Below are 144,179 nucleotides of genomic sequence, written 5' to 3'. Positions count from 1 at the left end.
GAGGGAGTTAAAAGGATTTCTGAAAGGTTTATTTTGGGGTGGGTTTGAAAGCTCCCCTCTCTTGCTCTGTTTTTCTTTTTAGACAGCTTTGCACAAGGGGCAAGTCTCCTGCCAAAAGGCCTCGTAATGCCCCTCTTTGGGGACTGAATTTATCCGCTCAGCTGTCCCTTGTAAATTTATTCCTGTGTGAGATTTTTCCCAAACCATTCATTCCTCCGCTTAGCTCAGGCAGCTGGAATGCAGGAAAAAAAAATACATTTTTTTCTTTTTCTTTTCTTTCTTCCTTTTTTTTTCTTTCTTCCCCCCTCCCCCCAAGAATGTGCCTTTTGTGTGCCGAGAGGGTCTGGGCTGAAAAGAAAACATGTGAGCCCATGCACCTACACATGCAGGGCTACCAAAGCACCATGGATGTCCGGTAGTTGCCCTGGGTTGGGGGGTGGCATAGGGCTCCTGCAATGCCAGCCGATGAGGGTGTCTGTAATGTGGGCCTCGGGTCCGCAGCCTGGGTCACAGCCAGAGAAACACCTCACTGGTTGTTTCCATGGCAACATCACAGTTTCACTGGAATGGAAAGCCTCAATGGTTTAGAGCCAGGAGCTGCTTTCCAGCTGCACGTGTGCACAAAGCTGGTCCGTGGGGAGGAGGAGGAGGGTGTTGGGAAATTTTACTTTATTTTTCCTTGAGTGATTATGGTCTCTGAGGCAGGTGAGGGCTGTAGGAGGAGTTGGGGTGACATACGTGTTTAAAGAATTTGGGTTGCCTTAGGGACAGTTAGAATTTTCCTGCAAGGCACGATCACTGGGGAGGCCTTATATTTTGGGAAAGCAGGAAAGGGTATGTTGGTATAAGCAGGTATGTGAGCCGCCTGGCCTGTCTGTCCTCTGCACTCCCATGCTGTTTCTCTCTGAGGCTAACCAGCATATAGGGACAGTTGAAAATTTAGCAGCAATGGCAGAAGTTAGAACAGGAGTTGGCCCCATTTTCTGGAAAGGACTCATGTGCCATGGAGCAAAGAGTGAGCTCTAAGTATAAGAGATTAGAGGTCCAGGCATCCTGCTGTGTGACATTCCAGCGAAGGTAAGAGCAAGCAGCCGAGTTCCGGGTTCACATCTACGCCCACAGCATTTTGTGAGGGTTTCTGCCAGCAATGGCTGTACGAGAGCACAAAGACTGCTACCCAAAAGGGAATCTTGGTTTTCCTTCGTGGAAGATAATGTTGAGAATCAATGAGCCTGCGACCATCTCTTTTTGCCAATAGGATATATTCACTCTTTATGGTCCCAGTACCACTTATATCCCTAAGGCACCAGGATAATATCTGGGGAATTTGAAGTGTGATACTTATTATTCTCACATTCTCGATGGCCTGCCACCGGTCTGATAGCTTGAGCTAATGTGCATGTTTGTGGTTTTAGGGAAGGATTTCTTCTGCTCTGTGCTTTATGAACCACCCCACCTTCCTTACCTGCAGCTGGGTTGATGGGCCTCAACTGACTGCATACCACGCCCAGGAAGAGGCAAAAGAAGAAATGGAAGATGGAGCCTCTATCTTTAGGGAGTTTGCCATCTGATGTAGAGTATGGTTAGGAACTATGGGAGGCCCAAGTGAACTGGAGAACAACTCCGAGAGGGGCCAGTGGGGCCCATTAAAGGCTTCTCAAGCCTCCGCCTGCATAAAAATCAGCTGATTATGTTGTGAAGTGGTCCATTCAATAAATGCTGCTCTGGGTGGGGCTGAGGTTGACCTTTCTGACAAGCTTCTAGGGAATGCCAAAGCTGCTGATCCACTGATTACCCTTTGAGTAGCAAGGGGCTAGAACACTCATCCCGTGGGGCCTGGAAGGGATTCTTGCACTATGGAGAATGAAAGTATAACTTTCATTCAGTATAACTTTCCTGCCATTGTGTGCTGGCAGGGGTTATGGCTTCTCTTCTGTAAGCCTGTCTTTCCTGTTCTTATCCTCCCACAAACACTAAGTGATTCAAATACCAGTTGTCAATTTCAGAATGCCATGCCTTGGGATGAGTGAGTTTAGGGGCAGCTATAGTTTGCTTCTGGAATTGCAATATTGCTTCATGGCTGAGAGTTTAGCACTTGATGTCAGACAGTCCTGGATTTGAATCCTGGCTCTCTAGTGCATGTAGCTATGCAACCGTGGAGAAGTTATTGTTCTCTATAAACTTAACTTTCTCAACTGTGAAGACTAAATGTAATCATGTGTGTGAAGCACCCAATTTTTATTAGCTATTACCATTATTGGCTATGAAATAAATGATACCTAGCAGAAGTTATTAGCTGGAGGCCCACAGCCTGAACCTGTCCTTCCCATAGATCCAGATGGGTTTTGTTTGGCCCATGCAGTATTTTAAATAACATTGACTTAGTTGCCAACATCTTAAAATTGGGAAATTTCACATAAAAATCGGAATTTAGGGCTTATGTTGAAAAACCATTAGCTCTGACAAACCTGGCACCAGTTTTTTGCATGGTAACAGGCAGCTAGCTAGCTGCAACGCTGAGTAGAAGCTCGTGACTTTCCAGGGGGTCTACACCTCCAGTGCACCATCAGCCCCAGGTCTCTCCTTTGTGTTCTCTCTTCCCAGTGAGCATAGGCCTTTGGGTCCTCACACCTGTTGGGTCCTTTCTGACTTTAGAATTCTAGAGATTTTGGCCCACTGATGGATAGTAAAGGCTTCTGGAACTCAGCAAGTAAAGGACGGCCTTGCCAATGAGGAATGCTTCTCCTGCTTACATGAGAGACGTCTGCTAGCCTCTTCTTTGTGATCCAATAGAGCAGTTGCCTTTATTGCTCTCAGCAATACGTCTGGGGGCCAGAACCTTCTGGCTTTGGTGTCTCCCTTGCCTGCCACTGACCACTGGTCATCTCAGTATCATGTCTTCCTTGCTCTCTCTTCAAAGCCTAAAATGCTCATGACCTTGTGCTTACAGTCTGGGCATAAGGGTAATGGGCATCAGTACTTTTCAGTTGGACCCGCCCCCCCCTTTTTTTGAGTCTCCAGACCTACCTGGATCTAGCACCAAAGAACGTTACTTCTTGAGTCAATTCAATACCCAATACTAGACTATGCTGCTGGCTGCTATCCAGAAGTACCTTGGTGCTTATGTGGGAAGGGCCATGATGGGAAGGAGTCTTCTTGCTCTCTCTCTCATTTTCCAGCTTTTTATTTTTTGTGGGATGGAGGTGGAACCACAATGGGAGAGAGCAAATGCAGGCACAGAATGAAGACAAAAGCCCTGAGTCTTTGATTCTTTTCTTCACAGGATCTTCACAGGCTTTCTTCAAAGGCACAGAAGTTCTGTGAAAGCTGCCTTCTCCTATCTGCTTCAGACAGATCCCTTAGGGTAGGGTGTTGTGTATGGGTATGGGGAGAGTTCTGGGAGGGATATGGGTTTAGGTCTGAGAGGGACCCCTTGGTTGTTGTTTTTGGGTGGGTGAATCCATTTCTTTGACCCCTAGTGAATAATCCTGTGTGAATCCTGGCCACATCCCCTCTCCCCAGGCCCCTACCTCCGGGTAGGGGTTTCAATATTTCTGTTGGTTGTTGGTTATCTGCATGGTAAGAAAGAGTAGGATGGCTGCCATTGGAAAATGTGACTCCAATGACTCTCTGTATTTGTCAGATTCTCCAACTCTGGGGACAAATGCTCCATGAATTTTAGTTTTATAGGTTTATATGTGATGGTAGATGAGAGACTTTGTAAAAGAGCTTGATGTTCCCTGCCATCACATCTAGAAAGCAGGAGTAGAGCAACAAGAGTATTTTCAGAAGATCCGAAGAAAATATCATCCATGCAGAATCAAGCTTGCTATTCAAGTTCCTTCAATCAGCTTAACAGGGGAGCAAGAGATGACTGATAAATTAAATAAATAAATAAATAAATAACACACGTTTTTTCCTAGAATTTCGATAGCCTTAAGATAATGCACTTGTATTCACTGATCTACAAAGAACTTGCTCCCATCAGAGTTGGGGTTTACTTACTCTATATGTCTGGACATGAGTGGCCTTGTTCTCTTGATGTGTCCAACTGTTTGGCCTTGTGCATATAGGACTTTCTGATGACTGAAGGGATTGTTGAGCCTGCTGGCCTGGAGCTGACCTGTGAAGAGGCTGCTGGGACCCTCTGCATCTCACACAACCACAGGAAGCTAGAAAGGGGAGGGCCCCGAACCTGTCTCTGGCCTTGTCCCTGCAGAGCGCACGTTTCTTCACACCAGGTTGTGGGTAGTTTTCCACCACAAATGTTTACCAGAATCAACTGGAATCTCTGAAAGTGCAGATCCACTGAGTCAGAGTGCTGGAAGTCAGCCGAAGACTACACTTTTAACAAGCACCCCCAGGTGACTCTGAGCTTAAGAACACCAGTCTCACATGTGGACTTTAAAAACTCATGTGGAGAATGTTTCTCATTCCTCAATTTAAAACATTCTTCAATAGTATCTCTGCTTAGAGTGGAGAAGTTCCAGGAACCAAAATGCCAAGCCCTGGAGGGGACAGGATATGGGCTTCATAATTGTCTCATGCTGTTTCGTACTACATTGGGGTCAGGTGAGTGAGGGCCTCATTACCTGGGACACCTGCTGTGAAGGAGCTTCTATAACCAACTCTGGATGTCCTTCTAGTTAAGTCTGAATTGTTTTCTTTAAAGACTTGACCCGAACACCCCTTGGTTCCAGGTGGAACACATTTTCACTTAAACCCATCAAATGTTGGCTCTGAAGGGAATTTAAAGATCTATTCCAGAGCCCCCATTTTTATAAATGAGGAATTATGGTTAGAAACAGACCAAAAAAATATGCTTGGATGATAAACTCCCGAATATACACTTAAGGAGCTTCATGGTGAGAGGCACTTAGGAAGAGAGCAATGAGTTTGGAAGAAAATCATTCTCAAATTCAGTCATAACTGAGCAGAGATGACCTCCAGTTTCCCAAGAATCCTTTCTAGAAGGCATACATGCCAGGCAAGGACTGTAAAGTTCCTGTCCAACCAAGCCTTCCCTGTCAGCTCAGAGAGAACAGCTTGCCTGGCTCCACCCTGCTTGAGCTGGTCCTTTCACCCAGAAAGGCACCAACCTCTGTAAATACCGAGTACCAGTTATGTGCCAAGCTCTACTCTAAGCCCTGGTATATATGGTTAGCAGGAGCAATGGGAGCTCCTTTCACAGAGCTTATTATCTAATTCTAAACTTATTAAATTCTGTTTCCATGTTTTTAACTGTCCAGTGTTGACTTGAGTAAAAATTTTGATGTTTAGATTTTTGATTAAAAAAGTCATCTTCATTTTCTCATTCCACAAACATTCATAGGAAACCGCATGATGTCAGGCATTCCCATACCCCAAGGGCCAAGAGTTAGGTGCTGGGTATTCAACAATAAACAACACAGACACAGCCCCTTTTCCATGGATCTTGCAACTGAAGATAGAGTGACAGTAAATTGATAAATAAAGAACAGAGAAATTACTATGATGAGTACTTGGGAGATATGATAGAGAGACCTGGGGTGGGTAACTTACCAAGACTGGGGATAAAGAAAGCTTACTCTAAGGGTTATATTTGAACCAAGGTTTGAATGATAAAAGGAGCCTGTCAGAGAAGAACTGGGGTAGTGCAAAGGCCCTGAGGCAAAAGCGAATTTGGTGTTATTCCAGGAAGAGAGAGGTGAACATGAGGCAGCAGTAGGTAAGCACCAAACCGTCAGGGCCTTGCAAATGATAGACAGGGTTTTAAGCTATGGAGAGACTTGGTAAAACTCAACGTTTTTAAAAGATGTTCTGCCTGTGTTGAGAAGAACAGACGTGGTGAGATGAGAAGGAGAGTAGGGACACAATTGAGGAGAAGGCTTGGGCCCCAGGTAGGGGTGCAGATGGTCTTGGTTATAGTCAGGATGTATTCCAGAGGAACAGCTGAAAGGATCTGAGGTTTGAGGGCTTTTTACATGAAAACCTTTTGAGAAGGTATGAAATACGTAAGGGAAGACTATTATTTTCTGGAGTAACTTCACCCTATGCTTCAGAAAGGCAGGTATGGTGTCTATTGTATGCACCACTGTGTACAGTACAGGCTTACAGAGAGTTGCATCGTAAACAGTTGCTGAATGTAATGGCCACAGTCACCAAACTGTGGAAAGAACCAAGATGTTCTTCAATGGATGAATGGATAAGGAGGATGTGATCCATATAATGGAGTATTATGCCTCCATCAGAAAGGATGAATACTCAACTTTTGTATCAACATGGACAGGACTGGAAGAGATTATGCTAAGTGTAATAAGTCAACCAGAGAGAGTCAATTATCATATGGTTTCGCTTACTTGTGGAGCATAAGGAATAACATGGAGGACATGGAGAGATGGAGAGAAGTGAGTTGGGGGAAATTGGAGTGGGAGATGAACCATGACAGACTGTGGACTCTGAAAACAAACTGAGGGTTTTGGACAGGAGAGGGGTGGGGGTTGGGTGAGCCTGGTGGTGGGTATTATGGAGGGCACATATTGCATGGAGCACTGGGTGTAGTGCATAAACAATGAATTGTGGAACACCGAAAAGAAATTAAAAAAATAAAAAATATGTATTTTTATAAAAAAGCAGTTGCTGAATGTAAAAATGAAAGGAGTGATGATGTTCAATGTGGTTTCCCTTTTTAAGTTTAATTTTTTAAAAAATGAGATTAAATTAACACAATAATTAGCATGAAATGAAGTACATAATTTATATATCCTGTTGAATGAATTTCTCTTGGTTTTCTATGGCCATTTTTCCTAATTCTGCCTTTATGTTTCAAGCTGTTTCTCCTTTATGCCCTTGACTTCAACTAAAACATGGCCTCTCAAGTCTTGGCAGATGGCAATCCCAGTAAGTGGATGAACTTGGCCTGGAGCCATTGGAGCTCCTCTGCCACTTATTGTTAAGAGAGCATCACGGATCGATAGCCGATGTTGCAGTATCTCCCAGTTCCTGCTGTGCATGTCTCCCATGAGTGAAGAGATGAAGTCCTAGGGAGCTGCTGAATTAGCTGCTAATGCAGCTTGGACTGAAGACAAGGAGGAGGAGGAGGAGGAAAGGGTTAAATTGGTCTCAACCTGTCTGGATAGAGCAGAGATGTGGGCCAAGTGAAGGGACAAGAGAGGGTAGGTTGAAGGGTAGGTTGGAGCACACTGGAGAAAAATCACTCAAAATCTGGTGATGGGCAAAAAATATCTGTCCTGGGGAAGGAGGAGAAGGACCATAAAGGTTATGATTATGAGACATAACCGGTTTAGATTTTAACATAGTGATCATAGGCTAACTTCTCTATCTTAAATTGTCTATAAAATTTAAAAATTTCATTTGTAGCAGTTCTAATGTCTGTTTTCATCATTAATTAATGCAGTAGATAAACTCTATGATATGTATTTTTTCTTTTTTTAAAAAAAATTTTATTTATTTTTAATTTTTTTATGATATATATTCATTTTTTTTTCAGTATTTAAATTTATTTATTTTTTCAGCGTAACAGTATTCATTGTTTTTGCACAACACCCAGTGCTCCATGCAATATGTGCCCTCCCTATTACCCACCACCTGTTCCCCCAACCTCCCACACCCGACCCTTCAAAACCCTCAGGTTGTTTTTCAGAGTCCATAGTCTCTTATGGTTTAACTCCCCTTCCAATTTTTTTTTTTATTAACATATAATGTATTTTTATCCCCAGCGGTACAGGTCTGTGAATCGCCAGGTTTACACACTTCACAGCACTCACCATAGCACATAACCTCCCCAATGTCCATAACCCCCTCCCACTCTCCCAACCCCACCTCCCCCAGCAACCCCCAGTTTGTTTTGTGAGATTAAGAGTCATTTATGGTTTGTCTCCCTCCCAATCCCATCTTGTTTCATTCATTTCATTCTTCTCCTATCCCCCTAACCCCCCATGTTGCATCTCCACGTCCTCATATGAGGGAGATCATATGATAGTTGTCTTTCTCCGATTGACTTATTTCACTAAGCATGATACCCTCTAGTTCCATCCACGTCGTCGCAAATGGCAAGATTTCATTTCTTTTGATGGCTGCATAGTATTCCATTGTGTATATATACCACTTCTTCTTTATCCATTCATCTGTTGATGGACATCTAGGTTCTTTCCATAGTTTGACTATTGTGGATATTGCTGCTATAAACATTCGGGTACACGTGCCCCTTCGGATCACTGCATTTGTATCCTTAGGGTAAATACCCAGTAGTGCGATTGCTGGGTCATAGGGTAGTTCTATTTTCAACATTTTGAGGAACCTCCATGCTGTTTTCCAGAGTGGTTGCACCAGCTTGCATTCCTACCAACAGTGTAGGAGGGTTCCCCTTTCTCCGCATCCTCGCCAGTATCTGTCATTTCCTGACTTGTTCATTTTAGCCATTCTGACTGGTGTGAGGTGATATCTCATTGTGGTTTTGATTTGTATTTCCCTGATGCCGAGTGACGTGGAGCACTTTTCATGTGTCTGTTGGCCATCTGGATGTCTTCTTTGCAGAAATGTCTGTTCATGTCCTCTGCCCATTTCTTGATTGGATTGTTTGTTCTTTGGGTGTTGAGTTTGCTAAGTTCCTTATAGATTTTGGATACTAGCCCTTTGTCTGATATGTCGTTTGCAAATATCTTCTCCCATTCTGTCAGTTGTCTTTTGGTTTTGTTAACTGTTTCCTTTGCTGTGCAAAAGCTTTTGATCTTGATGAAATCCCAATAGTTCATTTTTGCCCTTGCTTCCCTTGCCTTTGCCGTTGTTCCTAGGAAGATGTTGCTACGGCTGACGTCGAAGAGGTTGCTGCCTGCGTTCTCCTCAAGGATTTTGATGGATTCCTTTCTCCCATTGAGGTCCTTCATCCATTTTGAGTCTATTTTCATGTGTGGTGTAAGGAAGTGGTCCAATTTCATTTTTCTGCATGTGGCTGTCCAATTTTCCCAGCACCATTTATTGAAGAGGCTGTCTTTTTTCCATTGGACATTCTTTCCTGCTTTGTCGAAGATTAGTTCACCATAGAGTTGAGGGTCGATTTCTGGGCTCTCTATTCTATTCCACTGATCTATGTGTCTGTTTTTGTGCCAGTACCATGCTGTCTTGATGATGACAGCTTTGTCATAGAGCTTGAAGTCCGGAATTGTGATGCCACCAACTTTGGCTTTCTTTTTCAATATTCCTTTGGCTATTCGAGGTCTTTTCTGGTTCCATATAAATTTGAGGATTATTTGTTCCATTTCTTTGAAAAAAAAATGGATGGTATTTTGCTGGGATTGCATTAAATGTGTAGATTCCTTTAGGTAGCATAGACATTTTCACAATATTTATTCTTCCAATCCAGGAGCATGGAACATTTTTCCATTTCTTTGTGTCTTCCTCAATTTCTTTCATGAGTACTTTATAGTTTTCTGCGTATAGATTCTTAGCCTCTTTGGTTAAGTTTATTCCTAGGTATCTTATAGTTTTGGGTGCAATTGTAAACGGGATTGACTCTGTAATTTATCTTTCTTCCATCTTGTTGTTGGTGTACAGCAATGTAACTGATTTTTGTGCATTGATTTTATATCCTGACACTTTACTGAATTCCTGGACAAGTTCTAGCAGTTTTGGAGTGGAGTCTTTTGGGTTTTCCACATATAGTATTATATCATCTGTGAAGAGTGATAGTTTGACTTCTTCTTTGCTGATTTGGATGCCTTTAATTTCTTTTTGTTGTCTGATTGCTGAGGCTAGGACTTCTAGTACTATGTTGAATAGCAGTGGTGATAATGGACATCCCTGCCGTGTTCCTGACCTTAACGGAAAAGCTTTCAGTTTTTCTCCATTGAGAATGATATTCTCTGTGGGTTTTTCATAGATGGCTTTGATAATATTGAGGTATGTGCCGTCTATCCCTACACTTTGAAGAGTTTTGATCAGGAAGGGATGCTGTACTTTGTCAAATGCTTTTTCAGCATCTACGGAGAGTATCATATGGTTCTTGTTCTTTCTTTTATTAATGTGTTGTATCACATTGATTGATTTGCGGATGTTGAACCAACCCTGCAGCCCTGGAATAAATCCCAATTGATCGTGGTGAATAATCCTTTTAATGTACTGTTGAATCCTATTGGCCAGTATTTTGGCGAGAATTTTTGCGTCTGTGTTCATCAAGGATATTGGTCTGTAGTTCTCTTTTTTGGTAGGATCCTTGTCTGGTTTTGGGATCAAGGTGATGCTGGCCTCATAAAATGAGTTTGGAAGTTTTCCTTCCATTTCTATTTTTTGGAATAGTTTCAGGAGAATAGGAATTAGTTCTTCTTTAAATGTTTGGCAGAATTCCCCTGGGAAGCCGACTGGCCCTGGGCTTTTGTTTGTTTGGAGATTTTTGATGACTGTTTCAATCTCCTTACTGGTTATGGGCCTGTTCATGTTTTCTATTTCTTCCGGGTTCAGTTGTGGTAGTTTATATGTCTCTAGGAATGCATCCATTTCTTCCAGATTATCAAATTTGTTGGCGTAGAGTTGCTCATAGTATGTTCTTATAATTGTCTGTATTTCTTTGGTGTTCGTTGTGATCGCTCCTCTTTCATTCATGATTTTATTGATTTGGGTCCTTTCTCTTTTCTTTTTGATGAGTCTGGCCAGGGGTTTATCAATCTTGTTGATTCTTTCAAAGAACCAGCTCCTAGTTTCATTGATTTTTTCTATTGTTATTTTGGTTTCTATTTCATTGATTTCTGCTCTGACCTTTATGATTTCTCTTCTCCTGCTGGGTTTAGGGTTTCTTTCTTGTTCTTTCTCCAGCTCCTTTACGTGTAGGGTTAGGTTGTGTACTTGAGACCTTTCTTGTTTCTTGAGAAAGGCTTGTACCGCTATATATTTTCCTCTCAGGACTGCCTTTGCTGTGTCCCACAGATTTTGAACTGTTGTGTTTTCATTATCATTTGTTTCCATGAATTTTTTCAATTCTTCTTTAATTTCCTGGTTGACCCATTCATTCTTTAGAAGGATGCTGTTTAGTCTCCATGTATTTGGGTTCTTTCCAGCTTTCCTCTTGTGATTGAGTTCTAGCTTCAGAGCATTGTGGTCTGAAAATATGCAGGGAATGATCCTAATCTTTTGATACCAGTTGAGACCTGATTTGTGACCCAGGATGTGATCTATTCTGGAGAAGGTTCCATGTGCACTAGAGAAGAATGTGTATTCTGTTGCTTTGGGATGAAATGTTCTGAATACATCTGTGATGTCCATCTGGTCCAGTGTGTCATTTAAGGCCTTGATTTCCTTGTTGATCTTTTGCTTGGATGATCTGTCCATTTCAGTGAGGGGAGTGTTAAAGTCCCCTACTATTATTGTATTATTATTGATGTGTTTCTTTGAGTTTGTTATTAATTGGTTGATATAGTTGGCTGCTCCCACGTTAGGGGCATAGATATTTAAAATTGTTAGATCTGCTTGTTGGACAGACCCTTTGAGTAGGATATAGTGTCCTTCCTCATCTCTTATGATAGTCTTTGGCTTGAAATCTAATTGATCTGATATAAGGATTGCCACCCCAACTTTCTTCTGATGCCCATTAGCATGGTAAATCGTTTTCCACCCCCTCACTTTAAATCTGGAGGTGTCTTCGCGTCTAAGATGAGTTTCTTGTAGGCAACATATAGATGGGTTTTGTGTTTTTTTATCCATTCTGATACCCTGTGTCTTTTGATTGGGGCATTTAGCCCATTAACATTCAGGGTAACTATTGAGAGATTTGAATTTAGTGCCATTATTAGCCTGTAAGGTGACTGTTACTGTATATTGTCTCTGTACCTTTCTGATCTACTACTTTTAGGCTCTCTCTTTGCTTAGAGGACCCTTTCAATATTTCCTGTAGAGCTCGTTTGGTGTTTGCAAATTGTTTCAGTTTTTGTTTGTCCTGGAAGTTTTTTTTATCTCTCCTTCTATTTTCCATGATAGCCTAGCTGGATAGAGTATTCTTGGCTGCATGTTTTTCTCATTTAGTGCTCTGAATATATCATGCCAGCTCTTTCTGGCCTGCCAGGTCTCTGTGGATAAGTCTGCTGCCAATCTAATATTTTTACCATTGTATGTTATAGACTTCTTTTCCCGGGCTTCTTTCAGGATTTTCTCTTTGTCACTAAGACTTGTAAATTTTACTATTAGGTGATGGGGTGTGGACCTATTCTTGTTGACTTTGAGGGGGGTTCTTTGCATCTCCTGGATTTTGATGCTTGTTCCCTTTGCCATATTAGGGAAATTCTCTCCAATAGACCTTCTGCTCCCCTCTCTCTTTCTTCTTCTGGAATCCCAATTATTCTAATGTTGTTTCGTCTTATGGTGTCACTTATCTCTCTAATTCTCCCCTTGTGATCTAGTAGCTGTTTGTCCCTCTTTTCCTCAGCTTCTTTATTCTCTGTCATTTGGTCTTCTATATCACTAATTCTTTCTTCTGCCTCATTGATCCTAGCAGTGAGAGCCTCCACTTTGATTGCACCTCATTAATAGCTTTTTTGATTTCTACTTGGTTAGATTTTAGTTCTTTCATTTCTCCAGAAAGGGCTCTTATATCTCCAGAGAGGGTTTCTCTATTATCTTCCATGCCTTTTTTGAGCCTGGCTAGAATGTTCAGAATCGTCATTCTGAACTCTTGATCTGACATATTACTAATGTCTGTGTTGATTAGGTCCCTAGCCTTTGGTACTGCCTCTTGTTCTTTTGTTTGTGGTGATTTTTTCCGCCTTGTCATTTTGTCCAGATAAGAGGATATGAAGGATCAAATAAAATACTAAAAGGGTTGCAAAGACCCCAGAATAATGCACTGTAACCAAATCAGAAGAGACCCCCAATTGTGTGGGGGACAAAGGGGATAAAAAGAGGTTCACAAAAAAAAAAAGAAAAAAATTAAAAAAATAAAACAAATAGAAAAAATATAAAAAAGAAAGAAGAAAATATATATATTTAGATAAACTAGTCAAGAAACGTTAAAAAAGAAAAGGGTTAAAGTTTTAAAAAATTTAGCAGAAGAAGAAAAAAGAAAGAAAAAAAATTGAAAAAAGAAAAAAAATTGAAAAAAGATGAAAAATTGAATTAACCGCAAGACTAAAGAATCATGGGGAGAAATCCAGGAGTTCCGTGCTTTGCTTTCTCCTCCTCTGGAATTCCGCTCTGTCTTAGGAATTGAACCTGCTTTACTTCATAGATGAACTTCGTCCTGGCTGGATATTTTGTTGATCTTCTGGGGGAGGGGCCTGTTGTAGTGACTCTCAAGTGTCTTTGCCCTAGGCGGGATTGCACTGCCCTTACCGGGGCCAGACTAAGTAATCTGCTCGGGCTCGCTTTTGGGAGCTTCTGTTCCCTGAACGCTTTCTGTAGAGTTCCAGAGGACGGGAATGAAAATGGCGGCCTCCTAGTCTCTGGCCCGGAGGAGCTGAGAGCCCGGGGGCCCCACTCCTCAGAGCGCCCCCAGAGGACAGCACCCAATCACTCCTGTATCCCCAGCCTCCATCCACGCTCCGACCTCACCCAGCCCGCGACCAGTTCAAGGTAACCGCGAGCTGAGAGTTCAGTCCTCGGCTCTGTCTCTGCAGCCGGCTTCTCTGTTCTAATACCTGCGAGCTCTGCGACACTCTGACACCCCCGATCCTTCTGTGACCCTGCGGGACCTGGGGCCATGCTGACCCCGCGTGGGCTTCACCCCGGTTAAGCCTCTGGAGCAATGTCCCTCAGTGGAACAGACTTTTAAAAGTCCTGTTTTTGTGCTCCGTTGCTCCGCCGCTTGCCAGGAGCCGGCCCCTTCCCCCGCGGTCTCTGTTCCCGTCGTTTTAGATTCACTTCTCCGCCAGTCCTACCTTTCAGAAAGTGGTTGATTTTCTGTTTCTAGAATTGCTGTTCTTCTTCTCTTCAATCTCCCATTGGATTTGTAGGTGTTTGTAATGTTTAGATAAGCTATCGAGCTGATCTCCTGCTGCCTGATGTAGTCTCAGCCTGCTACTTCTCCGCCATCTTGCTCTTAGCCTCCGATATGTATTCATTTTTATATTTTCATGGCAGTCAGGGAGTTATGTCTTTGAAAATGGCCTCTGTGTCATCTTTTCTTCTGAGACGTTTCATTTCTTACCCTCACCCAGGTCCCCTTTCCCCAAGGGCCTAGAGTAACTCATGGGGCTGGTGTCCCTAGGGGTCTTATCCTGCCTCATGGTCAGAGTCCTGGGCAGGCAGGGGGTTTGGGACATATGTGTATCTGTCCACTGTACGTAATGAAGGTGTGTGGAGGGAGGTGGTATTTAAATCATGGTGTTGGGGATACAAACATCCATCATGAACAGTCCCCTTAGTTTTCCATTTGCCAAGTTGTTCCAGGGCCCACAGTTGCCAGCTTCGGAGCAGGTGACTCATTCTGAATGGTAACACATGTATAGAAACTCGTAGTTCCTCTCCACCCCTGATGGGGCTGCAGGGACCCACCAACTTGACACTTTCTTTTGCCCCTTTTTGATGTATCAATGGGACCCTGGAGTTTACCTCCCTAAGGGTTTCCTGAAACATTACCCATTTAGAACTTGCCAAGTTGCCAGGAGGGATAGAAGGGAAACAAAAGTGGCTCTTGAAGACCCTGGAGCTGGCCTTAAATCCTGACACTCTGGAGTGTGAAAAGGTCTGAGGGGACAGCCAGGTTGAGGTGAAGCATTAGTCTGTGGTTTGTCAGGAAAGGAGCATGAATATAATTCCATGTTAACAGTTGACTCACCTTGGGCTGCCGGTGAATGAATAACTGCCTTATAAAATGATATTGAAATGCATGTCTATGAATGTGAAAGATGGCTGGGTGACAAGAGTCATCCCACATCTGGCAGAGCCATGGGCAGAGAGGAGGCAGGAGGTGGTTATGGAAGGTGCAGGAGCCTTATTCTTCTTCTGGTTGAGAGCAGAGAGCAGGCTGGGCCTAAGCCCATCACCAGTGTTTGTGTCCCATCTGGCACATTTTTCCTTTGCCTCAATTTACTCTGTCAGGATAGCTCAACTTTGGTTCCAGATAAAATATCAAGTGCTTTATATATGTAGCTTACTTAGTCTTCAGAACTACCTTATGCAGTAGGTATTATTATCATCACAGAAAAGAGCAGAGAGGTAAAGCAATTTGCCCAAGGTCACACAGCTGGCCAGTGGGCAGAGATGAGACTCAAACCCTGGTCTCTTTGGCTCCCAAGCACCTCAGTACTATGATACACTTGCCCCTCCAGGTAAGACTGTGAATCCTGTTGTAGAAAAATGTTAATAATAGGATTGAGGAACTTCCAAGCTCTTCCCTCTGACAAGATTGATTTTTTCAGTGAGACCGTGAGCTTAATGAGAGCAAAAGCTAGGCCTTACACTGCTTTATGTGCCCTCAGACCCCAGAAGTGCTAGGCATGCAGGGAGAGGAAAAAAAGCAATATTATTGCTGTGAACTTCCATTAGGATGTATAGAGTTCTGTTATGTGTTTGGAAAGAATCCCTCATCTCAAGAGGCTATATAATGCTCAAAACAGCTTTAGAAATTCTCTTTGGAAATTGCTTTCTGAGCCTCATGCACATAAATATATTTTTATATAGATCTTCAATCATGGCAAGCCTTAGAACTGTGAGGCTAGCTTTGAATGCTGGAGAAATCCAAAGGCAATTCAGAGCCAAATTTTGTGAAAGAGGTGACTTACCAATTTCGAATTTTCAGTTTTGTTTAAAAACAAGCTGGCGTTAACGTAAAGCAACAAGGCAGATGTTGAAGAGCTTGCAAACCCACGCTGAAGACATCCCTGCAGTAGGGGAATTTTAACAACATTTTGAGAAAAACCCTGCATTTCTGGGTCCCTGCTTACTCTCACTCACTCTCTATGTCCCTGTCACCTGGCTTCCTTTCAGTTTCTTGTGACAGCATATATTACCTGTCTCAGGCCTTCATACACATTATTTTTTTGCCTCTTTTGGCTCAGCTCATATGTCTAGCCTAAGCTTATGTGCCTTTTCCACAGCACGACCCTCTTATCCACGATTCCTCCTGATCTTTTTGTTTGAAATTGTAATGATAGATTCCAGGACGCTTCCACTTGTAAAAGACCTTGGCTCCAACCCCATCCCACAAGCTTCCTGGCGGCAGACTGTTGTTCTGCTTGCCACTGTGCCCCCAACCCTCAGAACAATGTATGGTATGGTTTGGCACTCAAAAAATATTTTCAAAAGAATAAATAAATAGGAGTTTCCAGGACACCAGCTACCCACGTGTTTCTCTACCTCTCTGTACCTCGCTCTGCCACCTCATCTGCTGACCTGCTTTCTCTTCTGTCTCTTCTGGGCTTCTCAGAAGCTTTCGCCCTTGGCTCCCCCTCAGTCCACTTCATTGGTTCTGCCTCCTCTTCTGGCCTTTTAGCATGTATTCCTCACGTTCTGCTTTTAGCATATTTTCTTCTCATACTAAATTTTATCTTCAGCCCTGCCTCTCTGTAGAGCTCCAGTCTTTTTCCAACTCCCCAACTTTGGGCACCCAAAACCCATCTCAAGGACCAGAATCATTTCTTTCCCCTCTTACTCCTCTTCCTGTGCTTTTTCTAGGGAATGTTTTAAAATCTGTCCAGTCTCCTAAAAAGAAACTGTAACATGATCTTCACCTTCTCTTCTCCTTCCATGTTCAATTCTGCTTCAGAATGTCATTTGCATCTTTAATTTCCTATCCATTCTGGTGAGAAAATTCCAAGGTAGGTCCTCATTATTTATCATTTCTCAGCTGGACAATTAAAATGGCTTTAGGGGTGCCTGGGTAGCTCAGTCAGTTGGGCGTCCAGCTCTTGCTTTCAGCTCAGGTCATGATCTCTGGGTTGTAAGATTGAGCCTTGCATTGGACTCCATGCTCAGTGTGGAGTCTGCTTGAGATTCTCTCTCTCCCTCTCCCTCTGCCCCCATCCCCCACATGCTCTCTCTCTTAGATAAATAAATCTTAAAATAACAATAATAATAATAAATAAAACAGCTTTAGAACTTGCCTCCATCCCTAGACAGCTCTCAAGCTTCACCAGGCTTACAATTCACCCTTCAAACAGTTGTCTGAGTGACATCATTACCTTCCATTGTCTAAAGAATAAAGCCCACAGTCTAGTGTTATCTATACCGCTACCTCCTTCATTATTCTTGGTCTAGTTTTTCTCAAGGCACAGCCACTAGATCAACTGTATGTCATCATCACTGGGAAGCATGTTAGAAACACAAATTCTTGGGCTCCGCCCCAGACCTACTGAGTCAGAAACTCCTAATGGAGGGGCAGCAGTCCATGTTTTAACCAGCCCTCTGCATGATCAGATGCACTCTGAGAGTAAGAACCACCACTCCAGTGGTATCAGATTAGCATTTATCTCTGAAGATTACAGTTATATTTGTGGCCATATGACTTTGCTCATGCTCTTTCATCTGAGTAGAATGACTTGCCTTCTTCATGCCCCATCCCTCCATCCCACGCTCCATGATTTTTCCACCTGCCAAATTCTTGTTCATTATTCCAGGTCCTGCCCAAACCTTACTTCTCCATGAAATATTCCCTGATTCTCCCAATCAGAATAAATCTCTCTCACCTGTGGGTTTTCACTGGTGCTGCTCCTTGACTATTGAAATGTATTTGATTTTACCTCATTAATTTTTTGTCTTCCCCACTTGACTGTGAGCACCCTGAGTACAGTGTCTGACATGTTTTTCATCCCAGTAGCCACAGCCTCCCATATAATAAGCATTTTCTGAATTGACTTGGATCGATGTACCATTTCATATACATTGGCAGGAAAGGGTGAGGTTTATTTTGGATAAAGAATCAGGCCGGAGGCATATAGCATCCCAATCCTTTACGAACTCAATGTGCCGAGGTAGGTATTCTGTTGGCCCCTCTCCAGCAATTTGGGTTACTCAAAGTTGGCTTAATCTTGGAGACACACCTTGAGTAACAAGAAGCCTTAATTTATCAAAAGATAGAATATTTGTCATCATCAAGACAGCATGGTACTGGCACAAAAACAGACACATAGATCAGTGGAACAGAATAGAGAGCCCAGAAATCGACCCTCAACTCTATGGTGAACTAATCTTTGACAAAGCAGGAAAGAATGTCCAATGGAAAAAAGACAGCCTCTTCAATAAATGGTGCTGGGAAAATTGGACAGCTACATGCAGAAAAATGAAATTGGACCACTTTCTTACACCACACACGAAAATAGACTCCAAATGGATGAAGGACCTCCATGTGAGAAAGGAATCCATCAAAATCCTTGAGGAGAACGCAGGCAGCAACCTCTTCAACCTCAGCCGTAGCAACATCTTCCTAGGAACAACGGCAAAGGCAAGGGAAGCAAGGGCAAAAATGAACTATTGGGATTTCATCAAGATCAAAAGCTTTTGCACAGCAAAGGAAACAGTTAACAAAACCAAAAGACAACTGACAGAATGGGAGAAGATATTTGCAAACGACATATCAGACAAAGGGCTAGTATCCAAAATCTATAAGGAACTTAGCAAACTCAACACCCAAAGAACAAACAATCCAATCAAGAAATGGGCAGAGGACATGAACAGACATTTCTGCAAAGAAGACATCCAGATGGCCAACAGACACATGAAAAACTGCTCCACGTCACTCGGCATCAGGGAAATACAAATCAAAACCACAATGAGATATCACCTCACACCAGTCAGAATGGCTAAAATTAACAAGTCAGGAAATGACAGATGCTGGCGAGGATGCGGAGAAAGGGGAACCCTCCTACACTGTTGGTAGGAATGCAAGCTGGTGCAACCACTCTGGAAAACAGCATGGAGGTTCCTCAAAATGTTGAAAATAGAACTACCCTATGACCCAGCAATTGCACTACTGGGTATTTACCCTAAAGATACAAACATAGTGATCCGAAGGGGCACGTGTACCCAAATGTTTATAGCAGCAATGTCCACAATAGCCAAACTATGGAAAGAACCTAGATGTCCATCAACAGATGAATGGATAAAGAAGAGGTGGTATATATACACAATGGAATACTATGCAGCCATCAAAAGAAATGAAATCTTGCCATTTGCGACGACGTGGATGGAACTAGAGCGTATCATGCTTAGTGAAATAAGTCAATCAGAGAAAGACAATTATCATGTGATCTCCCTGATATGAGGACATGGAGAAGCAACATGGGGGGTTAGGGGGATAGGAGAAAAATAAATGAAACAAGATGGGATTGGGAGGGAGACAAACCATAAATGACTCTCAATCTCACAAAACAAACCGGGGGTTGCTGGGGAGAGGTGGGATTGGGAGAGGGGGAGGGGGTTATGGACATTGGGGAGGGTATGTGCTATGGTGAGTGCTGTGAAGTGTGTAAACCTGGCGATTCACAGACCTGTACCCCTGGGGATAAAAATACATTATATGTTTATTAAAAAAAAAAATTTGGAAGGGGAGGCGAACCATAAGAGACTATGGACTCTGAAAAACAACCTGAGGGTTTTGAAGAGTCAGGGGTGGGAGGTTGGGGGAACAGGTGGTGGGTAATAGGGAGGGCACGTTTTGCATGGAGCACTTTGTGTTGTGCAAAAACAATGAATACTGTTAGGCTGAAAAAATAAAATGGGGGAAAAAAAGATAGAATATTTGAAAAGAACAGAACGGAGAGCAGATAATCAGAAAGGTGATGATAGGAAAGACTCAGGACTCCAAACCTACACATCTAAGCTAACAAAGGAAGCAGACTCTCACCTTGCCCCCAAACCTCAAAAAGAAAAGAAACAAAGGTCTGTAGCTTTCTGATCTGCTGGTACTGGTGAGGACATGGCAAAGCATTTTTTAGTTATGAAGCCATTAGTTAACACTGATCCATTTTTTCCCTCTGCTTGTTATGAACTGAGTTGTGTCCCCTAAAGCCCCATATTTGAAGCCCTAACACTAACTATGACTATATTTGGGGCCCCAATTCAATAGAACTGGTATGCTTTTTAGAAAAGAAAGAGACATCAGGGATGTAGGTGCACAGAGAGAAGCCATGGGAAGACACAAGAAGACAGCCACCTATAAGCCCAGGAAAGAGATATCAGAAGAAACTAACCCTGCTGGAACCTTGATCTTGGACTTCAAACTGCCAGAACTGTGGGAGAATACATTTCTGTTGTTTTAGCCACCAGTCTGTGGTATTTTGTTATGACAAACTGAGCTAATACCCTGCTGCTTTCATTTTCTTCTCCACCCTTTTCTTTTCCCTGTTCTTATATTCCTACCTGCTCGATTTCCAGCTTCCATTCTTTTCTTTTCATTATTTCTTTGTAAAAACAGAAACAAAAATGACCAAAGAACAAACTAATTTGGAGACTGTGGTTTAGAAATCTACTGGATAGCTCAGAATCAGAACACTGGAAGTTTGGGTTTCCATGGTAGCAAATCTTCCAACTGAAGTCATGTTTCCCAAGCTTGTGTTCCATTAGAGCTTTTAAAAAATATATATGAATATATATATATATATATATATATATATATATATACTCACAATTACATGTTATTTTGGTGAGTCTTATGAGTCCACCCTTCCTGATATGATTCTGTCTTTCACTCAGTTCTAATGTGACTAGGGACTAAATGACTAAAGAATTTCAATGAATTCAACCTTCCCTAACTCAAATTAGGGGCGTATTTCCCATTCTGTATCTCATGTTCACCCTCCACCCAAGAACTTCAGTCCCAGGAAATAATCTCAGAAGGGAAATCCTATTTCAGTGATCTCTGAAATAGATACTGCTTGTTACATAAGTTGGAAAAATATGAGGATGTATGCAATAAAAGTAGAAATACCCTAGAATGAAGAGAGATGCAACCTAAGTGAAATCCAATTTCATTTTAGCCAATTGCCAGTTTTAGTCTGGTGTGTGCTAGGGCTAGAAATTACACACTGGCCCACTAGAATAGCTGAGTGAGGAAACAGTGATAAAGACAATGACAATAATTAAAAATTTTTTCACATTACCATATACAGTTTTATGATTGATAGGTAAAACTATGAATTAATAATATTGTAATGATGTTGATTCAGTTTTATTGATGAGGGAAAGGAAGATTAGAGAAGAAATGGTATTCACTCAGTGTCACATATCATCAGTAAATGTAATGCCCAGGATATGAACATTTGAGTGTAATACATCTTCCATTGGTATCTGTAAGGACTTTGACTTTAAATATTTCTTCCTAATTCTTCACTTGTCTTCTAAGATACCAATTGCATATATGTTAGACTCTTTGTATTCTGCATGTCTCTGATACTCTTGTTTACCCTTTCTTCCATCTACCCTTCAGTATTTTTTTTTCTATTCACATGTTTTCAACTTCACTAGCTTGACTTCTTCTATGTCCTATTTGCTGTTAAGTACATCTAATGGGTTCTTACTTTCAGGTATTGCAGTTCTAGAATGTCCACTTGTATTTTTAAATAGATGCCTGTTCTGTGTGGAATTTCTCCATCTTTCATTCATCTTTTTGTCTATGATTTTCTCTATTAAAATATATACATATTATGAAATACATATTAATTATTTAATATTATTAAATATGTTGTTATAACATATAAGTTATAAGTTAAAATATATTATATATTTAATAATATAATTCTATATTTTATTATGTGTTATAATATATTATGTAATAATATAATTATATATTTAAATATTTTATATATAATGATTTATATATAATTTTATACATAAATTTTTTAATTTTACACACACACACACATATATATATATATTTTTTTAAATTTTTTATTTATTTATTTTTTAACTTTCATGGTCCTTGTCTGCTAGCTCTAACTTCTGGATATTTTGTGGATCTGCTTTAGGGACAATTTTTTTTTTCTCTTGATTATTGGTCCCATTCTCCTACTTCCTTCTTGTTTCATTACTTATGGTTGTTTGCCAGACATAAGGTATAAAAGAACCATAAAGACTGAAAATGTTATTTTCCCCGAGAAAGAGTTTGCCCTTTCCTTAGCTAGACAGTGTTTTACATTTTGAGGCTGATCACCTCCATGCCTTGAGAAAGTAAACGACCATGGCTGTTTGCAGTCAGTTCTACCTGGTTGCTGTCTCCTGCTTCCAGTGGGGTTTTGTCGCCTATGAAATGTAAGACTGAAGGAGGTTTAACTGCATTCCTGGCCTTCCCTCTTTCTGGGCGAGGTCCCCATGGGCTTTAGATTTGAGATACTGTTGTATCTCTGTCACATCTGCTCTGAAAGTTGAGCTCTTTAGCCTCCACATCATCCAGATGCAAAATCTGCTGAACACTGGGTATGGTTGCAAGCCCCTCCCACTAGTGAATGTTGAGGCTAGGGAGAGATTTCACCTTTCCTTGCTTGCTTTGCCCCCTAATCTCCTGCGCCACCCCAAGTGCAATAATTGTCCTGTGGGGAAAACCTAGCCATGGGACTGGAACTCCTTTAAATTCTGTTCTGTTTTACCAGGCTGCAGGGTGGGGGGAAGGTCTCCTGATTTCTCTTCCACTCTGCATACTACACCCAATCTTCAGATAGGGCCTTGGCAAATTGCCGTCCCCACTGCCCCTGTCCACAGCCCACAGGGAAAGAAAACTACCAGCAGACTCAACTAATTTTTCATGTGCTTTTCACCTCTGGAACTTCCTTCTTCTAGTCCTCTTTGCTTCTATGGTTCTCCACACTGATTTTAAAAATCTGATTTTGCAATAAGTCTTTATTTTCCCTAGCTGTTGCAGGGGAGGAATGCCTACTAAATTCTACATGGAAGCAAAAGTCTAAAAACTGACTATTAATCTATTTATTCATCAATAAAAGCACACTGAGTCATATTCTTTTGCCAATATTTTATTATGAAAAATTTCAAGCCTCCAGCAAAGTTGAAGGAAGTTTGTAATGAACAACCTACACATTCAGTGGTGTGTTGGTAAGCTCTCCCTCTAGGTGAAAAAAAAAAAAAAGACTCTGATTTGCGTGGTTTGCTGATTTCTGTGGATAGGTATTCCCACCATGGCCAGTTTCAAGCTATCAACGTGAGTTGGGGAAGATCTGTGCAAAATCAGTTCTTGTGAGCCCATATGAGCCAGTTCAGAAATACCACTGCATAGAGCCATCACCTAGATTGTACCACTAACATTTCATGTATTTGTTTTATCAGATGTGTCCATTTCTGTGTCCATCATAATTTCATTTTATTTTTTATAAATTTTAGATGTTGGTAGAATTCCCTCTAAATACTTCAACATGCATATTGACAGGAGTTTAATATTTGCTTACAGTATTTTCTTTTGGTATAAAATGAGTTCTCAGTCTTCATTGTACATTTGCTGAGTTTTGACAAATTCCTACACCTGTATAATCCAGCCTCTATAGAGATATAAAAGAATATATTTTCCACAGAAATTTTTCTCAAAGTTTGGCCAACTAAAACTTTCACTTTTCCTGACATGAATCGTCACTCAACCAGGACACCTTCATTATCATTGATTAATTGATCATTGTACCCTAAATGTGTGTCTCTCTCTTTTTTTAAAAAGATTTTATTTATTTATTTGACAGAGACACAGCTAGAGAGGGAACACAAGCAGGGGGAGTGGGAGAGGGAGAAATAGGCTTCCTGCTGAGCAGGGAGCCCCATTTGGGGCTCAATCCCAGGACCCTGGGATCATGACCTGAGCTAAAGGCAGATGCTTAACAACTGAGCAACCCAGGTGCCCCTAAATGTGTGTCTTTTTTTTTTTTAAGATTTTATTTATTTATTTGACAGACAGAGATCACAGGTAGTCAGAGAAGCAGGCAGAGAGAGAGGAAGGGAAGCAGGCTCCCTGCTGAGCAGAGAGCCCGATGTGTTGCTCCATCCCAGTACCCTGGGATCACGACCTGAGCCCAAGACAGAGGCTTTAACCCACTGAGCCACCCAGGCACCCAGTGTGTGTCTTTATATTGGTTCCATTTTATACTTACCAAGATAAATAATAGGACATTTGCATTACAATATATAATTTTGAAAGTAGGTGTACCATAAAAGCCTGAAAACTTAGTACCCGAAGTATATACTTTCATTGAATCATGACAAAAAAGCATCACAAAACTCAAGCACACACTAAGTTTACAAGCAACCTCATATTCCATCCCTTCAGACTTCCTTTAGCTCCAGCTCCCACACTAAATATATGTGAATCGTTCTGCTAATAGTCCTGTGACATCCTGTGGTCCCAGGGAACAAGTACCCACCACCCCTGCCTGTTCCTAACCACACTTCATTTGGCAATATGTGCACTTGGCTTTCACCTGTCATAGCTCAAGGACAAACATCAGTCAACAGTGAAAAAAAATTCAGAAAAATACTCAGCAAAAAAAAGGGACAAAACAATCATTTGCCTTCAATTATGTGGAAGGATATTTTAGACTCAAGTTGTGAGAAAAATTGGGCAGTATTTCAAATTCTAAACCACAAATCCATGATCCAGATGAAAAAGGCAGGTCAGAGAAGAGCAAATAGACATCCTTTGCCTAAAGTTTCCAAATAGAAATATTTAAAAAAATAATTTTTTATATCTGTGATATTAACTATGACAGTGATTAGTATATGATGGCTGCCTTTTGTTATCTGAGAACTGTTAAAATCATGATATCTTACACATGTGACATGGTTTATAAAGTTTTTGTTTTGGTCACCTCACTTGTCAGACCCTGTAAGAATGGGTGGAAGTTACAAGAAGGCAGATTTCTTTAACCATTAGAGCCATGTAACAATAAGATGCGTTATTGCTAGAGGCTTCCAGAATTCATGACTTCATGACCACATGACTCTCCAATGACCATATTTTCCAAACTGAATTTGGGTCATTTTTTTTCCCCAATAAAAATGTGATACCCAGAGAGGTAGAATATTCAGGAGTTTGCTGTTGTTATTCAGCTCATTAAACAGACAGGCATTTATATAGTTTCTGCTAGCCTTGTTTTACACATCTACATAGTTATGCTTTGTAGAATAACAATTTACTTCACCATATCCCTACTATTATTTATGGTGTTGTACAATTATTGTGTTTCTAATTTTTCCATATGACAAATATTTCCACAATGCATACCGTAGCACAAGAACCTTTGTATGTTGGGTTATTATTTAAGCATAGTTTGAAAGGCATAAACCTTTTTAATACCACTGAGCAAAATAATAAAAACCTCTACCAAAAAGTTTATATTGATTTACAGACCTATAAAAAATGTATCAAAGTCCCCATTTCGGTGCACCTTTACCCACACTGAGTGATAATAGTATACTGAACACTGAAGATTTGAGTAGTCCATGAGGATTCAGGTTGGGTATCACCATACCAACTTTGGAGGCTCTGATGAAAGAAGACCTAATTCGTAGGTGTAGCTGGATAAACTTTTTTAAAGTTTCCATCTAAACTTCTAGGATATATTTACAATCCATTTTAATAATGACATAGCTAGTGATATCACAACTGGTTTTCCAATAAACATGTCAAAAAACATACAGTGTACCCATCTTACTCACAGGAGTTATCTTCCAAGACCCTAGTAGATTCCTGAAACCATGTATACTCTGTTTTTTCCTATACAGACACTTTTATGATGAAATTTAATTTATAAGTCAGGCACAGTAAGAAATCAATAATAATAATGAAATAGAACATATGCTATAACAAAAGTTATCTGAATGTGGCCTCTCTCTCTTCATTCAAAATATCTTGCACTGTACTCATCCATTTTCATGAGATGATGTGAGATGATAAAATACCTACATGAAGAGATGAAGTGAGATAAATGACATGGGCATTGTCATGTTGTTAGGTTACTTTTGACCTGACAGTACTTCAAAAGTACTTCTGACAGTACTTCAGAAGGAGGGGTATCTGCTTTCAGACTGTGGTTGCCTGAAAGTGACTGAAACTGCAAATAAGTGAAGACTACTGTATTTGAAAAGTCTAGATGGCACAGCTATTCCAAATGACATATTGGTATAGTCTTTTGTTTTTCAGGATTTTTGGATCCTAAAATGGGCATGCTTGAGAATTAATTCACTTAAGATGCAAGTTATCTTTATTCTTTAGTTATATATCTGTATATATCTACCTAATTATATAAGTAATATATAGATCATACTTGTATGTTAGCCAGCTCAGACTGCCATAACAGAATATATTGGACTGGGTGGCTTAAAATACAGACAATTGCTTCTCACAATTCTGGAGGCTGAAAGTTTGAGATCAGGATGCCAGCATGGTCAGATTCTGGTGAGACTTCTCTTCCTGGCTTATAGAGGGCCATCTTCTCACTGTGCCTTCACTGAGAGAGAGAGAGAGAAGGGGGGAGGGAGAGAGAGAGAGAGAGAGAGAGAGAAATCTTTCTCTTCTTCTAAGTCCCTATTGGATTAAGACCCACACTTTTCACATCATTTAAACTTAATTACATCTTGGGGCACCTCGGTGGCTCAGTTATTAAGTGTCTGTCTTCAGCTCAGATCATGATCCCAGGGTCCTGAGATTGAGCCCTGCATCGGGCTCCCTGCTCAGCCAGAAGCTTGCTTCTCCCTCTCCCACTTCCCTTGCTTGTGTTCCCTCTTTTGCTATGTTTGTCTGTCTGTCTGTCTGTCTCTCTCTTTCTGTCAAATAAATAAATAAATAATAAAATCTTAAAAAAAAAAAAAACAACCCTTAATTACGTCTTAAAGACCCTACCTCCAGATATAGTCACATTAGGGGTTAGAGCTTCAATGTATGAATTTTGGGGGGAACATAATTCAATCCATAGCAATATGTATTCCTAATAGACCTGTGTTATTGAGATAATATTTGAGCAATACTAAAATAGATGTTTTAAAAAAGTATAAGCCATCAAATTGATTTTGTTTTCAATCTCGAGGTTAGGTCTCAGCAGTCTTTCCATGACCTCTTGTGAAATCTCTCTGTAGGTTATTAGGTGAGATGGGATTCTAACTCTCCAAATAAAGAGATAAACAGTGCCAGAATTCTCTAAGGAGCTGACTTCAGACCTTGTCCCCTTCAGATTAAAGATCAATGCTAAGACCCTGTTATGGTTCTCTACAGCTGCATAACAAATCATGTAAAAATTTAGTAGTTGAAAACAACAACAATCATTTTATTATCTGTTATGGTTTCTGTGGTTCAGGAATTTGGGAAGGACTTGGCTGGGTGATTCTGGCTTGGGGTCACTCATATGGTTGTAATCAGATGGTAGTTGAAACTGGAACAGTGGAGGGGGTATGACTAGAGCAGCTGGAGCCTGGCCAGGCATTTCTCTCTCTGCATATAGTTTCAGGGCTTCTCCATGTGGTCTTTCTACATGGGCTAGTTTGTGCTTCCTCACAGCATGGTGGCCTCAGGGCAGTCAGATCACTTGCACGGTGGCTCAGTATTCTAATACAGTGTTCTGATTCACAAGGTGGAAGCTGCTCTTCGCCACCTATGATTTAGCCTCTGAAGTCATGCAAAGTCACTTCTTCAGCATTCTATTGCTTATAAATGATGCACAAATCCACCCAGATTCAAGGAAAGAAAATCAGACTCCACCATTTACTGAGAGAGTCGCAAAAAAAAAAGGAGTTATTGTTGCATCCATCTTTGGAAAATACCAGCTGTCACAAACCCCTTTATAGAATATCCAGACCTGATAAATAAATGCTTTCCATTAAATTCTCTATGAACAGTTCCAATCCTGAAATGTTATATCCAATTCTGGGCCCCTATTTTCATCTGGGTGCAGAGGAGAATGTGAAAACTCACCCTATGAGGAATGATCATGGGAACTGGCTTTATTTTTCTCAGATAAGAGACGTTAGGGGAGATATGATCCCTATCTTAGCACATCTGAAAGATGGTCATGTAACAAAGGGAACAGGCTGGGTTTGGGTTGCTCCAGAAGGATGAAGGAGTACAGGGTTTTTCAAAGAACTTCAGTATCTCAATGAAGAAATTTAGAAGTTTCTTGTCTGAATTACCTCTATCTGTTATATATTCTGTATGCTATTTTCTTTTAAAAAGTTTCTACTGAGGGGAGGAGTTAAGATGGCGGAGAAGTAGCAGCCTGAGACTACCTCAGGTAACAGGAGATCAGCTCGATAGCTTATCTAAACATTGCAAACACCTACAAATCCAACGGGAGAGCGAAGAGAAGAAGAACAGCAACTCTAGAAACAGAAAATCAACCACTTTCTGAAAGGTAGGACTGGCGGAGAAGTGAATCTAAAACGACGGGAAGATAGACCACGGGGGGAGGGGCCGGCTCCCGGCAAGCGGCGGAGGAACAGAGCACAAAATCAGGACTTTTAAAAGTCTGTTCCACTGAGGGACATTGCTCCAGAGGCTAAACCAGGGTGAAGCCCACGCGGGGCCAGCATGGCCCCAGGCCCCGCAGGGTCACAGAAGGATCGGGGGTGTCGGAGTGTCGGAGAGCTCGCAGGTATTAGAACGGAGAAGCTGGCTGCAGAGACAGAGCCGAGGGCTGAACTCTCAGCTCGGGGTTACCTTGAACTGGTCGCGGGCTGGGTGAGCTCCGAGCGTGGCTAGAGGCTGGGGATACGGGAGTGATTGGGTGCTGTCCTCAGGGGGCGCACTGAGGAGTGGGGCCCCAGGCTCTCGGCTCCTCCGGGCCGGAGACTGGGAGGCCGCCATTTTCATTCCCGTCCTCTGGAACTCTACGGAAAGCGTTCAGGGAACAGAAGCTCCCAAAAGCGAACCCGAGCCGATTACTTAGTCCGGCCGCCGGTAAGGGCGGTGCAATCCCGCCTAGGGCAAAGACACTTGAGAGTCACTACAACAGGCCCCTCCCCCAGAAGATCAACAAAATATCCAGCCAGGACGAAGTTCATCTATCAAGGAGAAAGCAGATTCAATTCCTAAGACAGCAGAGCAATTCCAGAGGAGGAGAAAGCAAAGCACGGAACTCATGGCTTTCTCCCCATGATTCTTTAGTCTTGCGGCTACTTCAATTTTTTTTTCTTTTTTCAATTTTTTTTTCTTTTTTCAATTTTTTTTTCTTTTTTCTTTTTTCTTCTTCTGCTAAATTTTTAAAAACTTTTACCCTTTTCTTTTTTAACGTTTTTTGACTAGTTCATCTAAATATATATATTTTTTCTTTCTTTTTATATTTTTTTATTTGTTTTATTTTTTAAAATTTTTTTTTTCAGAACCTGTTTTTATCCCCTTTCTCCCCCCCACAATTTGGGGTCTCTTCTGATTTGGTTACAGCGCATTTTTCCAGGGTCTTTGCCACCCTTTTTTGATCCTTCATACCCTCTTATCTGGACAAAATGACAAGGTGGAAAAAATCACCACAAACAAAAGAACAAGACACAGTACCGAAGGCTAGGGACCTAATCAACACAGACATTGGTAATATGTCAGATCAAGAGTTCAGAATGACGATTCTGAACATTCTAGCCGGGCTCGAAAAAGGCATGGAAGATATTAGAGAAACCCTCTCTGGAGATATTAAAGCCCTTTCTGGAGAAATTAAAGAACTAAAATCTAACCAAGTTGAAATCAAAAAAGCTATTAATGAGGTGCAATCAAAAATGGAGGCTCTCACTGCTAGGATAAATGAGGCAGAAGAAAGAATTAGTGATATCGAAGACCAAATGACAGAGAATAAGGAAGCCGAGCAAAAGAGGGACAAACAGCTACTGGACCATGAGGGGAGAATTCTAGAGATAAGTGACACCATAAGACGAAACAACATTAGAATAATTGGGATTCCAGAAGAAGAAGAAACAGAGAGGGGAGCAGAAGGTCTATTGGAGAGAATCATTGGAGAGAATTTCCCTAATATGGCAAAGGGAACAAGCATTAAAATCCAGGAGATGCAGAGAACCCCCCTCAAAGTCAACAAGAATAGGTCCACACCCCGTCACCTAATAGTAAAATTGACAAGTCTTAGTGACAAAGAGAAAATCCTGAAAGCAGCCCGAGAAAAGAAGTCTGTAACATACAATGGTAAAAATATTAGATTGGCGGCAGACTTATCCACAGAGACCTGGCAGGCCAGAAAGAGCTGGCATGATATATTCAAGAGCACTAAACGAGAAAAACATGCAGCCAAGAATACTCTATCCAGCTAGGCTATCATTGAAAATAGAAGGAGAGATCAAAAGCTTCCAGGACAAACAAAAACTGAAAGAATTTGCAAACACCAAACCAGCTCTACAGGAAATATTGAAAGGGGTCCTCTAAGCAAAGAGAGACCTTAAAGTAGTAGATCAGAAAGGTACAGAGACAATATACAGTAACAGTCACCTTACAGGCTAAGAATGGCACTAAATTCATATCTCTCAATAGTTATCCTGAATGTTAATGGGCTAAATGCCCCAATCAAAAGACACAGGGTATCAGAATGGATAAAAAAACAAAACCCATCAGTATGTTGCCTACAAGAAACTCATTTTAGACGCGAAGACACCTCCAGATTTAAAGTGAGGGGGTGGAAAACAATTTACCATGCTAATGGGCATCAGAAGAAAGCTGGGGTGGCAATCCTTATATCAGATCAATTAGATTTTAAGCCAAAGACTATAATAAGAGATGAGGAAGGACACTATATCCTACTCAAAGGGTCTGTCCAACAAGAAGATCTAACAATTTTAAATATCTATGCCCCTAACGTGGGAGCAGCCAACTATATCAACCAATTAATAACAAACTCAAAGAAACACATCAATAATAATACAATAATAGTAGGGGACTTGAACACTCCCCTCACTGAAATGGACAGATCATCCAAGCAAAAGATCAACAAGGAAATAAAGGCCTTAAATGACACACTGGACCAGATGGACATCACAGATATATTCAGAACATTTCATCCCAAAGCAACAGAATACACATTCTTCTTTAGTGCACATGGAACCTTCTCCAGAATAGATCATATCCTGGGTCACAAATCAGGTCTCAACCGGTACCAAAAGATTAGGATCATTCCCTGCATATTTTCAGACCACAATGCTCTGAAGCTAGAACTCAATCACAAGAGGAAAGCTGGAAAGAACCCAAATACATGGAGACTAAACAGCATCCTTCTAAAGAATGAATGGGTCAACCAGGAAATTAAAGAAGAATTGAAAAAATTCATGGAAACAAATGATAATGAAAACACAACAGTTCAAAATCTGTGGGACACAGCAAAGGCAGTCCTGAGAGGAAAATATATAGCGGTACAAGCCTTTCTCAAGAAACAAGAAAGGTCCCAAGTACACAACCTAACCCTACGTGTAAAGGAGCTGGAGAAAGAACAAGAAAGAAACCCTAAACCCAGCAGGAGAAGAGAAATCATAAAGATCAGAGCAGAAATCAATGAAATAGAAACCAAAAAAACAATAGAAAAAATCAATGAAACTAGGAGCTGGTTCTTTGAAAGAATCAATAAGATTGATAAACCCCTGGCCAGACTCATCAAAAAGAAAAGAGAAAGGACCCAAATCAATAAAATCATGAATGAAAGAGGAGAGATCACAACTAACACCAAAGAAATACAGACAATTATAAGAACATACTATGAGCAACTCTACGCCAACAAATTGGACAATCTGGAAGAAATGGATGCATTCCGAGAGACATATAAACTACCACAACTGAACCAGGAAGAAATAGAAAATCTGAACAGGTCCATAACCAGTAAGGAGATTGAAACAGTCATCAAAAATCTCCAAACAAACAAAAGCCCAGGGCCAGACGGCTTCCCAGGGGAATTCTACCAAACATTTAAAGAAGAACTCATTCCTATTCTCCTGAAACTGTTCCAAAAAATAGAAATGGAAGGAAAACTTCCAAACTCATTTTATGAGGCCAGCATCACCTTGATCCCCAAACCAGACAAGGACCCCACCAAAAAAGAGAACTACAGACCAATATCCTTGATGAACACAGACGCAAAAATTCTCGCCAAAATACTAGCCAATAGGATTCAACAGTACATTAAAAGGATTATTCACCACGATCAAGTGGGATTTATTCCAGGGCTGCAGGGTTGGTTCAACATCCGCAAATCAATCAATGTGATACAACACATTAATAAAAGAAAGAACAAGAACCATATGATACTCTCCATAGATGCTGAAAAAGCATTTGACAAAGTACAGCATCCCTTCCTGATCAAAACTCTTCAAAGTGTAGGGATAGAGGGCACATACCTCAATATTATCAAAGCCATCTATGAAAAACCCACCGCAAATATCATTCTCAATGGAGAAAAACTGAAAGCTTTTCCGTTAAGGTCAGGAACACGGCAGGGATGTCCATTATCACCACTGCTATTCAACATAGTACTTGAAGTCCTAGCCTCAGCAATCACACAACAAAAAGAAATTAAAGGCATCCAAATTGGTAAAGAAGAAGTCAAACTATCACTCATCGCAGATGATATGATACTATATGTGGAAAACCCAAAAGACTCCACTCCAAAACTGCTAGAACTTGTACAGGAATTCAGTAAAGTGTCAGGATATAAAATCAATGCACAGAAATCAGTTGCATTTCTGTACACCAACAACAAGACTGAAGAAAGAGAAATTAAGGAGTCAATCCCATTTACAATTGTACCCAAAACTATAAGATACCTAGGAATAAACCTAACCAAAGAGACTAAGAATCTATACACAGAAAATTATAAAGTACTCAGGAAAGAAATTGAGGAAGACACAAAAAAATGGAAAAATGTTCCATGCTCCTGGATTGGAAGAATAAATATTGTGAAAATATCTATGCTACCTAAAGCAATCTACACATTTAATGCAATCCCTATCAAAATACCATCCATTTTTTTCAAAGAAATGGAACAAATAATCCTCAAATTTATATGGAACCAGAAAAGACCTCGAATAGCCAAAGGAATATTGAAGAACAAAGCCAAAGTTGGTGGCATCACAATTCCGGACTTCAAGCTCTATTACAAAGCTGTCATCATCAAGACAGCATGGTACTGGCACAAAAACAGACACATAGATCAGTGGAACAGAATAGAGAGCCCAGAAATCGACCCTCAACTCTATGGTCAACTCATCTTCGACAAAGCAGGAAAGAATGTCCAATGGAAAAAAGACAGCCTCTTCAATAAATGGTGCTGGGAAAATTGGACAGCCACATGAAGAAAAATGAAATTGGAACACTTCCTTACACCACACACGAAAATAGATTCCAAATGGATGAAGTACCTCAATGTGAGAAAGGAATCCATCAAAATCCTTGAGGAGAATGCAGGCAGCAACCTCCTCGACCTCAGCCGTAGCAACATCTTCCTAGGAACAACGGCAACGGCAAGGGAAGCAAGGGCAAAAATGAACTATTGGGATTTCATCAAGATCAAAAGCTTTTGCACAGCAAAGGAAACAGTTAACAAAACCAAAAGACAACTGACAGAATGGGAGAAGATATTTGCAAACGACATATCAGATAAAGGGCTAGTATCCAAAATCTATAAGGAACTTAGCAAACTCAACACCCAAAGAACAAACAATCCAATCAAGAAATGGGCAGAGGACATGAACAGACATTTCTGCAAAGAAGACATCCAGATGGCCAACAGACACATGAAAAAGTGCTCCACGTCACTCGGCATCAGGGAAATACAAATCAAAACCACAATGAGATATCACCTCACACCAGTCAGAATGGCTAAAATTAACAAGTCAGGAAATGACAGATGCTGGCGAGGATGTGGAGAAAGGGGAACCCTCCTCCACTGTTGGTGGGAATGCAAGCTGGTGCAACCACTCTGGAAAACAACATGGAGGTTCCTCAAAATGTTGAAAATAGAACTACCCTATGACCCAGCAATTGCACTACTGGGTATTTACCCTAAAGATACAAACATAGTGATCCGAAGGGGCACGTGTACCCGAATGTTTATAGCAGCAATGTCTACAATAGCCAGACTATGGAAAGAACCTAGATGTCCATCAACAGATGAATGGATAAAGAAGAGGTGGTATATATACACAATGGAATACTATGCAGCCATCAAAAGAAATGAAATCTTGCCATTTGCGACGACGTGGATGGAACTAGAGCGTATCATGCTTAGTGAAATAAGTCAATCGGAGAAAGACAACTATCATATGATCTCCCTGATATGAGGACATGGAGAAGCAACATAGGGGGATAGGAGAAGAATAGATGAAACAAGATGGGATTGGGAGGGAGACAAACCATAAATGACTCTTAGTCTCACAAAACAAACTGGGGGTTGCTGGGGGGAGGTGGGATTGGGAGAGGGGGAGCGGGCTATGGACATTGGGGAGGGGAGGCGAACCATAAGAGACTATGGACTCTGAAAAACAACCTGAGGGTTTTGAAGGGTCAGGGGTGGGAGGTTGGGGCAACCTGAGGGTTTTGAAGGGTCAAGGGTGGGAGGTTGGGGGAACAGGTGGTGGGTAATGGGGAGGGCACGTTTTGCATGGAGCACTGGGTGTTGTGCAAAAAGAATGAATACTGTTACGCTGAAAAAATAAATAAAATGGAAAAAAAAAAGTTTCTACTGATCAAAACCAAAAAGGGTTCAAACCATGAGACTTGGTCAAATAAATGAGAGTTGTAATGGCAAAATGGGGTGTCTACTGCAAAACTAAATTAGGCTATGCCTTCCAAAATGGGAGTGCCCATATCCCAGGGAGTATAGGTACTGTGCTAGTGGGTACTGAAAGCCATAGGATAAATATAGTGCAATATTCGCATACATTTTAAATTAAAAGCTTGAAGAGAATTTCCCAGTTGCAGGTAGCTAATCAGGGTGATCCCACTATATTCCCACGGATACTGTGTAAAAACGTTTGTATTGACATACTTAAGGGCAGACTGAAGAACAAGGCTGCCTGAGTTCAAATCCTGGCTCTGTAACTTGCTAGTTATGGAACCTGGGGCAACTCAACTTCTCTGCACCTGTTTCCTCATCTCTGAAATGGAGTAATAGTGATACCTACCTTACAGAGTGATTGTAAAGATGAAATGATTTAAGTGCTTAGCATAGTGCTTAGCATAAACACCCCCCAAGTGCTGATTAAATAAGCAAAAGTGAGAAATATGAAGACACCTGCCCAGAAAGGTAAATAATAGGGCACTTAGCCACTGTGATCACGAACAGAACCTGGAAGTCAGACATGTTGAAGAGATTGCTTTTGGTGTGGTGGTCTGTAACCTACTCTCCCAAAAGGAATTCTAAAAAATTAAGACTAAAGCCGAGGTCACCCAGTTGCTGGATGGTTTTTGATGGTCTAAGCCAGGGATCAGTAAAAGTTTTTTTGCCAAGGGCAAAATGGTAAATATATATATATTTTTAAAGATTTCATTTATGTTATTTGGAGGAGAGCAAGAGAGAGAGAGGGAGAGAGAGAGAAAGAGTAAGCACACAAGTGGGGGAGGGGCAGAGGGAGAGAGGGACAAACAGACTCTCTGTTGAGCATAGGCTGACTAGGGGCTCCATTCCAGGATACTCAGATTATAACCTGGGCCAAAATCAAGAGTCGAAGCTTAACCAACTGAGCCACCCAGGTGCCCCCAATGGCAAATATTTTAGAATTTGTATGTCATAGGATCTTTGTCACAACGATTCAACTTTGCCATTGCAGCATGAATTATATGAATGGTCAGGCCAAATTTGGCCTATGTTCCATATCCATAGTTTATTGACCCTAGCCTAGATCATGCTGGGCCTGGACAAGGGAGCTGGAAATAGAACAGGTTTTCCTGGGAATTTTTGATGGCCACTAGAATGCCACCTCTCTTCCTGGGGTGAACTTACTCTGATTTTCAACAGGTCCTTTATGTCTGACTGGGACCCTCAGATCCATAGATGCATATGAGGAAGAGCAGTACAAAATCATTCATTCTCATCACTCTCGGTTCCTTTATTGTATTGCAACGTCTTGGAAAGAGAACTGAGGCTTTTATTTTCCTTCAAACCAGCTCCAAAACTCAGAACAATGCTGTCCATTCTGTGGATGGTCAGTGAGCCCTTGCTGACTGTCTTTATTTCTTCACCTGCAATAAGATCTCCCCAGGCCCATATGGAAACCTAAAAGTTCATGAGGGACTAATTTAGTGAGACTCTTCCAGGGGAAGTTTAGTCCCCCTGGGAGATGATTACACACTGATGGAATTTTTGCACACTGGATGGAAAAATGATCTTTGCCTTTTGGCTGTGTCATAGTAATAAGTGGGAGACTGATTATTTCTAAGAGTGCAGCTCTTCCCGGCACTGATAAGAATGGAATGCAGGCTACCATCGAGATTCAGGTCACTAATTAGTCCCAGAAGCTTCTATGCCTTGAATTTCTGTTATATTAATTATGCATCAAATTAGAATGTTTGCAAAGGCCCCAGGCCAACTGTGCTGCAGAACCCGGTGATGGCATGGAGAGATCAAGGAGTGTCTCTCCCAGCACACTGCAGGGACCAGCGGGTGAAACCAAGGCCCGAGTGTGCAATGACCCTGCCTGATCTCTGACCCAGCTGTTTGCAGCCTCCTGCCAGAGAGCTTGATATTGGGACAGAGTAGACAAAGGCAGGAGAGGAAGGGAATGATGGCCACCCCTCAGTTGGACCCTCTGAGTTCTGCCACAGTCATGTTCATCTGTAAAAAGACAGAAAATAATCAACAGGACATTTTATTTCCAAATTAAAAAAAAATATTTCCAGGTGTTTATGAACATGGAGATAACATGTCTGGAATGCTGTTGTCTGACTTACAAGTTTTTTTAAAGTTGAGGTATAATTGATGTATTAATTTCAGGTATACAGTATAATGATTTGGTATTTGTATATGCTGCAAAATGATTGCAATTAGTCTAGTTAGCATACATATCATCTCCATATAGTTACCAAATTTTTTTTTCTTGTGATGAGAACTTTTAAGAATTAGTCTCTTAGCAACTTTCAAATATGCAATATAGCATTATTGACAACAGTCACCATGCTCCTGCTTACGTCCCCACAAGTTATTTATTTTATAACTGGAAGTTTGTACGCCTCCACACATTTTGTCCACTCCCTAACTCCCTTCCCTTCCAGAAACCACCAATCTGTTCTATCTATGAGTTTTCAATCATACAATATTTGTCTTTCTGTCTGACTTACCTCATTTAGCATGATATTTTAAGTGCTATCCTAGTGCATCTCAGCCTTTTGGTTAATATTAAGTGTAGTATCTTAAGGCCCATCCATTTTTTCATAATTGGCAAGATTTCATTCTTTTTTAATGGCCAAGTGGTATTCCAGTGTGTATGTATATAAACTGCATCTTCTTTATCCATCCATCCATCTATAAATACTTAGGTTATTTTCATACTTTGGCTATTAAAAATTATGCTGCAATGAACATAAGGGTGCATTGCATATATATTTTTGAATTAGTAGGTTTTTGTTTTCCTCAGATAAATACTCAGAAGTGGAATTGGTGGACCATATAGTACTTCTGTTTTTAATTTTTTGAGAAACCTTCATAGTGTTTTCCATAGTGGCTGCACCAATTTATATTCCTATCAACCAAAATGGAAACCTAAAAGGTTTCCCTTTTCTCCACATGCTTACCAACATTTGTTATTTCTTATCTCTTTGATACTAGGCATTTTGACTGGCTAGTGGTATGAGGTGATATCTGAGGTGATATCTGAGATGATATCTCATTGTGGATTTGCATTTCCCTGATGATTAGTGAGGCTGATCATCTTTTTTTTTTAAATTTATTTATTTTTTTCAGCGTAACAGAATTCATTGTTTTTGCACAACAACCAGTGCTCCATGCAATACGTTCCCTCCGTATTACCCACCACCTGTTCCCCCAACCTCTCACCCCTGACCCTTCAAAACCCTCAGGTTGTTTTTCAGAATCCATAGTCTCTTATGGTTCGCCTCCCCTTCCAATTTTTTTTTTTAATAAACATATAATGTATTTTTATCCCCAGGGGTACAGGTCTGTGAATCGCCAGGTTTACACACAGCACTCACGATAGCACATACCCTCCCCAATGTCCATAACCCCCTCCCCCTCTCCCAACCCCACCTCCCCCCAGCAACCGCCAGTTTGTTCTGTGAGATTAAGAGTCATTTATGGTTTGTCTCCCTCCCAATCCCATCTTGTTTCATTTATTCTTCTCCTATCCCCCTAACCCCCCACATTGCATCTCCATGTCCTCATATCAGGGAGATCATATGATAGTTGTCTTTCTCCGATTGACTTATTTCACTAAGCATGATACCCTCTAGTTCCATCCATGTCATCGCAAATGGCAAGATTTCATTTCTTTTGATGGCTGCATAGTATTCCATTGTGTATATATACCACATCTTCTTTATCCATTCATCTGTTGATGGACATCTAGGTTCTTTCCATAGTTTGGCTATTGTGGACATTGCTGCTATAAACATTCGGGTACACGTGCCCCTTCGGATCACTGCATTTGTATCTTTAGGGTAAATACCCAGTAGTGCAATTCCATTTACAATTGCACCCAAAACTATAAGATACCTAGGAATAAACCTAACCAAAGAGGCTAAGAATCTATACGCAGAAAACTGTAAAATACTCATGAAAGAAATTGAGGAAGACACAAAGAAATGGAAAAATGTTCCATGCTCCTGGATTGGAAGAATAAATATTGTGAAAATGTCTATGCTACCTAAAGCAATCTACACATTTAATGCAATCCCTATCAAAATACCATCCATTTTTTTTCAAAGAAATGGAACAAATAATCCTAAAATTTATATGGAACCAGGAAAGACCTCGAATAGCCAAAGGAATATTGAAAAAGAAAGGCAAAATTGGTGGCATCACAATTCCGGACTTCAAGCTCTATTACAAAGCTGTCATCATCAAGACAGCATGGTACTGGCACAAAAACAGACACATAGAGCAATGGAACAGAATAGAGAGCCCAGAAATAGACCCTCAACTCTATGGTCAACTCATCTTCGACAAAGCAGGAAAGAATGTCCAATGGAAAAAAGACAGCCCCTTCAATAAATGGTGTGGGAAAATTGGACAGCCACATGCAGAAAAATGAAATTGGAACACTTCCTTACACCACACATGAAAATAGACTCCAAATGGATGAAGGACCTCAATGTGAGAAAGGAATCCATCAAAATCCTTGAGGAGAATGCAGGCAGCAACCTCTTCGACCTCAGCCGTAGTAACATCTTCCTAGGAACAACGGCAACGGCAAGGGAAGCAAGGGCAAAAATGAACTATTGGGATTTCATCAAGATCAAAAGCTTTTGCACAGCAAAGGAAACAGTTAACAAAACCAAAAGACAACTGACAGAATGGGAGAAGATATTTGCAAACGACATATCAGATAAAGGGCTAGTATCCAAAATCTATAAGGAACTTAGCAAACTCAACACCCAAAGAACAAACAATCCAATCAAGAAATTGGCAGAGGACATGAACAGACATTTCTACAAAGAAGACATCCAGATGGCCAACAGACACATGAAAAAGTGCTCCACGTCACTCGGCATCAGGGAAATACAAATCAAAACCACAATGAGATATCACCTCACACCAGTCAGAATGGCTAAAATTAACAAGTCAGGAAATGACAGATGCTGGCGAGGATGCGGAGAAAGGGGAACCCTCCTCCACTGTTGGTGGGAATGCAAGCTGGTGCAACCACTCTGGAAAACAGCATGGAGGTTCCTCAAAATGTTGAAAATAGAACTACCCTATGACCCAGAAATTGAGCATCTTTTTATTCACCTTTGGCCATCTGTATGTCTTCCTTGGAAAAATATTTATTCAGCTCCTCCACTCATATTTATTTTTTTAGTTTTTATTTCCTCCACCCATTTTTAAATTGGATTGTTTGTTATTGAGTTGCATGAGTTCTTTATATATTTTAGTATTAATCCCTTATCAGATATATGATTTGCAAATATTTTCTCACGTTCAGTAGGTCGACCTTGTTTTGTTGTTCATTTCCTTTGTTGTGCAAAAGTTTTTTAGTTTGATGTAGTCCCACTTGTTTATTTTTGATTTTGTTGAATTCACTTTTGGGGTCCATTCAGAAAGTCATCTGCAAAGATTGATGTCAAGGAGCTCACTGCTTATGTTTTCTTCTAGGATTTTTATGGTTTCAAGTCTTATATTCAAGTCCTTAATCCATTTTGAGCTAGCTTTTGTGTATGGGATAAGATAGTAGCCGATTTTCACTCTTTTGCCATGGTGTCTAGTTTTCCAAACACCACTTATTGAAAAGATAGTTCTTTCTCCTTTATATATTCTTGCTTCTTTTGTTGTAAATTAATTGACCATATATGCATGGGGCTATTTCTGGGCTCTCTAGTCTGTTCCATTGATTTATAGGTCTGTTTTTATGCCAACACCATACTGTTTTGATTATACAGGTTTATAATATAGTTTGAAATCAGGGAGTGTGTTGCCTCCAGCTTTGTGCTTCTTTCTCAAGATTGCTTTGGCTACTCAGTATCTTTTGTGTTTCTGTACAAATTTAAGGATTGTTTGTTCTATTTCTGTGAAAAGTGCCATTGGATTTTTGATAAGAATTGCCCTCACTTTGGGCTTTGCTTTGGGTAATGTGGACATTTTAACAATATTAATTCTTGCAATCCATGTGCTTGAAAATGTCTTTCTATTTATTTGTATCTTCTTCAATTTCTTTCACCAATATTTTACAGTTTCCAGTGCACAGATCTTTAACTTTCTTGTTTAAGTTTATCCATAGGTATTTTATTATTTTTGATGCAATTGTAAATGGGATTATTTTATCTTACTTTCTGGCAGTTAATTGTTAGTGTATAGAAACACAACAGATTTTTATATTGATTTTGTACCCTGCAATTGTATTGAATTTTTTACAGTTTTACATAAAACAAACAGTTTTATGATGGATTCTTTAGAGTTTTCTATATATACAAAATCCTGTCATCAACAAATAGTGACAGCTTTACTTCTTTCTTTCAGATTTGGAATCTTTTCTCTATCTTGCCTACTTGCTCTGGCTAGTATTTCCAACACAGTGTTAAACAAGATTGGTGAGAATGGACATCTTTGTTCTGTTCCCGATCTCAGGGGAAAAGCTTTTAGCTTTTCACTCTGAAATATGATGCTAGCTGTGGGCTTGTTATATATGGTCTTTATAACATATTGAGGTATGTTCCATCTATATTTGTGTTGTTGAGTGGTTTTATCATAAATGAATGTTGAATTTTGACAGATGCCTTTTCTGCATTATTGGAGCTGCTCATATGAATTTTATCTTTCATTTTTTAATGTGGTATGTTATGTTGATTGATATACTGATACTGACCATTCTTTGCATCCCTAGAATAAATCCCACTTGATACTGGTGTGTGATCCTCTTAATATATTGTTGAATTTGGTTTGTAATATTTTGTTGAGGAATTTTACATCAGGATATTAGCCTGAGATTTCCTTTTTTCTGTGATGTCTATCTGGTTTTGGTATCAAGGAAACACTGACCTTGTAAAATGAGTTTGGAAGCAAACCCTCTTCTTCAATTTTTGAAACAGTTTGAAAAAAAATATAGGTGTTGAATCTTTGAATGCTTGGTAGAATTCACCAGGAAAATGTCTGGTCCTGAACTGTTATTTGTTGGGAGGTTTTTGTTTACTGACTCAGTGTTTCAATGTCCTTACTAATAATCAGTATATTCAGAGTTTCTATTCCTTTATGATCAGTCTTGGAAAGTTGTATGTTTCTAGGAATTTATCCATTTCTTCTAAGTTGTCCAATTTGTTGACATGTAATTATTCATAATAGTTTCTTATGATCCTTTGTATTTCTTTGTATCAGTTGTAACATCTCCTCCCTCATTTGTGATTTTATTTCTTTGAGACCTCTATTTTTCTTAGTGATTCTAGTTAAAGGTTTGTCATTTAAAAAAAAAAAAACTTTTCAAAGCAACAACTCTTGGTTTCATTGATTTTTCTATTAATTTTTTAGTCAATATTTCATTTATTTCTGCTTCGATCTATATTATTTCCTTCCTTATACTAATTTTGTGCTTCATTTTTCTTCTTTTAGTTTCTTTAGGTATAAAGTTAGATTGTTTATTTGAGATTCTTCTTATTTCTTGAGGTAGGCCAGTATTGTTATAAACTTCCCTCTTAAAACTGCTTTCGCTGCATCCTATAGATTTTGGTGCTATTTCCATTTTCATTTGTCTCTAGGTATTTTTTGGTTTCTTTTTTTGATTTCTTTGTTGATCCATTAGTTCTTCAGTAGCAGATTAGTCAATCTCCACATATTTGTGACTTTTTCAGTTTTTTTCTTATAATTGATTTCTAGTTTTATACCATGGTACTCAAAGAAGATGCTTAATGTGATTTTAGTCTTCTTGAGTTTATTGAGACTTGTTTGTAGCCTAATATGTTATATATCCTGGAAAATGTTCCATATGCACTAAAGAAGAATGCATATCCTACTGCATTTGGATAGAATGTTTGGTCTATCTCTATTAAATCCACCTGGTTTAATGTGCTACTTAAGGCTGATATTTCCTTAATGATATTTCTGTCTGGATGATCTATCTATTGATATGTGTATTAAAATCCCCTCCTATTATTGTACTGCCATCAATTTATTCCTTTAGGTTTATTAATATTAGCTTTATATATTTAAGTGTTCCTATGTTGGATGGATAAATATTGGCAAATATTATAGAGTAGTCCCCACTTATCTGTGAGAAATACATTCCAAGACCCCCAATGAGTGCCTGAAACTGTGGGTAGTACCAAACCCAATATGTGCTATTTTTTTTCCTGTATGTACTTAACAATAATGAAGTTTAATTTATAAATTAGGCACAGTAAGAGATTAATAACAATAGTTAATACTAAACAGAATAATTATAACAGTATACTGTAATAAAACTTATGTGAATGGGTTTCTCTCTCAAGATAGCTTATTGTACTGTACTCACCCTTATGATGTGAGATGATAAAATGCCTACATGATAGATGAAGTGAGGTGACTGACATGGGCATTTTGATCTAGCTTTAGGTTACTATTGATGACAAAAGGAGGATCATCTACTTCTAGACTGTGATTGACCATGGGTAACTGAAACCACAGAAAGCAAAACCATGGATAATCATGGTTTACTGTATCTTCTGGAATCAACCCTGTTATCATTATGTAGTGACCTTCTTTGTCTTTTACTTCAGTCTTAGTTTTAAAGTCTATTTTGTCTGGTAGAAGTATGGCTACCCCAGTTTTCTTTTGGTTTCCATCTGCATGAAGCATCTTTCTCCAGTCCTTCACTTTCAGTCTGTGTGTATCCATATATCTGAAGTGAGCGTTTTGTAGGCAGTATATAGATGGAATTTTTTTTTATTTGTTATGTTTGTTTTTTAAATTGATTCAGCCACTCTATGTCTTTTGATTGGGTAATTTAGCCCATTTATATTTAAAATAATTATTAAGTATGTACTTATTCACATTTTGTTCATTGTTTTCTGGCTGTTTTGTAGTTCCTCTTTGCCCTTTTTTCTTCTCTTGCTCTCTTCCCTCTGGTTTGATGATTTCCTTTCGTATTATGTTTAGATTTGTTTCTCTTTATCTTTTTTGTATCTATTATAGGTTCTTTTTCTATTATATATATTAAAAAAGATTTATTTATTTATTGGAGAGAGAGAGAGCACAAGAAAGAGAGCATGGTGGGGTAGGGGCAGAGGGAGAAAGAGAGAAACCCAAGCAGACTCCAGGCCAAGCATGGAGCTTACTGCAGGGCTTAATCCCATGACCCTGAGATCATGACCTGAGCCAAAACCAACAGTTGGATGCTCAACCAACTGTCTTACCCAGGCACCACTCTACTATAGTTTTTGCCTCGTGGTTACCATGATGTTCACATATATCAACTCCTATCTCTCTCTCTCTCTCTCTCTGTCAATTATCTATCTATCATTATCTATCATTTATCTGTCATCTATTATCTATCATCTGTCTATCTATCTATCATCTATTTATCTATCTATCATCTATATTTCTCTTTCAGTTTTGAATGATTACCTTGCTGGGTTGAGTAATCTTGGTTGGTTGAAAGTTTTTTCTTTCAGTGTTTTGAATGTATCATGCCACTTCTTTCTGGCCTGCAAAGTTTCTGCTAAAAAATCTTCTTAGGGCCATATAGGGGTTCCCTTGTATGTAATGAATTGTTTTTCTTTTCCTGCTTTTGATTGTCATCTCTATCTTTAACTTTTGACATTTTAATTATAATGTGTCTCAGTGTGGATCTCTTCAGGTTCATCATACTTGGAACCCTCTTGTATTTCTAGATCTGGATATCTATTTCCTTCCTCAGGTTAGGGAAGTTCTCAGCCATTATTTCTCCAGGTAAGTTTTCTGTCTCTTTCTCCCTCCATTTTCCTTTTGGAGTACCCTGATAATGTGAATGTTATTCCTCTTGATATTATTTCATGGATCCCTTAAGCTGTCCTTAATTTTTAAAACACTTTTTTTTTTTTTTTTTGCTATTCTGTTTGGGTGAGTTCCATTTATTCATCTTCCAGATTACTAATCTTTTTTTTTCTGCTTCATTTAGTCAACTGTTGAAACACTCTAGTATATTTTTCAGTTCAGTTATTGTATTCTTCAGTTCTGTGACTTCTGTTTGGTACTTTCTTCTATTTTCTATTTCTTTGTTGAAGTTCTTACTGTGTTCATCCATTCTTCTCCCTCATATGGTGAGCATCTTTATGACCATTATTTTCAATGCTTCTTTTTTAAGATTATTTATTTATTTATTTGACAGACAGAGATCACAAGTAGGCAGAGAGGCAGGCAGAGATGGGGGGGGAAGTAGGCCACCCACTGAGCAGAGAGCCTGATGTGGGGCTTGATCCCAGGACCCTGGCATCATGACCTGAGCTGAAGGCAGAGGCTTTAACCCACTGAGACACCCAGGTCCCCCTATTTTCAACTCTTTATCAAGTAAATTACTTATTTCTATTTCATTAAGGTTTTTTTTTTGTTTTTTGTTTTTTGTTGGTTTTGTTTGTTTGTTTGTTTTTTTGGAGGGGAGGTTTTTCTTGCTCTTTCATTTGGAACATATTCTTCTGTTTCCTCATTTTGCTTAACTCTCTGTGTTTGTTTCTATGTATTAGGTAAAACAAGTAGTTTTGAAAGAGTGACCTTGGGTAAGAGATGAAACTTATTATCAACTTTTCCATAACTCTTGGTTTTCCCTAAAACTTTTGTGGTTGTCTAAGCAGCCTGATTTATTCTTGATAAACCCAGTTTTTAAGGGTTTGCTGAGGCCTGTCAGTGTTCCAGAGGGGGGGCAGATTTCAGTCAACACCAAGTTTCAGGCTGACTGGAAGCCAGACTGTCAGGCTTCAGATTTTAATGAATATAAATGTATAAGGTCCTGCAGGACCACAATTGTAATTACTGCTGACCTCCAGACCAGGTGATCTAGCAGTGTCACGACTTTATGACAGTTGCAAAAATCAGGGCTCTAGATGAGTGTATAAATTCCTTCCTGTCATGTACCAGAAAGCTGTAGAGAGACCAAGGAGGAACATAAAAAAGGCATCTCCCTGAGAGCACCTCTGTAATCTCTAGATGTTTGGCAAACCTGAAGCTTGTCCCTCAAGCTGAAGCCCCAAGACAAGTTAATAGCCTTTTTTTCACAGGAAGATTAGAGGTGTGTTTCGGCCTGTTATCTGGGCCTGAGATGGTAACTGCCAAGAACTGCCTCTTTAATTGTTTCAGTTCTGTGGGGCCCAGAAACACAAAATCCCCTGGCACCAGAGCCAGGTGTTTAAGGGGTTTGAACTGCATATGCATTTGTGCACTGTATATGTCAGCCAGTTTTAGTGAGGCAGTGGGAGAGCAGGGCCAGGATGCACCCACTGGTTTCAGTGGGAGAGTGACAGAGCACAGGGGCAGGGCACATCTGTTGGCTTTAGTGGGACAAAGAGAGTTCTGTGACTGTGTGCAGCTGCTAGCCCATGCTAGGGAAACAAAAATGGTTCTTATCAATGCCCTCATCTCTGGAGAGTCCCAACAGGCTAGACTCATGCCTCTCTGGCAGATAATTTAGTATTAGCAAATGAATCTCTTTCACATATAGTCTAGGCACTTTTCAAACTGCTGGTTTTGCACTGGGCCTTCAGTGAGTAAGTCTATGTGTGAGTATAGAGCAAGAAAAATCTCATTTACTATAACACTTTGAATCTCCTGTGCATAAGCCCTATTGGCTTTCAAAGATTTTGGGGGGCCTTATCTCTTTGGTGCAGGTCCTGAGAGTTGAGGTGTCTGATGTGGAGCAAACCTTCTGCTCCTCTCTGATCAGAGAGGAGCTCCATATTTGTGTGCTTCTTCTTGATTGTGGGTTGCCCTGTCAGGGGTGGTGTTTTTGGTAAGACAACATCTCTACCTCTCTTACCAGTGTCCCTTTTGTGCTTTGTTCCTTTTGTCCTTTGTTGTGGATGAGCTATTTAGTCAGTTTTCAGGTCTTTTTCCAAGGGAATTTGTCCAGGAGTAGCTATGGATTTGGTGTGCTCATGGGTAGATGCTTCCTATGCTTCCTATGCTGCCATCTTGAACTGCCCCAAGTTTCAGTTTTACCTCAAATTTTTAAAATAAGGTAAACATGGCTGTAGTTTGTTTCAATTTTTTTTTCTCCTTTTCCTCTTCTTCCATCACCTCCTCTCCTCTTATGATCTTGTTGAACATAAAACCAAAATATACTAGGTGCTTGGTTGTAAAATAAACAGATGATATATAGCAGTCTCTGTGACTGTTGGGTTATAACTCCATCGAGGGCCTAGGTTGAAGTCATAAACCACAAGAAGTGAAGCGTGACCCACAAATAGCCTTCAAGATGGAATTACAGCTCCATAATTCAAAATGGACCTTTGAAAAAATAATTCTTAAACCTAGCTTTAATTTAGGGAAGAGCTCTGGGTGTGTGGCATCTTCTGATTAGTTCATCATTAAACTAGTTCTGGTCAGTTCATCAATAAACAAATGTTAATCTGTGACATTTATTAAGGTGAGCACTCTACCTACACTCTAAGAGTTACTGTTGCAACCAGGCCACAGTGCACTAAATAGAACCAAAGGAAGGGAAACTGGAGTCTAAAGCTAAGAAAATTCACCACAGATGAACATAAATAAGCATGAGGTGAGGAGATACATTATCTTGGGAGACTGATAGCAAGAAATGCTGACTCCTGACAACAGAGGAGCAATAGTCTCTTGCCTTTGATTTTCACACTTTTTGTTTCTCCTCGTTCACTTGTTGTGATATCATGTAATGGCTGAGTTTGAGTTTTGTGGAAAGTAACAGATTGACATAAATTCCATCCCTGCTCTATATCTTACCACTGCTCTAAATGTGTTTGCTATTTTCTAAACCAATTCTGCCTGATGTCATAATTCATGAAAGCAAGTTGATCTCATACAAACCAAGTGTTATTAGAGGCTTTATTCACCATGGTTCTTGTGTGATGGAAACTAATATTCACACATTACAGAAAAAATAAACGAAATATACCAATGCTGCAGGATGTGGATATTTAAGTCGTAGCTTCTGGTGATCATAAATTAAACCATCAAAATCCCCTAAGGATCCACTGTAACCTTTTATTAAATGAAACAGCATATGTGCAAGGGTTGGCAGATGGTAGGGGCTTAAAATGTGGTCATTCATTGATACAAATTGTACCATAAAAATCAGAAATTCCTTATATATGCTCTTGTATATGTTTATATACTTCCTTCAACAAGGCTATTATTTATAACAAAAATCTATAGTTTTGATAAAAGGAAAAGCAACAGAAAAGAACAATTTAATATAAACTATTAGACCAAATTGGACAAAGGATCATATAATTTGTTATCAAACTTGAGGTATAATTTTTGTATCAACTTGCTCTTTCTTTTATAATTTCTTACTAATAAGAAATTTTATATAGTTATATATTTATAATATAATTTTATAATTTTATAATAAGTAATTTTATAATTACTTAGTAATTAAAAAATTATGATTGACTTAAGACCTTTCTTTTTCAAATATAAGCATTTAAAATTATAAATTTCACTCTAAGTACTGCTTTGGCTGCATCCCAGGCATTTTTATAAGTTAACATTTTTTTTTTTTTTGCCTATATGTTTATATGTTTTTGTTTTGATTCAAACTCTTTTCTAATTTCCTTAGTGATTAAGTTTAGATTCATGTGTTATTTATTTTCTAAATGGGGATTTTTAAGAAGTTGCTCTGGTGTTGACTTCTATTTTAATTCTGTTATGATTAGAAAACATACTTTGTATGATTTAAATTACCTTAAATTTACCGAGACCCAGAACATAGTCTTTGTTTGTGAGTGTTGCATGTGCATTTGAAAAGAATTTCTATCCTGTTGTTGCAGGATGAAATATTCTGTAACTGTCAATTAGGCCAAGATGGTTGATGGTTTTGTTCACATGTTCTATACCCTTTTAAATTTTCTGTCTATTTGTACATCAGTTACTGAGAAAAAGGATCTTAAAACTTCTGACTGTTGCTGTGGATTGATCTGTCCTTGTGTTTTCTAGTTGTCTAGTTGATTTGTTTCATTTATCTCAAAGTTGTTAGATATAGATATATATACATATATATATATACACACATTTAGTATTGTTTGCCCTTATGATAAATTGACCCCTTTATCATGTCCTTCTTTTTTTTTTTTTTTTTTAAAGATTTTATTTATTCATTTGACAGAGAGAGAGATCACAAGTCGGCAGAGAGGCAGGCAGAGAGAGAGGAGGAAGCAGGCTCCCTGCGGAGCAGAGAGCCCGATGCGGGGCTTGATCCCAGGACCCTGAGATCATGACCTGAGCCCAAGGCCGAAGGCAGCGGCTTAATTCACTGAGCCACCCAGGCGCCCCTATCATGTCCTTCTTTATCCCAGTTCATATTCCTTGTTTTAAAGTCTACTAACTCTGATATTATTATTACCTCTACAGATTTATTTTGATTAGTTTTTGCATGATATTCTTTTTCCATCCTTTTAGTTCTAATTTTTCCATATCTTTATATATATATATTTTTTTCCATTTTATTTATTTTTTCAGCGTAACAGTATTCATTCTTTTTGCACAACACCCAGTGCTCCATGCAAAACGTGCCCTCCCCATTACCCACCACCTGTTCCCCCAACCTCCCACCCTTGACCCTTCAAAACCCTCAGGTTGCCCCAACCTCCCACCCCTGACCCTTCAAAACCCTCAGGTTGTTTTTCAGAGTCCATAGTCTCTTATGGTTCGCCTCCCCTCCCCAATGTCCATAGCCCGCTCCCCCTCTCCCAATCCCACCTCCCCCCAGCAACCCCCAGTTTGTTTTGTGAGACTAAGAGTCATTTATGGTTTGTCTCCCTCCCAATCCCATCTTGTTTCATCTATTCTTCTCCTATCCCCCTATGTTGCTTCTCCATGTCCTCATATCAGGGAGATCATATGATAGTTGTCTTTCTCCGATTGACTTATTTCACTAAGCATGATACGCTCTAGTTCCATCCACGTCGTCGCAAATGGCAAGATTTCATTTCTTTTGATGGCTGCATAGTATTCCATTGTGTATATATACCACCTCTTCTTTATCCATTCATCTGTTGATGGACATCTAGGTTCTTTCCATAGTCTGGCTATTGTAGACATTGCTGCTATAAACATTCGGGTACACGTGCCCCTTCGGATCACTATGTTTGTATCTTTAGGGTAAATACCCAGTAGTGCAATTGCTGGGTCATAGGGTAGTTCTATTTTCAACATTTTGAGGAACCTCCATGTTGTTTTCCAGAGTGGTTGAACCAGCTTGCATTCCCACCAACAGTGGAGGAGGGTTCCCCTTTCTCCACATCCTCGCCAGCATCTGTCATTTCCTGACTTGTTAATTTTAGCCATTCTGACTGGTGTGAGGTGATATCTCATTGTGGTTTTGATTTGTATTTCCCTGATGCCGAGTGACGTGGAGCACTTTTTCATGTGTCTGTTGGCCATCTGGATGTCTTCTTTGCAGAAATGTCTGTTCATGTCCTCTGCCCATTTCTTGATTGGATTGTTTGTTCTTTGGGTGTTGAGTTTGCTAAGTTCCTTATAGATTTTGGATACTAGCCCTTTATCTGATATGTCGTTTGCAAATATCTTCTCCCATTCTGTCAGTTGTCTTTTGGTTTTGTTAACTGTTTCCTTTGCTGTGCAAAAGCTTTTGATCTTGATGAAATCCCAATAGTTCATTTTTGCCCTTGCTTCCCTTGCCGTTGCCGTTGTTCCTAGGAAGATGTTGCTACGGCTGAGGTCGAGGAGGTTGCTGCCTGCATTCTCCTCAAGGATTTTGATGGATTCCTTTCTCACATTGAGGTACTTCATCCATTTGGAATCTATTTTCGTGTGTGGTGTAAGGAAGTGTTCCAATTTCATTTTTCTTCATGTGGCTGTCCAATTTTCCCAGCACCATTTATTGAAGAGGCTGTCTTTTTTCCATTGGACATTCTTTCCTGCTTTGTCGAAGATGAGTTGACCATAGAGTTGAGGGTCGATTTCTGGGCTCTCTATTCTGTTCCATTGCTCTATGTGTCTGTTTTTGTGCCAGTACCATGCTGTCTTGATGATGACAGCTTTGTAATAGAGCTTGAAGTCTGGAATTGTGATGCCACCAACGTTGGCTTTGTTCTTCAATATTCCTTTGGCTATTCGAGGTCTTTTCTGGTTCCATATAAATTTGAAGATTATTTGTTCCATTTCTTTGAAAAAAATGGATGGTATTTTGATAGGGATTGCATTAAATGTGTAGATTGCTTTAGGTAGCATAGACATTTTCACAATATTTATTCTTCCAATCCAGGAGCATGGAACATTTTTCCATTTTTTTGTGTCTTCCTCAATTTCTTTCCTGAGTACTTTATAATTTTCTGTGTATAGATTCTTAGTCTCTTTGGTTAGGTTTATTCCTAGGTATCTTATAGTTTTGGGTACAATTGTAAATGGGATTGACTCCTTAATTTCTCTTTCTTCAGTCTTGTTGTTGGTGTACAGAAATGCAACTGATTTCTGTGCATTGATTTTATATCCTGACACTTTACTGAATTCCTGTACAAGTTCTAGCAGTTTTGGAGTGGAGTCTTTTGGGTTTTCCACATATAGTATCATATCATCTGCGATGAGTGATAGTTTGACTTCTTCTTTACCAATTTGGATGCCTTTAATTTCTTTTTGTTGTGTGATTGCTGAGGCTAGGACTTCAAGTACTATGTTGAATAGCAGTGGTGATAATGGACATCCTTGCCGTGTTCCTGACCTTAACGGAAAAGCTTTCAGTTTTTCTCCATTGAGAATGATATTTGCGGTGGGTTTTTCATAGATGGCTTTGATAATATTGAGGTATGTGCCCTCTATCCCCACATTTTGAAGAGTTTTGATCAGGAAGGGATGCTGTACTTTGTCAAATGCTTTTTCAGCATCTATTGAGAGTATCATATGGTTCTTGTTCTTTCTTTTGTTAATGTGTTCTATCACATTGATTGATTTGCGGATGTTGAACCAACCCTGCAACCCTGGAATAAATCCCACTTGATCGTGGTGAATAATCCTTTTAATGTACTGTTGAATCCTATTGGCTAGTATTTTGGCGAGAATTTTTGCGTCTGTGTTCATCAAGGATATTGGTCTGTAGTTCTCTTTTTTGGTGGGATCCTTGTCTGGTTTGGGGATCAAGGTGATGCTGGCCTCATAAAATGAGTTTGGAAGTTTTCCTTCCATTTCTATTTTTTGGAACAGTTTCAGGAGAATAGGAATGAGTTCTTCTTTAAATGTTTGGTAGAATTCCCCTGGGAAGCCGTCTGGCCCTGGGCTTTTGTTTGTTTGGAGATTTTTGATGACTGTTTCAATCTCCTTACTGGTTATGGACCTGTTCAGGTTTTCTATTTCTTCCTGGTTCAGTTGTGGTAGTTTATATGTCTCTAGGAATGCATCCATTTCTTCCAGATTGTCCAATTTGTTGGCGTAGAGTTGCTCATAGTATGTTCTTATAATTGTCTGTATTTCTTTGGTGTTAGTTGTGATCTCTCCTCTTTCATTCATGATTTTATTGATTTGGGTCCTTTCTCTTTTCTTTTTGATGAGTCTGGCCAGGGGTTTATCAATCTTATTGATTCTTTCAAAGAACCAGCTCCTAGTTTCATTGATTTTTTCTATTGTTTTTTTGGTTTCTATTTCATTGATTTCTGCTCTGATCTTTATGATTTCTCTTCTCCTGCTGGGTTTAGGGTTTCTTTCTTGTTCTTTCTCCAGCTCCTTTACGCGTAGGGTTAGGTTGTGTACTTGGGACCTTTCTTGTTTCTTGAGAAAGGCTTGTACCGCTATATATTTTCCTCTCAGGACTGCCTTTGCTGTGTCCCACAGATTTTGAACTGTTGTGTTTTCATTATCATTTGTTTCCATGAATTTTTTCAATTCTTCTTTAATTTCCTGGTTAACCCATTCATTCTTTAGAAGGATGCTGTTTAGTCTCCATGTATTTGGGTTCTTTCCAGGTTTCCTCTTGTGATTGAGTTCTAGCTTCAGAGCATTGTGGTCTGAAAATATGCAGGGAATAATCCTAATCTTTTGATACCAGTTGAGACCTGATTTGTGACCCAGGATGTGATCTATTCTGGAAAAGGTTCCATGTGTACTAGAGAAGAATGTGTATTCTGTTGCTTTGGGATGAAATGTTCTGAATATATCTGTGATGTCCATCTGGTCCAGTGTGTCATTTAAGGCCTTGATTTCCTTGTTGATCTTTTGCTTGGATGATCTGTCCATTTCAGTGAGGGGAGTGTTCAAGTCCCCTACTATTATTGTATTATTATTGATGTGTTTCTTTGATTTTGTTATTAATTGGTTGATATAGTTGGCTGCTCCCACGTTAGGGGCATAGATATTTAAAATTGTTAGATCTTCTTGTTGGACAGACCCTTTGAGTAGGATATAGTGTCCTTCCTCATCTCTTATTATAGTCTTTGGCTTAAAATCTAATTGATCTGATATAAGGATTGCCACCCCAGCTTTCTTCTGATGCCCATTAGCATGGTAAATTGTTTTCCACCCCCTCACTTTAAATCTGGAGGTGTCTTCGCGTCTAAAATGAGTTTCTTGTAGGCAACATACTGATGGGTTTTGTTTTTTTATCCATTCTGATACCCTGTGTCTTTTGATTGGGGCATTTAGCCCATTAACATTCAGGATAACTATTGAGAGATATGAATTTAGTGCCATTCTTAGCCTGTAAGGTGACTGTTACTGTATATTGTCTCTGTACCTTTCTGATCTACTACTTTTAGGCTCTCTATTTGCTTAGAGGACCCCTTTCAATATTTCCTGTAGAGCTGGTTTGGTGTTTGCAAATTCTTTCAGTTTTTGTTTGTCCTGGAAGTTTTTTTTATCTCTCCTTCTATTTTCAAAGATAACCTAGCTGGATAGAGTATTCTTGGCTGCATGTTTTTCTCGTTTAGTGCTCTGAATATATCATGCCAGCTCTTTCTGGCCTGCCAGGTCTCTGTGGATAAGTCTGCCGCCAATCTAATATTTTTACCATTGTATGTTACAGACTTCTTTTCTCGGGCTGCTTTCAGGATTTTCTCTTTGTCACTAAGACTTGTCAATTTTACTATTAGGTGACGGGGTGTGGACCTATTCTTGTTGACTTTGAGGGGGGTTCTCTGCATCTCCTGGATTTTAATGCTTGTTCCCTTTGCCATATTAGGGAAATTCTCTCCAATGATTCTCTCCAATAGACCTTCTGCTCCCCTCTCTGTTTCTTCTTCTTCTGGAATCCCAATTATTCTAATGTTGTTTCGTCTTATGGTGTCACTTATCTCTCGAATTCTCCCCTCATGGTCCAGTAGCTGTTTGTCCCTCTTTTGCTCGGCTTCTTTATTCTCTGTCATTTGGTCTTCGATATCACTAATTCTTTCTTCTGCCTCATTTATCCTAGCAGTGAGAGCCTCCATTTTTGATTGCACCTCATTAATAGCTTTTTTGATTTCAACTTGGTTAGATTTTAGTTCTTTAATTTCTCCAGAAAGGGCTTTAATATCTCCAGAGAGGGTTTCTCTAATATCTTCCATGCCTTTTTCGAGCCCGGCTAGAATGTTCAGAATCGTCATTCTGAACTCTTGATCTGACATATTACCAATGTCTGTGTTGATTAGGTCCCTAGCCTTCGGTACTGCCTCTTGTTCTTTTGTTTGTGGTGATTTTTTCCGCCTTGTCATTTTGTCCAGATAAGAGGATATGAAGGAGCAAATAAAATACTAAAAGGGTGGCAAAGACCCCAGAAAAGTGTGCTGTAACCAAATGAGAAGAGACCCCAAATTGTGGGGGGGAGAAAGGGGATAAAAAGAGGTTCAGGAAAAAAAAAAAGAAAAAAATTTAAAAAATAAAACAAATAAAGAAAAAATTATAAAAAAGAAAGAAAATATATATATATTTAGATAAACTAGTCCAAAACGTTAAAAAAGAAAAGGGTAAAAGTTTTAAAAAATTTAGCAGAAGAAGAAAAAAGAAAAAAGAAAAAAAATTGAAAAAAGAGAAAAAAAAATTGAAAAAAGAAAAAAAAATTGAAGTAGCCGCAAGACTAAAGAATCATGGGGAGAAAGCCATGAGTTCCGTGCTTTGCTTTCTCCTCCTCTGTAATTGCTCTGCTGTCTTAGGAATTGAATCTGCTTTCTCCTTGATAGATGAACTTCGTCCTGGCTGGATATTTTGTTGATCTTCTGGGGGAGGGGCCTGTTGTAGTGACTCTCAAGTGTCTTTGCCCGAGGCGGGATTGCACCGCCCTTACCGGCGGCCGGACTAAGTAATCGGCTCGGGTTCGCTTTTGGGAGCTTCTGTTCCCTGAACGCTTTCCGTAGAGTTCCAGAGGACGGGAATGAAAATGGCGGCCTCCCAGTCTCCGGCCCGGAGGAGCCGAGAGCCTGGGGCCCCACTCCTCAGTGCGCCCCCAGAGGACAGCACCCAATCACTCCCGTATCCCCAGCCTCTAGCCGCGCTCTGAGCTCACCCAGCCCGCGACCAGTTCAAGGTAACCCCGAGCTGAGAGTTCAGTCCTCGGCTCTGTCTCTGAAGCCGGCTTCTCCGTTCTAATACCTGCGAGCTCTCCGACACTCCGACACCCCCGATCCTTCTGTGACCCTGCGGGGCCTGGGGCCACGCTGGCCCCGCGTGGGCTTCACCCCGGTTTAGCCCCTGGAGCAATGTCCCTCCGTGGAACAGACTTTTAAAAGTCCTGATTTTGTGCTCCGTTCCTCCGCCGCTTGCCGGGAGCCGGCCCCTCCCCCCGCGGTCTATCTTCCCGTCGTTTTAGATTCACTTCTCCGCCAGTCCTACCTTTCAGAAAGTGGTTGATTTTCTGTTTCTAGAGTTGCTGTTCTTCTTCTCTTCGCTCTCCCGTCGGATTTGTAGGTGTTTGCAATGTTTAGATAAGCTATCGAGCTGATCTCCTGTTACCTGATGTAGTCTCAGGCTGCTACTTCTCCGCCATCTTAACTCCTCCCCTCCATATCTTTATATATAAAGACAGTTTCTTATAGGCAGAATATAGGTATGTATTGCTTTTTAAAATCCAGTCTGACAAACTTTGATTTTTAATTAGAGTGTGAAAAGTTCTCTTTAATATTTCTTGTACTGTAGGTCTGTTAATGAATTCCTTGAGTTTTTATGTATGAGAAACATTTCTCTAATTTTATTTATTTTTGAAGATTCTATTTATTATTTAATGGAGAGATAGAGCACAAGTAGGTAGAGCAGCAGGCAGAGGGAGAGTGAGAAGCAAGCTCTCTGCTGAGCAGGTAGCTCAATGTTGGGCTCAATCCCAGGACTCTGGGATCATGACCTGAGCCGAAGGCAGACACTTAACTGACTGAGCCACCCAGGTACTCCAAACATTTCTCTATTTTTAATTTATTCTTTACTTTGTCTTCACTTCTGAAAGAGAATTTTCTTGGGAGTACAATTCTATGATAGTAGTTCCCTTCTTTCAGTAGTTTAAGATGTTGCTCCATTTTCTTTTGGTTTGCACATTTTACTATAAGAAGTCTGCTGTCCTGCCTGCCTTTATTACTCTGTATGTAACATACCTTTTATCTCTTGCTGCTTTAAATTTTTTCTTTTTAGTTTTGGGTTTTAGCAATTTCATTATGATATGCTTTCACATGACTTTCTTTATACTTATTCTCTCTTTATTTATTTTTATTTATCTATTTTTCTTTATATATAACACAAATTCATAAGAGAAAACTAAATGTATTGTTTTATCTTGCCTCAATTAGCCCTTAATTATTATCTCTTCCCCAGAATCTCATCACTCATGTAACTAGTTAAACTTTTCCTATATCTCCTTCGAAAACTTTATGAAATTACAGATGCACCATCATCTTTAGGTTAGAGGCTCTAGAAACCAGTCTGCTTGGGGCAGACTTATGGCTCTAGTACTTATTAAATTTGTTTTGCCTAGCCTTGAACATCTTATAAGTGGACTTAAAGAGTAAGTATCCCAATGTGTCTGACCTCCTTCCCCCAGTGTCATATTTTTAAGGTTTATTGATGTTATTGTTTGTATCAATAATTTATTCCTTTGTATTATATTCAATTTTATTTATTATTCTATAATAATACCACATTTGTCCATTCTCCAGTTGATAGATGTTTGGATTATATCCAGTTGGGCTATCATGATAAAAACAGTGAAGAATATTTTGTTATTTTTTGATAACACATACTTTTTTTTTGTTTGTTTTTGGTACACATACGTTTTCATTTTTCTTGGGTAAATATTTAGAAGTGTACTTGTTGGGTCATAGGGAATGTTTAAGTCTATAAAAATTTTGCCTATTTTTGAAACTGGTTGTACCATTTGCTTTCAGCAAAGTATGAGAGTTCCAGTTCCTCCACATCCTCAGCAGCTGGTATGAATTAATGTGTTTAAATTTTATACACACTAATGGATATGTAGTAATATATTTTGTGGTTTTCTGTTCCTAATGACTAATTCTGTTAGTCTTTTTCTTGTATATATATATTTTTGTGGGGTAAGTATCTGCTCAAGTTCTCTCCTTGTTCTGTTATGTATTCAGTATAACAAAAATAACCCCATAACTTAGTGGCTTGAACAGCAGTTTTTAAAATTCTGTTTAAAAAATCTTCAATTTGAGCAGAACTCACTTTGAATACCTAATTTCTGCTCCATGTGACATCAGTTGGGGCAGCTCGACTGGAATATTTACTCCAAGATGTGTCAGCTACAGGTTTGGTAAATTGGAATTATCAGCTGAGGCTATCATTTTGGGGCCTTGGCTCCTTTTCATATGAATTTGTCTCTATGGACGAGTGACTGACTTCTAAGTGCAAGTATCCAAAAGAAGAGAAATAAAAGAGAGGAGAAGTAAGATTTTTAACTTGGAAACTGAGTTATCATCACTTCCTTTGTATATTCTTGGTCAAAGCAACACAGAACTCACCCAGATTCAAGGGGAAGGGAGAGAGACCCTGCCTCTTGATCAGGATGGGATCATATTTAACCTGCCATAATCCAATCCTCTGGTCAGAAATTATATGCATTCATCTCATGTTAAAAACATACTCAGTTCCCCACCCCCCAAGTCCTGCAAAAGTTTCATTTCTTGCTCTCTATCTCCCATCCTTCAAGAAGGAAGGAGCTCAAAAGGAAGCTCTTAAGTGAAAGTTAAGTGTGTATCTCATCTAATGAGTTTCCCTTACTTCCAAAGTAGTATCAGGGCCACTTCTGCCTGCTTCAGTCATTCTCCAGGGCCTGCAAACAACTGGTTTTCAGAGAAATTGTGTATAGTTTATCATTGCCTTTGGCAAGGAGATTAGTCCAAATATTAGGCTCCACCATTGTTGGAACTAAAAACCTCCCACACACCTGTATATTATATAAAATATATTCTTAAAATACATAAAATGGAGGAAAATAAATGTAACCTTAAACAGTGGTAGGTGAAAATAGAAGAACCAAATGAAAACTAAAACAACAATTTACATAGGCCAAGAATAATTTATTATTTGTGATTTGATAGCTGCATAACTTAAGCAGGTTACTATATATGTTCAGGCTCAGATATTTATCTGGCAGACAAAAAGGTTATTCAGACGATGTAAGGAATTCTTTAGATCTTTGCGATCTACAGTTCGAATAACCTTATAATTTAATGTAGTGTTTGATTTCTATTTGGTGAATGTAAACAAAGTATGAGGATTTACAATTTATATGGTCAATTGAGGCCAGAATGTATAAAAAAGTATTCTCTCAAACATTAAAATTATATTTCCAGATGGAGCTTTCAGTATCTGAATGTGGGTTAGGAAATACTCTCAGACTATGAACATGGCTCATCTTATCAAGCATCAATTTTACCTATGCAATTTTGGGTAAAATCATATTTATTTTATTTAAAAATAAACATATATTATGTCATAGAATGTGAATAGCACATGAATATTTTAAGTTAGAAATAAAAATTAAGAATAATTTCCTTGGAGAAAAACATGACAACTGTCTCATATGCTGGGGGATGAAGATTTTCTCTCCTCTAGTACTCTGGCAGAAAAGTGCAGACTCACTGAGCATGGACAAGGAGTTTGAAATCATTCTCTTTCTTTAAGATCTGCCATTGCTGTTGGATCTATGCCATAAATGTGCTGTGTTTACCCAGACATCTGCTCTATTAATTTGGTTTCAGTCACTGAATGAGTAGTTTTTATCCTGTATGAGGTGCTACACTCAAAACTCTTCATCTGCTCCTCAGTATATTTTTGTTAATAGAGTTTGGTTGAAATATGTGTTTCTTTGACCCTTCACTGAGGTAAAACATAGTCAACAGCTTGCCTTTCCTTTCCAGCTGTAAGCAGAACTGAGATTACCAAACCATCCCTCCCAGTTGAGTTCTGAGTGGTACACTAGGAATAGTTTTCTGTTCTGAATTAGGGGTTCTAAGTGTTCTCCCTTCCACCATGGGCCATCATAATGCCTAAAGCACCATCCCTCTGAGCTAGTACAGTAGAGATCTTGACAGGCCAATGAAAGATGAAAAGGAAAATCCTTTCAGCTATTTATCATTCATAAACATCTTAATTCACACTACGTGGCCATAATTTTAAAACCTGTCCTTAAATTCCTTGACACTCTTACAGTCAAACAGTGGAATCTAATTCCCCTTCCCTGAATACAGGACAGCCTTAGTGACTCACTTCTAATGAATACAATTAGGCAGAACTGACTCTGTGTGGCTTTTCAAACAAGGGCAGGGAAGGCAACACAGCTTTTGCCCAGAGCTCATTCTCTCTCTCTCTCTCTGTCCATCTCTGTATGCATATCTGGAATCCTGAGCCAACATGTAAGAAATTCAGCTACTCTGAAGCTACCATGTGGAGAAAAAGCATGGACATAAAGATGTTTGGGGCTCTAGCTGTCACAGCCTTCAGCTATCTGAGACTTGTCCAGGCACCAGGTATGTGAATGAGGATCTTGCAGAGGATTCCAGCCTTTAAACTGCCCCAGCTGCTGCCAAGTGAGACAGAGATGAGCTGTCCCCGCTGAGCCCTAAAATTGCAGATTTATGCGCAAAATAAATGTTGTTTTAAGTAATTAAGTTTTGAAGTGGTTTTTAAGGTAGTAATAGATCAATTAATTCTTTCCTATTGTTTAGCAACACTCTGAGGAAATGGGACATAATTAAAGTTTTAGTTGTAGAAAAAAGAATATGGCATAGAGAGTCCAGAATTACATGCACTAAAAGAAAGAGATTCAGAAATGTGGAAGTCAAATTACTTTTGCAGATATTATTTGCAATATATATGTGTGTTCATAGAAAGTTGGAAGTTTTAAATTTGAAGAGATCTTAGGGATCATAAAACTCAACCCATTTTTTTCAAAAGTGTAACTCAAAGTTAATGAATTTGGGCAGAATTCTAGAAACAGTCTAGAGCCCAAGCTTTCAAAGTTTAATTGACCACAGTGTCTCCTTTCTGAAAACATATCTAAGAAACTTCACCAATTTAGTAAAAACACAAGGGTATCAAACAAATAAAAACACATGAAAAAGTGCTCAACATCACTTGGCATCAGGAAAATACAAATCAAAACCACAATGAGATAACACCTTACACCAGACGGAATGACTAAAATTAACAACTCAGGAAACAATAGATGTTGGTGAGGATGTAGAGAAAGGGGAAGGCTCTTACCGTGTTGGTGGGAATGCAAACTGGTGCAGCCACATTGGAAAACAGAAGGAGGTTCCTCAGAAAGTTAAAAATATAACTACCCAATGACCCAACAATTGCTCTACTAGGTATTTATCCAAAGTATACAAAAATAGTAATTCAAAGGACATATACATCCCAGTGTTTATAGCACCAATGTCCACAACAGCCAAAATATGGAAAGAGCCCAGATGTCCATTTACAGATGAATGGATAAAGAATATATATATATTTATATATATATATTTATATATATATATTTATATATATATATATATAATGGAATACCACTCAGCCACCAAAAGGATTGAAATCTTGCCATTTGCAATGACATGGATGGAACTAGAGGTTATTATGCTAAGTGAAATAAGTCAGAGAAAGACAAGTACCATATGATTTCACTCATATGTGGAATTTAAGGAAAAAACAAATGAACATAGGAGAAGGGAAGGAAAAATAAAATAAGACAAAAACAGAAGGAAGGCAAACCATAAGAGACTCTTAACTATAGAGAACAAATTGAGGGTTGCTGGAGGGGAGGTGGGTGGGGGTACTGGATAACTGGGTGATGGGCATTAAGGAGGGCATTTGATGTAATGAACACTGGGTGTTATATGCAACTGAAGAATCACTAAATTCTACTCCTGAAACTAGTAGTACACTATATGTTAACTAGATTGAATTTAAATAAAAAATTTTAAAAAATTTAAAAAAATACAATAGCAGCAGCAGCAACAGCAACAACAAAAATACCCCATAATGTAATCCTTGTTAAGCTTCTACCTGCCTGTCATTTCCTTGTGGAACAAGTGCCCTTATACCCTGGTTCTTCATATTCAAGGGGCTGGGAAAACACTGGAGAATTTGCAGTCCCAGTTTCTCAGGCAGGAAAAAGAATGAATCTCTAACATCCTAATGTTATGCCATTACTAACATCAGTACATTTGTGAAGTGCTTTCCATGTGTTAGCATCTACACTGAGTACTTTATGTACATAATTATTGAGGTACAGTTTACACATACTAAAAAAAAAATATTAAAGAGATAGTTCAATGAGTACTGACATATATAGACCTGTATAACCACTACCATAATCAAGGTACAGAAAATTTCCATCCTCTTCACCCCTCAAATTTCCTTTATGTTCCTCTCCTCATGCCCAGGTACACTTGCTGTCCTTTCTGTCACTATACATTTTTTTAAATTATTATTCTAGAATTTATTATAATTAAATTATATAATTTATAAATTATAAATTATAAATTATAATTAAAATCTTACAGTATATAGTCTTTTGTATCTGGCTTTTTTTGCTTAGCATTTTGTTTTTTAGATTTCTCCATATAACTGCACAATAGTTATTTTCATTGTTAGGTAGTATTCCATTGTATAGATATATCATAATTTATTTATCTGTTCTCTGATTGATAGATTTTTTGGATTGCTATCAGTTTGATATTATTATAAATAAACATGTTATAAAAATTGCTGTAGAAGTCTTTGTGTGGACATATGCTTTTACTTCTCTTAGGCAAATACCTAAGAATAGGTTATATGGTAAGTATATGTTTAACTGTAAGAAACTGCCAAGCTATTTTCCAAAGTGGTCATATCATTTTATTTTATTTTTTTTAAGATTTTATTTATTTACTTGACAGAGATCATAAGTAGTGATTCAAAGGACATATACATCCCAGTGTTTATAGGTAACTTGCTTACCTCAAGAGGGCGGGCAGGGGGAAGCAGGCTCCCTGCTGAGTGGGGAGCCTGATGCAGGGCTCAGTCCCAGGACCCTGAGATCATGACCTGAGCTAAAGGCAGAGTCTTTAACCCACTGAGCCACCGAGCCACCCAGTCTTATCATTTTAAATTACTACTAGATCTGTGTGAGAATTCCAACTGCTTCACAGATTTGTACTCTAGCAGGTATACAGAAACATCTCAGTGTGGTATTTATATTTCCAGAATGACTAATAATGTGAAAATATTCATGTCTCTATTTTTTTGTAGTTTGTTTTCAAATTATGTAAAATTTATTTTGGTATACAAAAAGATTTAATTAATAGAATATTTTATAATACTGAAGAAATCACATGTCAAAGTATAAAACTGAAATTTGGCATACAATAGTCATTTATATTCATGAATTTCTAGATGAAAGAAGTAGTTAAACAATAAATGGTTAACACTCCTAAGTTCCAGACATACCAGCACCATTGTATATTTTATGTGAATATGAAGATATAGGGAAAAATCTGAGAAAGAGACAAAGGAAACATAAGTCATGATATTTTCATAATAATCTTTACAATTTTTTTCATCATTAGAGTAAAACTGTGAAAAAGCAAAATAAGCATAAAAATATTTTTTGGCAAAAAATGTTGAAAATTTGTTGAGGAAAAGTAAACAGGATGAATAGAATGAAAAAGCACTGTTGATACATGTTGGAACAATTGGTTTAAATGTTGTATTCAGAGACAGGACTCCATTATAGAAAATGGGGAGTTCAACAAATCTTTTTCCCATAAAAATGAGTATAAAGTGGGAAAAACAAAAAAACTGATCAAAAACAACTGTTTCAGAGCTCTGCAAATCAACCAGAGAAAAACAAGAAACTGTTTTTAAGTGTGTGTTTTTAAGAAGTGTTTATTCATGAAAAACTGCCAGAAATTTGGGTGAGGAAAGTGGGAGTGTACAGAAAATCTACAGGCTTCTTGCCTGGAACTGTTCCTCCCACGTACCTCCTCCAAAAACTTGGTCAGTAAAGTAGCCTCACCATGGCAGGACACCTGTGAAAACCAGCAACTTCACCTTTGAAAGGGCTTAACTTGATTTGGACAGGAGAACCAAAATCCACTGTTGGCAGCATTATCAGTAGAAGTAGCATATGTGAGAGGAAGTGAATGGGGAATTACCATAGCTTTGTTAAACTGAGTTTGGAGCCCCAGTTATGGCAAGTGATAGACTGGCCAATAAATTTACAAGGAGATGATGGAAATGAGAGAATCATAGAAGGGCTAGATAATCTCTTCATATCTCCCTGGCTTAATGGGAAGCTATGCACATGTTTACAGGACACCCTGAAAGGTCTTAAGTAAAGTAAAAGCCTAGGGACACTTTAAAACTGCCTGAACTTGCTTACCTCAATGTATCAGCAGAGGGTGAGAGATTATAGGCTCAAAGTTCTTGAGCACAATCTCTTATGAATCACTGACTTGCTAATAAGCCATGCAGACCAGGGGCAAACCATAGGAAGCCAGGTAGAAAAATAAAATAATTAAACAAACAAACAAGTGGCTGCACATTACAGGGAGAAAGATTCTGCAGATTAAGTCCAAGTAAATTACTAAAAACAACAGCTACCTTAAGGGGAAAAAAATTATCCAGGGGTGCTACAATATAGTCTAAAACGTTAGTTTTCAAACAAAAACAAAACCCAAAAATCATGATATATTCAAAGAAACAAGAAAATGTGACTTCTACCCGGGAAGAAGATCCATAGAAGCTGAAACTGAGTAGACCCAGATATATTTACCACACAAAGACTTTGAAGTGGAGCTTACAATATATTTAAAATGTCAAGTGAAAGTATGATAACAATTATCCTCAAATAGGAATTCTAAATATAGAACCAGAAAAATAAAAAAGGAACCAATGAAAATTCTAGAATTTAAAAACACAGTAGGTGAAATAAAAAACTTAATCAAAATGGTAGATTTGAGATGGCAGAAGAAAGAATCAGTGAATTTGAAGATAGGTCAAGAGGAACTATCCAATCTGAAGAATAGAGAGGAAAATAGATTGAAGAAATTAAAACAGAAACTCAGAGACCTGTGAGGCAAGATTAAATATACTAACATGCAATAAGAATCCCAGAAGGGGGGCGCCTGGGTGGCTCAGTGGGTTAAAGCCTCTGCCTTCGGCTCAGGTCATGATCCCAGGGGCCTGGGATCGAGCCCCGCATCGGGCTCTCTGCTTGGCAGGGAGCCTGCTTCCTCCTCTCTCTCTCTCTCTGCCTGCCTCTCTCCCTACTTGTGATCTCTATCTGTCAAATAAATAAATAAAATCTTAAAAAAAAAAAAAAAAAAGAATCCCAGGATGACTAAAGGTTTCTTAAAATTGATGTAAAATGTAAATCTACACATCCATAAAGATCAACAAATCCTAGTAAGATAACATAAAAATCTACATCTACACAAATAATAAAATTACTGAACATTAAGGACAAATAGAAAATCTCCAATCCAATGAGAAATAAAGATTAATAATCCAATTAATGGGTCAATTCTTATCTGAAACAATGGAGACCAGAAGGCAGAGTGATGAGATAAAATGTCAATCATTAATTCTATCTAGTAAACTATCCTTTAAAAGTTAAGGTAAAACAAAAATTCACGTAGTGTCCTTTTGTATAAACTTTATAAGAAAACCAGTCTGATCCAAATCATACTCTTAACATGTATTAAATAATAGATGTGTGTGTGTGTGTGTGTGTGTACACACATGTATAAGACTACAGATCTTCTTTATTCACATGTAACGCTTTATCTAGAAACCCCTTTATACATTATGTTGAGGTAAAAAAGAGAATGTTCAAAGATTCTGTAATGAATTTAGATGTGTGTGTTTAAAGCATTTGATAAAATTTAAATTTTTTACACAGATTTTTGTTCACTAATATATTTTTTCTCACTAATATCAACCTGCAAGAAAAAAAATGTTTCCAAGATAAACAAAGACTAAGAGAATTTATTCTTAGCAATTTATTCTTAGCCTTATAAGAAATAGGAAATGGAAGAAAATAACACCATAAAGCCAGTCCACAGGAAGAAATGAAGAACACTGGAATAGGTAACTGTGTGGGTAAGCATAAAAGAATGTATAAATGCATATTTTCCTTTTTCTTCTCTTGATTAAAAAATCATCAGATTGTATAAAGTAAGAATTATAGCACTGCATTATTGAATTTATAACATTAATATAGATTTTATATATATGAAAATAATAGCACGAAAAGGGGAGAAAATGGAGCTATATAGGAACAAAGGTGCTATCTCTTGCTGAAATTTAGTATTAAATTTGAGTGAAATTGATAAATTAAGATGTATCTTAATCTCTAAAGCAAATGCTAAGAAAATAAAAAAAATAAAATCTGAATATCAATGGGGGAATTAAAATGATATACCAAGAAAAATTAACCCAAAATACAACATTAAAGGAAGAACAGAAGAACAGAAAGACATGAGCTATATTGACAACAAACAACAAAATGACAGGCACGATCCAGTCATATCAATAATGACCTTAAGTAGTCCATTTAATAGACTAAATATTTCACTGGAAACATTGAAATTATCAGATTGAATAAAAAGAAAGATTCCACTATGTGTTAACTACAAGAGACCCACTTCAAGTTTAAATATACAACCAGATTGAGAGTAGAAGAATAAGAAAGACATATACAAACAGTAAACCAAAAAGAGCTGGAGTAACTATATTTATTGAGTATTAAACAAAATAGACCTTTAGAAAATACTTACTGGTAGAGATAAACATGGAAATTTCATAATGATAAAAGAATCAATACACCAGGAAGATATAATGATTTTAAATGTGTATGCACCTAACAATGGGACCCTAAAATACAAAAAGCAAAAGAACTGAGAAAATTTAAAGGAAATGTATAATAATTATAGTTCACAATTTCAATATCATATTGATAGAGCAAGTTTATGGAAAATTAATAAAGATACAGAAGATCTGAAAAACACTGTTAATCAACATGATCTAACTGACATTTATAGAATACTTTATCCAACAATAGCAAATACATTATTTCAAGTGCATGTGGAACATTCTCTAGAATAGACCATATGATAGGCCTTAAAATAAATTTCCATAATTGTAAAAAGATTGAAGTTACTCAAAGTATGTTCTCCAACCACAATAAAATTAAATTAGAAAGCAACAACAGAAATTTGAAAAATCCCCAAATATCTGAAAACTAAACAACACATTTCTAAGTAACCAGATCAAGGAAAAAATCACAAGGGAAATTAAAAAATATTTTGAGCTGAATGAAAGTGAAAAGACAACAAATAAAAATTTATGGGATGCCCCTAAAGAAGTGCTTAAAGGGAAAGTTACAGCTATAAACATGTATATTAAAAATTGTATTCACTGTTTAGAAAAGCCATTAATATAAATTAGAAACATTATAAATTAGAACAGATCCTAGACTTTATTGGTTCAGTGTTGGTACCTTTTTGTTAAAGGTTTTTTATAAAATTTTAAATACATTTAAATGCATTTCATATATATGCATGTATATCAATGCATATAATACATTGTAAAATGCTTTATTAAGCAAAGATCTTATAGATAATCATCACCATGTGTTGAGGTTCTATCTACTTGTGAGGCACTGGGCAAGTATTTTATATAAATGGTTTCATTTAATATTCATAACAATCCTATGGAATATTATTAAGGAAAATAAGGCTCAGAAAGTTTTTAAGTTGTCTACATAAACATTAACATGTTAGATACATAGTAGAACCATATTCAAACCCAGGCCTCCTGGAAGACAAAGTCAGTTCTCTTAACTTCTATTCTAACCACCTTCCTTTCTGGATCTTAGTGATTTTGTCTGTCTTTATTCTCAGTCTTCTACATTTTACATGTTCTTTAACCATGAAGACTAAGATAAAAAAAATCACTATTTTCACCTTTGCAGATCTCTGATACGGGTTTGAAAATTGATGTGAGTCTTGTCAGTTCAATTCCTGGATAGGCATGGCTTTGGTTTACTTTGGTTACTGTTAAGATGTATTATCTGCCTGCCTTCCGAATATATCCTGTTCTCCAAAAGATCTCTTGTTTACTCCTGTTTAAAAGAGTATTTTGTTCATCTTTGAATCTTCTGCATCTAGCGACATAGCTGTCTCCTAAGAGGTGTCTCAGGAAGCTCCTGGGGGACAACTTGCCAGGTGGCACACCGTTCAGGCTTAGAATGAAAACCCAGGTTTTAGATGGCTCAGGTTAGTCCTTGTTTCTATACTTTGAGCTTCACGTGAATATACCTATCTATCTATCATAGGAACAGAATTCTTTCTAGGATCCAACAAGGCCTTTGGATACCATGGTTATATTGTTTTTTTTTATTTTGTTGTTTTCCCATTTGGATCTTTTAAATTTCTGAGGACTAAGAAAGAGCAAAGTTGCACAAAATAAAAGGTTCCTTATTGTGACTCAGAGGGAAACTTTTCTTTCTCCTGTGCAGGTGACCTGAAAGAAATATCTCTGAATAGTTCTCTCCAGTCCCATGGATCTCTGGTTTTCCATTTAAATTTCTTTTTAAAATATCCACTTTTCTAGGTGTAGATGTTCCTGAAATAGATACCTACGAGAGGCAGTAGAACTAGGGGATATCACATCCCCAATTGCTATCTCTTAATTCCCTTAATTGCTCCATATTATTCTTTCTTCTCATTCTCCCAGCAGGGCTACACCCAAGGCTTGACTACTTTGCATTTCTATGGCTTATCTCCACCCAGTCTATTCATTTTCTCTCCTTTCTCACCTTTGGGTATCTTTCTCTGCATTCCTGATCATCTTTCTTTTACACAACTGGCCTCCAACAGTCTCAGGTTGTTCCAAGACTGAACCAAAATGCAAGGAGAGTATAAAAGCCTGAGCAGCTTACACCTGTTATCATAGCTCCCATTGATTAAAGTGTGGGAGGCTGTCTATGAACAAAATGCCTTGCCCATGCCCACATAGATGTCCTTGGCTGGTTTTATTTGGGTCACTGAGGGGAGAAGAAAGAGTATTATTTTCAGAGAGAGCACTAAAGTAGGTGGGCTTTAGGAAACAGAGTTGAGCTGTGAGGAATATTAATCAAAGAGAAAGTGAAATGCCAGAGTTGTTGATATGAATGATGCAAGGTCATTGTGGGGCTGGGGTGGTATTGGTTCCATGTGTCAAATGCATGAGGAGTCAGGGATGGCAATAGGTGAACAAATGTCAAGGTCTATAGTCAAGAGGTCAGAGGCTGCACAAAATAAGATTTAAGTCTCAGGTTCCAAACCAGGTTCATAAAGAGCAATTGTGGGCTGTAGTGTCTCCTTTACCTGACATCTGGTATGTCTAATAGGGATGGAGTGTGTGGCTTAAGGAGCTGTATGAACTTTGCCTTTCTCTAATCCCCCACACATGAGTTCATTCCACGCATTGAGTGAAAGGCAGTCTGAGTGCCTGGCTAGGGTTTGGCTCATGAGGCGAACCTGCCCCTCTGTTGGCAAGATGTCTCCCTTTCCAGCCTCAGCCAGATAGACTAAATCTGAGGGACTGGAGAAAGTGGGAACACTGAAGATGACACTGTAACATTTTTGTCCAAAGTTTATAACTACTTTCATTTAAAGGTCCTTGTCTCATTCTCTATGTTCAATCAATTGTGTCTTTTTATAATCCCATCTTTCAAGAAACTTTCAGGGTTTAAAATTAGTATTAGTGGAGGCAGAATGTTTATTTCATTCAAGCAGGTATTGAGCACCTACTATGTGTATGCTATGCAAAGATTAAGCCTTTTTGGGATGGGGAAGCAATAATGGGAGACTGGATTTCTCTCTGCCATTAGATGCGCAAACATTTTGTAGCAGGGATTTGTGTCTTATTTATCTTCTTGCCTTCACAAGCAATCAGTGACTGGTGGACAATAAACTTCTGCTGAATGAGTTGTTTGCTATTGAAAGCTGAGGACCCTAACACCTTCTGTTAGTGCACCATGATTGGTCTCTTTTCCGTGTAGTCTGAAATTAACTGTGATTAGTTGTTGATAATAATAATGGAACTGCATTTGTATCAAAATGAAAGTAAACATGACAGAAGTGGGGAAGAATGGAAAGGGAAAGACAGAAGAAAAGGATTCAAAAGAACCAGGGCAAGGGCAAGGGGTTCAGGAGATAAAGAGAGGAGGTAGTCACAATGGACAGTTAGAGCAGGGAGCGGCAGATTTCAACTCATGAAATGAGGCATATCAGCCACATAGAACATAAACTGGAGCTGTGTACCAAGGGAACAAAAGGTAATTCCTGTGTTGTACATTAATAGCACTTAGTGCCGCCAAATGCCAGTTGTCAGTGTGTATATTGTTGGCAAGTTCTGCAGTATCTCAGCTAGGTGCTACTGAAGGCATAAGATGGGGCACAGAGACAAATACAGCTTTTCTTTTGCAAAAAAGTCACAAAAAATATTCCAAGCATGCAATGATTAGCACCAGTCCATTTAGCCTTCCAGAATGATCTTAATACAGAGGTTTGACCATGTATAGTTCAGCAGTACAAATACTTAGGTTCTAGTTGGCCTTATCAAGGTGCACCCACAAACCTGTTCTTGGGAGCTTGGAGGAACATGGCTTGTAGATTCCCTGGGGCAGGGCATGCAGGGGGTGGGTAGGACAGAAGCAAGTGGAGATGAAATCATTCTATTTGCTCCCACTTTATTGCACAACCCTTCCTTGCCCTACACCAGACCTCCTGCACCATGAAATATTGCTTATCCTCCTTGAGCCTAAACTGATGAAGAGTTAGGATAAGAACAGAATGAGTCAAAAGATGCAACCTCCTAAGCAGGTTTTGGGAGAAATATTTTTGCCCTCCTCCAACAGGCCCCTGCAAACATGATTCCTCAACTGAAGGCTTTTGTGGCGTGGGCAATTAAGGGGTGAACAAAACAACAATGATGTGGTAGGATAAGCAGGAACTTGAATCCTGGCTCCCCCAGTGATGGATGGAGCAAACATGAAATTCATACTTTCTCAGGCTTGAGTTTCTGTATCTAAAAAGTGGAGTTAATAAATTCTACCTGCCTCACCAACAAGATAATGTAAAAGGAAAAAGCATTGCAACTTCTGAAGGATGCGTCTCCCCAGCATCCTGGAAGTTCACAGAAGTTCTGGGTCTTGGGCAAGCTTTGCAACTGGGTCTTTCTCCTGTTTATCCCAGCCCAGTGGCAATTAACACTAGTCCTGTGCCTTGGGACCACCTGGCTTTGTGGAAAGAAACCTCACTGAAGAGCTCTGACAGCTTTCTAATTTTACTTCTCTTCAGATCCTTCTTCTCCAGGGCAACCACACACACAATGCCATTTTGCAATTTATTTTCATTTTGCAGAGGAGAGCCTACCCTCCTCTTTCTGGTTTGGCTTCTATGGCCTGGCCATATTACTCTTGGATGGCCCTGGGCTGTTTTGGCCTCAGAGCTGGCATGGCCTTGTTATGCCAGCTGGAGAAGGACAACACACCTGTGGGTGTGCTAGGCTGGGTCTGGGAGGTGGCTGGGCAAGGGTCCTAATTACTTGAGGGTGACACAAGGCTTGCCAGCATGACTTCATGCATTTACTTTTACCAGGCTCTGTGAGCTCTGTGGAGAAGCTCAGCATGTTTATGCAGCTGCCCCAGCCCCAGTGGGAGTGGCCTCTCTTACCTATGGATCACCCTTTTGGGCCTCCAGGTGGACATCTGTGCCCAAGTTCAAGCCACTTGCAGATATCTGGCTTATAGAATATTCATGTTGTTGTCTTTTCTTCTCACTTAATTTTTGGAAAAGGTATTGTTTTAAACAAGAAAACTTAAAAACAGATGGGTTGTGGTTTTCAGCCTTCACATTTCCAAGAAGATGATAGAAACCAGGAGTCAACCCATCTGACTCTTTGGGACCAGATTTTGCATTTCTTATATTGGCAAAGTCCTTGCTGAAGATGGAAGTACAACAGCTGCCAACTGGGAAGGAGCCACAGCTCCCTGCCAGAAGCGTGCCTGCCTCCCATTGCCATTGTCATTTCAGCAGAAGGACTTGGGATGGAGGCTGAGTAAGCCTCATGTGCTGTCTCCTGCGCGGAAGATGCTGAACCACTGTCTGGAATATGCCCTTGGAGTTGTTCCAGGGGTGGTGATAGGAGGGACTGAGTCACCAGTGGTCTTTCCCTTGGAGCCCATACTCCTCTTTAAAACTGGGGGTTTGCAGTCTGGGGCTTGGGTCCATGCTTTTCTCAGTGCATAATGGCCCTTCCGAGGACTAAATCTGCATCCCAAGATCCATCACCCCCTCAGAGGAAAAGGAAGAATTGTTCCCAGCGGGCTGCTCAGCTAAACGTGACATAAAGTAACATGCCGGCATTGAACTGGGGACAGATCCCAGGAGACCAAACTCTGCTTCCTCATCATACCCAAACAAGAGGTCTGGGTAGAAAGTAAATCTTGTGACTGCAAGAAACAGTATTTGGAGAAAACATAATAAATATTAGTCATGGACGTTTTCATAATAAGGAAAACTTCTCATGGTAGCACACGATTTCCAGAGGCCTGGGTCATCTGGAATCATTTTGAAGCCCACCCTTAGTATGTATGCACAAAGTCGGCAGGAGAGCATGTTCTGGGATATGCACCCCTAACACAATATTCCCTAAAATGTGTTTCATGGAGCACTTGACCTTGGAAATTATTTTTATGGGTAAATTTCCATGTTTAAAAAAGATTGAAAAATGTTACTTTCTCTGTTTGGAGATTAACAGTATCCATTAACGACTCAGACATATGCTTAAGAAGACTTTTAACTCCATTTAACTCCATGTTTCCCAAATTTGATAATGGAATGCTAATTTTGCGAATTATCTGTGAAACATGTTTGGGAAATTTTGCTTTACATGACTCCTCCAATTTGCAACATCCCCCCTTCAAGCTGGGAAATTAACAATCCTTGGGGATCATGGCCTCCGTTCAGTTAAATGGATGAGTGGTCCATGCCAGTTCAGAGCTGGGTTGGCAGCCCATACACTAAAAATTTGACGTTACATCTTAAAGTAGGATGGATAGGAAGAATTATTGCCTTTAAAGAATAACTTTCTCATATTGAAGGTTAAAACCTTAGGGCTACAAAAATAATTTAGTGATGCTCTGAGACTAGAAGGTTAATCCTGTTCAACAGTTTTCCATCAGGATCCATTATTCCAAGATGGCCACTTAGGAAATCTGATGGAGATATGATTTTAAACAGCTGAGAGTCAGAGACCTTCTCTTTCATTGTTCCCCACAGTAACAGGTTTGTGCATGTGCTAGGTACTTGATTCTAGATTTACTAAATGGAATCCATAGGGCTTAATTTTATATATGGTCTGGGAGCAGAGTGAGTGTGTAGCTCTTGGTCTGGGTCATTCCTGACTTATTTTTCATGTCTTGAGTTTTCTGTGTACAATAATTTATGATCTGAGGTTTGGAAACACCTAGTCAGAGCACCAGACCTTCTGCAGAGTTTCTTCAGGCACTTCAGTTCGGGATTCACAGAGATTTCCTAGTCAACTCCTCACACATTTTCCTGTGACACAGTTCCTGCTTAGCACACACCTTGGTATTCTTGCCTCACCTGCTATTCTTTTGGCAATCCATCATGTGATCACTTTCAACTTGTGTGTGTGTGTGTGTGTGTGTGTGTGTGTGTTTCCTGGCCAATTTTGCTGGATTATATTCACCTGTATCCCAACCTGAACCTCTAAACTAGCTTCAAAACCCTGATAGAACCTGTTATGTTTACACTGGAATATGGTTCCTAATTTAGCCTTCGTATTAGCAAGGAAGTCCTTAAAGCCTGTTCCAAGAGACGAAACCCAGGCTTACCCTCCCCCAACCCACTGACCAACTTAATGTCTGCTATAGATTTACTTTCAAAGGGGAAGCAGGTGAAAGGGGAAAGCGTAAGATCATGGGGAGATCCAGGATTGTTTCAGCTTCCCGGTCTTTATAAATTTACCAAGTAAGAAAACTTTCCCCTGGACTTGTCTCTGCTGACCCTTGTGTGACACCTCTGCAGCTTGACAGCAAATCAATGACTCCTGAGGTCAGAGGAGTTCTGGCTTCAAAGGAAAAATGTTGAGCGCTGGTGCATTCGCTGGCCAGTGTTCCCTCTCTTATTACTTTTGATGGATTCATACATACGGAAGGAGACGGAAGGTGCCCAGCAGTCAACCCCCTGCATCACCCCCCAACACACGCTTGTAATTACTGTGCGATCGCTCCCTCTTCATGTGGTGAACCTATGCTTGACTTAGGACTCCTTCATGACAGCCTCTTCTTGAGGGCAGAATGGCACAGTATTATGTGACTTGAAGTAACTTAAGAAAAGTTTGGACCATATCTGCATTTACATAATGTTAAAAAGAGGAACATTAACTCCATCAACTCTTTTGTCTATATATTGTCAATCATTAGAATGGTTTCTTCCCCCTGAAATTTCCAGCTGATCCATGCAGTGGAGACTGAATCGAAATGTGCAGGGATTCATCTGCACAGGAGAATTGTCCCTGTATTCATTTCTTGGATGAAACTGGTATAAAATGATGTTCTTCCAGTGTGAAGAAATGTCCCTACACATCACTTTCCAAGAGCTAAACTGGGATGGGCTTAGTGGTGCTTAAACACCATTACCCAAAAGGAAGTCTGCAGAAACCACAAAATAATTTGCAAGGCACATAGAAAAACAGTTGCTTCAGATGTGCCCTCAGCATTCACACACATTTACATGGCTTGGGAAATTTTGCTTCTTCCACGATGAACTCCATATGTCTCTGTTTGGCTTTCTTTTTGCACAGGTCACTTTTGTTCCCTGGACCCCTCCTCTCTTCCTTTGTTTGCCTTGCTTTCCTCTGAAGATCCCACATGTGTACTGACTGCATGGATGGCACCTGGGGAAACAAACACAGAAAGTTGCCCAGAAATAACATGGTAAATGGTGGAGCAAAGGAGATTGAGCTATGTAATAGTGCCAGGAATATCCAGGGGGATTTCTCAATTTCTGAAAGCCTGTAATGGATACATGGCTTTTAATCCCCAATTTAGAAACAAACAGGAAATGTCACCATGAGGTTCACACCTTCTTGTTAATTATCTTCTGTTCTCTTGCCTGATATTTCCAGCTTCAACATTGCCATGGGAGAAGAGAGTGTGAGCAAGATTTTAAAATAATGGTGTAATTGACCACCTGGCTTTCATAACAATATCTGGCCCTGGACTCCGAGTAAGATCTCAGGCAACTGTTTTAACCTGGGAGGTATCTACTCCAAAGGCAATTAAAATAGGTGTTAGCTGGAGCCACCTGGAAATGAGCTCTGACTCACTTTTGGTGACAGTCATGCAGTCACAAAGATGTTTTGCTATGCGGTTTCATTGGATCTGAGAGTTCATTGTGGGGCTAGATGCTAAAGAAGTTGTTCTGGATACATACAGGTTATAATAACAATTACCCTTAAAATTTTTTAATGCTTGTGGGGTGCCTGGGTGGCTCAGTGGGTTAAAGCCTCTGCCTTCAGCTCAGGTCATGATCCCGGGGTCCTGGGATGGAGCCCCGCATCCGGCTCTCTGCTCAGCAGGGAGCCTGCTTCCCCCCCCCGCCCCCTGCCCCCACTGCCTGCCTCTCTGCCTACTTGTGATCTGTCTGTCAAATAAATAAAATCTTAAAAAAAATTTTATGCTTGTTATGTGCCAACCATATAGTCTGGTGTCATTATAGAAAAAGCTGATCTCTGATGTCATTATGGAAAAAGCAAACTTCTTGTGGAAGTTACTGTTATTATCTTCTTTATTTAGCTGTGAGGAAACCGAGGCTTCCAGAGATGAAGTAGCCTGTCCAAGCTGTGCTGCTTCAAAATGGCAGAGTGCCACTGGACCCCAAGTTGAGTCTGACCCAAAGACTGGTCATTTAAGCCATCCTTTGCTAAATTGCTCTGTGGACTGTGACAGAAGGTAGGGTAAGGAAGTAGGCCATCTGAGGTTCTTCGCTCTAAATTGCGGTGGAAATTATTGGGTTGTTGTCGGTTTGGGGCCCCACTGTTGAGTTTGGGGCCCAACTCCAGTTGCTAAGATGGAGTCTGAATGAACACTGAGGTTGATAAGGGCAGTGATTCTGATGTGATCTGAACACTTCTTGGATAGTAATGCCTACCTCATAGGGTTTTATGATTGAACAAAAAAATGTTTACAAAGTGCCTGACAAATACGAAGTGCCCATAAAATCATAGTTATTGCATGTATTTTTTTTTCCATTTATGAAACTTAGTGTTGGAAATTTTTAAGCCATTTCACAAATGGCAACCTCAAACCATTTTTCTTCCCTTTCACTCTTCTCTAAATCATTTCTGTTTAAGGTGGAAATTTGTCGTTCATTTTATTTAGGGCTTAGTATACTAAACTCTTTTTTTTCCAAAGAGACTATGTTCTTTATATGCGAACACAGTAACTTTTATTTTATTTATTTATTTATTTATTTATTTATTTATTTATTTTAAAAGATTTTATTTATTTATTTGACAGACAGAGATCACAAGTAGGCAGAGAGGCAGGCAGAGAGTGAGATGGGGAAGCAGGCTCCCTGCTGAGCAGATAGCCCAATGTGGGGCTTTATTCCAGGACCCTGGGATCATGACCTGAGCTGAAGGCAGAGGCTTTTACCCACTGAGCCACTCAGGTGCCCCAACACAGTAACTTTTAGTAGGGCAATTCCCTTCTGAGTATTTGTGGGGTTAATAATGATGAATATTCATAGGTAATAATGATGATATTTGTATTAATCATGTCTACTTATTTTGTATTTAGTATGTGCTAAGCCCTTTTCCATGCATTTTCAATGAACTCTAAGAGAATCCTATAAGTATTAATTTGCACATTTTACAGATTAGCAATGTCACTCACTTTCTCTAAATGGTCAACATCTACTTTTGCCTGGTCACATTTCTTATATGTCCCAGATCTCTAAGTATCATGACACGTCCCTGTCACTTTTCTAAAAGACCCTGTTTCATTTTCTGGTAACCATCCCCAGGCATAGTATCTACCAACAACAGGTTTCCTAACTTCTCAGTATAGTGTATCAGTCCCAGTTTCCAGGTGTTCTTAGATTCCTTCCACTTGAAGTTGTCCATAAACAGTTCTTGGTTCAAAAAACCAAAAACAAACAAAAAAAATAGACACCGTAAAACCATAACCAAAACTAAAACAGTTCCTGGCATATCCCTTTCTCCATTCTTCCTTCCCACTGGCACTACTTGTCCTTAAACTCTCAAATGCATGTCCTTGAATGGGAGGCACAGAGCTGACACCAGGTCACATGTCCTTAGAGAGCCAGTTTAACTCAAGTAAAAATTTTAACCAGTTAAGTAATTTTACCCAGCAATTTAAAATTTAAAACATTTTTATAGTAAATCATTCAATAGAGTAGAAGACACCATTTACATACATTTAAAAATAATACAGTTTTGGAGGAGAATATATCCCCAGGCACCAATGATAAACATATGCTCATGTGCTTCCAGAAGGTCTTTTGGTAGAAAACACTGAGACGTTCTTGACTACAATGTCTATTAACACATGTTTTCAGTAGCCACGTGGGATTTGAGGGGAAGAATAAAGAGTGTCTCTGAGCCCTGTCTCTGAGCTCCTATCAGGAGCTGCCTGTGTAATAGATGGCACATGTGTTATTTTGAAAAACCAAACCAAGGTTATTCTATTAGTTTACTCTGGTTGCCATAACAAAATGCCATAGACTGTGTGCCTTAAGCAATGAAAACTCATTTTCTTTGAGTTCTGGGGGCTAGAAGTCTAAGATTAAGATGTCAGCAGGTTTAGTTTCTCCTGAGGGCTCTCTCTTTGGCTTGCCAACAGCCCCTTCTCTCTGTGTCCTCATGTGGTCTTTCCTCTGTGTGCGCACACATTCATGGTGTCTCTCTGTGTGTCCAAATTTCTTTTTCTTATAAGGACACCAGATTGGATAAGGGCCCACCTTCATGACCCCATCTCGACTTAATCAAAACTTGAGGTAAAAACTTAACTTTTTAGAGGCCCTTTCTCTAAATAGAGTTATATTCTGAGGTGCTAGGGGTTAGGATTTCAACTTATGAAATTGAGAACAAAATTCAGCCCCTGACAGCATTTTAGGCAGCTTCATCAATGAGGTGACACCTCATCTGGGCTCTGGGAGGAGTAATAGGAACTTGATGGTCACCTGAGCAGGATGAGGATGAAGTTGAGGTGGAAAAGGAGGCACTAGAGATAGTAGGAGCAGCATAGGCATGAGGCATGAGATAGCCCCCGGTGTGGGGTAGCTCAAAAAGCCAAGTATCCCTGGAGCCTGTTATGAGGGAGAGATGGGATGGATGGAGGATAAAGGTGGAGCTATGACAGGGATTAAACTAGGCAGGGCACTGAGTGATGTGTGAGGAGCTGAAAGATGTTCTTGTGAAGAACCATGAAGAGTCCTTGAAGAAAATATGTCAGATCTGTATTTAGAAAGATAATCCTTACACAAACAATGAATCATGGAGCACTACATCAAAAACTAATGATGTGGGGCACCTGGGTGGCTCAGTGGGTTAAAGCCTCTGCCTTCAGCTCAGGTCATGATCCCAGGGTCCTGGGATCAAGCCCCACATCGGGCTCTCTGCTCAGCGGGGAGCCTGCTTCCTCCTCTCTCTCCCTGCCTGCCTCTCTGACTATTTGCAATCTCTGTCTATCAAATAAATAAATAAAAATAAAAAAAAAACTAATGATGTACCGTATGGTGACTAACATGACATAATTTAAAAAAAAAAGAAAGATAGCCCTGGAAACTCTGTGGAGCATGTACTGGGGAGGACAAGGCTGGAGGAAGGGAGAGCTCCTAGAGAATTGAAAAGAGCCAGAAATGCGGGGTGCCTGGATAGCTCAGTCATTAGGCAGCTCCCTTCGGCTCAGGTCATGATCCCAAGGTCCTGGGATCGGGTCCCATGTTGGGCTCCCTGCTCTCTGGGGAAGCCTGTTTCTCTCTCTTCCACTCCACCTGCTTGTGTTCCTTCTCTAGCTGTCTCTCTCTCTGTCAAATAAATAATATCTAAAAAAAAAAAAAAAAGAAAGAAAGAAAGAAAAGAGCCAGAAATGGGATTCGGTTCAGAGCATTTAACTGAAAATATTCTTTCTATGGTAGTTGATGCCCCACTCCTAGTGAAAAGAACACTAGTGAATATCTTGCAGACTTAGTGTGTGTCAGGTAATGGTCTAAGCCCTTTACCTATAAGAACTCACTTGAACTAGGGCGCCTGGGTGGCTCAGTGGGTTAAAGCCTCTGCCTTCAGATCAGGTCATGATCCCAGGGTCCTGGGATTGAGCACTGAGCCGGGCTTTCTGCTCAGCAGGGAGCCTGCTTCCCTTCCTCTCTCTCTGCCTGCCTCTCTGCCTACTTGTGATTGCTGTCTGTCAAATAAATAAATAAAAATCTTAATAAAATAAAAAAAAGAACTCACTGAACTCACTTATTCTTCTCAATGATTATTACCTCACTTAACAGATAAGAAAATTGAGACACATTGAGATTACAAGCCTAAGTTATAGAACTAATGAGAGTGGAGCCAGCATGCAAACTCAGGTATTTGACCCTAAAGTCCATACTCTTAACCACTACCTCACATTATGTCTATTGGGCAGTGGAGAGCCATCTTCCATATAACTACTGAGTCCATTGCTGGTGGCAATCTTTCTGTCCTGCCTGTTTCCAGGAAAGTCAGCCTATTCTTCAGAATTCCTGAGGTTTTATAATAGATGTCACTAAACTTATTAAACATAAGTCTAATTCTTTCCAATCCTATTTGACTTCCTCGACAATATGTTCATAATCAATTATTCATTGAATGTCCTCAATGTGGTGAACACTAAAGCCAGAAGATAAATAAGAGGTAGTCTCTATCTTAAGGAGCTCGCACAGTCTAGATTCTAGAGTGCGTATAAAGAACTCAGTTACTATTGTGGAGGGAATAAGAATAACTCTGGAACTCTCCATAATAAAAAACTGCAGTCAGCAGAATGGTGCTTAGGGGTAATAAAGGAGAAGGCCTTTCTTTTCTGAGGTGATTTCCATCACATACTCTCAAAGACAGCTTTATAGGTAGATCGCAGCAGATGTGAGGTTATGGTACATATTTATGGAACTTATCCCTGGGAAGACATGGCTACCATGTATAAGCGAGACATACAGACACATTTAAGGACTAAACCCATAAGCAACAACAGAGAGAAAGTTGGATTCATTCATCAACTGCACACATTTATTGATGACCTAATATGGGCTAAGCAGTCTACAAAGTGCTGAATGAATATCAAATTGAACCATCTTTCAGTTATTCACTCACATAACCTTATGCTGAGGTATGGACAGCTTTCCTCATTATCGGTAACTTTACATCAGTAACTTTACAGTATAAGTAACTTTACATCTGCTTCTAGTACTCGTACATGCTTGGAAGATGGAGATATTTTAACAGAACTGGGTGTAATTTTTCTTCCCACTTAGCCAGTGAGCCATCTTAGTGCTAAATTTGGTATAAAGTATCATAAAAAAAAACCCTCTTGTGCTGTTCACACTGATGTGTCACGTTGTTACTTGTGTTTGAACCTGTATTGAGAGACCAAGTGCACAAAAGCAAATCAACGACATTTTGTTCTGAAATAAAATCACCTTTGTACATATATAAACCATAAAAGCCCACTGTTAACAATCTTCCATTATTACCACCATCATCAAAAAACACTAACTGAAGGCTGAGTTTCTGGGAATCTTATACTCACCATTACACAGAGAAAGTCTACCTCTTCTATGTGTTTACAATCTGAGGGAGAAACGTTTGAGGCAGATAGATGCCCAAAGGAAGTAGAGACAACTAATTAACAAACACTGGACAAACACGAATAGATAAGAGTAAATATTGGCTTTGTATAAAAGCCAAGAGAGTGGTGCATTCTCTCACATTTTACAAAAGAGAACCTATTCCCACAGAGAGAGAGCCATCGTTGTATTCCAGCCTCTCTGGATTCCACAGGGATTTAAAATCCCTGAGGGAATGTGACATGACCTGCAATGTACTGTTTTGGACCAGTTGGAAAGTGTGAAGAGTTTCCGGACCTTTGTTGAAATGGTATGAGAAAGAGGAAAGATAAGAGGGTGGGGGGGGGGGAGCACAGTGGCTTTTCCTCTTTCTGGAGAGAGGGCTCCTTCTGAGTTGTCCCTTTGCAAAGTCCCTCTGTACCCAGGTTCTTTGAATTGGCCTTCTAACCTATATTTTCTGTAATGGAGATAGCTAATTGCCCTCACTTTTCCACTGCTTGGCCTTGGTGGGAAGGGATGATTAGGAATAGCTAATTGCACAACCCCAGAGAGAGGGAGCTGCAGAAAAAAGTTTGCCCTAGCCAAACATTCCAATGTCCACAAAGCAGAATGTGAGGATATTTGGAAATACCTAAATAGTCAGTGGACATTATCTGGTTTTCATTCTCATGAAACAAGTGCCTTTTGTGTGGAGTACACCATGCTTACATTAGCATCAAGAAGACTTGGCAAGAGCCAAGTGTGAATGTTTGCATGTGTGTGGTGTGTGTATGTGAGAGTGCATATTTGTATGAGTGCGTGTACATGATTATGCATGTACATGTATATGTGTATATGGGGTGTCTGATTGTGACTAAATGTGTGATGTGAGTTTGTGCGTGTGAGAATGTGTGTGGGACGGTATGTGTGTATTTGAGTTTTGTTTGTAAGTGTATGTGAGTGAGTGTGTATGAATGTGCCACTTTGTGTTAGCGAGGGTAGGTATGTGCGAGAGCTTGTATGTGTGTGTGTGTGTGTGTGTGTGTGTGTGCATGTGCATGCGCAAACACATGTATGTGTGTCTGAGGGCTCTTGAAGAATAGAAACCTGGATTCCAGCTGGTGATATGTGCAGTATTGCCTGAAATTGCTTCTGACTCATGAACACTCTTAAGACCAACTAAAATAATACAAAACAATGCTAATATGCAGAAACTTCGGTTTGCTTTCTTCACATAAAGGAAATTGTTATTGAAAAAGGAATTTATCGGAAGGTTTCCTGAACACAGTAGAGGCACTGCGTCTGCCCTGACTCAGTGTGACCTTTTGTTAGCCTTCACTGCTGGGCCATATCAGGCTGTGGACGTCAGCTGCCGTCATAACCAATTTTGCTCAGAGCTTAAGCTTACAGAGCTATCTGCCTGACCTCATTGCAGATTTCATGCCATGGCATGAATAGCTAATGGAAACCACAGTAAGCTGGCAGTCAGAAGTGCTTGTGTGACCTGGAGAAGGTCAGTTAGGCTCTCAGAGCTTAGACTGTTCTTTGACCAACCTGGGATCAATACCATCTGCCTTACCGGCCTTGAGAACTCATGAAAAAAGATGAGATTAGGGAAGAAGATGTTGAAAAAAAGCAGATATGAAAAAAAGCAGATAAAAAACTAATCTTATTATTTGACAATTACCTTTTAATACTAAGTAATAAAATCAAAAGGCTCTGAAGGTTGACCTGATGATCAGGCCAAATTTCCTTAGGTTCCCATGGCTCATTGCATGGCAGCCACCCATAAAAGGAGGGAGAAAAGGAACATTCTCTTTTTGTTAACTGTCCCAATTCATTAATATTGAATAAACTTTTATATTCCACAATCTCTAAAAAAAATTTGATTTTAAAAATCCCTAACTTCTATCTTTTCATACCTGCTTCCGTCTTTGCCTGTTTCCCTCCTGCAGGGAATATCCTGTCCCTCACACATCTGAGGTCATCCTTACCCTCTCATCACCTGGTAGCATGCTGTAGTACTTCTCACCAAGCTTGAAGACAGCAGTGCACAATCCAGACCCCTGTTGGAGTCACATCCAGATTCCGTCCCACAGTTTCCACACTTTGCTCATTGGAAGGGAGAGGTAGGCCTAGATCCAAGTCAGATGTGGGCAGATAGGAATTGTACTATCAATGCCAATTTAGATTTCCTTTCTCCAAATGGTACATACTATGGGCACAGATAATCTCTTTGGAAGTTTAGATCAAAGAAATAAGGGTCACAGATAATAGCTGTTCTTTCATGTCTGTGATGAGAACCATCAGAATCCTTTTGTCACAGTACTAAATCTTTCTTCATATCTCAGCCAGGTTCCTCCTTGCCTTTGGAACACTTCCTTCTATTTAGTGAATATTTGTGGGGCACTTCTCTGTGCCATTTAGTGGGTTGGGAATTAGAGGGGACAAACAGGATATGCAGGATCTGCCCTTCTGGGACTAGAGTCCAATGGGCACAGAAGACTTGAACCTCCAACTAGAGGAGAATATAATGTGTTACAAAAGTGGGTGTGCATATGGTGATGAGAATAGAGCACAGGGATTTAAACTTCTCTAGGGAATATGACTTAAAACTAAAATTTGGAGCATTTGCAAAGTAAGCTCCATGAGGACAGTCTCTAGAAGATGTCTGACATAGGAAATATTCCCTAAATATTTGTTGAAGGAATAACAGAGGAGTTAACAAAAGGGAATGATTCTATGTCACCTGCTCAGCATAGCTAAAGAAGTCCTCAGGGCTGCACTGAAGAGAGTGAAGAGAGAAGCCTAGGAGCTGAAGCTGGACACGGAGGCAGAGAATAGTTTGTGGTGGCCATCGAAACCGTTAAGGACTTTGGGCTAGTTTGGGGTTATATGGAACCAATAAAAGTTTTGAGGTACCATATTGCTCAGATAGGTGCTGTACACATTAAGTTTGTCCTTCTCAAACTCTCATATGCAATTGAACCACTTGGGCATTTTGTTAGTATGCAGATTGATTCAGTGGGTGGAGCCTGGGGTTCTGCACCAGCTTGAAGGGGGCTAATGCTGCTGATTCCAGGGACTAAACATTTGAGTAGTAAAGGTACAAAATGCTGCATAAATGTTCGCTTTCTGACCACATAACATCTATACCCCTTTGTGATGGACAATTGTAAAATTCTGCTGTTTGTTTTGGTGTGTAGGATAATTACTTCTCAGAATGGACATGATTCTTAATTCTAAGACACCTAATCTATGGCATTCTTTTTTCTGAGGAGGAAATGTGACCTGTCACTAGAGAAGTCATCTGCCTATGGAGACACAGTTTAATAGCAACAGTGGTGGGTCTGGACCCCAGGTTTCCCTGAGTATCAGCTAAAAATTCTTTCTATTTTACTAAACTATCTCCCTTTTCCATATGGCCTTTGTCCTACTGTGTCCCATCAGGATATGGGTGGAGGCTGGCTGGGCCTAGAAACAGGCGATCAGCCCATACCGGAGAGGATTCTGGACACTATCCGAGTCCTGGAGGATTAACTGCAGTGCTCTGTGGCCTTGGACCTAAGCCAGCCCAGAAAGTTTCCCAAGCCTGGATTAGCCACAGCCTGGGATGTGCTCATAGTAACTGTATTATGGTCTTTCTCTTCTCTGGATTTTAGTGAGTTCTGGAAGTTTGCCCATCAGGTGATGTCCTCCTGGTGGCAAAGAGTGAGTGGCTGATGTTCCTAGCTACCAGGGTTGGTCCTAAGAAAACCTGCAGTAGTGGGATGTCACCTCTGTGGCATCAAAGTAGGAAGGACTATAGAATATTCCTCCAACTAAAAATATTCCTTACTTGGTTATCATTGCTGACTACAATTCTACCATCAGTTATTCATTCTTTGGGTTGAACACCATCTCAGAGTCCATCCCCTTTTAAAAAAACTGAGAAGGTTAACTATTAGGTCACTAACATCTTAGTAAAAATTAGATCATCAGCTCTGGCCCAGATAAGGAAGGTGCCTTGGCTAGAAAGGCAAAGATGGAAAGGAGGAGCAGGGGAAAGCAGAAAAGGAAAGGCAGGAGACACTACAGATAAAACTTGCCCATTTCACCATCTTGTCCAGGGCCAGCTCTGATTTTGACCTCCAGATGCTTCCTATTTTTTATGGCTCCTAATCAAAGTTGGTGGTGATGTAAGGACCTGGAGTATAACCAGGCTTTTGGATTCTGGGTGGAGTTTACAGTAAAGATATGAGTAATACCTGACACTTGTATGTGGGTCTCCATCCCCCGGACAGTGTGAATCCCCTAAAAATCACATGTGCCACATTTAGGGTGGGGCAGAGATGAGCTTAGGGTCAAGAACAGGGGTATAAGATTTTTGAATAAGAATGAAATAAGGGGCTATTTTATTTGGTTAAATAAAACTTACCACAGTCTTTTGAAATGATGCCCTGCCACTTTCAAAGCATAGACACATATATGTCTTAACTTTATCTTTAAAACTACACTGTGAAGAAGGAAGGCAAATATTCTACCCATGGCATATAGGTTACTGAGGGACTTGTTTACAAAATGCATGTTTCTGAGCTTCATATTGGACATTCTCATTCAGTGGATTTGGGGAATGGCCTTGGAATCTGAATTTTAACAGTGTGTAGGGAAGGGTAGGCTAGTTTTTGAAAAATGCAGATGACTTCATAGTAGAGCTGGCTTTTATCTTTTAGAGGGTAGAAACTGTGTTCCATCCATATTGGCCTCCCTCCCAGTACCTAGCATAATTCTTTGCTCATATTATGTTCTTAACAGATGCTGGTGGAAAGTCAGAGAAATATTCACAGAAGAAGTGGCATCTAGGTAAGCCAGTTTTAAATGAACAGGACTAGGAGACTAGATTTTGGGTAGAAGATCTTTCAGAATGGAGAAATATCAAAAGCAAGGGCATGGACATGGGATTCTCCAAGGATTGCAGAGGAGTCCTATTATTTGATCATAGAGTACATAGCAGGAAGAATTGAGAGCTACAATTACAAAAATGTGGTAAAATCATGTGGTAGAGACCTTGAATTTAGGGACCTGGGTATGTCCAAAGTAACGGGGAGGTGTTGAAATCCAACAAAAAATATGTTTGGGGTACAAATGAGGCTAACACAGTATCAGATGGGATTTGTTTCCACTGCTAAACCACCTTCTTACTAGAACAAAGCAATTTGGGAGGCTTTTGTTTAAACTCCAAACAATGAGAGCCTTGACATTGCCTAAATTGTAATCTGCACACATCTCCTTAGGCACTCTCTACTCCCTGTATCAATTACCACCTGCCTGGCATTGGGCCTCAAATCTTTATCCCCACCCCATCCTCTCTGGAGCTTATGATTCCAGGCAATGCCTGAGCACGTCCACCCAGATGTCCAGTAAGTACCTCACTCCAACATCCTCTGATAAGAACCCAGTATTTTCCCCTAACCCTCTTTTTATATTTCCTCTCGGGTTTAGGGTATTCACTAACTCACCTAATTCATCTGAACAAAGAGTCTTGGAGATTCTATTTCTCACATATGGTCCCCTTTCCTATCCCAGGGAAGTTTGCTATAGAAACAATAATTTTTGTTTTTCTTCTTCATATTTCCAAATGCACGATTTCTTCCAATTTAGCCAGGTACAACTATCTGTCTCTAAAGTGGTAGTTGAGAAGGAAGTTCTATTATAATAGGAAAATGGAGGAAAGTAGGTTAATACTCAGTATTTGTCAATCAGGACAGGATTTCTTTTTTAAAAATAATTTTTATTAACATATAATGTATTATTTGCCCCAGGAGTACAGGTCTGTGAATCATCAGGCTTACACAATTCACAGCACTCACCATAGCACAAACCCTCCCCAATGTCCATAACCCAGCCACCCCATCCCTTCCACCACCACTCCCCAGCAACCCTGTTTGTTTCCTGAAATTAAGAGTCTCTTACTGTTTGTCTCCCTCCCGATCCCATCTTGTTTCATTTTTTTCCTTCCCACAACCCCCCACCCTGCCTCTCAAATTCCTCATATCAGAGAGATCATATGATAAGAAGACAGGATTTCTGAGTTTCAAATTAGATTAGTCTTCAAGCAGGACTTTACTGAGAGAAATTTTTTTCCCCAAAATTCCTTAAAATATCAGTAGCTTATTAAGAGCCAACCCTTAAAGGCTAAATACTGAATTTACTGTAAGCCAAGGCTGGTGAGGTTTCAGGATCCATATCCTCCAGGAAGTCTTCTCCTTCCAGGAGAGGAGAAAAAGTCCAGCCCTTGCAGTCCAGTGAGGAGTGAGAGGGAAAAGAGGGTCTAAGACATAGGTTAGAGATGTGTGTCCTGACTTCTCCTTAGCAAGCTGAAGCCCCAGAGGGTGGTGTTGGAGAGAAGTGGAGAAAAACGTGTAAAACCCAAAACCTGCACCCATGCCTCACTCCTGAGCTCTAGAAGACATCAGCCTAGTCCGACGGTAGCATGGGGAAGCTGTAGCAGAATAAAAATGCCCCTGCAACATAGTGGCATGCCTCGGGTATGGCTCCTGAGCGTCCCACACTTTTAGATTACATGGAGTGATCCATACATGCCTGTATGCTGAGCAAGTACAGGGTCAGCAGACTGTGAAGATGGAAAGTGTGGCTGAGACTCTTGAGTACGCAGAGGTGGCCACAAGCTGGGCTGGTCAGATAGAGACAGGGGTCTGAGTTAAGTGAGCGGAAAAGATGCCTGTGGAATAGAGAGAAACAGTGAAAGACAGCAGGTTGTGTAGTGCTCAGGGAGGTAGATAATGCTACTGAGCACCCAGAGAGCCCAAGGCCTACAGTGAGAGCTGCAGACACTGATCCACAGGCATCTGGAGGTCACAGGCTTCTCATACACCTAGACACTATCTCGGGAGAGGCAAAACCATGAAGAAGAAACCTGAAAGATTGAACATTTACCTGAAAGACTGAATTACCGCAGTGCGATGTTGGGACGACAGCAGACCAAATACTCTTAATTAATATGGAATACTATTTGGCAATAAAAGGGAATAAAGTTTTGATACATGCTATAACACAAATGACCTTGAAACCATTATGTTAAGTGAAAGAAGCCAGCCATTAAAAACACACATTTTCAGTTTATTGCTTTTAGGTGGATATTAAAAAAAATCTTTAATATTATTGGGAATTCTCTATCTCTAATAAGAATATCCTGATGAGGATTTTTTTTTTTTAAGATTTTATTTGTTTATTTGACAGACAGAGATCACAAGTAGGCAGAGAGGCAGGCAGAGAGAGGAGGAATCAGGCTCCCCGCAGAGCAGAGAGCCTGATGCGGGGCTCGATCCCAGGACCCTGCGATCATGACCTGAGCTGAAGGCAGAGGCTTTAACCCACTGAGTCACCCAGGTGCCCCCTGATGAGGATATTATTAATGAACATTATACATATCCTCTTTGAGAGAACTCTCAGAAGAAATGTACTTTGGTTTTACATTGAGGAATAGTTGTTCTTCTGAATAACTGGTTTACTTTTATCTTACAAACACTGCAATGTGTGTGAAGGATTCTTCTCTGCTGATGTTGACGGCTATATAGCTGGAGCCAAATTTGTGATCCATCCCTCATCATTCCCTTCTCTTTACACACACACACACACACACACACACACACTTTTATGTGCTAATCTCATGCTTGCCTTCATTTTACGTTCTTACCTTACCTTTATCTTCTCTTTGTTGTCAACTACTATTTATTTAAATTTTGCTGTATTCCATGTATATCCACATAAAAATTCTTTCTTGTAATAAAAAGATAGAAATCAGTGTTCCTTAACATCTCTTGAATCTGCCTGCTATCCCCCTTTGCTCATATCTTCCTGTGTTTCTACTGGATTTTGTTATTAGGCTTCTAAGTGTTTTCCAGAGCTATGTCTCATTTGTGTACATTTGTTCTCCACAATTCTGCTAAAAAGATGTTTTAAAAATTGCTTCTGTTTATAAAACTTCAACGTTACCCCTTTGTTTTTTTAAAATGGTGGCCAAGGGGCGCCAGGGTGGCTCAATGGGTTAAAGCCTCTGCCTTCTGCTCAGGTCATGATCCCAGCATCTTGGCGTCAAGCCCTGCATCAGGCTCTCTGCTCAGCAGGGAGCCTGCCCCCTCCTCTCTCTCTGCCTGCTTCTCTGCCTGCTTGTGATCTCTCTCTGTCAAATAAATAAATAAAATATTCAAAAAAATAAAAATAAATAAAATGATGGCTAAGTTTCTTATCTGTGCTCTTATGTCTCTTAAGAACCTGACCCTAGTCTCTCTCTTCCATTAGCTCCAGGTGCTTTCCCACCACTATACCCCTTCCTGTCACCTGCGCTTTGTGCTTTTCCCTTCTCTTGGCCTTTGCACATAGGTCTTCCGTCTGGATGTCTATGTTCCCCTGTTCTCTCTGCTGAAATCTTATTCATTCAGATGCCCACATGTCTGCAAGCCCTTCTCAGAATCTGTGCCTCAGAATCCCATGGATTTTCTATCATCACCTCTGTGGCCAGTGGGTTCTGTGGGGCAGGAAGGTTCTCTTCATCTTTGTTCCTGATCTTTACCGCTGAGTTGGTTTATAGCAATGACTGTTGAATTAATTTGAGCATGTTAGTGTTGATAGCTTATAAATAATATCATCTTTGTTTCTTCTCCACTAAATTTAAAGCATCAGAGACTGATGCTAAAATAAAATGGAGGAGATGAAACTATCAGCTTTATTGCTGATAAAATTAGAGAGTGCAGCATCAAATGAGTGGGTCAAACCAGGTTCTTAGAGCTTGGATCCAACACTACATGTTGGGAAGGAGGTCTGTTTACCCAGAGTCACTGCCTCACTCACCTCAAGGAAGAGACGAACTTCCAGATGTACACTGCACGCTGTGCCCGGGGCCCTGACTATTTGTGCTCAGCCCATGAATGCCAGAGCTGGGCAGAGCACAGTTGCTCCCTGGGCAGACAGTTCTCCAGACAGATGTTTGGAGGACTAAGCCCCTGATTGCACCTCCTTATTCCCAACTAGCCTGTCAGGTAAGCCACTCCTGCAGAGTGAGAGAGTAGGGAAGGGAGAGCAAGTTATTCTCAGTACCTTCAGAGGGTGAAGTTTCTCTTTCATGGTCCAAGATAGTAGAAGTGAGGGAGAGAGTGTATTTGTCTTATAGTAAAGACAAAGCATTTCTTGCTTACCTGTGCAGAAATGAATATTAGGATGTCCTGAGCATTACTATGAATCCTGTTGGGTGGAAAAGTGACATTATGGCTACGTTTAAAAAATAGTTCTTCTCAGTTAAAATTGCACACTGTGATATTTATGGATGAAATGACAGATCTTGGATCTACTTTAAAATACTTCAACCAAAGCCAAAAACAAAACAAGAGGTGAGGAGAGAAGCAGGACCAGGCAAAATGACTGTCAGAATCAGAATCTTGATAATTGTCAAGCTAGGTGATGGGCACATAAGAGTTTATTATGGTATTCCTTTCAACTTTCTGTATGCTTGGAATTTTCCATTATAAGGTTTCATATAAAGGGATAGTGGGCAGCTTAGAGAATCTCCGAATTGTCTACAAAAACTGGCTGGGAGGTAAGGCAACTAAGAATAACAAAGTTCACCACAAAATTGAAATCATGATCACTATCCAGGGCTCATAAGTCACCAGGACAATAAATAGTTGCCACCTCTGGATTCTCTACTATTGTGGTGTCCAGAAACCAAGCGTAGTGGTCACTTCCATCCTCCTGTAGCCAGAATGAATTGTCATCAGATACTGAATTTAAGGGCAAGGTGTGGGGCAGGAACATGTGATTTGGCTGGGCCTAGGTCACCAGGTGCTAGGTCCCTGCCCTAGTGGCTGCTCTTCTCTGGTGGGAGGTGGGCTGTGCCTCCTACTGTGGGGGATTCTTCCAACTCAGGAAAGGGATCCAGATTACATTTAAAAAGAGTGATAAATATCCACTACAAGGAGAAATGTTCCCCCAACACCTGGAAATGTTTAATCTTTATTGGGTCTTTAGATTTATTGGGTTCCATGGTAGTCTCTAGAGTTATTGACACTCATGTAGTTCTTTACAGTTTGGAAATGTTTTCACATTCATTGTCATATATTTCTAAGAATCTTATGATCTATAAAGAACTTCCCAAACCCAACATCCAAAAAACAAATAATCAAGTCAAAAAATGGGTGGAGGACATGAATAGACACTTCTCTAAAGAAGACATACAAATGGCTAACAGACACATGAAAAAATGTTCAACATCATTAGCCATCAGGGAAATTCAAAATAAAACCACTTTGAGGTAGCACCTTACACAAGTTAGAATGGCAAAAATTCACAAGTCAAGAAACAACAAATGTTGGGGAGGTTGTGGAGAAAGGTGAACCCTCTTACACTGTTAGTGGGAATGCAAGTTGGTACAGCCACTTTGGAAAAGAGTGTGGGGATTCCTCAAAAACTTAAAAATAGAGCTACCTACTCTATGACCCAGCAATTGTACTACTGGGTATTTACCCCGAAGACACAGATGTAGTGAAAAGAAGGGCCATATGTCCCCCAATGTTCATAGCAGCAATGTCCACAACAGTCAAACTGTGGAGGGAGCCAAGATGCCCTTCAAAAGACAAATGGATAAAGAAGATATGGTCCATATATATATACAATGGAATATTACTCAGCCATCAGAAAGGATGAATATCCAACATTTGCATCAACATGGGTGGAACTGGAGGAGATTATCCTAAGTGAAATAAGTCAAATAGAGAAAGACCATTATCATATGGTTTCATTTATTTGTGGAACATAATGAGTAGCATGGAAAACATTAGGAGAAGGAAGGGAAAAATGAAGGGGGGAAATCAGAGGGAGAGATGAACCATGAAAGACTATGGACTCTGGGAATCAAACTGAGCATTTTAGAGGGGTGGGTGTGGGGGGAGGGTGAGCCTGATAGTGAATATTAAGGAGGGCACATATTGCATGGAGCACTGGGTGTTAAATGCAAACAATGAATCATTGAAAACTACCTCAGAAACTAATGATATACTGTATGGTGACTAACATAACATAATAAAAAATATAAAAATAAAAGAATCCAAAAAAAGAAAAAAAAATCTTATGTGTATAGTTTATAAGTGTTCTCACACTATTCTCAACAACAACTTTGTGAGTCACAATTATCCCCATATTACAGATGAGAAAATTGTGGAAAACAGTGATGTGATGACTCATCCAGTTCCCAGAGCTTTGAAGGAGTGACCTCAGACTTCAAACCGAGAGCCTCCCACTCAGAAGCCAGCCCATACCATTTCCACTGCAACACCAACAAACTTTTAATAAGGTCTTCTAGTCAGATTTTGAGCAATTATTCTTTATTTTGATCTAATCTAGAACTAAAAGTTTTTAGGTTTTTGTTCTCCTTTGGAAACTTTTCTGGATAGTATTTCTCAGTCTTTTGAGAATTGTCACAAGCAGGCACATGAATACCAAAGATCTATGAGAAGTTACATTTAGAGGTCCAGACAGGCCCGTTAACTGGATATCCTATTGCTTCTAGGCAACACCAAATACCTGCTTCAAATTAATTGTCAATGAGGTGGTAGCTCCAATAGATGGCCACTGAGTTAATTGTCAAAGAATCTGAAGTATGAACTAGGTTTAAAGGGGATTAAGCATGGAAAGTAGGTTGTTGATGCAGTGCACGCTTGAGCCCCAAATATCAAAAACTCAACTGAGATGATTGCCTGCGATTCACTGCAGCCTCCCCAAGAAGTATTTATACAAGGGCACCTGGAAAAAGGATGCAGATTTGCAAAGTGTCAGGGAGGAGTTGTTGCTCTGGATGCAAAAAACTGCCTCAGCACATTCCAAGGGAGAAAGTTAAAAAAAAAAAAAAAAAAAGCATGACGCTATGTCAAAAGAAGGCACAGGCCCAGCAAGCTCTCCCCTGCTGCTTAATACAGGAAATATCTCCCAAACATCTCAGCTAATCCTCCACCAATACAATGAGAAATGAGCTCCTCTGGCAGCCAGGCAGTTATTAAGCAAGGACAAAAAAATATTCCCGCCCATAGCAACAGAGCCAAAGATAACAGCAGGGAATAGAGAAACTGCAGAGAAAAGGCAGATACAAAACATTCAATCCTGGGAGCCCCCCAAAGCAACTGACGTGTGAGAAAAATAAAGAACCTCGTTTTGCCTAGGAAGCTAAGCAACGTATTGTAAACTTCAGGACTTAGTGTATAACCAGGGTCAAGTTGGACTCAGCTTCATTAAAGAGTAATAGGTTATAGAAATGACAGGCAGGATTGGAATGGGGCAGAATCTTGAAGCTTTCAGATCTGGTAACTGGCCTGTCAATGAAACAAACACAGGAAACAGAAAAATCTAGGCTGCATTTCCCACTTGCCACAATATAGGAATTCCTGTACACCTTTATGCACAAGTTAAGACTTCGTGCGCAGAGGGAGATCAGCTTTCCAATAAATATTCCTCCAAAATGTTCCTTTCTTATCAAAGTGCCACTCTTTCCATGTTCTTCCAAGCTGTTTGTTCAGGCTGGGAGGGAACCCCTCCTAGTTAGACAGCCATCCATTGCCCCCATTCAAGGGGAGCTCTTCCATTTACTGTTTAATTGGGAAGGTGGATTTCTGCTTGGAGCTTCTGTAGGTGGCAGCAGCAGCTAGGGAGACGTGGAGGCAGCACCCACAGGCAACAAAATGATGAACTTGAAAAAAGTCATTTTATACAACTTTTACTACTTTAAAGTACTTATTTTATTTGTTCATTGCAACAAATTTGTTAGAGAGCCCTAGGCTTTTACCACCAAAAGGACTTTAGAGATCACCCAACACGCTTATTTTACAGAAGAGAAACTGAGGCAGGGAGCTCAAAATTATTCCTTCAAAACAGGTCTGAATCTGTTCTCCTGTCTTCTAAGTCAGTCCTCCATTCATTATATGATCCTGTGTAGTCCTCTCCTTAAAGTGGGAAATCCAAAATACATTATTTTAGTTAGAACATGAAAAAGATTCCTTATTTTTGGCAATCTGTCACAATTTCTTAGCTTTATTTGTCCATAGCAAAATTATCGAAGTTCCTTTAACTCAGCCTTGCAATTTTTTAAATGAAAAAATATAAGCCACTACAGTTTCCTATGGAGGGAGTTGTCTATTGGCCACACTACTTTTGAAACTGCCCATTCTCTTTCCCTGTGAGCACATTGCCTTACCATACTCCTCTCTCCTCCTCTTCAGAGAGGAACTGTCCATATGATGACAAAACCATAGGCTAATGGGTGGCTCAGTTGTTGAGCATCAGACTCTTAATTTGGTCAGTTCAGGTCATGATCTCGGGGTCATGAGATTGAGCCCCACATTGGGCTCCAAACTGAGTGTGAAGCCTGCTTAAGATTCTCTGTCTCGTCAATTATCATATGGTTTCATTTATTTGTGGAGCATAACAAATAACATGGAGGACATGGGGAGATGGAGAGGAGAAGGGTGTTGAGGGAAATTGGAAGGGGAGATGAACCATGAGAGACTACGAACTCTGAAAAACAACCTGAGAGTTTTGAAGGGTCAGGGGTGGGAGGTTGGGGGAACAGGTGGTGGGTAATAGGGAGGGCACGTATTGCATGGAGCACTGGGTGTGGTGCAAAAACAATGAATACTGTTTCGCTGAAAAGAAATTTAAAAAAAAAATAGATTCTCTCTCTCGCTCTCCCTCTGCCCCCCGCCCCAACCTTGTGCTTGCATGCACTCTCTCTCTCTAAAAACAAACCAAAAAAACTCCATAGACTGAAAAATACAAAATTATGTCAATTATTGGCTGTTTAATATGTACCACAAGTGACTCCCCTTAAACAAGTGGACTATCACCCTGCTGTCCACACAGACACTGAACTGATCTGCTTCAGCAGCTCTTGAAGATCACATCTGTGTCTTCTACACAGACAGTGAAGAATGTTGCCTCTGAGTAAATTACTATGAGCAAATTATCTTCTTTAGGCTTCAGTTTCCTCATCTGCTAAACAAGGTCAAACTAGTACCTACCTCAAGGATGAGGAAGGGTAAGTGAAAATTTAATGAGGTAATTGATTTAAGGGGTTTTAGGAGAGTGTGTGTCACAGAGTAGATGCTAACTATCATTTCAATGACTATTGAACTGGAAACTATAGGGGAAAAAGGAGGAGATTAAATTTTTGCCAACAGTCTGATTCATTCTTTTTTTTTCTTTTTTAAGATTTTATTTATTTATTTGAGAGAGAGAGAGCATAAGTGAGGTGAGGGGCAGAGGGAGAAGCAGACTCCCCACTGAGCAGAGAGCTGGATCTGGGGCTCATCCTGCGACTCCAGGATCATGACCTGAGTTGAAGGCAGACACAACCAACTGAGCCACCCGGGTCCCCCCTGTCTTATTCATTTTTATCTTTAAGAACTTTGGCTCTTCTCCAGATTTCAAATTGTTAGGAACAATTTTACAAACTTTTAATTAGTTGCAATTTCAATTTTGTGTGCAAGAAAGGGGCCAGGCAGGTATGTTGAGAATATTGCTTTTCCTTACCTAAGTACTATGAGCACCAGATTTCTTCTCTCATCCATATCAATGTGTAGAGAGATTCTTCTCTTGATCTGTCCTAAATGTAAGTTTAGGCAAGACCTCCATTAACATTGCAAAAGGAAAACACACACACACACTCACACACACACAGAGAAATAATTGACCAAAAGTAGTTCAATTTTCTTAAGAGTGTACTCACCAGTTACTGATTACCAGGATTTAAAAGATACTCCATTTTTACATTGTTGTCCTTGATATAACCTGGATAAATCACAGTCAACAACTTCTAACACATAATAGGTTTGGGTTGGTCCAGCTGCCAAGATGGGTAAGAATTCAGTTCCTCCCAGAAACTTCTCTGTGGCCCTTTTCCAGCTGAGGGTTGGCATCCATCTCCTCTGGACCCTGTCTCTCAGACCCACACTGTTCTGGTCCCTTAAGTGAGTGGAACACTTTGTGTCTGTCTCTGGGCTTTGAGCCAGCTTCTCTCTCTACCTCTCTCCTGGAGCCTTCCATGGTTCCAGATTCTACTTTTGATTTTTATTTTTCTTCCTCTCTGCCTGTTCTCTCTATGTGCGTTTTTTGTTTGTCTGAGGCATGTATACCAGCCAGAAATAAATGCTGGTTCTACCCTTCTCTAAAGTTTCTGATCTTTATCCATCATCCTAACATGGCAGTTGGGTCTGGCCTCTATGATAGCCACATCTTTGTCCAGGGTAAGCCTGCCTTACATCACCTCCTTTCAAACTATGAGTTCCCTTTAGGACCACTCATTGGGTTTCTCCTTTCCTGTGTCTAATTTGTTGTGAGCTAATATGCTGGGACCAGATTTGCTGAAGAGAAATGACTGGCAGTTCCTTTGCTCAATGACTGATCAAATCTCTTCTGCTTCAGTTCTTTCTTTCCTTTTTTTTTTTTTTTTAACATGACCCACTTCCTCAAATTCCCTTTCTTGACTCATTCCTCTGGAGGCCTTAAGAATCTTCCAGAATTCTGACATCAGTTCACAGAATCAATCATATCATGCACATACTGTATTTTTCACATATAGCAAATGGAAAAAGACATCATTTCAACCTAAAGGATATGAGGCTTATTCCTTATGACTTGGTCAAACATTTGGTTAAACAAGAAAGGTGATTTATTTACTCCTTCTATAATTGCTGAGGTGATGGATAGGAAATGTCTTTGTGTTAGGTAATGCCAATCAATTACTTGCTGCCAGTTGTAACCAGTTTGCTGAAAGAGCAAGAGGCAAGGCTCCCAATACTATTCGGGTAATGGCATACATATAAAGAATTGTATTATGGCCAAAGACATCCAGATATGTTAGCCCCTGAAGCTTTGCCTTCTCCAGACCCTGCACAGTTGTCCTGAGAGCTGAGGGAATTATCATCTCAGTACATCCTTCATAAATCCTGCTCAGGCCCAAGAGTACAGAAGTACAGCATGAGGTTTCCAGCAGGAGTAACTTAATTTTTTATCTACACCACTGTACATAAAACCTTCTCTATCCAATTTCCCTTCTCCAAGTCTAGAGGAAGTCTTAGAAAATCTCTTTGCTTGCCCCACCATAGTCCAATTTTCCATGAAATTTAAATCAAAATGTAATTTATTATCTATTTCAATGCTTCTCTCCTTCCCCACAGTTGGTTCAGAAACCTGTGGCAAGAGGGGTAGGGCTTTCTCTTCCTGCTGCTGATGGCACCTCCTGAGTTTGGGTAGAGGGGAAGGAGAAGAGGTGGTGATTAGGCACAAGTGGCTGGTGTGGTTCATACTTGGGGTTTGTATCTTCTGAGTGGGGAGTTATCCCACTGCTGACCTTCTCTTGGGATGGCAGTCCACCCACACATCCTTTCCACTGGGGCCACCTCACCACAGCAAGCAGCCTTCCTTTAACTTGAGCCCTGTTATCTCCATGCTTACCCTTCAGCCAAAGGGAAAACTTAGTCCTATTGCCTCACTATTTGGTGGAAATGCAGCTTGCTCCCACACAATTCCAACTCTTTGTCTTCCCATCACAAAGATGTACCAGCCCATCTCCCATCTTTCAATATTTCCACCTGAGAAGGAGACACCTGTCATTGAATCCAGGGATAGAGGATAGATTCTTCCACAATCACTCCAGGCTTCACTCCAAGCCCCTGGGGCTCTGTGTTTCCACCTCTCAAAGCACCTCAGTTGAGTAGCAGCACATCTCATCCATGTATCCAAATAAAGAGGAGAAAAGAGAACATGGAGGCAATTTGTTGAAAATCTCAGTATGAGTCTTTCAGGTTTAAGAATTAAACAAGCTTTTAGTTTTTTAAAAAAAATATTTTGTTTATTTATTTATGAGAAAGGGAGTGTGTATGTGTGTGTGTGTGCAAGTGTGCAAGAAGGAGGGTGGGGGAAGGGGCAGAAAGTGGGAAGGGGAATCTCCAGTGGACACTGAAATGAGCACAGAGCCCCATGCAGGACTTGATCCCACGACCCTGAGATCATGACCTGAGCTGAAACCAAGAGTCAGATGCTTAACTGACTGAGCCACCCAGGCACCCCACCAAGCTTTTAATTTTTAAAAATTATCATCAATACTTACTGGCAGGCTGCAATTAATGTTCACTAAAATCTATCATTGAAGAAGCTATTTTGCTGCTGGTGACATCACTGATGAAGTCTGTTTCAAATCCAGTGTGGCTCTCTTTGTAATGTTCAGCACTATCAAAGTTTTCACATAAAATCTTTCCCAGAGTCCAGGTTAGGCTTTTTACTATGATATGTGCACTGGATGTTGTAACCTGTTTTATAACACATCATCGGAGTCCCTCAAGATTCTCAAATGATTACATTTCAAATGTGAGAATTTTAATGCCTTCCAGGAAAATGTAGATGTTTTTCTTAGACATACTCAGAAAATCCCATGCAATATATTGAATGATCTGCGTGAAAATGTTTGGGTGGTACATTTCCTCAGAGGGCAGACTGCCACATTCCTTACCTATGAGTAAAGCTTTCTAGGTGGCATAGAGAGGTAATGCCCAGCCTTCCATGTCCTAATGCCAAGTTTTCTTCAACTGATGTCTCCCTCACAGCTGCTAGTAACATGTGGAATAGGCACCACTATTACCAAGGCAGAACTGGGGCCAGAATCCAAGGCATTAGAAGAATGACGCTTTCACACTCTCCTTAGAGATTCTGCAGTGGGACTATTTTGAAAATGTTACAGAACCAACCCCTATATACAGAGATGGGAAAAATATAAAGCAAAAATATAAAAACAAAAGAAACAATGAAAAAGGGAAAAATTCATGAGCAAAAAAACCTCAACCTCTCTACCCCAACACTCAGAATCAGGGGCAAATCCTTTCACCAAATTTTGTACTGTTGGTGATGTCAGAAGCTATTAAAAACATTTGGAATGTCATGTATATGGAATTATACAGTTTGTAACCTTTAGAGATTGGCTTCTTTCACTTTGAGATTCATTTTGGTTGTTACATGTATCAATATAGTTTATTCTTTCTTATTTCTCAAAATAGTGAGATAATTTGCCATATTAATTTGCCATATTAACAAGCAGAAAAAAACTCCATATGATAATCTCTATACAATATACAAAAATCATATTCACATCTATTCTTAATTAAAAAGAAAAGTTCCAGTTAGAAATAGAAATAATAAATGAGGGATAGAATAGAACTTTCTCAAACTGAGAAAGGGTATCTACAAAAAGCCTGCAGCCAACATAATTCTTATAAATGAAAGACTCTATGCTTTCTCCCTAAGATGAATAATGAAGAAAGGATATCTGATCTCACTATTCAACATTGTACTGAAGGTTCTAGTCAGTGCAATAAACAAGAAAAAGAATTAAAAGGCATTCATATTGGGAAGGTGGGAAGAAGCCAACTTGTCTTTAATCATAGATGACAGGATCATACACATAGAAAGTCCTAAAGAATTTACAAAATGCTACTAAGACTACTAAGAGAGTTAAGCAAGACTGAACACAAGGTTAGCATGCAAAGTCAATGCTGTATCCACTTGCTGACAACAATCAGACATTGATGTTGAAGAAACAATAGCATTTACAATATCAAATATCATCAAAAATATAAAACACTTCAAAATAATCAAAGATGCCCAAGTCTACATATTGAAACTAGAAAACATCACTGTGGGAAATTAAAAAAATATATATATATATATTCTTTTAAAATTTATGGATATATTCTTTTAAATATATATTTAATATATATAGTATATATAATTATATGTAATTATATATAATTACATATAATATTATATATAATATACATATATAAAATACATATTATATATTATATAATTACATATAATATAATATATAATTACATTATGTATTATAAATTATATATAATATTATATACACTATATATATAATATATATATAGTGCTTATTGTCAAAACAATCTCTTTAAGACGTCAATTCTTCTTACGTTGATCTATAGACTATAGACTCTATGTAATTCCATTGAAAATCCTAGTGGCTTTATTTAGAAATTGACAAGCTGATTCTAAAACTTATGGGAATGTCAAAACCTAGAATAGCTAAAACATCTTTTAAAAAAACACACAAAGTTTAAGACTTATACTGTGTGAAATCAAGGCTCATTATAAAACCTAGTAATCAAAATAATGCCGGATTGGAATAAAAATAGAAAATTAGATTAATGGAACCCTCATTTCTATACGGGTTCAAAATGGTCCCATGTGTATATTGTTAATTGATATTTGACAAAGGGGCTGGGTAATTCAATGGAGACAGGTTAATACTTTTAACAGGTAGGGCTGGGAGAAATGGTCATTTGTGGTAGGCAAAATTCTAAAGATATAGCCCCCAGATTCTGTATTCTTATTATTCAAACAGGTAGGGCTGAGAGGTATTACTGTGCAGGTATTACTGCTGAAGGGATTTTACAGATATAATTAAGCTTACAGAATTTAAGAGAAGAAGATTATCTAGGACTGCCCACACAGGCCCTCAGTTGAATCCTTAAAAGCAGAGTGATTTCTCTGGCTGGAATAAGAAAGATGGGTGGGAGAAGAAGGCAGAAATGGGAGGTCAAATAAATTTAGAGTGTAAGAAGGATTTCACCCACCGTTGCCAATGTCATTCTTTCCTTCCTTCCTTCCTCCCTCCCTCCCTTCCTTCCTTCCTTCCTTCCTTCCTTCCTTTCCTTCTTTCTCTTCTTCGTTCTTTCTCTCTCTCTCTCTCTTTCATAGAGAGAGAGAGAGAAAGTACACAAGCAGGCAGAGTGGCAGGCAGAGGGACAGGGAGAAGAAGGTTCCCCACTGAGCAGAGAGTCCAATGCGGGCTCAATCCCAGGGTTCTGGGATCATGACCTGAGTTGAAGGAAGACACTTAACTGGCTGAGCCACCCAGGCACACCTGTTGCCTCTTTTCAAGTCTGCCATGACTCAGGACATTCCGGTGACCTCTGGAAACCAAGAACAGCAAAACAAAATAAAACAAACAAACAAACAAACAAACAAACAGAAAACCCAAAGACTCCACTCCTACAACTACTGGAACTAATTTTTTTTCAACAATCTGAATGATCATGGAAATAGATTCTTCCCTTGAACCTTGTCCTTGATTTTGGTGTTCTGAATTTCTAAGCAGAGAACCAACTAATCCAAGCTATACCCGGGCTCTGGCCAATGAAAATTGTGAGATAACAAATAATGTTGAAGTCTATAGAATTTTGTTATAGCAGCAATAAAACTGATGCAAAAAAATTGATCCTTGATCCTAACTTCATACTGTTTATGAGCACTAACTCAAAATGGATCATAGACCCAAATGGAAAAGCTAAAATTTTTAAACTTCTAAAAGAAACAATTTCACTTTGGAGTTAGCAAAGATTTTTTTCTTTTTTTATTGTTGAAATATAATGTATTATTTGTTTCAGGGATACAGGTCATCACTCTTAAACAATTCACAGTGCTCACCATAACACATACCCATCCCAATGTCTGTCATCCAGCCACCCTTCCTTCCAAGCCCCCTCCACTCCAGCAATCCTGTTTTTTTTTTTTCCCCCTGGGTTTAAGAGTCTCTTATGGTTTGTCTCCCTCTCGTTTCATCTTGTTTCATTTTTCCCTCCCTTCCCCTATGATCCTCTGTCTTGTTTCTCAAATTCCTCCATATCAGTGAGATCATATGATAATTGTCTTTCCCTGATTGACCTCTTTTGCTTAGCATAATACCCTCAAGTTCCAGCCACATCACTGCAAATGGCAAGATAACATTTTTCGATGGCTGTATGATACTCCATTGTATATATATACAACATCTTCTTTATCCATTCATCTGTGATGGACATCTAGGTTCATTCCATAGTTTGGGTATTGTGGACATTGCTGCTATAAACATTGGGGTGCATGTGTCCCTTTGGATCACTACATTTGTATCTTTGGGGTAAATACCCACAAGTGCAATTGCTGTTTTCAAGAGTGGCTGCACCAGCTTGCATTCCCACGAACAGTGTAGGAGGATCCCCCTTTCTCCACATCCTTGTCAACGTTTGTCATTTTCTGACTTGTTAATTTTAGCCATTCTGACTGGTGTGAGATGGTGTCTCATTGAGGCTTTGATTTGTACTTCCCTGATGCTGAGTGATATTAAGCACTTTTTCATCTGTCTGTTGGCCATTTGGATGTTTTCTTTGCAGAAATGTCTGTTCATGTCTTCTGTCCATTTCTTCATTGGATTATTTGTTCTTTGGGTGTTGAGTTTGGTAAGTTCTTTGTAGATTTTGGATACTAGTCGTTTATCTGATATATCATTTGCAAACATCTTCTCCCATTTTGTCACTTGTCTTTTGGTTTTGTTGACTGTTTCCTTTGCTGTACAAAAGATTTTTATCTTAATGAAGTCCCAATAGTTCATTTTTGGCCTTGCTTCCCTTGCCATTGGCAATGTTTCTAGGCAGAAGTTGCTGAGGCTGATGTGGAAGAGGTTGCTGCCTATGTTCTCCTCAAGGACTTCGATGGATTCCTGTCTCACATTGAGGTCTTTCATCCATTTTGAGTCTACTTTTGTGTGTAGTGTAAGGAAACAGTCCAGTTTCATTCTTCTGCATGTGGCTATCCAAGTTTCCCAACACCATTTGTTGAATAGACTGTCTTTTTTTTCCATTGGACATTCTTTCCTGTTTTGTTGAAGATTAGTCGACCACAGAGTTAAGGGTCCATTTCTGGGCTCTCTATTCCATTCCATTGATCTATGTGTCTGTTTTTGTACCAGTATCATATTGTCTTAAAGATTACAGATTTGGAATAGAGCTTTAAGTCTGGAATTGTGATGCCACCAGCTTTGATTTTCTTTTTCAACATTCCTCTGGCTATTCAGGGTCTTTTCTGGTTCCATACAAATTTTAGGATTATTTGTTCCATTTCTTTGAAAAAAGTTGATGGTATTTTGATAGGTCTTGCATTAAATATGTAGATTGCTTTAGGTAGCATAGACATTTTCACAATATTTGTTCTTCCAATCCAAGGGCATAAAACATGTTTCCATTTCTTTGTGTCTTTCTCAGTTTCTTTCATGAGTATTCTATAGTTTTCTGAGTACAGATTCTTTGCCTCTTTGTTAGGTTTATTCCTAGATATGTTATGGTTTTATGTTTATGAGCAGTTTTTACTTCTTAATTTATTTTTCTTCTGCCTTGTTGTTGGTGTATAGCAATGCAACTGATTTCTGTGCATTGATTTTATATCCTGACATTTTACTGAATTCCTGTATGAGTTCTACTAGTTTGGGGGTGGAGTCTTTTGGGTTTTCCACATAAAGTTTCTTATCATCTGCAAAGAGTGAGAGCTTGACTTCTTCTTTGCCAATTTGGATGCCTTTTAATTCTTTTTGTTGTCTGATCACTGAGGCTAGGACTTCTAGTAGTATATTGATTAGCAGTGGTGATAGTGGACATCCCTGCTATGTTTCTGACCTCAGGGGAAAAGCTCTCATTTTTCCCCCATTGAGAAGCCCTCAGTGAATATTCTTTGTGGGTTTTTCATAGATGACTTTGATGATATTGAGGTATGTATCCCTATCCCTACACTGTGAACAGTTCTGATCAAGAAAGAATGCTGTATTTTGTCAAATGCTTTTTCAGCATCTCTTGAGAGTATCATATGGTTCTTGTTCCTTCTTTTATTAATGTATGTATCACATTGATTCATTTGTGTATGTTCAACCAACCTTGCAACCCAGGAATAAATCACAATTGGTCATGATGAATAACCCTTTTAATATACTATTAGATCTTATTGGCTAGTATTTTGGTGAGAATTTTTGCATCTATGTTCATCAGGGATATTGGTCTGTAATTCTTCTTTTTGATGGGGTCATTTTCTGGTTTTGGGATCAAAGTAATGCTGGCCTCATAAAATGAGTTTGGAAGTTTTCTTCCATTTCTATTTTTTTGGAACAGTTTCAGGGAATAGGTATTAATTCGTCTTTAAATGTTTGGTAGAATTTCCCTGGGAAGCCGTCTGGCCCTTGGCTCTTGTTTTTGGTAAATTTTTGATTACTGCTTCAATTTCTTTACTGGTTATGGGTCAGTCCATGTTTTCTATTTCTTCCTGGTTCAGTTTTGGCAGTTAATATGTCTCTTGAATGCATCCATTTCTTTTTTTTTTTTTTAAAGATTTATTTATTTGACAGATAGAGATTACAAGTAGGCAGAGAGGCAGGCAGAGAGAGAGAGAGAGGAGGAAGCAGGCTCCTCGCTAAGCAGAGAGCCTGATGCGGGGCTCGATCCCAGGATCCTGGAATCATGACCTGAGCTGAAGGCAGAGGCTTTAAACCGCTGAGCCACCCAGGTGCCCCCCAACATCCATTTCTTCCAGATTGTCAAATTTGCTGGCATATAGTTGCTCACAATATGTTCTTATAGTAATTTGTATTTCTTTGGTGTTGTTTGTGATCTCTCCACTTTCATTCATGATTTTATTAATTTGGGTCCTTTCTCTTTTCTCTTTGGAAAGTCTGGCCAGGGGTTATTCTTTCAAAGAATCAGCCCATAGTTTTGTTGAATTGTTCTACTGTTCTTTTGGTTTCTATTTCATTGATTTCTGCTCTGATCTTTATTATTCTCTTCTCCTGCTGGTTTAGGCTTTATTTACTGTTCTTTCTCCAGCTCCTTTAGGTGTAAGGTTAGGTTGTGAATTTGAGACCTTTCTTGTTTCTTGAAAAAGGTTTGCATTGCTATATACTTTCCTCTTAGGACCACCTTTGCCATATCCCCAAGATTTCGTGTTTTCATTTTCATTTGTTTCCATGAACTTTTAAAATTTTTTAATTTCCTGGTTGACCCATTCATTATCTAGTAGAATGCTATTTAGCTTCCATGTATTTGTGTTCTTTCTAAATTTCCTCTTGTGGTTGAGTTCTAGTTTCATAGCATTGTGGTCTGAAAGTAGTAGGGAATTATTCCAGTCTTTTTTTTTCTTTTTTCTATTTTTTATTTGTTTATTTTCAGTGTAACAGTGTTCATTGTTTTTGCACCACACCCAGTGCTCCATGCAGTACATGCCCTCCCTATTACCCACCACCTGGTTCCTCAACCTCCCACCCCCCCCGCCCCTTCAAAACCCTCTGGTTGTTTTTCAGAGTCCATAGTTTCTCATGGTTCATCTCCCCTTCCAGTTTCCCTCAACTCCCTTCTCCTCTCCATCTCCCCATGTCCTCCGTGTTCTTTGTTATGATCCACAAATAAATGAGACCATATGATACTTGACTTTCTCTGCTTGACTTATTTCGCTCAGCATAATCTCTCCCAGTCCCGTCCATGTTGCTACAAAAGTTGGGTATTCATCCTTTCTGATGGAAGCATAATACTCCGTGGTGTATATGGACCACATCTTCCTTATCCATTCATCCGTTGAAGGGCATCTTGGTTCTTTCCACAATTTGGCGACCGTGGCCATTGCTGCAATAAACATTGGGGTACAGAAGGCTCTTCTTTTCACTACATCTGTATCTTTGGGGTAAATACCCAGCAGTGCAATTGCAGGGTCATAGGGAAGCTCTATTCTTAATTTTTTTTTTTAAAGATTTTATTTATCCACTTGACAGAGAGAGATCACAAGTAGGCAGAGAGGCAGGCAGAGAGAGAGAGGAGGAAGCAGGCTCCCCGCTTGAGCAGAGAGCCTGACATGGGGCTCGATCTCAGGACCCTGGGATCATGACCTGAGCCGAAGGCAGAGGCTTTAACCCACTGAGCCACCCAGGCACCCCTCTATTCTTAATTTCTTGAGGAATCTCCACACTGTTCTCCAAAGTGGCTGCACTAACTTGCATTCCCACCAATAGTGTAAGAGGGTTCCCCTTTCTCCACATCCTCTCCAACACACGTTGTTTCCTGTCTTGCTAATTTTGGCCATTTTAACTGGTGTCAGGTGGTATCTCAATGTAGTTTTAATTTGAATCTCCCTGATGGTTAGTGATGATGAACATTTTTTCATGTGTCTGATAGCCATTTGTATGTCTTCGTTGGAGAAGTGTCATTCATATCTTCTGCCCATTTTTTGATATGATTATCTGTTTTGTGTGTGTTGAGTTTGAGAAGTTCTTTATAGATCCTGGATATCAACCTTTTGTCTGTACTGCCATTTGCAAATATCTTCTCCCATTCCGTGGGTTGCCTTTTTATTTTGTCGACTGTTTCCTTTGCTGTGCAGAAGCTTTTGATCTTGATGAAGTCCCAAAAGTTCATTTTCGCTTTTGTTTCCTTGGCCTTTGGAGACATATCTTGAAAGAAGTTGCTGTGGCTGATATCGAAGAGGTTACTGCCTATGTTCTCCTCTAGGATTCTGATGGATTCCTGTCTCACATTGAGGTCTTTTATCCATTTCGAGTTTATCTTTGTGTACGGTGTAAGAGAATGGTCGAGTTTCATTCTTCTACATATCACTGTCCAGTTTTCCCAGCACCATTTATTGAAGAGACTGTCTTTTTTCCATTGTATATTTTTTCCTGTTTTTTCGAAGATTATTTAACCATAGAGTTGAGGGTCCATATCTGGGCTCTCCACTCTGTTCCACTGGTCTATGTGTCTGTTTTTATGCCAGTACCATGCTGTCTTGGTGATCACAGCTTTGTAGTAAAGCTTGAAATCGGGTAACATGATGCCCCCAGTTTGGTTTTTGTTTTTCAACATTTCCTTAGCAATTCGGGGCCTCTTCTGATTCCATACAAATTTTAGGATTATTTGCTCCAGCTCTTTGAAAAATACCAGTGGAATTGTGATCAGAATGGCATTAAAAGTATAGATTGCTCTAGGCAGTATAGACATTTTAACAATGTTTATTCTTCCGATCCAAGAGCATGGAACGGTCTTCCATCTTTTTGTGTCTTCTTCAATTACTTTCATGAGTGTTCTGTAGTTCCTCAAGTACAGGTCCTTTACCTCTTTGGTTAGGTTTATTCCCAGGTATCTTATGGTTCTTGGTGCTATAGTAAAGGGAATCGATTCTCTAATTTCCCTCTCTGTATTTTCATTGTTAGTGTATAAGAAAGCCACTGATTTCTGTACATTGACTTTGTATCCTGCCACATTACTGAATTGCTGTATGAGTTCTAGTAGTTTGGGGGTGGAGTCTTTGGGGTTTTCCATATAAAGAATCATGTCATCTGCGAAGAGAGAGAGTTTGACTTCTTCATTGCCAATGTGGATAACTTTTATTTCTCTTTGTTGTCTGATTGCCGTTGTGAGGACTTCTAATACTATGTTGAACAAGAGTGGTGAGAGTGGGCATCCTTGTCGTGTTCCTGATCTCAACGGGAAGGCTGCAAGCTTTTTCCCATTGAGGATGATATTTGCTGTGGGTCTTTCATAGATAGATTTTATGAAGTTCAGGAATGTTCCCTCTATCCCTATACTTTGAAGCGTTTTCATCAGGAATGGATGCTGGATTTTGTCAAATGCTTTTTCTGCATCAATTGAGAGGACCATGTGGTTCTTCTCTCTTCTCTTATTGATTTGTTCTATCACATTGATTGATTTGCAAATGTTGAACCATCCTTGTAACCCAGAGATGAATCCCACCTGGTCATGGTGGATAATCTTTTTAATGTGCTGCTGGATCCTCTTTGCTAGGATCTTGGTGAGAATCTTAGCATCCATATTCATCAGTGATATTGGTCTGAAATTCTCCTTTTTGGTAGGGTCTTTGCCTGGTTTGGGGATCAGGGTAATGCTGGCTTCATAAAAAGAGTCTGGAAGACTTCCTTCTGCTTCAATTTTTTGGAACAGCTTCAGGAGAATTGGTGTTATTTTTTCTTTGAAAGTTTGGTAGAATTCCCCAGGGAATCAGTCAGGTCCTGGGCTCTTGTTTTTTGGGAGGTTTTTGATCACTGCTTCAATCTCATTACTAGATATCAATCTATTCAGGTTGTCAATTTCTTCCTGGTTCAATTTTGGGAGTTTGTAGTTTTCCAGGAATGCATCCATTTCATCTGGGTTGCTTAGCTTATTGGCATAAAACTGTTGGTAATAATTTCTGATGATTGTTTCTATTTCCTTGGTGTTAGTTGTGATCTCTCCCTTTTCATTCATAATTTTATTAATTTGGGCTTTTTCTCTTTTCTTTTGGATTAGTGTGGCCAATGGTTTATCGATCTTATTGATTCTTTCAAAAAACCAGCTTCTAGTTTCATTGATACGTTCTACTGTATCTCTCGTTTCTACCTCATTGATCTCTGCTCTAATCTTGATTATTTCCCTTCTTGCGTGTGGAGTTGGTTTGATTTGTTCTTGATTCCCCAGTTCTTTAAGGTGTAGAGACAGCTGGTGTATTCTGGATTTTTCAGTTTTTTGAGGGAGGCTTGGATGGCTATGTATTTCCCCCTTAGAACCGCCTTTGCTGTATCCCATAGGTTTTGGACCGAAGTGTCTTCATTCTCATTGGTTTCCATGAATTGTTTAAGTTCATCTTTGATCTCCTGGTTGATCCAAGCATTCTTAAGCAAGGTGTTCTTTAGCTTCCAGGTGTTTGAGTTCCTTCCTAACTTTTCCTTGTTATTGAGCTCCAGTATCAAAGCATTGTGATCTGAGAATATGCAGGAAATAATGTCAGTCTTTTGGTATGGGTTGAGTCCTGCTTTGTGACCCAGTATGTCATCTATTCTGGAGAAGGTTCCATGTGCACTTGAGAAGAATGAGTATTCTGTTGTTTTTTTAGGGTGGAATGTTCTGTATATGTCTATGAGGTCCATCTGGTCCAATGTTTCATTAAATGCTCTTATTTCTTTATTAATTTTCTGCTTCGATGATCTGTCTATTTCTGAGAGAGGCGTATTAAGATCTCCTACTATTATTGTATTCATATCAATATGACTCTTTATCTTGATTAATAGTTTTCTTATGTAATTGGGTGCTCCCATATTGGGGGCATAGATATTTACAGTTGTTAGATCATCTTGGTGGATAGTCCCTTTAAGAATTATGTAGTGTCCTTCTGTATCTCTGACTACAGTTTTTAGTTTAAAATCTAATTTATCTGATATGAGAATCGCTACCCCCGGCCTTCTTTTGAGGCCCATTGGCATGAAAGATGCTTCTCCATCCCTTCACTTTCAGTCTGGGTGTATCCTTAGGTTCAAAATGGGTTTCTTGTAGACAACATATGGGTGGGTCCTGTCGTTTTATCCAATCTGCAACCCTGTGTCATTTTATGGGCGCATTTAGGCCATTCACATTAAGAGTGATTATTGAGAGATAGGTTTTTATTGACATCGTGTTACCTTTGAAGTCTGTCTGTCTGTAGATTGTTTCTATATTTCTGTTCAATGATATTCTTAGGATTTTTTCTCTTTTATAGGACACCCCTTAATATTTCCCGCAGTGTTGGCTTGGTGTTGCATAGTCTTTTAAGTCTTGCTGGTCTTGGAAACTCTTTATCTCTCCATCCATTTTGAATGTCAGTCTTGCTCGATAGAGTATTCTTGGCTGCATGTTCTTCTCATTTAGTACTCTGAATATATTTTGCCAGCCCTTCCTGACTTGCCAGGTCTCTGTGGACAGGTCTGACATTATTCTAATGGACTTTCCTCTGTATGTAAGGAGCTTCTTTGTCCTAGCTGCTTTTAAGAGGGTCTGTCTTGAAACATAATTCCTCATTTTAACTATAAGGTGTCGCAAGGACTTTTGAGAGTCTAAAATCTTGGGGGGAAACCTCTCTGCCTCTATTACATGAACGTTGTTTCCATTTGTGAGATTGGGAAAATTTTCATAGACAACTTCTTCCACTATATCTTCTAGACTTCTTTCTTTTTCCTCCCCTTCAGGGATTCCAATAATTCTGACGTTGGAAGTTTTCATGGCATCATTTATTTCCCTGATTCTGTTTTTGTGGCTTCTGAGCTGTTTGTTCCAGGCTTCCTCCTGATCCTTTCTCTCTATCTGTTTGTCCTCCAGATCACTAATTCTATCTTCTGTCTCAGTTACCCTAGCTTTTAAAGAATTTAGATTAGATTGGAACTCATTGAGAGCATTTTGAACATCATCCCTGGTGGCTTTCAGTTCTGCCCTAATCAATTCTGTTTGGTCATCCATGGCTTTCTCCAACCTAGCTATTGCCTGGATAATTGTTACTCTGAATTCCTTTTCCGACATATTGTCTATGTCGATAGCCATTAGCTCTGTTGCAGAAGGTCCATCCTCTGTATTTTTCTTCTGTTGGGTATTCCTCCTCCTAGTCATTTTGGTAAGAGATGACTGAACAGATGCAGCTGGATTTATCAATTGTGGTGCAGTCAAGGTGCACCCTGGAACGCTTCTGTGCAATCAGGGTTCCCCACTGAAATGAGAGAAAAAAGAAAAGAAAAAGAAATAGAGAAGAAGAAAGAAAAAAAAAAGGAAAAGAAAAAAGGAAAAAAAAAAAAGAGAGAGAGGGCCCCTGGGTTGCTCAGTGGTTTAAACCACTGCCTTCGGCTCAGGTCATGATCCCAGGGTCCTGGGATTGAGTCCCATGTCCGGCTCTCTGCTCTGAAGGGAGCCTGCTTCCCTCTCACTCTCTCTTCCTGCCTCTCTGCCTACTTGTGATCTCTCTCTGTCAAATAAATAAATAAAATCTTAAAAAAAAAAAGAGAGAGAGAGAGAGAGAGACAGGAAAAAAAGGGAAGATAAAAGAGAAGGCTCAGCCCAAATGGGCCCCAAGATAAGATTTATAAAGTATACAAACAAAAACAGACAAACAAAAAGACTGATAAAAGTATATGACAAGAGAAAAAAATATATATAAGCAAAAAAAGGAAGAACCTTATCAGAAAGAACCCCAAGTATAAGATTTATTTACTATTAGGACAAACACAAATACACAGAAACACTGGCAGAAGGAAAAGTTGGGAGAGTGGTTATAAATTCTCAGTGTGGGCAAGGAAGGTTATTTTGATTCTTCCTGGATGTATCTTTATGTTTTTGTTAAGGGACTCAACTTTCCTAAGTTACAGGGGGATTAAAAATTGGTTTGCCTATAGGGGTAGCATTGATTGGGGAAAAAGGATTACCTTGAAGTTTAACTCTATATGTATATTAGAAAATAAAAATTAAAAAAGAATAAACTAGACTAAACTAAGTTAAAATTTAAAAAATTAAAAAAAATAGAAAAGCAAAAGATAAACACGGGTGTATGTATCAAACAGTTCAGGTTAGAAGGTTATTATGGAATTTGATGTACTGGACATCTCAGTGTGATGGTAAATAGGTTAAAAAATTATCTGTATGTATAAAAAAAAAAGAACCAGAATATAGGTGAAGAGTTAAAAATAAAAGTTGTATTTATGAAGTAGTGGTGGTTGTTTTCTTGTAGTCTTCTTTTTTTTTCTTCCTTCCTGGTTGGTTTTCTGGGGGAGGGGCCTGCCACGTGGGTTTTCAGACAATGATGTTCCCTGAGTTAGGTTCTCCCACTCCCCTCAAGGGGGAGGGCTCTGAGGAAACTTTTTTTCAGGCTTTTGTTCTCTGGGGGTTCTTACGTTCTTTCATCTGTTTTCTCTTGCCTTGACGGCTTTTGATGGTTTTTAGAGGTTTAGAGGAGAGCAAACTGCACCCCGACCTCCCTCTCAGAGAGAAGCCTCAGAATGCTCTGCAGAGCTGCTAGCAGAGTAGGTTCTGAGTCACGGTCCCTGGGGATGCAGGAGCTCCTCATTTCACCCAATACCAGGGCAGTGGCGGCTGTCTGGGCAGCTCCAGACCGCCAGAGAGGTTCCAAGCAGAGATCGCACACTGAGATTTTCCCACTGTCCTGGGTTGGGAATGTCTGGTTTTTCCGGATGCCAGAGCTCCAGGCTAGCACCTATGAGCACCTCTCCCAAGGGAGGGTGTGGGACGTGCGCGTTTCAGGATTGCTGTCTGGACAGGCTCCCAGCTCCTCACGGGAGCTGGACCCCACTTGTTCTCGGGTGCGCTGGCGTTCAGGCACACTGGCGGCTCAGGGATGGAGACCCGATTTCTCCGCCACACTCTCTCTGGCTCAGCGCCAGGGGAGGCTGTCCTGGTTCGGGGGACTTAGGTCCCTGACCCTAACCGCCTAGGTTCCCACTATTACCCCCCGCGATCCTTTGCTCTTTTTTTTTTTTTTTTTTTGAGTGCTTTCAACCAGACTCCAAGTTAATGCTGGTCCCCAGACTCAGAGCACTCTCGTGTTGGGGTATTACTTTCCAATCGGTCACCTCTGGTGGCTCCCTCCCCCTTTTATCTTCCGATATCAGTCCGATGCTCCCAGTCTGCTTTACCTGCCACTGGCGTCTTCTGCTCCTGTAGAGATCCAGACGTGTATAATTCTGATCTCAGGCTGATTTCATGGGTGGTCGAAGTTCTTTGGTAGGTAATCAGCTCACTTTAGGGTACAGGCTGAAAGGGCGCCTCCTCCTACTTCCCCGCCATCTTGACTCCCTCTGATTCCAGTCTTTTGATACTGATTCAGACCTGATTTGTGGCCCACGATGTGATCTATGCTGGAGAATGTTCCATGTGCACTAGAGAAGAATGTGTATTCTGTTGCTTTGGGATGGAATGTTCTGAATATATCTTTGAAGTCCATCTGGTCCAGTGTGATATTTAAAGACTTTATTTCTAGGTTGATCTTTTGCTTAGATGATCTGTCCATTTCAGTGAGGGGAATATAAAAGTCTCCTACTATTATTGTATTTTTGATGTGTTTCTTTGATTTTGTTATTAATTGGCTTATATAATTGTCTATTCCCATGTTATGGGTATAGATATTTAAAATTGTTAGATCTTCTTGTTGGACAGATCCTTTAAGTATGATATAGTGTCTTTCTTTTTTTTAATATTTTTTTAAAGATTATTTATTTATTTATTTGACAGAGAGAGATCACAAGCAGATAGAGAGGCAGGCAGAGAGAGAGAGAGAAGCAGGCCCCTGCTGAGCAGAGAGCCCGATGTGGGACTCAATACCAGGACCCTGAGATCATGACCTGAGCCAAAGGCAGTGGCTTAACCCACTGAGTCACCCAGGTGCCCCAATATAGTGTCTTTCTTATCTCTTACTGTATATAGTCTTTGGTTTAAAATCTAATTTGTTTGATATAAGTGTTGCCACCCCATCTTTCTTTTGATGTACATTAGCATGGTAAATTGTTTTCCACCTCCTCACTTTAAATCTGGAGGTGTCTTTGGGTCTAAAATGAGTCTCTTGCAGACAGTGTATCAATGGGTCTAATTTTTTTATCCATTCTGATACCCTGTGTCTTTTGATTGGGGCATTTAGCCCATTTATATTCAGGGTAAATATTGAAAGATATGAATTTAGTGCCACTGTATTGCCTGTAAGGTGATTGTTGCTGTATATTGTCTCTGTTCCTTTCTGGTCTATGTTACTTTTAGGCTCTCTCTTTGCTTAGAGGACCCCTTTCAATATTTTCTGTAGGGCTGGTTTGGTGTTCAGAAATTCTTTTAGTTTTTATTTGTCCTGGAACCTTCTCTCCTCTATTTTCAATGAAAGCCTAGCTGGATATAGTATTCTTGGCTGCATAGGCTGCATATTTTTCTCATTTAGTGCTCTGAATACATCATACTAGTTCTTTCTGGCCTGCCACGTCTCTGTGGATAGGTCTGTTGTGGATCTAGTGTTTCTCCCATTGTAGGTTACAGACCTCTTGTCATGAGCTGGTTTCAGGATTTTCTCTTTGTCTCTGGGACTACTATGTTTTACTATTAGATGACAGGATGCTGACATATTTTTATTGACTTTGGTGGGAGGCATTTTCTGTGCCTCCTGGGTTTTGATGCCTGTTTCCTCCCCCAAATTAGGGAAATTCTCTGCTATAATTTGCTCCAATATATCTTCTTCCCCTCTCTCTCTTTCTTCTTCTTCTGGGCTCCCAATTATTCTAATATTGTTTCATCTTATGGTATCACTTATGGAATTCTCCTTTTGCGATCCAGTAGTTGTTTATCTCTCTTTTTCTCAGCTTCTTTATTCTTCATTCTTTGGTCCTCTATATCATTAATTCTCTCTTCTGCCTCATTTACCCTAGATGTTAGAGCCTCCATTTTTTATTGCACCTCATTAATAGTCTTTTTGATTTCAACTTGGTTAGATTTTATTTCCTTTATTTCTCCAGAAGGGAATTCTCTATAATCATCTATAATTTTTTCAAGCCCAGCTAGTGTCTTTATAATCATCATTCTGAACTCTAGTTCCGACATCTTATTAATGTCCATATTGATTAGGTCCTGGAAGTTGGTACTGTGTCTTGTTCTTTTTTTTTTCTTTTTTTTTTGAGATGAGTTTTTCCATTTTTCCATTTTGTTCAGAGAAGAATAGATGAATGAGAGAGAAAAATGTTAAAACGGCAACAGTGACCCCAGAAAAATACATACTAAACAAATCAGAAGAGACCTGAAACCAGAAGAAAAAGAAGGAAAGAAAAATAAAAAGAATATTATCAGGCTGGTGAATAGAAGAGAGCCACATATTAGAATTTGGGTGTATCTTGGTCTGTTAGAAGAAACTGTATCCCAAATTTTCAAAGAAAAAAAACCTTACATATATATACAAAAATAAGGGTAAATACATAGAAGGAATGGAATATGACTGTAAAGATGAAAATTTAAAAAATATTTTTAAAAAGGGAATTGAGGGGGGAGGAGTCAAGATGGTGGAGAAGTAGCAGCCTGAGACTACATCAGGTAGCAGGAGATCAGCTCCACAGCTTATCTAAACATTGCAAACACCTACAAATCCAACGGGAGAGCGAAGAGAAGAAGAAGAGCAACTCTAGAAACAGAAAATCAACCACTTTCTGAAAGGTAGGACTGGCGGAGAAGTGAATCTAAAACGACGGGAAGATAGACCGCGGGGGGAGGGGCCGGCTCCCGGCAAGCGGCGGAGGAACGGAGCACAAAATCAGGACTTTTAAAAGTCTGTTCCACTGAGGGACATTGCTCCAGAGGCTAAACCAGGGTGAAGCCCACGCAGGGTCAGCGTGGCCCCAGGCCCCGCAGGGTCACAGAAGGATCGGGGGTGTTGGAGTGTCGGAGAGCTCGCAGGTATTAGAACGGAGAAGCCGGCTGCAGAGACAGAACCGAGGACTGAACTCTCAGCTCGGGGTTACCTTGAACTGGTTGTGGGCTGGGTGAGCTCGGAGAGCGGCTAGAGGCTGGGGATACGGGAGTGATTGGGTGCTGTCCTCTGGGGGCACACTGAGGAGTGGGGCCCCAGGCTCTCGGCTCCTCCGGGCCGGGGACTGGGAGGCCGCCATTTTCATTCCCGTCCTCCGGAACTCTACGGAAAGCATTCAGGGAACAGAAGCTCCCAAAAGCAAACGCGAGCCGATTACTTAGTCCGGCCACCGGTAAGGGCGGTGCAATCCCGCCTCGGGCAAAGACACTTGAGAGTCACTACAACAGGCCCCTCCCCCAGAAGATCAACAAAATATCCAGCCAGGACAAAGTTCATCTATCAAGGAGAAAGTAGGTTCAATTCCTAAGACCGCAGAGCAATTCCAGAGGAGGAGAAAGCAAAGCACGGAACTCATGGCTTTCTCCCCATGATTCTTTAGTCTTGCGGCTACTTCAATTTTTTTTTTCTCTTTTTTCAATTTCTTTTTCTTTTTTCTTTTTTCTTCTTCTGCTAAATTTTTTAAAACTTTTACCCTTTTCTTTTTTAACGTTTTTTGACTAGTTTATCTAAATATATATATTTTTTCTTTCTTTTTTATATTTTTTCTTTATTTGTTTTATTTTTAAATTTTTTTCTTTCTTTTTCTGAACCTTTTTTTATCCCTTTTCTCCCCCCCACAATTAGGGGTCTCTTCTGATTTGGTTACAGTGCATTATTCTGGGGTCTTTGCCACCCTTTTGGTATTTTATTTGATCTTTCATATCCTCTTAGCTGGACAAAATGACAAGGCAGAAAAAATCACCACAAACAAAAGAACAAGAGACAGTACCAAAGGCTAGGGACCTAATCAACACAGACATTGGTAATATCTCAGATCAAGAGTTCAGAATGACGATTCTGAACATTCTAGCCGGGCTTAAAAAAGGCATGGAAGATATTAGAGAAACTCTCTCTGGAGATATAAAAGCCCTTTCTGGAGAAATGAAAGAACTAAAATCTAACCAAGTTGAAATCAAAAAAGCTATTAATGAGGTGCAATAAAAAATGGAGGCTCTCACTGCTAGGATCAATGAGGCAGAAGAAAGAATTAGTGATATAGAAGACCAAATGACAGAGAATAAAGAAGCTGAGCAAAAGAGGGACAAACAGCTACTGGACCATGAGGGGAGAATTCGAGAGATAAGTGACACCATAAGACGAAACAACATTAGAATAATTGGGATTCCAGAAGAAGAAGAAACAGAGAGGGGAGCAGAAGGTCTATTGGAGAGAATCATTGGAGAGAATTTCCCTAATATGGCAAAGGGAACAAGCATCAAAATCCAGGAGATGCAGAGAACTCCCCTCAAAGTCAACAAGAATAGGTCCACACCCCGTCACCTAATAGTAAAATTAACAAGTCTTAGTGACAAAGAGAAAATCCTGAAAGCAGCCCGAGAAAAGAAGTCTGTAACATACAATGGTAAAAATATTAGATTGGTGGCAGACTTATCCACAGAGACCTGGCAGGCCAGAAAGAGCTGGCATGATATATTCAGAGCACTCAACGAGAAAAACATGCAGCCAAGAATACTCTATCCAGCTAGGCTATCATTGAAAATAGAAGGAGAGATCAAAAGCTTCCAGGACAAACAAAAACTGAAAGAATTTGCAAACACCAAACCAGCTCTACAGGAAATATTGAAAGGGGTCCTCTAAGCAAAGAGAGAGCCTAAAAGTAGTAGATCAGAAAGGTACAGAGACAATATACAGTAACAGTCACCTTACAGGCTAATAATGGCACTAAATTCATATCTCTCAATAGTTACCCTGAATGTTAATGGGATAAATGCCCCAATCAAAAGACACAGGGTATCAGAATGGATAAAAAAACAAAACCCATCAGTATGTTGCCTACAAGAAACTCATTTTAGACGTGAAGACACCTCCAGATTGAAAGTGAGGGGGTGGAAAACAATTTACCATGCTAATGGGCATCAGAAGAAAGCTGGGGTGGCAATCCTTATATCAGATCAATTAGATTTTAAGCCAAAGACTATCATAAGAGATGAGGAAGGACACTATATCCTACTCAAAGGGTCTGTCCAACAAGATCTAACAATTTTAAATATCTATGCCCCTAAGGTGGGAGCAGACAACTATATCAACCAATTAATAACAAAATCAAAGAAACACATCAATAATAATACAATAATAGTAGGGGAATTGAACACTCCCCTCACTGAAATGGACAGATCATCCAAGCCAAAGATCAACAAGGAAATAAAGGCCTTAAATGACACACTGGACCAGATGGACATCACAGATATATTCAGAACATTTCATCCCAAAGCAACAGAATACACATTCTTCTTTAGTGCACATGGAACCTTCTCCAGAATAGATCATATCCTGGGTCACAAATCAGGTCTCAACCAGTACCAAAAGATTAGGATCATTCCCTGCATATTTTCAGACCACAATGCTCTGAAGCTAGAACTCAATCACAAGAGGAAAGCTGGAAAGAACCCAAATACATGGAGACTAAACAGCATCCTTCTAAAGAATGAATGGGTTAACCAGGAAATTAAAGAAGAATTGAAAAAATTCATGGAAACAAATGATAATGAAAACACAACAGTTCAAAATCTGTGGGACACAGCAAAGGTAGTCCTGAGAGGAAAATATATAGCGGTACAAGCCTTTCTCAAGAAACAAGAAAGGTCTCAAGTACACAACCTAACCCTACGCGTAAAGGAGCTGGAGAAAGAACAAGAAAGAAACCCTCAACCCAGCAGGAGAAGAGAAATCATAAAGATCAGAGCAGAAATCAATGAAATAGAAACCAAAAAAACAATAGAAAAAATCAATGAAACTAGGAGCTGGTTCTTTGAAAGAATCAATAAGATTGATAAACCCCTGGCCAGACTCATCAAAAAGAAAAGAGAAAGGACCCAAATCAATAAAATCATGAATGAAAGAGGAGAGATCACAACTAACACCAAAGAAATACAGACAATTATAAGAACATACTATGAGCAACTCTACGCCAACAAATTGGACAATCTGGAAGAAATGGATGCATTCCGAGAGACATATAAACTACCACAATTGAACCAGGAAGAAATAGAAAACCTGAACAGGCCCATAACCAGTAAGGAGATTGAAACAGTCATCAAAAATCTCCAAACAAACAAAAGCCCAGGGCCAGACGGCTTCCCAGGGGAATTCTACCAAACATTTAAAGAAGAATTAATTCCTATTCTCCTGAAACTGTTCCAAAAAATAGAAATGGAAGGAAAACTTCCAAACTCATTTTATGAGGCCAGCATCACCTTGATCCCCAAACCAGACAAGGATCCCACCAAAAAAGAGAACTACAGACCAATATCCTTGATGAACACAGACGCAAAAATTCTCGCCAAAATACTAGCCAATAGGATTCAACAGTACATTAAAAGGATTATTCACCACGATCAAGTGGGATTTATTCCAGGGCTGCAGGGTTGGTTCAACATCCGCAAATCAATCAATGTGATAGAACACATTAATAAAAGAAAGAACAAGAACCATATGATACTCTCCATAGATGCTGAAAAAGCATTTGACAAAGTACAACATCCCTTCCTGATCAAAACTCTTCAAAGTGTAGGGATAGAGGGCACATACCTCAATATTATCAAAGCCATCTATGAAAAACCCACCGCAAATATCATTCTCAATGGAGAAAAACTGAAAGCTTTTCCGTTAAGGTCAGGAACACGGCAGGGATGTCCATTATCACCACTGCTATTCAACATAGTACTAGAAGTCCTAGCCTCAGCAATCAGACAACAAAAAGAAATTAAAGGCATCCAAATTGGTAAAGAAGTCAAACTATCACTCTTCACAGATGATATGATACTATATGTGGAAAACCCAAAAGACTCCACTCCAAAACTGCTAGAACTTGTACAGGAATTCAGTAAAGTGTCAGGATATAAAATCAATGCACAGAAATCAGTTGCATTTCTGTACACCAACAACAAGACTGAAGAAAGAGAAATTAAGGAGTCAATCCCATTTACAATTGTACCCAAAACTATAAGATACCTAGGAATAAACCTAACCAAAGAGACTAAGAATCTATACACAGAAAATTATAAAGTACTCATGAAAGAAATTAAGGAAGACACAAAAAAATGGAAAAATGTTCCATGCTCCTGGATTGGAAGAATAAATATTGTGAAAATGTCTATGCTACCTAAAGCAATCTACACATTTAATGCAATCCCTATCAAAATACCATCCATTTTTTTCAAAGAAATGGAACAAATAATCCTAAAATTTATATGGAACCAGAAAAGACCTCGAATAGCCAAAGGAATATTGAAAAAGAAAGCCAAAGTTGGTGGCATCACAATTCCGGACTTCAAGCTCTATTACAAAGCTGTCATCATCAAGACAGCATGGTACTGGCACAAAAACAGACACATAGATCAGTGGAATAGAATAGAGAGCCCAGAAATCGACCCTCAACTCTATGGTGAACTAATCTTCGACAAAGCAGGAAAGAATGTCCAATGGAAAAAAGACAGCCTCTTCAATAAATGGTGCTGGGAAAATTGGACAGCCACATGCAGAAAAATGAAATTGGACCACTTCCTTACACCACACACGAAAATAGACTCCAAATGGATGAAGGACCTCAATGTGAGAAAGGAATCCATCAAAATCCTTGAGGAGAACGCAGGCAGCAACCTTCGACCTCAGCCACAGCAACATCTTCCTAGGAACAACGGCAAAGGCAAGGGAAGCAAGGGCAAAAATGAACTGTTGGGATTTCATCAAGATCAAAAGCTTTTGCACAGCAAAGGAAACAGTTCACAAAACCAAAAGACAACTGACAGAATGGGAGAAGATATTTGCAAACGACATATCAGATAAAGGGCTAGTATCCAAAATCTATAAGGAACTTAGCAAACTCAACACCCAAAGAACAAACAATCCAATCAAGAAATGGGCAGAGGACATGAACAGACATTTCTGCAAAGAAGACATCCAGATGGCCAACAGACACATGAAAAAGTGCTCCACGTCACTCGGCATCAGGGAAATACAAATCAAAACCACAATGAGATATCACCTCACACCAGTCAGAATGGCTAAAATGAACAAGTCAGGAAATGACAGATGCTGGAGAGGATGCGGAGAAAGGGGAACCCTCCTCCACTGTTGGTGGGAATGCAAGCTGGTGCAACCACTCTGGAAAACAGCATGGAGGTTCCTCAAAAGGTTGAAAATAGAACTACCCTATGACCCAGCAATTGCACTACTGGGTATTTACCCTAAAGATACAAACATAGTGATCCGAAGGGGCACGTGTACCCGAATGTTTATAGCAGCAATGTCTACAATAGCCAAAGTATGGAAAGAACCTAGATGTCCATCAACAGATGAATGGATAAAGAAGAAGTGGTATATATACACAATGGAATACTATGCAGCCATCAAAAGAAATGAAATCATGCCATTTGCGACGACGTGGATGGAACTAGAGCGTATCATGCTTAGTGAAATAAGTCAATCGGAGAAAGACAACTATCATATGATCTCCCTGATTTGAGGACATGGAGAAGCAACATGGGGGGGTAGGGGGATAGGAGAAGAATAAATGAAACAAGATGGGATTGGGAGGGAGACAAACCATAAATGACTCTTAATCTCACAAAACAAACTGGGGGTTGCTGGGGGGAGGTGGGATTGGGAGAGGGGGAGGGGGCTATGGACATTGGGGAGGGTAAGTGCTATCGTGAGTGCTGTGAAGTGTGTAAACCTGGCGATTCACAGACCTGTACCCCTGGGGATAAAAATACATTATATGTTTATTAAAAAAAAAAATTTTGGAAGGGGAGGCGAACCATAAGAGACTATGGACTCTGAAAAACAACCTGAGGGTTTTGAAGGGTCAGGGGTGGGAGGTTGGGGGAACAGGTGGTGGGTAATGGGGAGGGCATGTTTTGCATGGAGCACTGGGTGTTGTGCAAAAAGAATGAATACTGTTATGCTGAAAAAATAAATAAAATGAAAAAAAAAAGGAATTGATAAGATAGTTGTTGAAAAAAGAAAGAAAAAAATTTTAAAAAGGAGAGAATGTGATCAGGCAGGAGACTAGAACAAAGCCATACACTAGATTTAGGGTATATTTTGGTCTGTTAGAAGAAACTGTATCCCAAATTTCAAAGAAAGAAAAAAAAATACACACACACACACACACACACACACAATAAGGGTAAATACAATGAAGGGATAGAATATGACTGTAAAAATGAAAATTAAAAAATATTTTAAAAAGAATTGTAAAAGATATTTTTAAAAAGGAAGAAAATTTCAAAAAATAGAAAAAGAAAAAAATAAAGAAAATTTTAAAAATTAACTTTGAATGACTGAAGAATCATGGGAAAAAAATACCACGAAATCTATTTGCTGTGTTCCCCTAGTGCTGGTGTTTTGCAGTTCTCATTGAGTGGTAAACTTGGTCTTGGATGGATATTCTTGCTGATCTTCTTGGGAAGAGGCCTTTTGCAGTGATTCTCAAATGTCTTTGCTTGAGGCAGAACTGCACTACCCTTACCAGGGGCCAGGCTATGTAATCTGCTCAGATTTTCTCAGTAGCTTTTGTTCCCTGAAAGCCTTCCCTACAGCTTTGGAGAACTAGAATGAAAATAGCAGCCTCCCAATCTCTGGCCCCAGAGGACCTGAGAGCTCTGGGGCCCCCTCTTCAGCAAGCCCTCAGTGAAAAGTAGTCAGTCATGCCTGTCTTCCTGTTCTCTGGATGCTATCTGTGCTCAGCCAGTTTGTGACAGAGCATTTCTATCCCTGGCACATGGCTCTGTTTGGAGTCTCCAAACCCAGAAGATTTCTGCAGTGTGCTCCTGCACTGCTCCTCCTGGTGGAGGAAGGGGACTCTCCCTGGATCTGCCACTTGTGGGGTCCCTGCTCAAAGAGTAGTGGCTCAACTGCACCTCAGATCATTGTTTATGGCAACTCCAAGCTGAGAGCCCACTCCTCAGCTCTGTCTTTGCAGCTGGCTTCCCTGTTGCAATACTTGGGAGCTCTGTCACACTCAGGCACCCCTGGTCCTTCTGTGACCTCGAAGGTCCTGAGACCACACTGTGCCAGCGAGGGTTCTGTCCCCTCACCTTCACTTAGCCACTGGGGCAATGTCCCTCAGTGGGGCAGAGTTCTAAAAGTTCTGATTTTGTGCTCTGCTGCTCTATCACTTGTTGGTAGCTGGCTGACAGAGGATCACTCCCCCCCACCCCGCCCCGAGGTCTATCTTCCCAAATACCACCTCAGATTCACTTCTCTGCACATCCTCCCTTCCAGAAAGTGGTTGCTTTTCTGTTCATAGAACTGCTGCTATTCTCTTCTTCGATCTCCTTTTGAGTTTATGGGTTTCAGAGTGGTTTGATAACTAGCTGAATTCCTGGGACCAGACAAAATTTAGGTCTCCTACTCTTCTGCCATCTTGTTCCTCATCCCTGTCAACTCTGAACCCAGCAAAGATTTCTTAAATAAAATAACCATACATTTCTACCAAAATTAGGCTTCATGAAAATTAACATTTGCTCTTTGAAACACACTGTCATTATGTGGAAAGTAAAAGCAAACCACAGACAGGGAGAAAATATTTGCAACATATATATTCAATGTATCTAGAACATGTAAACATTCCTTAAAATGTAATAAAGCAAAGAACCCAATAACATATAGGCAAAAATTTGAAGAGATACTTCACAAAAAAAAGATGGTATATAGGCAAATGAAAATATACCCAATATCATTAGACATAAGGAATATACAAGTGTAATCATAATGAGATAGAACTACATGTCCACTAGAATGGCTAAGAGTCAAAAGATTGATCACACCAAGCACTGGTGAAGATATGGATTAATTGGAACTGACATACATTTCTGGTGGAAATTCAAATGATACAGTTAGTACAATGTTTAGTTTTATGTGTTAACTTGGCTGGGTCATGGTTCACAGATATTTGTTTAAATATTATTCTGTATGTTTCTGTGAGAGTATTTTGGATGAATTACATTTAAATCAGTGGATTTAAAGACTTTAATCAGTGGATTAAAAGGATTTAAAGCATCAGCCCTTCCCAGGGTCTCCAGCCCAATGACTTTCCAAACTGAACTGCAACTTAGTGTCTTTCTTGGTTTCTAGCCTGATGGGGTTCAGACTTGAAATCCAGTATCAGCTCTTCCTGGTGTGATGTTTAATTTTATGTGTCAACTTGACTGGGTCATGGGATGCCCAGATGTTTGGTTCAATATTATTTTGGTTGTGTCTGTAAGGGTGTTTATAGAGGAGATTAACATTTGAATTGATAGATTGAATAAAGCAGATTGCCCTTCCAGTGGGGGTGGGTTTTAGCCAATCCACTGAAAGCCCAATAGAGCAAAAAGCATAGCAAGAGAATTCACTCTCTCTGCTGACTATCTTGAGCTGGGACATCAGTCTTTTCCTGCTTTTGGACATGGACTGGAACTTATACCACTGCCTCTCTTAGTTCTCTGGTCTTTGGACTGCAGATCATGGGATTTTTCAGCCTCCACAATCATGTGATACAATTTCTTATTAAAAAAAAACCCCGTCTTTCTCTCAATGAAAGTAAAATGAACAGCCTCTCAGAGCTACTTTTAAAGCAAGAGAATTGATTAGGAAAAGAGTGGAATCCTGTAAGTTGAAATGGGGATATATAGGAAGACCCAGACAAAGTTGAGGATATTGAGTCCCTAAATTCTGGTGAGTCTTCTTTGCTCATAAAAAGAGGTCTCTCCACCCTCAGTAGAAGTGGTTTCCCATCCCATACTCAGTGGAAGTGGTTTTCCCACTACCAGTGGTTGCAGTTTTCCTATCCATGGTAATAGCATCTATACATCCATTGAGGGGATTAACCTTGAATTGCCCAAGGAAGCTGTAGTGGTCTCCCCTGAAAAAGTTGCCATGAAAGAAAATACTGATTATCCTTAGAGCCCACACTTCCCAACCCTTTTTGCTTCTAGACCTATAACTAGATTAATCCCAGCAGGCCGCAAGAGGGAAGGTACAACACATGACCCATGAGGAGGTATATTATACTCCAAAAGAACTATTCAGGTTTCTAATTTATACAGATAGAAATCCATAGGACACATATGGAAATGGATATTAAGGATGTAGAGTAATAGTGGAAGTTGGATTCAATTATTCCCATTGAAGAATGTTCACAAAGCCAAAATTCTGCATTTGATGTTAAGGAATTAGGAAGAACTCTAAGTTCGTTTGATTGACTGGCTGAAACATGGGTTGAAAGGTGACCCTCAGTGAATTAACTGAAAATGTTAGACTTGCCTTAGTTTAATGCAGAGGAAAGGATTCAATGGCTTAGGTAGATGGGAAGGTTAGAGAAGACTTGTCATTTAAAACCTACTCATCCATACTGGGAAGATCTAGAAAACACACCTTTCACCACTACTGTAGAAATAAACTTGTGAGGGGAACCCTGACATCTGTGAAAGACTCTGTGATCATTCTTCTTTGTGGGCCAGACCTCCTGGTGAACTGCAGTCACTGAGTTGTCATGAATATTTCTTCTTTATTTTGTTGTGAATATGTGCATGTATGTTTGTATGGACTCTATCGTGTAATGGTAAGCTATATTGACTATATCATAGTATTTAAGTATTATTAAAGTTACATCATAGTGCTTAAGCTATAGGATATCAATAAGCAAAGTAAATATCACCCAAAAACTTTGCATCTTATTTTGGAGGAAGGGTTAGTGCATTTTCAGTTGCTTGCAGGTTAGTTGTATCATGTTAGATGGAAGTATGACTTGTTACTGCCTTCATTTGGACATTAATTATGATTCAAAGAGATGTGTATAGTGTCAAATTGACAAAGAGTGGACTCGTGATGGGTAATATTTTTTTTTTATTTATTTATTTGACAGAGAGAGATCACAAGTAGATAGAGAGGCAGGCAGAAAGAGAGAGAGGGAAGCAGGCTCCCTGCTGAGCAGAGAGCCCAATGCGGGGCTCGATCCCAGGACCCTGAGATCATGACCTGAGCCGAAGGCAGCGGCTTAACCCACTGAGCCACCCAGGCGCCCCCGTGATGGGTAATATTATGTGTAAACTTGGCTAGGTCACAGTACCTAAATATTTGGTCAAACGTTATATGCATGTTTTTATGAGTGTGTTTCTGGATGAAATGAGTGTTTGTAAACTTTGACTAAAATAGATTGCTCTCCATAATGTGAGTGGGCCTCATCCAATTAGATGAAGACCTGATGTTATGGACTGAATGTCTGTAGCCCCCCAAAATGCATATGTTGAAACTCTAGTCCCCAGTGTGATGGTATTAGGATGTGGGGCCTTTGGGAGGTAATTAGGTTTAAATAATCCCATGATGATATTACTGCATTTATAAGAAGTAAAAGAGACCCTAAAACTTTGTGTCTCACACAAGTAGGGATACAGCAAGAAAATGGTCATCTGCAAGGAAGAGGGTCCTTACCAGAACCCTACCATGATGGTGGTACTTTCTAGCTTCCAGAACTGTGAGAAATAAATGTTTGTTTCTTTATTAAGTATTTTGTTACAACAGCCCAAGAAAAGACACTTAACTAGAATAAAACACTGAACTCCCCTGAGCAAAAATGAATTCTGCCAGAAGATGGCCTCCAGGCTTGAACCACAACATTTGTTCTAATTTGACCGTTCAGTTTGCTGGTCTACCCTGAAGATTTTAGACTTGCTAGCTTCAATAATCATGTGAGCCTACTCCTTATAATAAATCTCTTCATATACACACATCCCACTGGTTCTGTTTCTCTAAAGAAGTCTAGTGCTTTTATTGTTTGTTTGTTTTTGGGAAACAGTTTGGTTATTTGTGAAAAAATTAAATATCTACTTTTCACATGTCCTAGCCATTCCATTTACTTAAGAAAAAGAAAGCGTAAGTCCACACAAGGATTTATACATGGGTGCTTAGAGCATCTTTATTTCTAATGGCCCCAAAATGGAAACACCTCAAAATGATCATTAATAAGGGTATCGATAAATTATGGTATATCCATATAATGAAGTCATATTTAACAAGATGGAAGAACTATTAATATATACAGCAAAATGATGAATCTCAAATAAATATACTGAATGAAAGAAGCCAGTAAAAAGAGTATTTTATTGCATAATTTCTTTTATAAAGCAGTCTAGAAGATGTAAGCTTATCTATAGGGTCAGAAAGCAGTTCAGTGGTTGTCTTCAGATAGGTGTGGGTATGGAAGTTCAAAAGGAGCATGAGAAAACTTTTGAAAGTGATGAATATGTTTATCATCTTGATTGTACAATGATTTCAAATATCTCAAAAATCATCAAATTGTACAACCTTAAATATGTACAGTTTATTGCATATCAATTATACCTCAATGAAGTTGGACATACCCCCCAAATAACAATAACAATAAAGCAGACACAGATCATACCTTCATGGTGTTCACTGTTGAGTGAGATAATAATCACTAATATTTATAAAGTGCTTACTATGTGCCAGGCAGGGTCCTGAGTCTTTATATGGCATTTCGTTTAACACATAGGTGGTATTATTATCTCTTTTTTTATAGACAAGAAAAATGAGGTTAGAGGGGTTAAATTACTTGCTGTAATTCCTATAAGCAGAACTTTGAGTCCTTAGCCATTTTCTTATAGGGCTTAATATAGGGGAGAGCAAAGTATGAAGACAGACATGAGCATAAATGAGCTTGGGGACAGAAGCAGAGCCTTGAATGCCAAGCTCAGGAGCCAAACTTTATCTTGCAAGTATATGCATTTGTCAAGGGTTTCTCTCCATCAGTCAGATGGACAGGGGAGAATCAGCAAAAACAGATCAAAATGAAAGTAAGGATAAAAGGATGGGGATAAGAAAAGGATAGAAGGAAGGAAGGAAGGAAAGAAGAAAGGGAGGAAGGAAAGAAGGAAGCCAGGTTATGCTCTCAAGGATTCTAAATGATAAAATGATAATTTAAGCATAAAAATACATAATTCTGGTAGGCCTTAGGAGAAGTAGGCAGAGATATAACAACCTCAAAGCCTAAGACCTTGATGGATGAGGCTGACTCAGGAAGGCTGGTTGGGGGTCTCATTCTCATTTACTTCTATTTAGTGATTCGTCATCTTCAGTATCTGTGTCTGGATCAGTTGGGGAAATTCACTCTAAGTATACACTGAATCAGAGATGGTATCTACTATGTGTGATGGTGGAGATAGACTGGGAGGATGGAAGGGAGGTTCGATCAATGTTCCTTGGAATTTCCCTGAAAATGATAAATGATACCTTAGGAAGAAAATTTTGTGGAGACTGAGATCATAGGATAATTACCACTCAGATTATGAACGCATATCTACCATGGGTAATTCCAAAGATGTAGGATGAAATTACTCACTTTGGGACAATACAGACAGAATACCTCAATTTTATCTCAATCATAACACATATGTAGATATTTGTGTATCCCCTCTCTAAATTCATTTGCTGAAGTCTTAATTCCCAATGTGATGGTATTAGAGGTGGAATATTTGGGGGGTAATTAGATCATGAGGGTGTAGTCCTTATGATGGGCTTATTGTCTTTTTAAAAAGAGATGACAGAGAGCTTCCTCTCTCTTTCTCTCTCTGTCATGTGAGAACACAGCAAGAGGGTAGTTATTGGCAAGTCAGGAATAGAGCTCTCACCAGACCTGAACCAGCTTCTTGATCGTGGACGTTAAGCCTCGCAAACTCTGAGAACTCTTGTTTGCTTAAGCCACCCAGTCTGTGATATTTCGTTATAGCAGGTCAAGCAGACCAAGACACAGAATTAATGCAATTAATTCTGAGAGGAATACAAAAGGAATCATCTTCAAACATCAGCCAAGCTGCAGAGACAAAGTGACAATGAAGAGATCAATATACTAGTTTTGACCCTCCAACTAACATAGTGTGTGATTTTTATTGTAACCAAGCTGAAAAGTGAAGGGTTGAACTTAAATGCTTTGAACCTCTTCTGGTTCTTAGGGAATCAATCAGACTTCTCTTCTTTTTGTTGTTGGTTGTTTTCTCAGCCTAAAGGGCTGACAAAGAGAACAATTTCAGGTCCCTATTTCTGTGGTTCTCATCTATTTGCAAGTTTTATGCAATTACTTAACTTTAAGAATAAATTTTCCTAAAGTTGAGACTGATTGGAAGAGGCTCCTGGGGTTTTGGAGTAACAGTGAGTGGTTAATATGTTAAGTGCCTTAGGGCAAGTTTAGTTGCCAGACAACTAGTTTTAAGCTCTTGAAGAACTAAAACACTAGGGCTAGTTCAGCAACACCTGTCATCTCTTCTGTGATTTAGAGCTGTTTGCAGTGAGCCTGTGCCAGCAACAGGTGTTGAGACCTTAACTGTCATCACAGGTAGGTGGGCAAGACCAATTAAGCAGTGCAAAATCATTAGTGTGTATAATTATTCCAGCTCCCCTTTGAACACATGTCCATGGAAGGGATGGATGGACACTAGAGGGGTCTGGCTGTCTGGGTGGGTGGAGGAAGGTGGGGGTGTTTCATGGAATTTCACAGTCCCCTTGGCAGGCATAACCTGAGTCATTAGACTGATCTCATCCATCTTGATGTTATTTCTCTCAACAAGCAATAATCTCAGCTTTCCATGGCTTGTGGTTTCTGTAAGCTGGGAATGAATTCCTTGACTCTGAGTGAAGGTGTCCAATTGGAAACATTAAAAAAAAGATTTTTTCATAAAAATTAATAAAAGTTCATAAAGACATTTTGTCATCAGGGAGTGCCCAATATTTGGAAGGGTCCAGTGGATAAAGGTCAGTTTGGAAATCAGCATGGAACCAAAGGAATGATTAGTCAGTAACTCAGGCATTCTTATAACCAACACTTAGTAAGCATCGGCTGTGTACTGGGGCCCATGTTAGATATTTCAGATATTGGGGGTAGGCAACTACAATTCTTGTTTTCAAGGAATTCACATATTAGCAAGAGAGATGAAAGCACAACATACTTAATCACATGAAATTGCAGATATTCAACAGTTTTGGTCTAGTAAAAAACAGCAATTTCATGTGGCTCAATTAGATGATATTATGTCTTATATAAATATAACATGCTACAGGAATAGAAAGGAGCAAGTGATTAATTTAAATGTGTGTCAGAAAGTCTTTAGTGAGGAAATGATATTTGACGTTGGCCTTAAAAGGAGAATAAGATTTTGAAAATATTTCTAAAGGTGAAGTAAAAAGGAAGTAAACTGCATTTATGCCATAAATATTTTTTGAGCATCTACTATGTGTAGAATGGAGCAGTATGCTTGAGATGCAATGGTCAGCCTGTAGAATTAATAGTCTCTGTTTTTCTGGAATTTACATTCCAAAGGAGGGAGCTAGATCCTCAAGAATAAATACCTAATTAACTATTTAACTACAATCCTGAGGTCTGAGGAAGAAGTGAAATCTGTTCTGAGAGAAAGTAATGGGGGCCTGACTTGGTCCAAAATAAACTTGAGCTGAATTCTCCAAGATGAGACCAGACTAAGTTATGGGTTGTGGAGAGCATTCAGAACAGAGGAATTCATGTGTGCAAAGGCCCTGCAGCAGGCCAAAGGAGCAGATTCTGTCTCTCTGAGATTCTAATATTCCTAAGTGTGCACTTCTCTCTGATGTGATCACATTTCCAGGGTCTCTGACACTAGCTAATTATACACAAAGAGACCTGGGTTCTAAGATGTAGCCAAATCACTAATGAGGTGACTTGGGTGAAGATATTTAAGCTAGGAGCCTGTGTGGAAGGAAATGTAATTAATTAAAAAAGTGGAATTGAAATGAAAGCAAAACAAATAATTAAGGATATTGATTTTTTTTTTCTAATTCTAGAGTTTTCCTCTTTTTCAGATTCCTACTGATTTTTCTTAGGCCATAAGCCCAGTAAGACTCAGAGTAAATAGGCTTAAAACTTGTTAGGACCTTTTACCTGAAAGAGTGTAAGGATCTCCCACTGTTGTGGACACAGGCCCATTTGGACACATGTGGATCACTTCCAGAAGGCCCAGTGCTCTGGCATGGGCTTTACCAGCAGACTCCTTGTGGAAGGAGAGCCCTCAGGGTCTGGCCAGCTGAGGACAAAGCTGAAACATGCCTGGGTTGCTGGGTGAGAAGAGTTGCCTCCTGAAAACTTCTGTGCATCTTTCTTGACCTTTGTTGGCCTGTTCATGAAGCATTCATGAAAGAATCTGAAGCCATCACAAGAATAAGGTAATTACCCTCTCTAGATAATGGAAATGAGTCTTGCAAGTCCCAAGGAGTTGTCCTTGGGTGTCCTCCAGAGGAGGCTCGGGTGCTTACCTTAAGTAAGATCTTCAGTTGGACAAAAAAAAAAAAAAAAAAAAAAATCCATGATTTGATTGGTTCATTCATTTAACAAATATTTTGAGTGTTTCGACTCTGCACTAGGCACAGAATCACAATGGTAAGCAGTGTGCAAGTAGTTCTTGCTTCATAAGGCTTACAGTCTAGGGGGTTGTAAACAAGTAAATATGTCATGACAGGGTAATTGGAGGAGTTTGCTAAGGAGAAGCACAGACAGTAAGAACTTGTTGGGACAACATTTAACCCAATCTTGGGGGCTGATGGAGATGAATGGGTCGAAGAAGTGAGCTGAAGGATGAGTAGTGGCACGGGGATAACATGTTTCAAGACCGTGGGATGAGAGGATGTCTGAAGAGCGCCCTGATAGGACCTGTTGCTGTTGCTGTGTGTCCTTAGGCAAGTCACATAGCCTCTCTGGGATTCAACTTTCCCATCTGGAACTTAACAGTTACATTCTCTACAAGTCTACATTCTCAGACTGACCAAACACTCAGTAATAGATGAGCAATAGAATGATCTTCAAATATATCAGCTTATAAACTTAAGATCATTTTTTAAAGATCATTCTTAATCTGTAGAATTTTTAAATATCCCACACATTTTTAAGTTTGCATTTAAGATTTTTCATGATATCACAAACTCTTCTTTAACAGTTCGGAATTTTACAAACTTCCATTTTTTCTTTGAACTTTTGTTTCTACTCCACTTCCCAACATAGTTTTATTCAAATATATATATATTTTTTTGGCCTAAAAGTCTTTTAAAACCATCCTATCATATACCTAAGCAAAAATAAGTACATGAATTGAAAATTTGTTTTTAAAGTTTTTTTAAGCCAATAAGGTTTTAATTGTAGATGTAAGTTTTGAGAAATCTTGTTCATATAAATGCATAGATAAGAATGGAAAGAGTTTTGGGTATCAGTGTCACTCAATTCTTTGAATTCTATCTGGATTGTTTGCAAAAATAATGTTGATCTATAACCAAAGGTTTTGGTATTATGTTGATGATAGCAACACAGTAGAAAGCTGATTGCCTTTGCAAAGGATTTGTTTTCCAGTCTTAAAGTCGTCTTAATTTGGGGGAAGAACCAGGAAGGTTATTATCAAGGCTCATTAGGATGACAATTAGTTATTCATGTTCCTCTTTCACTTTGGCTTCTTGTTTACCTATATATTTTCTGGAAAGGATTGGAAAGAAGAAATATTAATAATTTCAATAGACCTTCGCAAATACAATTTTTTTTTAATGTAGGCTATGATTTTATCATGTGCTCTAAGATATATTTGTCAAAATTTCCTATCTGTACAGCTTAAGCTCCTTGTGGACAATATCCAGCATAGCCTTGTGGCCAAGCCTCATCAGACCAATAGCTGTATCAGACTATTGCTGTCAGAAAAATTCTGGCTTCATTTTTGAACTCAAATAAGTTTCCCTGCAACAGTATGACGATCATCTTACTTATGAGTCCTGATTCTTACATAGGCATAAATAGCCTTTGTCTGACCTTGTTGCCTGGAAGAAGTAAGATGCCTCCACCTCCAGGATTGTCCGAGGACATTTCCTTTATGTCTGAGTTGGAGGACTCTCCAGGAGAGATGTATTCTAGAACTGTCTCTGTGTGGTGCCCGGGATATTTTGACACCTAGTAAGCCACACACCCTAGTAAGCTTCAGGATGAGTGAGATGCACATGGATTTTCTAAAAGGATAAAAAGTGTGGTTGGGAAAAATGAACAATTGAGGAACGAGAATTACAGAAGGTAGATATATTCGTAGGCAGAAAGAATACAGATCAGAATTCATCTGTAACTTGAGAATCGGAAGATTAATTTCCTTAAAACTGTCAATGCCTGGAAACTTTTTCATGTTTCCTTATCCAAAGAATACCAATTTAAATGACTCTTGTTTGCAATTCATCCAGCTCTCCTCCAAGCTTTCAGAACCTGAGATTTTAGCTCCAAGAATGTTCCAAGGTGAAGATGCCCTGAAACCCACAGACTGCATTATAATTTCCCACACAGATTCTCTTCCCAGAACATTTGAAGAAGGGGAACTGGCCCTCAGTGTAAATCCTTAGGGGAAATTGGTAAGGGTAATTGAGCAGCAGGCTATCTCCATGACAAAAAAACAAGCAAACAAACAAAAAAACCCAACACAATAAATTGTGTATTTTATAGAACTGGTTTTGCTACAACTGTTAGGATTTCAACCTATTTAACACTTACTTTATAGGTATAGAAGCCAGAGGTGATTAATATTCATTAATCATTAATCATCATTCATATTAATATTCACAATTAGGTGATTGATATTCCCCAAATCTGACAGCTAGTAAGTGGCAGAGCTGGGGCTGGAAGTCAAGGCTCTCAATTCCTCAAACAAAGGCAAACCTTGGATAAATGAAACATTGATTGTCATCAAATAGACAAAAGGGTTGGCTGGCCCTATTTTTCACCTTTTACCTCACTGCCTTGTAGAGATTGTCATAGTTGTTGTTTAATCTGGGAAGTTAAATGGTCATATACTTACTTACCTGGGGGTTTTCAGTGGACTCACAGATAGAGATGACTGGAAGTTTTGTGGTTGTTTTTTTCTATGACTTTCCCAAGAACAAGTTTCTCAGACTCTTTATCACCTTTCAAGTGGCCTCAGAATCCCCAGGATTTCTACTGACCAGGACTGGACAGGAGCCTGAAGCTGAAGTGTTTCTCATTGTTCTAAATTGCAGGTACTTCAAAGTAAGTTTCTCTTAAACTTAGAGCAAAGACAGTTTCATCCCTGGGCTTTTCTCATTTTGTTCAGACTGTTTATTCCCCACTTCACACCTGTTGGAAATTCCACAGGATCAGAGCAGGCCAGCCAAGACCAACTCCCAATTAAAGACTCCAGTCAGCAGCACTTGACTCAGAAGTAAGCCTTCCACAATTCTGGGAAAGGCCAAAATAAATACCTGTGTTGAGTGGGACTTCAGAGGTGGGAAGAAGCCCCTTCCCATCATCTCCTGCTTGGATGTCATCACGGCCAACTCCCCTGTCTGAAATGATCCTGAGATGCATCTGTGGAAGGTAGCGTAATGAGATCTAAAATGGTCTCTGTCAAGGGTGCCAGTGAATCAAGTCTCTATAGCGAGAGAAAAGCAGAGAAATGAATTACTGTTGAATTTAGGAAGAGTAATTTAGGAAGAGTACAGGGCTCATCAGCATAATCAGAAACCGTTCAAACATCCAAATTAGCAATCTTATTTCCTGAATCCATGGGGGTAATTACTTCTTTTCATTTTAGAAATGCCAATAATAAACCTTTTCAAAAATAAATTCAAATAACTTTGCAAAAGCAAATAAGAATCCAGATGGATATGACACAATTATCTAGAGTCTAAATATATTAGTATAAGTGGGATTTTAGGACTCATCTATAGAATGGAGATAATGTGCATACCACATGGGACTGTGGTGCAGAGGAAATGTACTGAATGTGAAACACTTAGCCAGAGCCATGCATACACACTATCATTTCCTTGAATTCAGTGCTGTCATCTCATAGATGAAGGTGATTTATATCTGATCAGAAAGCTGCCAGTGAGTTGATCCAGGTCCTTTAGACACATAGAAAAGAATCCTTTCTACTTCTCATGCTTCCAGGGCCCAGCCAGCTTAAACCACCACATTTTGGCTCAACCTCCTCAAACTCTAGCAGATGTTGAGGGAGATGAAATTTTCTCAAAGACTTCTGGCACACGTCTGTCACTAAAAATTGCTTGGGGTTGCTGAATGAGTCCTATGGAAGATTTGGTTTCCACCAGAGACTTTCTCTCTTTGTATTGGTTGGCAAACTGCTTTCACACCGTCATGAGGCCTGATTAGAGAGGTATTGGCTTAGGGGCATAGGACATACTTGAAACACGTACCAGGGTCTTTCTGGAAAGAGAATTGGGAAGAAGGTGGTAAAGACAGGTGATGCTTTTAAAAAAAGAAAGCTACAGAGCCTTCTATCTTATACTCCAAATTTCCAGAGATCTTGCTTACAAGGGATATTTATTTTGGCCCTTCTCAGTTTTCTCTTTCTCTGTTTTATATCAGAATTAAGACAATCTGACTGAGGGGAGAATATTAATTGGTAAAGCATGAAGATGACTGGTTGACTGGTGAGGTTTATCCTTCTGGAATCTCTGCCAGGGGTTGAGTAACTGATAGAAGCAGGGCTCAACCAGTCAATTCATGCACTATTACAACTTTGCACATAACACACAGATCCTATAACTTTTCTCTACCTTAAAACAAAGCCATTAAATACAATAGTTAAATAAGTATATTTTTTCTAAGTGTAATTAGAATACCTTATTACTAATATATTCTTTCAAATTCAACTGCCTCGAAATTGGTATATCTTTCTCCCTCCTATTAATTGGATTTGGCTAACTTCATAGCATTAGATCCTGTCTACACTACTTTATATTTAGCTGTGATTTACAAAATTCCTTTATTCCTTTTTGTTAGTTCTTTTTTTTAATTCTTCATTTCTCCAGTATTGTTCTACACTTAAAGAACATGCATTCTGGAGGGACTGGAAAGGAAGCCTGAAGGTGCTTTATTCAGCCATAATTATCCAGTCATGGGCACTTATTCTTCAGGACACTCCATCCCCCCTTTGATATGTATATTTATTTCTTTATCTATATCTATGCATATGAAAGCTGTAATATGTCAGATGGTTACATTGTATCCATATTTGATTTTGCATTCTGCTTTTTATTTCTAGGGGCCAGTTGAGGCCTCCCAGCCTCTCTTGAGACTAAGCAAAATTACAGGAACTTCCCAATTCCATTGTCTATGGATTTCCAAAGTTCTCCCCAATATCTCTCTGAATTTCTGGGGATGGAGCAGAGTGAAGTTTGTATTCTTAAGGTCTCTTCTGCTTCCTGGGTGACACCTTTCTTGCTTGTAGTTTTGTCTTCATTTATAGCTCATAAAGCTCTATTTATTCTGTGATCAAATAGACCAGAAACCCCCCACTTATAAAAAAAAAATAAAAGTAAGCAGGGAAGACATTTCTGAACATTTTGTTTTTTTTTTTTTTTTTTTTTTTTTAATTTTTATTTTTATTTTTTTTATTTATTTTTTTTCAGCGTAACAGTATTCATTCTTTTTGCACAACACCCAGTGCTCCATGCAAAACGTGCCCTCCCCATCACCCACCACCTGTTCCCCCAACCTCCCACCCCTGACCCTTCAAAACCCTCAGGTTGTTTTTCAGAGTCCATAGTCTCTTATGGTTCGCCTCCCCTCCCCAATGTCCATAGCCCCCTCCCCCTCTCCCAATCCCACCTCCCCCCAGCAACCCCCAGTTTGTTTTGTGAGATTAAGAGTCATTTATGGTTTGTCTCCCTCCCAATCCCATCTTGTTTCATTTACTCTTCATTTTGAAGGCTAAGGAGAAAGGCTACTAAATTGGGTGCATAGAATCGAAATACAACCTCAAGCAGAAGAGTGGAGCTCACCATTCTTAAAATGTACTTTAGCCCTATTGTCCTCAGGAAATTTCACTGGCTCTCATCCTAACACAAAACTTTGCCATCTTCTTGGCTCCTATCTTTCCTTTGCATTTGAGAACAAAAACTACAAATTCTTCTCATTTCACAGGGAGCACCTTTTATCTTTCTCTGGTATGTTAGCACTTAACCGAAGGAAACAGAAAAGTTTTGTCCCTCTCAGGGTGCCTGGTTGTTTCCAGCGAAGGAATGTGCAATTCTTGATCCTGGGATTGTGAGTTTGAGCCCTGAGCTGGTTGTAGAGGTTACTTAAATAAATAAATAAATAAATAAACAAATAAACTTTTTTAAAAAGGAAGTTTTTGTCTTCTGAAAGACAATTCTCTACCCAAGGGGAATTCTGGTGCAACCCCTGTGAAGGTAACTTTGTTTATAACTAAAACTATTATTTATACTTTGTCATGTTTTATATTTATATCAGGTGCGACCCAAATATTGGCTATTTTATATAGCTTTGTATAAAAACTATAGACAGAGCATATACACTATAGCAGAAATGATTTGTATTACAAATCCATTGGGATTCATGGGTATTCCTCTGATTATAGGGCAAGGTTTTTTGTTTTAATTTTATTTATTTATTTTATATAAGCAGAGCATGAGCAGGGGGCAGGAAGAGGGAAAAGCTTGACTGAGGCTCCATCCTAGGACCCTGGGATCATGACCTGAGCTGAAGGCAGACACTTAACCAACTGAACCCCCAGGCACCCTTGGGCAGGTATTTTTGAAGAAATGTTTATTTCCTCTCTCTGAACCATTAGCTTCTACCTGAACCCTATGTTAAAGCATTTATTGGAAAACACTCTTGATCTTGTATTTTATTTTATTTCTTTATTATTTTAAAAAGTATTTTATTTATTTATTTGACAGACAGAGATCACAAGTAGGCAGAGAGACAGGCAGAGAGAGGGGGGAAGCAGAGAGCCTGATGTGGGGCTCGATCCCAGGACCCTGGGATCATGACCTGAGCCGAAGGCAGAAGTTTTAACTCACTGAGCCACCCAGGTGCCCCTTAATCTTTATTTTAGCTGAAAAATTATTACATGATCTTTTTACAAATTATATACTTTCTGAGTATAAAGGTGATATACACTCATATACATACAAGAATACAAACATAATTTAAAGGTTGAAATTCCTCCATAATTCAATTCTTATAATCCTACTTCTAGAAATCACTGTGAACTGTTGGTTATATACATTTACATTTATATTTACAATTCATTCTGTTCTGCAACACAGATTTTTAAAACTGAGTGATGTAGTTTAGACATCTTCACACTATTGCCAACAGATCTATTTCATTTTATTAGTGGTTGCACAGTATTCCCTTGTGTCAATACCATATTTTTATATCCCATTCATTCCCATTGAATATTTATATGAAACATAATCTTGCACTAAATTTATTTTCACCTATTCATTCATGGAGTAGTCTAGAGAGAAAATGGCATTTTGGGATTATAAATTATGCACCTTTAAATTTTAATATATGCTACAAAATATCGGGCAAAATGTTGCACCAGTTCACACTCTCACTGAATTCCTGTTTCTTCATCTGTCACCAGCATTGACTGCTATTCAACCTTCTAATCCTTTGCCAGTATGATAGGCAAAAAGTGGAATGTCTTAAAATTCCTATTTATTATTATGAAAATAAACATCTTTTTGTATGTTTATACGTTTCTTGTCTGAATTCCCTGTTTACACACTTTGCTTATATTTTTGTTGGGTTTTCTATCCTTATCATATGTATTTTTTAAAGATTTTATTTATTTATTTATTTGAGAGAGAGAGAGCATGCTCCTGCATGGGCACATGAGTGGGGGGAGGGGCAGAGGGAAAGGGAGAGAATCCCAAGCAGACTCCCCATGGAACATGGACATGGGGCTGGACTTCATGACCCCAAGATCATGACCTGAGCTCAAACCAAGGGTTGGCTGCTCAACCATCTGAGTCACTCAGGTGCCCCTCAAATGTATTTTTAAGAATTCTTTTATTAGCATGGAATAGTCACCCATTCATTCATTTAATGAATATGGAGATTCTATTATGTTCCCGATATTGTAGTAATTTCTAGGATATATATGGTGAGTAAGATACTTGTGGTTCTTGACTACATGAATTAACAGTGTAGAAAGAGACATTAAATAAGTAAACAAATATATCTAATTATAAATTGCTTTATGCATTTATTCAATAAATTGTTGAGTGTCTGCTAAGGGGAGCAAGGGGAGAAACAAGGGAGAATAGGGGAGAGCAAGAAATAGAATTCCTGTCATTAAGTAATTCATGTTAAATTGTCATTAACTCTACATGCTGATAGATTATTTACCACTGCAAGATCTGACTAGATGGCTTCTCTGATGAAATTATATTTGAGCTGAGAAAAGAAGGATGAGAGGCACTAATGAAGGGGAAGAGACCTCATGTGCCAAGGTCCATGCCAAGAAGGAGCACAGAATATTTCAGGAGTGGGAAGAAGGACAGCAGAGTTGAGCACAGTAATTAAAAGGGAGAGTAGCCTGGGATAAGATTAAGTGTGAATTGGGATTTAATCATGCAGGGCCTTAGGGACCATAATAAGATTTTTAAGCAGATGAGTTATATAATCTGATTTAAAAAGGAAAAACACCTGTTTTCCTTTTCTACTCTACTCTTCAGCACTTTGACATCAGATTGGGGTGCAACAAATTCTCTAACTCTCCAGATATTAACTGGTAACTGGGTGTCGTACAATTTAGCTCAATATGACACTAACGAGATTTTATGAAGACCCCCTTCCAACCCCAGCTAAAGGCTTGTCCCACAAGACTTCCCCCTTTTCAGTTGCCAACCAAAAGTAGTAAGTTCCCAAGTTACCTTCACGTGTGTTTGATTTGGCTACAAATTGGGGGTTCCCAAAACCCTCTCCTTAATAATTTGCTGAAAAATCTCACAGAACTCAGGGAACACCTTTGTTTATTAATTTTTAAAATAAAGAATATGATAAAGAATACAGATTAAGAGGTAGGGGGATGGGATGAGGGATGGGAAAGGGGCAAGGAGTTTCCATGGCCTCTCTGGGCATGCCAACCTCCTAGGTCTCCATATGTTCACCAACACAAAAACTCTCTGAACCTGTACTTGAGAGATTTTTATGGAGGTTTCACCATGTAGGCATGATTTTTAACCCAATCTTGATCTCCTCTCCCTTACCTAGAAGATGGAGTGTGAGGCTGAAAGTTCCAAACTTCTAATCAGGTTTGGACTTTCTTGTGACAAACCTCTATCAAGGAGCCCACAGAGAATTGCCTCATTAGGAAAAAAGGTGTCCTATCACCTAGGAAATTCTAAGGGATTTAGGAGCTCTATATAATATCCCCCGTCACTTACAAAACCAGAAGAGTTTTAGGAGCTCTTTCTCAGGCATCAGGGTTAAAGAAAACAAATATTAGAACAAAAGATGCTTTTAGCATCCCTAAAACTTGGGATTACAAGGATTTTAGAAGCTCAGTCAGGAACTGAGGGAAGACACACACACACACACACACACACACACACACACCACACACACACACATATATATATTTTTTAAAGATTTTATTTATTTATCAGATAGAGATCACAAGTAGGCAGAGAGGCAGGCAGAGAGTGGGGGGAAGCAGGCTCTCCGCTGTGCAGAGAGTCCGATGCGGGGCTCGATCCCAGGACTCTGGGATCATGACCTGAGCCGAAGGTAGAGGCTTTAACCCACTGAGTCACCCAGGCACCCCTATATATTTTTTTATTTCATAATAATCTCTACAACCCTGACTTCTGTAAAGAGAATTGATTATAGGAAAACAAGAGTGCATATGAGGAAACTAATTAGGAGGCTTTTGAAGTAGTCCAGTTGAGTAATAACTAAGGCTTGGACTAGACAATTGGCATGGAAATGGAGAAAAGTCAACATATCTAAGATGTTTTTTGGAAGTAGAAATGTTAAGAATTGGTGATATTGTATATATGAAAGAGAAGGAAAGGTCACTGATAACTCTCAAGCTTCTGGCTTGAGCGACTGGATGAGAATGATATGGAATCAAGAGTTCAGTTTTGGACATGTTATGTTTGTGATAACTGTAAGAAATAATAGTAACATTGAGTGGACAGGTTGGGTCCTGGAGTGCAGGAAACCCTGGGCTGTGGTATAAACTTTGATGTCATAACTATACAGATGACATTTGAAGCCTCAAGGATGGATGCCATCATCTAGCAAAAGGGTATGAATAGAGAAGAGAAGGAATCCCAGGTCTGCATCCTTGGGATGTTAAGTTTAAAGGTTGGGTAGAAAAAGAGAGAATCCCAAAAGGAATCCATAGAGAGGGTATTCAGAAAAATGGGAGATGTTATAAATGCCTAGTGTAAAGTGTTTCAAGATAGATGGAGTGTTCAAGTATGGGGTTAAGTATACATAGGGGAGATGCTGAAAGGAGGTTAGTATTGACAGCAGAAGGCTCTGCACGTCTAGGGTCAGACTACGAGCCAAAGACCAGAATGGTCGTCATTGAGAAACATCTAACTGGGGAGAAATGAAGACCAGAGGTGAAAGTGGAAGATCAGAGAGTGGTAGGGTCCACAGGTTACAGGTTTCAGTGTGGTCAAAAGGTATTTGCCACGGGGGGTATGTGATCAAATGACTGGAAAGCTGGAAGATAGTGTCCCAGAGTGAGGTGTTTGTATTCATGATTTTGAAGGTGGTCGTTCTGTTGACAGCAAGGTCCAGAATGTGACCACTATGTGTGATTGAAGTGAAATGGAAGAAACATCAGTGGATAGAAGAAGACCATGAAAAAATCAGAAAGACCAGAGTGTTGGATTGGTGGTTCTCAGGCATATTTAGGTCACAGAAGGAGGACAGTAATGAACTGGGAACGTTGCTGAACCAGGTTTAAAGACTGAAGAGCAGTGACCAGGGCTTCCCTGAATGAGAACACCAAGTGGGAAGCAGTACTGCCAGATGATGCAAGCATCGAAAAAGCGGACATGTGAGCAAAAGGAGGGCTTCGCTATTGTCAAGAAGTTGCAAATAGGCTAATATAGCAGTTTGGCTCAAATTGCCTGCTTTCCAAGGGGCCAATGGAAAAAGGAAGGAGGAGAGACCATGTTTGGCCCCTGACTGGACGAAGAGAGTGACAGAATGGAGAAAATAAGGACCAAACAACTTCATCAAATCCTGCAGTTGCATCTGGCAGATGGAGACCAAGATGTTCCTGAATGTAATTATCAGAATGTTGATGGTGACTTTTGAAGAGCAATTCCAGGAGGTGCGTGGGAGTCAGGAGGACGCAAAGGTGGGTACTCCGTATAGGACCTTGGTGGCAGCGGAGTGGGAAGAGCTGTCACGAGAGGGAAAAGCTGTTTTAGGAATAGCATTTTGTTGTTGTTTGCTTCTTCGTTTTGAGAATGACCACTCCTTGAAAGACATCTGACCTCTGAGGCAACCTCTCTCCTAGTTTTCTTCTTATCTCACTGGCGACTCCTTAGCCTTCATGGAAAAGCTAAAGCTGGAAGATTAAATTGGAGGGTTGGAGTGACATTGTGAATTTTCCCAAATCTGACTCCCTAGGTTACTATCTGGCTCTTGGGCAACTCCTCGCCAAAACGGGACCAAAGACGCCACTGAAAAGACACAGCAGACGAAGGAGAGGATGGGACAGCTTTCTGCATTCTCATGATTCCTCTCTCCTTCTCTCCAGAACTCTTGCCCTGAAAAAATTATCCTTAACATAACATACAGCGAGTCAGCTGTTTTGAGTACAAAGCTACTTTAATGTTTGAAAATAAAATAGAATAAAATAAAATGTTGGCTTGAGAGTTCAGGGTGGGGGAGTTGGGAATTGAGATTTGCATCCCGAATTCCTTACCACATTTCTTACAACATCCAAACCAGAGTCCAGGCCCCAAGAGCTAACCATACTAATTAGAGTCACTCCATTGCTTAGTTTCTGAATAGTGTTTAACAGTGAATCAAATTTGGAAATCATACCTTTTTTCTTTATAGAGTAGTAAAATGCCCATTTGGAACAAGTGGGTTGATGAGTATAAACTAGCTAATAGAAGTGTAAATAAAGAGAACGTGGCCCAGGGTCTGGGCCATATTTTCAAATGGTATGGATGTTCTATACACAGGTCTAGAAACATCATAGGAATAAACAAAGAAATCAAAATGCTAAATTCTCTAAAGCAAGAGGTGACCACTCATTCACACAATTTGTCTTAGAACAAATGTGTCATTCATAGTGACCTGTGTGAAGTGAGGTTAAAGGTTAATTCCTTCACCAGACCTAGTGTGAAGGCCCTCAGTCACTTGCTCATATGAGGGGGTACCAACCCCCCCAAAAAAGGTGAATAGGAAAGAGCTGAATAGAGCCTCCTCTCTAATCAGCGTTTGAGGAAAATGAGAACAAGAGGTCATTCTCTCTGGATGCCTCTCTATTTCTCCCTTGATATTCAGGTCATTAAAATCTTAGAGTTCCCTGAAAAGTCTTTTATTTTTTGAGGGGGGAACAACTCTTAAAATACTGACATACACATTGTGTAAGGCAGAGAGGGAGGGAGACTTTTCCTCTCCTCCTGCCCTCCTGTCTCCCCCTGATCCCTTCATGGCCGAATCCAGCCAGAACCCTACTGCGATAGGACTTTGATCGACAGCCTGCAGTGGTCGACCCCTGTGATAAAAAAGAGCAGATGGGGAATGAAGGGGATGTATGAGTTGACAAACAGACCCAGGACTGACACAAAGATACATCGTGTCATTATTTAATTTCATACTTTGAGTTTTCAACAGATTCTTACTTGGCCTTTCATTTCTTCCATCCTAGGGCTCATCCCTTCTCTGCTTTGGTTTTTTCCTACTTCTGTTCTTTTCAAAATTTCTTGATCAGTAAAGAAGTCAAACCTTTGCCTCCTGGCACACAGGCTTATTTTTCAGTATCTGGGGAAAGCCACTTTGAACATAAGAATGGATAGGGGTATATGGGGCACCTGGGTGGCTCACTTGGTTAAGCAACAGCCTTTGGCTCAGGTCATAATCCTGGAGTCCCGGGATAGAGCTCTGCATGGGGTTCCCTGCTCAGCGGGGAGTCTGCTTCTCCTCCCTCTGACCCTCCCCCTCTCATGCTTGCGCGTTCTCTCTCATGTAAATAAATAAAATCTTTAAAAAAAATTCTTAAAAAAAAAAAAAGAATGGATAAGGATACAAAGGCCATTGCTGCTATGAACATTGGAGTACAGATGGCCAGAACTGGAGGAGGTTATGCTGAGTGAAATAAGCCAAGCAGAGAGAGTCAACTATCATATGGCTTCACTTACTCGTGGAGCATAAGGAATAACATGGAGGACATTGGAAGATGGAGAGGAGAAGTGAGTTGGGGAAAATTGGAGGGAGAGACAAACCATGAGACTGTGGACTCTGAGAAACAAACTGAGGGTTTTGGAGTGGGGGGATTGGGAGGCCCTTGTGGTGGGTATTAAGGAGGGCAGGCATTGCATGGAGCACTGGGTGTGGTACATAAACAACAAATCTTGGAACCCTGAAAACAAATGAAATTAAAAAAATGGATAGGGAATGCATGAAAAGCAAAGGAGAGAGCCACCTCCACCTGAGTCTATGTGTACCTGTGCCGAGCGACATCAGCTCAGGTCTGGATGGCTCATGAGAGGACCAGGAAAAAGTGAGGAAGGAAGATGCTTAATTAAGCAGAGGAGACCATCAAAATGGTGAAGAAAATGAGGTTTGACTCCCCATTGCTGTTCAGTGCTTCTCTGCTCTTTCTGTACCCCTTCCCCTCATCCCCAATCCCCAAGGAAGTCCAATGCTAAACCCAACAGACATGCAAACAAACACAAAGGAAATCTCTGTTTTGAGATGAAACTGTGCACCATTCATTCCTTCCTTTGAGTTTAGTTTGGTATTCCTCTCTTAGGGGTGCATACATTTCAAGTTCATCTCAAATTATGAAATTAAATGTCTTCTATGATTGTAAATGAACACTAGGTGTGGGGAGTCTTCTTTGTCTGCTTGTCTGAAGACAGTTGCTGGTATGAAAGCGGGAGAGTATGAGAGGGAGGCCAATGTGGACCATCACAGGAACAGGGAGTCAGATAGCAAGCAAAGTCATGCATCCCACTCTCAGTGGCCTCTGGGTTGTAAGTCAGAGGTCTTTTAAGATCTGATAATCCAGATGGAGTAAGAAAAGAAAATGAGATCAGAAAGGCCCTCGTGAAACTTAGATGAGATTGAAGTACACAGTGGCTACAAACCATGCTGTTTCGGGCTGCCCAGTGAGCTGAGTCTATCCTGCAGACCCAGAGCTGTCTTGGGAGCCAAGGAGGGCATAGGAAAAAGAAATAAAGGAGCTAAGTGATAAGGTTATATAAAGAAAAATAGAAGGAAAAAATATTGCCTAATCCAAAAAGAACATACTTAAATTTTGATTTCATGTAATATACTTCCTGCTCCCCAAAGAGAATTCCCTACCTCCCCCATGCTATGTGATACCAGGCAGGGCTAATTCCCTGAGCCCTGGTCAGAACAACTTTCAGAAAAACATCTGTATGGATTTTCTGGCTTTCCATAACAGAAGGGTCAGCTCAGCTCCTCCGGGCCTTGTGCAGCAAAGTTGCTGACAGGCCATGCAAGCAGATGCTAAGACAGTTCTTCTTCTGTTAAAAAGTGGCTCTATTCTTCCAGATCTAGGCTGCAGAGCAACTGATGGGGGTAACAGCCATTCGGGTTAAGAATGAGGAGCTTGAGTGATGAAGACCTTAAACTGGACCCTTCCTTGGAGGGAAGTCCATGAAGCATCCAGGGCCTGCCTCACTTTTTGCTCCCCGCAAAAGAAAGTGGCCCAGGAGATTCTTTGTGCAGGAAGTGGCTAAGGGGGCCTGGGTGAGACCCATATTACCCCCTGGGTCATAGTGGGACCAAGAAATAACCTCTGCTCAAAGGATGAAATAAACCAATCAAATTCTGCCTTGAGAACTGTGGTGAATCCAGAGAGGGAGAGTCTGGCAGGCCCAGACGCTGTTCCAAATGTCAGTAGGCTAT

Source organism: Meles meles, chromosome 8 (assembly GCF_922984935.1).
Source record: "Meles meles chromosome 8, mMelMel3.1 paternal haplotype, whole genome shotgun sequence".
NCBI classification, from domain to species: Eukaryota; Metazoa; Chordata; class Mammalia; order Carnivora; family Mustelidae; genus Meles; species Meles meles.
The sequence above is the reverse complement of the archived record's forward strand: the minus strand, read 5'-3'. Positions refer to the sequence as shown.